General features: G+C 37.0%; 3 protein-coding genes across 3 annotated transcripts in view; 1 reads left to right on the forward strand and 2 right to left on the reverse strand.

The window, feature by feature from the left end:
• The first annotated feature begins 4,260 nt into the window (after positions 1-4,260).
• On the forward strand, positions 4,261-42,540 carry RASGRP1 (RAS guanyl releasing protein 1). Its single transcript, XM_066321433.1, has 17 exons — positions 4,261-4,426; positions 6,620-6,789; positions 20,172-20,277; positions 22,355-22,417; positions 23,569-23,700; positions 24,770-24,923; positions 28,029-28,202; positions 28,914-29,030; positions 30,726-31,001; positions 32,274-32,354; positions 33,002-33,106; positions 34,112-34,221; positions 34,871-35,015; positions 35,721-35,757; positions 36,328-36,474; positions 37,687-38,060; positions 39,461-42,540. The coding sequence occupies exons 1-17, from the start codon at positions 4,395-4,397 to the stop codon at positions 39,593-39,595; spliced, it is 2,358 nt and encodes a 785-aa protein (XP_066177530.1). The 5' UTR covers positions 4,261-4,394; the 3' UTR covers positions 39,596-42,540.
• A 1,791-nt stretch (positions 42,541-44,331) lies between these two features.
• On the reverse strand, positions 44,332-60,645 carry FAM98B (family with sequence similarity 98 member B). Its single transcript, XM_066321435.1, has 8 exons — positions 60,504-60,645; positions 59,621-59,769; positions 58,738-58,872; positions 57,868-58,046; positions 51,144-51,224; positions 50,646-50,762; positions 48,099-48,266; positions 44,332-46,672 (listed from the first exon to the last, which is right to left on the reverse strand). The coding sequence occupies exons 1-8, from the start codon at positions 60,566-60,568 to the stop codon at positions 46,334-46,336; spliced, it is 1,233 nt and encodes a 410-aa protein (XP_066177532.1). The 5' UTR covers positions 60,569-60,645; the 3' UTR covers positions 44,332-46,333.
• A 27,416-nt stretch (positions 60,646-88,061) lies between these two features.
• Positions 88,062-144,179, reverse strand: part of SPRED1 (sprouty related EVH1 domain containing 1) — a 58,464-nt gene continuing 2,346 nt past the window's right edge. The window contains exons 2-6 of the mRNA XM_066321434.1: positions 112,003-112,177; positions 103,993-104,161; positions 102,616-102,665; positions 94,491-94,649; positions 88,062-89,829 (exon numbers count right to left, since the gene is read on the reverse strand). Of these exons, the coding sequence (XP_066177531.1) occupies positions 89,170-89,829; positions 94,491-94,649; positions 102,616-102,665; positions 103,993-104,161; positions 112,003-112,177 (1,213 nt within the window). The 3' untranslated portion in view covers positions 88,062-89,169. The remainder of the gene's footprint in view (positions 89,830-94,490; positions 94,650-102,615; positions 102,666-103,992; positions 104,162-112,002; positions 112,178-144,179) is intronic.

Consider the following 144,179-nt stretch of genomic DNA (forward strand, 5'->3'; position numbering starts at 1 on the left):
ATAAAAGTTATGATAACAATGCTGTTGTACTCAGTTATAGTAAATAAAAACTTTTGTTTTTCTCTGATGCCAGAATTAAATGTGATATTTTTTTTGATACAGAATTCAGATTTCAGTTTGCAATAGCACAGCCCTTCACTGCATATTGCCTCACTATGTGCTGCTTCTGAAATTCATGCAAGGTAGACAGATGACAATGTTTATTGTATTTCAGCATTTTCCTAAATAGCAAAATATCAAAATCTTGAATCAATAGAAAGGCAGGGGAACTGAGCCTAAAAGCCACACAAATCAGTGTGAATCTACTCAGAAGAATGCCACCAGTTAGTAATATTTCCTAACTCACCGGACCTCTTGATGTTTTTATATATTATCAAGATATATGTTGATTGCTTTTCCTAAATTTTACTAAAATAATGAATTTTAGTCCACTTCTGTTTAAAATTTTATTGATTAAAAGTAACAACAAAATCTAAGTTTCAATTATGCATAGCTGATAGTGCAAGACTGTTGCAAATCAGTGGCTTGCAAATTATCTCTACATACACTCATTGATAAACTTAGGCATAGTTCTTAAAGTAAATTTTAGACTCCCTGATGACTATTTTTAAAGTCTGTAAGGGAGTGCAGAGTGCACACAGAAGGAACATTTAAGTTATTAAAAATCAGAAATATCTAAATTTTACTGTGCTGGCTCACTTCATATTGTAAGATTTATCTGAAAAGAAGAAAAAGAGAACAGGAATTCGGCCATTTTGGGGGGGATTTGTCCCAGAATCCCAACGTGCAATTCTTTTCAGTGTGTATTACTAAGCAGTTGGATAAATATTTACCAACACAACTGTATATCATAAAGAATACTTTATTGCTTATTGTTGTGAAGGACACTGATAGTTGTTTTTCCTATTTAAAAAGGGGGAGCAGACACACAAGGGAAAGGCCACAGAAGTCATAGTACTCGAAATGAACCATGAGGACTTTTTTAAACTAAAAACTAATTAGCATTACTTAGTCCTTTGCATGATTGAAGAACATGGGTTTTATTTAATTTTCATTACTGAATGCTCAGACTTCTGCAATTTCTGCAGGTAAAAGAATGACCAGTCAGCACCTGAGGAATTCAGCAAATAGATGTGTAGAAAACTCTTTTTGGCATCATCGCATAAAGGGCAAAAAACTCTCTAGAGCCCATAGAAGATGCACAAATAATTTACAATTATCTGAGTCATCAGACAATAATTTTACTTCTCCAATCCTCATTCCCTAGTGACTACGCGCCATCTAACTTCTGTAACCAAAGCAGTTGAAAATGGCAACTCCCACCAGTATGCCTCTTTATTTGCCCCTACTACATGTCCATACTACGATTTAAATTTAAGCAGAGGTGCCATGAAAGAAATGATACCTTGGTTTACAGTTACAGGCAGTATTGACACCCATATACACATGAGACATGAATTTTGAAGTTCACAAGTCTTCAAGAGGCCTGTCTACATTATTACACTGTCATAACTGCAATGGCTTAAAGACACAGTCAAGACAAGGCTTTTAGGTATAGATAATGCCTTTTATTGGACCAGGTAGCATAATATAGGAAAAAGTACAGAGATTTCCAGATGTTGCTGTTTTTTTGATTCAGTAAATTTTAGCTTTCAACATGATTTCGTGTACTACTATTGCATTCATTTGGGGAAGTCTGAATGGATGGACAACTAGATAGACATCTAGCAAAAAGCATTTTGAAAGGTCAGGCTCAGGGAGTAGGTGTTTTACTGTAACTGGAAACTGGCAGTGAGCAGTCCTGGGGGAGCTGGTGCAGTGCTGTCTCCTCAAGCTGATGCAGGCAACATCAAATTGGGATGACAATTCAGTACACCTGAGGCCAGGGCTGCCATCCAGAGAGATCTAGACAGGCTGGAGGGATGGACTGACCAAGGACAAATGCACAGTTCTGCACCTAGGAGGGAAGAGACACTTGCACCAATATCAGCTGGGTATTGGCAAGCAGGGAAGCAGCCCTGCTGGAAAGGAGGTGAATTTGAGCCAATATGAATGGGTGGTGAAATTAATTAAATAATTAGTACTGCATGGCAGAACATGTATAAATTTTATTTATGTTATCTGAGTTTATTTTTTTGCCTGGATTAGATTTTGCGTTTAATCCACTGTATGGTAGTACATGCTCCACTAGTTGGCCCATTGTAAAGAGCAGTTATGGACCCAGAAAAATAGTAAACAGAACAAGCTTAAAATAGATTTTAAAGCCCAGCTTTAAATACCAGAAAAATACTTTTACTCTGATTCAATGCCAAGCTATGTTTGTGAACTTGCAGTAATTTGGAGGGGAAAAGGTGTGGTTTGAAGAACAACTGAACTCAAAACACCCAGCTTCAGCTGAGGCAGTAAGATGGTTCTTTCACTTGTTTCTGATTTTAAAATCCAATTTATAAGTTACTATTGTTGCAAAATCTTCCAGGAATCTGAGCACATGAGTACAAAAATATCTAGCTGGTCATGTTCCCTTGGGAGCGATATGGTCCATCCTTGGCATTAGAGACTCTGTTAGCGTGTACCTTTGTATTTTAAGTTATACTTTAAAGCAATTAACTACAGATTGGAGCTCTGAGAATAGAAGAAATATCTTGCTTTTCTAAAGGGCGTATATCTGATCCTCTGAGAACACAAACCAAGCATGAATCTCCTTTACATTAGGAGACCATTTCATCTGAAGAATGTCACATTCAAGGATCATTATGTCAAACTGCTGTCTGGGCATATAAATTAAAACTGAATATTTGTATGAGATTGTGTACTGTAAGATTTACTTATGAATTATCTCCAGGCCACAAAGTCAGAAAGCACTCTTTCTGTCAACCCCCCATATATTTGTGTATGTACGCATGCGTGTGAACTTCCCAAGGAAAATGTATTAAAGAAAAAGCAAAGATGGCTGAGATATACTTTTCTGAAGTAGAATTCAGCCAGGAGATTGGCTTAACAACACAGCTACCACAGAGCAACCTTGGATTGCAACCTTGGATATATATTAAAGTATTTGTGTTTCTTAAACCACAGTGACCTTCAAGCTTTATGCTAGGAGTGAGCTTACAACTTACTAAAAAGAATGTCACCTACTGAATGTGATTGCCAGGAATATGTAGGGTTTTTCCTTTTACCTGGAATTTTTCAGCAAAGCAAAAGTCAGGTTGCCCCAGTCCCAGTTGAGATGAGAGTATTTATCACTGCCTCTGAGAAAAGCCAGTGAGCAAAATTCAACGTTTTGGAAACCTGAAGAGGAAGGTACCCTGATTGTTGGCGGAAGATTACTTTGAATATCTGAACCTCTTGTCCATTAGTCTTAAAATGGAAGAATCAGTTTGTGAAATCCGTCTGAATCTTGGTGGGAGGCACACTGGCATTGTGATGACTATGTAATATTTGAAAACATAAGCTGAGCTCTAAAACAAGATCTTGATAATGCAGCATCTCCAGGACCCTGTATTTTGTACTGCTCTATTGAGTGTATTTCTCAAAAAAAGACCATTTGGGCAAATCTCGGTTACAAGATAGGGTAACTTTGCCCTTTCAGATTTCTTGCCTGGCCACTTCTTCTGATGAAATGAAGAAGTGGAAAAGTTGACAACGTTGAGTTGGAAGAGCTTTCAGAAACTCCTAATCGTGATACAAGAACCACGAAAAAAACCCCACTGGGCCCCTTTTCGTTGCTCTGCAGTTAAACTGGAGGGACAGCGTAAGGTGCCGTATAAGCCCGTCAAATGGCAATCATCAGCGTGGGCACCTCAGCACCGCACAGACGCTCCCTGTGAGTGAGCTGGGTGAGCCAGCCCCGTGTCCCACGGCCAGAGCTGCACGGTCCGGTCACCTCCCGGTGAGCCGGGCCCTGGCCAGGCGCCGCCCGCCCCTCGCTCCCCGGGCTCCCAGGGCAGCTCCGCCGGCTCGGAAGCAGCTTGCTCGGGGGAGAGGGGAGGGGAGGAGAGGGGAGGGCCGGTCCTGCCCTGCCCTGCCCTACCGGGCCGGGGTGGTGCCGTGGAAAAAAGTTGTAGCGGCTTCAGAGCCCGGCGGTGAGAGTCGGGAGTGCGTGTGGGTACCTGGTAAAGCCGGCGGCTTCAGAGAAGAGCAGCCCCAGCTCCGTACTTCCTCCCGCCGATAAGATCTTCGCCAGCGCTCGTCACGGGTGGCGGCCGCCGTCGCTGCCCTACTTGACTGTGTTTCAGACTCCTCCCGGGGCGAGACGGGAGCGGGAGAGCGGCGAGGCGGCGGGAGGCGATGCGCGGGGCCGCGCCGCTCCACCCGGCCTCCTCCGCCCCGCGCAGCCCCGCTCCCTGCGCTGCCGGCACCGCCAGCCGGGCGGCGGAGCTGCCCCTGCCGCCGGCATGGGGACCTTAGGCAAGAGGAGAGAAAACCAGTGAGTTTGCCGCGCTGCTTTATGCTTGCCGTCGCGGCGGACGGTACCGGGGTCGGGGTCACGCCTGACAGCGTGCGGTGCCCGCCGCGGCGGGGCTGGCGGGGGTGCCGTGGGGCGCGGGGGTGTGCTGCGGGGGCCGGCCGGGGCCCTCCCGAGCGGGACAGGAAAGAAGCGCGGGAGGGGGTGTGCGGGGGAGGGTTTTGTTTCACGCTTTGGGATGCCGGTGCGCGCCGGGCAGGCGGGTCAGCGCGGGGCGGAGGAGCCGCAGGTTACGGTGTCGGCCGAGCGGGAGAGGCGGCGCGGCGCCCGGGCTCGGTTACCTGCCGGGACCGCCGGGCCAGGGCCCGGGAGCGCGGCTGTCACCGCCCCGCCGGGGGAGCGGCACCTGCTCCGCGGCAGGAGCTTACTTGTGATGTCCTCCCCACCGCCAAGGGAAACGGGGAGCGGGCGTCCCCCGCTGGCCCTCAGTCCTGCTTTCATTTGTTCGTCGAGTCGGGTGCCTGCTGCGGGAGAATCTGTTCTAAGCAATAACCAGAGGTGCCACCGGCTGAGCTTTCCTGTCCAGCGTGGCCAAGTCGGCCACAGTATTACTGTAAACTTTTTTCAGGTGTGGAAACTTCAGGTTTTCCCTCGGGTGTTGGCAAAGCCTGAAATACCTTCTGTCTTAACTCCTACTTTGTTACTATTTGCTGGGATCCTCTGCCCTGTGTTGAAGAGGCACTGGAACAAAGATAGGAGAGGGGCTTAAGCTTGTAAAAAGAGAACACAGAAAGCTGATGAGGCCCTTTTCTTTTTATATGAGAACAGGAAGTCAGATCACAAAGCTAAGAGGGAAATTGAGAAAAAGGGGGAAGGGAAGAGAACATTTGCATGTCAGCCTAACTATGGAGGAGCTCAGTGATGGTTACTGCCTCTAAAGGGTCAGGCATGTATCTTCCTGAATTTGAAACTCTGGGGGCCGGACCAGTGTTGGGTTGTAAATGACACCGGGGTCAGTTTCGTGGCTTTCCCAGCATTCAAGAGAAACGGGAAGGTAAGGATAAGGCTGGACTTCCACGGGAATTAGGTAGGGGCCAGTCTGTCTTCATAAGGCATGCATGTGTTTGACTTCAAGCAGGAGTACCTGTTCGGGGATGTCTGTGAATTTACTCCTGCTATCTGTATGTAATATGCACACTGCGGGTATTTCTGTGCCTTTTCTTCCTGGGACTGTCAGCTGATTGTTAACAGAGTCTTGTATAGTGTTCCGAGAAAAGTTATATGAAAGCTTAGGGTAGCAGCTTAAAGATACTGGAGTCCCTTGTTTAGGAAGGCTGTGGAGTGTCTGAAATAAACCCAAAGAATCCCTGAAATTTCAGGAGTGCCTGAGATCAACCCAAGTTTTATTGAAACAGCAGTGCTTGTTGTTCTTTTGTGAACTGTATGGTTATATTCTTAAGTCAGATTTTGCAGTGGTTCCTGGTATTTGCATTTCATCACTTTTCATCAATACAATATTGTTCAAATTTACTATTTCATACAGAAATGTGAACTTGTATGCAAGCAATGAATAGCCTTTAATATTATCCAAAAACATACTCATTCTTGAAGTAGAAGGTATTATATGGTCAAAACACAAGACTAAAATTGGATATGTGCTTTATTTTGGTCTCATTTACAATTGCTATTAAATACATTTATTTGTTCATGTATACTATTTTAAAGCAGCTTATTAAGAATAAGCTTATAGTATAGAATAGATACAAACTAATATATTTGTTTTGATTGTGAAATACTCCTCTATTTTGCTTATTTAACAGTGACTTTTCAAATTAAATTTATAAAGCTAGTCTAGTGTTTTCTAATGTATGTAATAGTTTTTGGGGTTTTTTTCTCCTTTACTTTTGGTGGGCATACAAACATCTGGTGGTAGGTTACTGCATGCTCTCCAACAAGACTTCTGATAATCCTGACAGATCATTCAGGGACCTCTATAACCATGTGGTCTGCAACTGACATTTAGCAGAAAAAAAAAAAAAAAGTCACTTACTGGGCAGTCCCTTTGGTGTACATATTAACTGGGAGGGTTATGTCTTTCAGCACCCTGACTGGAAGGAGTTAATTGTCCTTTAAATCTCTCCTCCTTTCCCATGCAGTGTAAAATTTGCCCCTCTGTCTTCTTGTATTTAACTTCACTATTGTGCTTTCTTCCAGGCAACCTGCCCAAGCATGCAGCACTGCCCCTGAAGCAGCGCTGGAGCTGCAGCAGACCAGCCACTGTCCCAGCCTCTCAAACCATACCCAGGTCATGATGGTGCCCTTGGGGCACCTAGCCAAAGGAGCCACTTTGGAAGACCTTCTTGAGACCTGCATTCACTCTTTTGGTGAGTGCCTGGAGGTTTTTAGTCATACTAATTTGTTTCTGTCCTGGCTATGTTTGAATCCCTTAGTAGGGAATTATATTGATGTATTGGTTGAGTACAAAGGTGTTAACTGAGAATTGTCTGTGCTGCAGGTGATTGTATTTTTGGTTGATGGATGTGTTTATGCAGAAGTGTTAATGTATGCTGAGAGATTAGAGTAACTACTGCTTCTTCTTAAGGGAACCAGACAAATTCCAGTTATGTACACTTCTAAGAGTAGTTTTGTTCCTTCAAGTACCAGTTTTGTAAACTTTAGCAAGTAATCATTATATTTTTGCATATTGCAATAACATTCTCATAATGCATGTAAGCTTCATGATCATATTAAGCATTTTTAAACAAGGGCAGTTTTTAAGATAGATGAGATTACACTGGATTACTTTTTGTATTATCAGTATAGATTTAAAGTTGTTTCTTTATAAAAGAGAAAGAATCCAACCAGAAATCACTACTGTATTTTTTTAACTGGTTGGTTATCCATTTGTCCTTTTACGATAAGAATTGAAGTATGGATAAGTGTAACCATTGCCTAAGCTGTGTATTTTTTCACTAGCAAATGTGTTTATATTCAGTATTATTAAAATATGCTATTACTGAAGGTACTTAAAGTCATTCTGAATAATTTACTTATAAGTAGCACATCTGTTTGTTAATGCTGAGTCTTTCAGTGCTTTGAGCTACTCTTGAAGTACATGTGGCGAAGTTTCAGAAGTAGTCCTTAGAGGATAAATGTACTTGAACACCCACTCAGCTCTGAAATAATTATCTATATAGTTAAATAGTAACACATCGTGCTGATCTACTGGTACAGAGCATTAATACTGTGTAAACAATGACTAATCTTTCACATTTGTTTAAAACGAGGGTTTTTTTAACTTTAAAGCCTTCTAATCAGCTGTACAGAGAAACACGTCTGAGAAAAGCTGGTGAAACATGTAATTGTCAGTAATGTCTTGTTTCTTTATTGCTTCTTTTCTTTCCCAATTCATTATTATGAGACACTGAACTGCTATAAAGCCCTAATTTCTCAGCAGATGTTGATTGGAATTTTTATAATTTTCAGTTCAGTGGGAGTGGGATATGATATCTAAAACATAAGGCCTTCAGATAGTTGTAATATTGTGACTACTTGACCAATATTAATGTCTCCACATTTTAATGAAAAAGCCAGTAATATAAATGGAACATTATTAAAATCTAGTATAGTTATGAAAGTGATTGATTTAAAGCAGTGCAGGTGAAACCCTGAGTAGAAAATTATTTTTGGCTAGTACTCTGTATAGCAATGCAGACATGCTTAGGTGTTCTCAGATTCCTGAGCATCAGAATATTAAAAGGACTAAGGTAACAAAGAAAAGCAAGTGTACCTGTGCAGTTCAGCTATACGTGCATATTGCTTTCTTGTCTTCTTAAGGGTTTCACGCTTCAGCTAGAAAATTTACTGTAGTCCACTAGATAGGGTTTTCTTAACCCTTGACAAGCTGTACATAAGTAGAGCAAGGTGAATTGTAGTGCATCAGCAAACATCATTATAACTCACTAAGGACTGCTAAAATCGTGTTGTGTGCTGCAGAGGTTTAGACCCTTACTTGGACAATTCTTAGTAGTGTCTGTATTTATGCATCTTCTATGAAATTATGCATGTTCTCAAGCTATGTTGGAACTTCCCATTAAGATATTTGAATAAAAATACAACTGTTACAACACTAGAAAACCTGCATAATGAAGTTCATTTAAAAAAGGCTGTTGTAGCTATCACCAAAACCAGTGCAAAATTCATTCACATTATTGTGCCAATAAAGGAAGAGATGAAAAAAACTTTAATCTGAGATTTTGAAGAGGGTTGGAGGCAGGGAGAAAAATGGTGGGAAAAAAGCATAGCTGCAGAATGATTATAAGAAATCTGAATGACTGAGCAAGTTTCTTCTCATGCATAGTACTGAAATCTTCTAACCTCTATGCTAATAGTTCTGTTTATGCTGAGATTATATCTTCAGCCTTGGATATGCTGACCTATAATATTTTGTATATTATTCTATGAAGTCATTATTGTGATTAGACTTTATTCAAATGTTTTTGAACATTTAAAGCTTTATTCAAATGTTTAAAGTACAGGATCATCCCCCCAAGACATGGTACATTTGAAGTTTACTTTCTGGAAAGAGCCATTGATTCATTTGCTGTCTTTTCTTAAGGAGAACAAGAGGCAGTAGATAGAGACGGCGATGTGTCATGTTTCAGAATATATACTGCATCTTGTTAGCATTATACTGCACTTGCTGATGTTATCTGTACTAATATAATTCCTCTGTAATGGATGCAGCTGAGTTTATATTCATGACTCAATTATACAAGTTTGGAAAAAGCAAACAGTGTGTAAGAGAGGCTGCTGTCAACAATGGTTTGTAAGGAGAAGTTGGCAGCCTTTTACTGTATATCCAGAGAATATCACAAGAAGGTCTAACCATGAAAGTATAAAGAATCAATACACACTTAGAGCTGTGAAGAGCACAAGCATAAATAGTTGATTTTACAAGACGGATTAGGAGAAGAAAGGGGATATGCTAAGTTAAGATTAAGAATGAGACGACTAAACTTTGCTGCACTATTGTAAATGAATTCCAAGATGTTTTGTAGAAAGACTTTGTCCAGAGAGTCAAGTTAATCCAAAATCTTAGTCAGTGCAGTTAACTTAAATTCCTGCTTTGGGGTCATTGGTATGTGTGCTCTTTCACCTCTCAAACTTGGTCTTCTTTAGCTTGGACTGATGAATGACAGGCATGTGCCTTAGCAGCAGAAATAGTGAGGGCCTTACGAGGTAGTTTGAAGCCATGTAGGTGGTCACTAGATCTGAAAGAGTAGCATCATACCAGTGTTTATTCATCAGTGTGATGAGGACATGCTAAAAGTAGAGGTTTCTTCAAGTCCCATGGAAGTTTGAATCAGGATGACAAAGATGAATCATCCTGCAAATGAGTTGCCGCAAGTAAAGGCAACAAAAAAAGCAAGGATGTAAGTGAAGCAAGACTTCAGGGAAAAAATAGCATGATGAGAGATTGAAGGTAGCAAGTGTCCTAGAAAGGAATATTGGTCCTTTCTTAGGAGAAGATCTGTAGAGACTTAAACCACTCTCACTAGTTTTGAGAGAAGAGATTTGGTTATACAGGACAGTGATTTAAAACATGCTCCAAAATATGTCTCAGAAGACCTCCCAACGTTGTAAATAGCTACAGGATGGTGTTACTGCTATGATCTGGATTGAGAAGAACTGTAGACCACAAGCATCCCATGTGATTGCCACAGAGAAGAAGGGGAGGAAAAGAGAAAGAAAGAAGGGCATAGAGAGGAGGGGCAGGAGGTAGGGTAAAATTATTTTAAAAAAATAGAAAAGACAGTAGCTGCAGAAAGGTTCGATTCAGTGCAACCTCTACATCATCTACATTAATCCTGAACAAAAAGCTCATAAAGAGATAATTAAAAGTAGATTTTCCATTGGCAACAAAATGGCTTAAGTTGTAAGTTCAGGGAAGCAGAGAAGTAGTTAATAGATCTTGGCCTGGAATATGACAGCTTCAGGAGGAAGATTTATTCTGGAGGAAGTCTTCATTAGTGACTGTGATTCTAGAGGGGAATAGACCAGTGACTTTATTTCCCTCCCCTTTTTTCTGTTATGTAGTACATAAAATGCCTGGAAAAAATGTACTTTTGACTGGCAGACAGTTCTCTGAAAGTCAATATGGCTCTTGTCTCTTTTGTTGCTAGTTGTAAAGGGTAATCTATCAGCTTGTAAACTTAATCTATCAGCTTTGTTCTTGAAACCAGCACAGTAGTGTCTAGTTTGCTGGCAGGTCAGTAGAACACTGGGAGCATACACTTAGCAGCACAGCCATCCTTTTTTGTCTAGTTCCTGTAGTAATCTTTGTGAGGCTACATAAATGCATGACATATATTTAGTTTAGAAAATGTTACAGATCAGAGAGGAAAAATGTATTAGCAGTGTTCACTTCATTTGGTATCTAATTTGTTAACTTTATATCTGCTAATTGGTCATGGCATTCATCACCCTGGGGTGTCCTCATGCTACTGTGAACTTGAAGTTCTGAATATGTGTTGTGAAGTCAATTTCTAATCTAGAAAATTTTCTTTTTTTTGTAACTTCACAATATGTTAGTGCATGGTAGGAGGTCTCTGTTTCTTTCCTTCCACTGTGTCTATTTTTATTTTATAAATCTACCTTTTTAGATCTAGAGTGCAGTTCAAGGGTGCTTATTTTTTTAAACAAACATACCTTTCAAAGATCCAATGAGCTATTTTAACATGTGTTCAAGCTTATAAACCATGTAGGGTCAGAGGGCCTTTTCTTTGTCCATGCAAAACATTTGTTTAAATTGTTTTTATGAGTGTTTAAAGACTGTTGCAATCAGGACAACGCTTGTCTTCAACATAGTGCCAATTTGATATCTCCTTGTTTTGTCTGTGGTAAAGTCCTGAATTGTTACCTAGAATTACCTAACCAACAATTCCAAGAGTGTGCTTGAAAGCCATCATTTATTCAAACACTTGCATCTTCCTAAAAAGTCTGAGGATTGTTTAAAAGCTGAAAATTTTGTGAGAGTTCAAGATGTTATTGTTATGAAGGCGTTTTTTTTCCTTAACCTCCGAGTACAAGATCTTACTCTTTGCCCCTTATGTTTGAGTGCTGGAAATATGTTTACTGTAGCATATGGCTGGCCTTTACTTATCCTACAATTCAGACACTTGAGTTAAGAAGAAATCAAGAAGTATCGTCTTCAAAGACATGTCACAGTGTAGTGTCCCTGTGTTTGGTTTCCTTAAAGAGATATAAGTAAAGGGCTTTAGGAAAGCAACAAAAGTATTTCGATGACCATGTAGCTTAATTCTGTGTGAAATCTCATCCACGATAAACTGTTTAAGGTGAAGCTACTTTCTTATACATATATGTTAATTTTAACCCATGGAGGACTTAAAGGAAATGGAAAATTACAACTTCAAAGATTACCAATGTTCTTAATAGAATTTATGTGAAACTAATGCAATTTGCAACTTCTAATGGTCGTAATAGTCATAGACAGGTAGATTTATGAGTGGATTGTGATGTAAAGTTGTTCTGCAGTGTTTGAGCCATGCTAAAATGTCTTGTTGCCTCAACGTGTGACAAAGTGACATGTTTGTAAACAAACCTTAGAAACACTGGAAACTACATCGAAACTAATCTGGATGAAAGGTGCCATGGAATTGTTTTGATAGAAATCTCACAAAGGTGCTGGTCTTAGGTCTAAGCTGCTTAAAACAGTACAAGTCAATCACAGTTCACATTTTCCGTAATAAAAATTAACTACGTTATTGAGTTGTGTAGTTATGTGAACTGATAATATTTTTATATTGATCATATCAATATCATGTGAAAACATATTGAGACTTAGGAATTCTTTGAGAGTCAGCTGTGTATTGCATCCAGCTTACAAATAATGAAACAGGAAAGTTAGAGTTCACTCTTTAGAGCTGTAGGTGTTTTCTCCTCTAAAATACAGAAAAGATGAAAACTATCCAGTTTTTCTCATATCAGTTATCTGGAAAAAACCCACTCTACTTTTAACATAAATACATTCTTCCAGTCTCGTTCCAACATACAATTAACTACAAAAACAATCACAGTTCAATTACTGGGTTTATCCTTTTACCAAATTTACTATATAACAAATTCTAGTATAGAATTCTGATTCAAAGGCAATAAATTCTTTCAAGGCATATGCACACCCACAGAATGCAACTATGGCCATTTGGTTTTTTCCTCTCAGGTTTGCCTGAGCAATCATTTGTTTTTGTCTCATGCTGCACAAACTTGCAGGGTTCTATCCCTTGCTCTTGATGCCAGAACTGAATGTTGAGGTCTCTGATCCCCCTCCCCCCCAAAGTAGTTAAATTTTATTCATGATGCTGTTCTGTGTGAAAATGCTGTTGATCACTGTGTGTTAAGTAATCTGAGTGCTATTTGGTCAAATACAGTGCAGAAACCTTAGTATTGCTTGGCAACAGAAACTTTGTTAATGTTCAATTAATGACACTGTGGGAACAGAGGAGTCGTTACTGCTGTGTAGAAAGCATGACATTGTGGGAACAGAAAAGTAGTTAGTGCTCTGGAGAATTCTAAGTGCTGTTTAACTAACTATTAAAGTTAATTGTGGTTGTACCAAAATGAAACTGATTTCTTTTTTAACCTGATGTATGTGAAAAAAAAATCCCAAAGGAAAGGAACTTTAGGTATCTTTGAATATATATTATCAAGTTCTATTTAGCAAATTTGACTTCACTTTTTTCAATAGAATTTTCCAAAGCGAAGAAGTAAGCAATAAAACCAAATGAAGGAAACTTAGACTTTTTTCATTATAAAACAGTCTCTTATTTACTTAAATTTACTACAGGGGTATGACTGCAAATTCTGTCTTCATGTCTCTAAATATAACTTCAGGAAAATCAGTGTAACTTTTATTTAGCAATGCAAAATATTCTAATTGCCCACTGCCAGCCAGCCAGCTGATAGCCAGACAGTTCCCAAGCAGCAGCAGCAGCAGCAGCCCTGACCAACTTGCAGTCTGTTTTTAAATGCTGAGTATTATGTGATATGATGTGAAATATCCCGTTGGTCAGTTGGGCTCAGCTCTTCCGGCTGTGTCCCTCAAGCCTCCTCCCGGTGGGGCACTGTGAGAAGGCATCCCCTGCTGCTGGGTTACAAGTTAGTCTGCAAACACCAGTTCCAGAAGTATACCTAAAGTTAAAGCCAAGACTAGGAAGCTTAGGTATGTAAGTGAAACGATAAGTGATATTAGAGCAGGGTTAGAGCTGGAGCATGCAGCAGTAATGAAAATCGAGGTCAGGAAGTGGGACCTGAGAGATCTGCAGCTTCTTCAAGCCCTTGAGAGGCAAGCAGCTTGGTGTCCGCTAGTCTATTGCGGTTTGCACCTTTGGGTGGGACAGGCTTCACTCTTCCTTGGATGTGATCCCTAACTGCCCCAGGATCAATCATGCGGTTAGAGGGAAGCTTGCTCTAGAACACTGCAGTGTAAGGGTTAAGCACACATGTGGGTTCAGTTGTCAGACAGGGACACTGGCCTCAGAAGTTTCTGGTTCTGTTCTGGGAGTCTGTTTTTTCCTATACATCAGTGCCTATGCTAGCACAGCTGTGTTGCCAAGCATTACACTTGAATTATTCAAGAGTTGCCTGCAGCTCAAAAAATTCTCATGGCTCCAGTATCATGACTTAGAGGTTTCGAAAAGGTCTTGAATGATCGAATTATGTTTTGTATGCTTTGGAGAAAAAGACTATTTGATTAAAAAATTTCCATCTAAATTTGCTAAAATCTATATTTTAAATATGCTGTAGAATGATGTGTGGTGTGCATCCGTGTGTGCAAACTTTTTATCTTCTTCTGTGTACCTCATCTGAATTTCCAAGGCTAATGGAATGCTTTCCACCCACATTGCATTTGGTTTCTCTCAAAGTACATTTTAATTTCTGAAAATCATCCCATTTGCCTTTGACAAGAGCTTTTATCTCCTTGTTTTCGTTTCAAATTACCCACCTAGAGTTCTTTGAGCAAGATGTAGCTTTTCAAAAGCTGTTTCTGAGAGAGGGTAATGATCTTCCCTAGAGATTTTTCTCCCCTCATGTTCCCTACCCTCATACAAAACAGTGTTATTATTCTTTTTGGCTGAATATTATCCTTACTTTTGTCTTGGACATATCTGCATTGTTTATGAGTACTTGGAGGATCAAGAATGGGTTCCCCCCTCTATTTTGGAGATAGTTTAAAGGCAGTAGACTTGAAGAAACACCAAGTTTATGGGGTTTCTTCTAACGTGTGTTTACTTGGCCTATTTAGAGAGCTGTTGGTGCAGGATTGACCACAAAGTAGTGCAGTTCTTTCCTTTCAGGAAAATACTGATTTCTTCTAAGTTTAGTTTTGGATTTTTTGTTCCTCAGACCAATTACTTGTGTAAATAAATTTATGTAAAGCTCAATAGTTGCAAGCATGCATGGACAATAAGCCAATTTAAAAAGATATAAACAAACACAACCAAAACTTTAGTGCAATTATCTGAGTTTTTTGGTTCTGTCTGCTAAACATCATGTCACTCTTGTGGCACGAGGGGGAATACCATCATCATGTACAGAATTAATTGTTAGCTGGAGAGCTCAATATTCCACCTGCTTTCCACTGCAGCTAAAACTGAAAAAAGTGTTCTATTACTTAATTACTGTGTCATCTTTGTAAGGACATTCTATTAAGTTATATTATTTCTGAAAGGCATTAAGCACCTAAGATAAGGATTTGAAATGAGGAAAAATTCACTAAGGATGAGTACAAAGTTCTACTTAGAGTAATCAGTCATAAAAACAGTATGGTGAAGTCCTTCATATACAGCATTTTTGCAGAAAAGAATCTCACTGTGAAGAGGAACTTCAAAACTGAAAATGGTACTAATTACAGCTAGTGATATTGTATCAGTGCAGGAACTCTAAGCGTGTGCATGGAGGGATGTGCATACTTTTGTACTTTCTCTATATACATTATACATGCACATTTACATTAAAATATAGGTGTACATAAAGGTATCATATAAAAGATATTAGAATAATATTCTAACTCTGGTGCTAAGCTCTCCTCTGTAGTTCTGTAATCATGTTTTCTTCATAATGGTGTGAGCTACAAAGGGTTCAGAAAACAACATCAAAGTTGACCAGAGAGCTAGAAAACCTTGCCTCTGAGGAATAAACAAATGACAGATTTGTTGTTTCTTAGCTCAGAAGATAGTTGAGGGATGCAACCCTTAAACAGAGAAAATACATTGATAAGGTAAAGAAATTTTTTTTCTATCTGCTGGAGTCTGGGCTTAAGCAGCCCAAGTTGCCTGAAATACTTCATGAGACAGAAAGGAGAACTCTTAAATGATAGAGAAACTCAAGCACTGGAATAAATCACCTACTAAAGCTGTGAAGTCTTAATCATTGTAGAATTTTAAGAACAAATTAAACTGGTTCTGAAGCATGATTTTGAGAAAGCTGTTTCTATATTGGAGCAGCAGAATAGAATATATTGGCTCCTAGCCCTGATATCTGCCATCAGCTGAGTGCTCAGCTGTCATTAAAAAAATAGTGTAAGATAAATCTGCTTGCTGACCCTCAATAATGGTGTCATAACTGATAAGAAGAATGGTGGCTTCTTATCAATCTGATTCTGACCAAATGTATTCAATTTAATGAAGAGAGTTATATGAGTAGCTCTAGTTACAGGATATCGAATTCCAACACAGAAGTAATGTCTGGAGTAAGATGGCTACTATGGGTTGCATAAATTTTAAGCTGAAGGGAAACAGACTATTTCCTGTTTGTAAAGGGAATTTCCAGGGAGTATCTGTAAAATACTCATGAAATATTTTACTTCACATGCAGAAGGTTGCTTGTAGCCATTTGAAAGTTATCTTTTTAGTACTGTACCTCATATGTGGGGCAAATGCATTGACTTACAGCTGTTTTGTTTCAGTCACTAAACTCTACTGTGTACTCTCACATGTATCTGCATATTTCGTACATGTCTGTGTGTTTCATCAAGGTCTTGAGATTCTAAGTTCCCTCAGTTTTCAGATCACATGTTGATTTAATAATCTTTGCAGACATTTATAGCACCATCCCCACTCCATCTTCTTTAAACTACTAGAAAAAAATCCTGCAGAAGTCTTGAAGAATTCTATGTAGCACATCAGAATAGCAACCCACGACTTTCAGCATTTAACTTGGGCAATTGCTTGATACATTCTTGCACTGTATTGTTTTTGGTGCTACACTTTGATAACCACTGGAAGACTTAAGGGAGTTTACAAGAAGTTATTCGTGTTCTTAGCGGCTTAGTCACTGATCATGTGATGTCAGTGCTCTGTGATTCACTTCTGATTCATTTCAAATTGTACTCTAGCTGATACAGTTGGAACCTGCTTATGAAATAAAGATGGTGCTTATGAAATAAAGGCCTCTTATACCTAGAAAGGCTAACTTTTCTTGCCTGAAAAATTCAGTTTGGTTAAGACATCCTTGGCATTCTTACTACTGCCGTATGCATTCATGCATCGGAGGGAAGGCCTCGGTACAGAGATCTTCTCTACTGAACATATTCTTTCTGTTAAGTTATTTACCACAGACTCATGGCCATCAGAACCTGGAAAAAAGCAGGTAGTTTGCTCTTAAAGCCTTACTTACTGACTTTTGAGTGATTTGTTTCTGTAAATGCTGTAAAGCATTCAAGGAACAAGTGATACTCAAACTATTTCTAAATATTACAAGGAGTCACTCATTGGATCATGCAATAGAATGGCTGATGGGCCTAGATTAGAATGTTCTTATTCTTGTGTGTTCTGAGTCTCACATAAGAAATGGAACTTTTGTAACTGGAGTTTTTAGTGGCTTTGGCTACTACATAGGTGGTAAAATACTTATCATTAACTGTCATTGTGCTGTCACCCATGGAGCTAGAATGCTGGAGAAGTATATTCAACTTCTGCTTTCTTTTCTGTTTCAGAGTATATTTATTAAAAATCTTAGTACAATAAGGGAATTTACAGGAGAAAAACATGCAACCAGTTGGTTATTTGTATTTTGCTGCAGTGAGACAAAGCTAAGGCTTAGACAGTAATTTGCAGCTTTCTTTAATGTAAATTGACTAACTGAAACACACCCATCCCACTTGAGTTAGTACTCACTCAGTGGTTTTGCTCAGTAGGCTGTGTGGTTAGAAGCGGGTGTACAAACGGAAATGAAAAGGAGTTTTAAAACAAACTGCTGGGGGTTCAGGAGAATGCTGCAGAGGCACTCAGAGGCAGCTTGCAGCACAGGCAGGACAGCCCTCTTACTGGCTCCACCATTTGCACAAAGATGCTGTACCATTGTAGATCATTTGCTGGTACACAATCATGTGTAAATCATGTGCTGGTACAAGCCATGCAGGCTTCCTGTTCAGTGCTCAGCTGTACTGGGAGCATTTAGATTTCTTTCTGCACTGTGTTTGTTCTTAAGCCTTTTTTTAAATCCCACACAGTGGTTTTTTTTTTTTTTTTTTTTTTTTTTTTTGTTTTGTTTGTTTTTTTTGTTTTTGTTTTTGTTTTTGTTTTTTTTTTTGTGAAGGTGAGCCTTTTAGTTGGGTGAGAGAACAGATAACCCCAAACCTAGTATTGCTTTAATGTGTGCAAAAGAATTGCATGTTATTGTAATGAAGTGTATCTCTGTTGCAAGATTAGGTCTGCATGTGATGAGGCATAAATACTCTTTTATTATGCAAGAAAACACCGTAAATATGTTGACCTAATTACTAACAGTAGGCAGAACATAAGTGTTTTTCTCTGCACCTTTGTGACATGAAAAACCTAAATGGCAGTGAGACCTAGAAAACAAAAATTCAAATGGGAACCTGCAGCCAAATAATACCTATTATGTCATAGCAGAGGATTTTGGAATGTACACAATGAAAGTGCTAAGGGAGAGAGTGTGTTATTTTTTTGTCTTTGTTGTCTGGAAATGATCTATATTAAGTACTTAGGAGAAGCTGTATATTCTCAATAGTATGTGTGCACATACCCATTTGGCTTTCAAGTTAAGCATATATTGAACATTTTCCTGATTAAACAGGAGGTAGTGGATGGAGCTTCTGGCATAACACCAAGTTTTGTCAAAGAATGAAAATTGATACAGGTCTCTGTGTGCAAGGCCTAAAATAATTTTACTCTTTGTGAAGGCACTCAAAGACTACAAAATGCCAAGTACTAAAGGCCTGAATAAATATTGATTCTTGATGTCTCAGCCTTCCTCTGGAAATTTCCCACCTCTCTAGATGAATAACTTCCTGGTTTGCCCTCAGTGCTCATGCCGTAATACCTAGGCAGTTTGTATCTCAGAAGGATTCTTTCAGTAAGGAATTAAATTATGTGTGCACACGAACAAGGAACATATAAACTTTGGTTCATGCTGTAAAACTGAGAACTCGTGGCAAAGGCAGATCAAGAACTTCCTATTACTTGGAGTCTGTACTGCTCTCATTCATGGGGCTGTGGGACAGGCAGACTTTCCCTTTGCCCATATCACTGAGAGTGGATACATTTGGTGCCTTCCTGAAGAAGGGCATGGAAATTCTCACCCAGTAGCTAGTGTGAACTATCTTGTTTTGCAAATGGGCTAAATTTGATGTTCCATTTTGGTAATGTGCAAGTTAAAATGTCTTCTTCCTGCCTTCCCTAGCAGTAGATGTCATTTCATATGCTGGAAGTCTGTTTCACATCCCTCTTCCATTTTGCCATATTATGCTTTGCTTCTCTATCTCATTCCTGCTACTGCTTTTTAAAGAGATAACTACATTTATTCACATAGAGGTTAATCTATTTAAAATAATTTGAAAAGATAATTTTCTTTTGCATTTGAAAGGGCATAAAATTCCAATTCAAGTTTCTTAGGTACTCTTATGACTGGCTGTGGGAGAACATTGTCAGTTAATATTTACACATACTTTCACTACTGTTTGTTTCAGAAATGGAAACTTTTTGAAGCATTCTGCTACATTTCGTGTCCTTGATCTTTTTGGAATATGCACAAAACCCCCACAGACCCAGAAAACAGATGTAGTCTAAAGCCCTTCTTCTGCTGAAATCCTTATAATGCATAGCTCAAGTTGATGTGCAGTACATTTAGCATTACGTACCACAGGGAATATGCACCTCTGGGTTCCAAGCATATGTTGTATCTCGTTCCATGTGCATTTATGCACAACTGTGATCCTATCCTGTGTGTGCACTTTGCTGTTATGTGTGTCAACTGTATGAAAAGGCTCACAAACCCTTGAGAATAGTGCTATTCTGTTTGGTAAGTGGAGTCATACCAGTGACTGGCTGATATGGGTCATTAACTGAACTATTTTGCTCTGTAGTTCAATGATGTGTTTCCAAGTTTATGTTCATATGCCTAAAGCTAAGCATTTAAGTGCATTGCTGGGCTTAGATATTTTTTATCTTTATCTGGGTATTCTGATTACTTTTGAGACTCAGCTGCTTTTTTGCTTGCCTTTTTTATTTTTCTCTTATTTTTTAACGGGTCTTCCAAACACAGTAGTGAAATATAGTAGTTGTTATATGACTCTCGCCAGAAAAATGATGCATTTGCTAAATTAATTCCTGCCATCTTTGAAATAGCATACCTGAACAGACCTGATTAGAATTAGGATTAAGCCTGTTGCAAATTATGAAGGTATAGCAAGATTTCAATATGAATAATCCTTTTTGTTTTTTAGATTTAGAAGGAAATGCATGTCAAAACAACCAGCTGCTAAAAATAATTCTGGCCATGCATCAGTTTTTCATCTCCTCTGCAGACATGCTTCAGAAACTTGTTGATCTATATCCTTTGTAATCTCCACCTGCTTTTAAGGTAACTTGATAGCCTGACAAGTTTGAAATGGGTAAGTAGAGAACATTTAACCTATGGGTGTATTAGTATTCCACTAATTAAATTGTATACTTGCTCTTTACAGCTTTTAGTTGTATGGTGTGCTTTTGTTTGATTTAGGGTTGGCATTTTTTGGTTGTCAGGTTTAGCTTGTTATACACAGAGGAAAAGATGAAACTCCAAGTCAGATTTTAAGTAGGATAAATCACCCTCTGTTGGCTGTGGAGGGAATATCTATTAGGTCAATGTAGGCACATCAATTAGGTACTGTGAACCTAGGCCTAAGTTTCAGATTTGTTTCTCTCTCTGTCCACTATCAAGTCAAAGAGCAAGGAACAAAATGGTATCATCAGGATATGAAAATTTTCAACAAAAATTCTTCCTCTTACACATGCTCAAAATTGCTGAAATAATCACAAGTTTTTCCTTTCTATTTGTTCCCATTTTGAGTTCAGTGCCTGGATTCATACGTGTGTGTTTGTGGCTCATTAGATTTTTCACAATGTAGATACTAAATCGTATTCACAATACTGGACTTTCTTTGGAATTTTTAATTGTGGAATATGTTACTTGTTTTCTTAGCTTTGCAAAAGGCTTACTCCTAATTAGATGAGCACAGTACAGGATGGAGACCTGTCATGCTAAGGATCTCCATCCAATTTTGGTACAATTCAATTTAATAATCCTTTCTTTTCTCAAACTCTGTATCTTCCAGGCATTTACAAGCAGAATCCTTGACAACAGAGCTTTACTGGAGCATTAACTGTCTATCTGTAGCAGGACTGTGCCGCTTCTTCTCCAATTGCAGGTGTTGGATCAAGTGTGCCAAGCTACAGCTTATGTGTGATGTGGTGCTGCATTTCGCTTAGGCTCGTGGGCTCTTGGAAAATGCAACAAAGTCAGTGCTTGCATCTTCTTTCTGAGATGGAACATTTTCTAGACTTGCATATTTTGCAAGCTTGATTTTTAACTCTGTGACCCTGTAAAGATATTAAAAGTTAAAGACAGATTTAAATGGATCAGGTAGTCTGGGCTCTTCTATTTTGCAAAACCTTGCATGTGTTCCAATTGCACCATTTTTCCATCCCCTAAGTTATGGGAGTGATTTGAGGTGCTTACAAGTTCTTTGTAAGTCGTCTAATTTTAAATATTCAGAGAGGGGCGCTTAAAAATATTTGGGAACTTACTCAGACTTCACTAGTTCTATAGTCAGCCTAATGTAAGCAGGTTTAAAGGGCACATGGCAAGTCCCTTCAGCTGTGGTAGATTTAGGCTGCAGTTAATTGCAGTCAGATTGTGAGTGAATCCACAAGGTATTTTCACTGAATTATGCTTTCCAGGCCTGAAAATATGTGTGTCATCTCCATCAGAAGAATCATGACATGCATAATACATTTTCAAAATGGATTTTCCATGACTTCAACAGACAGTGGCTGCAGTATCAAAACATGTTTTAAAGAGCTAATAGACTGAAAATATGGTTGGTTGTTTTCAGTTGCCAGAGCAAGTCAAATGAAAACTGTTGTGTAGCTAGAAAGGTGAAGATGAGTTACATTTTGCTCCACCATTGTCTACAACTGGTTATGTTTAAAAGAAACTAGCTTTTTTTTCCTTTCTTTTTTTTTAAATCTCCAGTGAATTAGCTGAAAAGGATTGCTTCATAAATGCATTGGTTGATAAATTTGGTATGAATATTTCAAATTTTAGTGACATATCGTGGCACAAGTTTTATGAGAAATTGTGAGGCCTGTTGCAAAGAAAGATGTAGAAAACAGAATCGCTTCACTGGTTAACACTACTCAGTCCTCTGGCAACTGCATCAATATTACTCCTAGTAGTCATAGTTGCAGTAAACTTTGGTAACAACCTTGGGATATACTTTGTATATTTATTTATGTGAAAACCTAATCTGATATAATATTTGCCAACAGCAGGGTGATTCTTACTGCTTACAGGTTGGGAAGTATCAAGCATGTTGTATTTTATATCATATGTGAATGGATGTGGTTTTCCTTAACAGCTTTCTACCTATCTTAATGCTTTAGAAAATAACTCTTCCATGCTGTGTGTAAAGATATGCTATTTTGTGAGGTAAGTATATTTGTATATTTATATATTTATATATTTGTGAGGTCAGTAGCTATTAGTCGTTAGTTTGCAGTCATCCATGTGACAAATATAAATACGTTTTTGCATATCTGAAATTGACATTAAGTGAGAAACAGGTATTCTGCTTTTGCTTTTCAAGGTTCACTTTAGCAGCTTTACACAAAAAGGTCCAACCGACTTTTAGCAGATTTGTTGAAATCAGTGCATGAGTTGCCAGGTCACAGTTTTGAACTGATTTTATATGAATTGCTATCTTAAATGTCTGTGAAAATTGACAATGCCCAGGATATGATAGAAGTGCATCTAATATTACTATATAGGTCTATTAAATTTTAAGTGGGATATTGCAAATATTTTTGTACTAAGCAAAGCTCAATTGCCTTTTGTAGGTAATTATCCTTAGTAATTCTACTTTATCACTTGCATGGTCCTGGAACACTTTTATTTTTATCTATTAAGTATAGTAAAGTTAAATATCTCAGTTTAGAGAAAACAGAAGGCAAGGAATATATTTAGCTCTAGTAGATTGATGGTACCTCTTCTTTACACAAAGAGGGAAATGATTAGTAACAGGAAAGTAGAATTTGTTTTAAATTGTGATGATTTTATTCTCTCAGAGCAGATTATTAGAGGTTCTGTCAGAATGCTTTAGTATTGTGCAAGATCTAGTAACATTTTGGCTTCCAAGCAAATTCATGCATACATGCATCTATAAGAAAGTGCACTTCCATTTTTCCAACAAGCACAGGTTTTTTACATGTATAGTGCTGGGTTCTGTGTCTGTCTGAGATGGAGTTAACGTTCTTCATAGCAGCCTCTATAATGCTGTGCATTGAATCTGTGAGTAAAACTCAGCATTATTGTACCTGTTGCTGAACTGTAAATGCACAGTATCAATTCCTTCTGTTTTCACACTCTGCTCCTGCCAGAGTGTGGGCTGGGGGTGAGCTTAAGGCTGGGGAGGGACACAGCTGGAACAGCTGACCTGAACTGACCACAGGAACAGTCCCAGCCAAACAGGGTCATACTAAATTTCAACCTAACTTGATCAAAACTCTTTTTTTTTTTTTTTTTTTTTTTTTTTTTTTTTTTTTTTTTTTTTTTTTACTTAATATGTGTTTTAATTTTAATAGGTATTGGATTACAGAGTTCTGGATCATGTTCAAAATGGACTCTAAACTATCCACAGCTATGGAGGAATTTCAAGAGGTGGTTCGAGCTAATGGTGAGGAGTTACATTGTCGTCTAATTGACACATCTCAAATGTGAGTGTCAAAGTCTCAATATATTCTGAAAACACACTTTGGCTCTGAATTTCCTTTATTCGAATATCATGTCTCTCATAAGTTATATGTTAGCTATCCTTAGAAGAATTTATACTTCATTACAGATGAAATATACGTTATGTAGAGGAACAGAATGCCTTTCAGGAATGGCTTGAGTTGAATTTAACTGCCTTGCAGACTTTGTGCTGATTCTCTATGACAGCTAGGTTTTACTCTATCCAGGGAACTTGGAAAATTTGTCAGTGCCTAAGGGTTTTGCAAGATCATTTGAAATCAGTGAAAAAGGAGAATACTATTTGATTGGGTAACAGATGAGGTAAAAAAGTGTGTTTATATTTTAGCAACAAAGGTAAGCAAGGATACAGTTTATTGCATTGCAGACTCTTGGTATTGTTGAGATGACTTTGGTTATGAAATACTTGTCATGACAAGAATAAATCCTAGAGCTGTACATCACATAGTTCTTTCTTGTGAAGACCTCTTTCCATCTTTCCCTGTTATGTGAGGGTGAGATAGCTCTGTGGAACAGTGCACTGACAAAACAAGTGTCCATTTGGAAATGCACAGGCTAAAGCAGAGCAGAATTTGGCATACATTTTGTATCTGGTTATGAAAGAAGATATTTAGCTTTTCAAATTGAAATAAATTTGATTACTCTGTGGGTCAGTAAAGGGGGACAGTTCATACTCAGAGGTTGCTCAAGGAAATCTAAGAATTATTAAATGGAGGAGTGCTGGATGTGTTCAATGAAAACAAAGTTACAGACAGCTATTCTGAAAATGTAGAACTGATTGCAGAAATTATATAGACTCTCATGCTGTTTAGTAAGACAGTTGTATTGTACTTAAGATGCTACATCAATACAATAAAGACTAACAATAATATTTTGTCATATAATCTCTAACTCATGAAAGGAGTTTGCTGTTTAGAAATTCAAATAATTCACTTTTTACTGCTGTAAGGCATGAAAACAATATTACCTCTGACTTAGGGAAAGAGGAAAGTTTTGTTCTTCAGAAAATAACTTGGAGTAATTGTATTTTAAAAGAAATTCTAGGGATTGGTCTAGGAAGCTGACACAGCGTGTAAAGGCCAACACCAGTAAGAAACGGAAAGTCTCACTTCTTTTTGATCACCTTGAGCCAGAGGAGCTGTCAGACCACCTTACCTATCTTGAGTTTAAGTCTTTCAGAAGAATATCAGTAAGTTATTTTCATCTATCCATCTATCTATCTATTTATTTATTTATATGAAGCAAATATGGGAAAGACATAGAAAATATGGCAGAGACGTAGCATTACAAGATTAACTGTGCTACACAGGATGTTGGACATGCTGAATCTGATTCCAGACTCTTTAATTTTACTAGTGTTGAAAGTGGCCAGTGGAACTTGGAGTCTTACATAACTTAGATATCCTGCTGCTACAACCATATGGGAGTGAGAGAATGAACCTCAACTGTGGAAAAGTTGAGGCAAGATGAGCTGGAATGAAGAGGAGTAAACCTTTTTCCAAATCCAAGATCTTCTTCCAAAGAAGCTTGTTTTGTTAGAACAAGGGATGTCATCATCCTTTGACTCAAATCAGTAATCAGGCTGAAATGGGATGAAGGAAACTTGGAGTATTCTCTTAGAATGCTAACCCTCTGTGGTTGTAGTGAACAGTCCAGCAATCCTGTGCAGTGAATAATGGACTGCATTGAAGATGGCCATTGGACTCTGCTTGCTTTTTTTTTATTCTGCATGCAAAATAAAGACTAGAGATAAGAAAGCACTTTAGAAAATACCATTTTAATGTAAGGGGAGATAAACATATTTTTATACAAGCTTTGAATGTGCAAACAATTCTTAAGGATTTATCTAATTTATCTTTTCTATAATTTGATTTGTTTTCTCAGTAATATTTGTAGCTGAGAAGATGCAAACTTCCCTATGCATCTTGGCTTAACTTGCATCACTGTATGCTACAACATTGCCTCTTTTCAAACCTGATAGAGTTTCACACAGAAAAGTGAATGTTTGAGACCAAATCTAGGAGGGTTGCAAAGTCTCTGTCATAAGACTGAAAGCAAAGTGGTTTTTTTGGGTTTGTGTTTTTTTTTTTTTTTTTTTTTTTTGCCGTTCCTGTTATTTAGTTGTTTTTGGTGGGGTTTTTTCATAGCACTACAATGTGAAGCTGTGCAAGACTACCTATGCAAGAAAAAGGGCTCTCACTAGATGGTGGAAGATCTCACAGTCGTGTTTTAATGTGCTTTATTTTGAGCTGACAGTACGTGACTCTGTGTTTTGTGTTAAACTCAAAAAGCTGTAGAACTGAAGTCATGCACTGATTGCTGCATGTAGGCAGTAATAATATGCAAAGCTTATATAACTTACCATTTTGAAAACCTCTGTGCAGACGTAAGGTAATTAATGAGTATAACAAGTGTGGTTTTAGTCAGAGTGTCAGATGTGCCATGGAGTTCCAACAATTACATACATGTATGCATTTTATATGCAGGGTACCTGCGTATGTCCTTGTATAAATTGAGCTTACCAAGACTTCGGTCAGAAAATAATATGTAATTAATAATTAGCTATATTAACTAAATCTTTGCAGAATATGTTTATGGTGCCCTAAGCTACAGAATCTTTTCATTATTTTAATATGGCCTCATAGACTGAAAATGACCAGCTGTAACTATTTATAGGTTTGGGCATTTGAAAGTCAGAAGGGAAGATATTTGGTCACATACACAGCATACAGAAAAATCTTCCATGAGATACCATCCATCTTGCAGCAAATTAGGATGCAAGGAGTAATGTTAACAGAGCAGTGACTTGAGGCATGCTGGTGCTTGGAAAGTATTCTAATCTATAGTCATAAATTACAGGAAGGCCACAGTCTTTTGTAAGAATCTGGATTCCTGTTGAGGCTCTTAAGTTAGCCATCACAATAAGAGACTCTTGCAATATTTAAGTACCTAAACTTCTGTACTGTATCTGCCACTAACAAGCTTGTTATAGCTGACCTTATTAATAAATTTGTGCACCACAATTATTTCAAAATTTTCACATAGCATTTTAGAGATTAGTTTCTTCAGCATTTTAAAAAAATCTTTTCCAAAGGAGATGACTGCTGAGAGGAAAATATAAACTGATTCATAGTTGTACTGAAACTACTATGAAGTCCATAATTATGTAGTTAGATATTGAAAAATTACCTATCTGTATAAAGTAGTTGCTTAAATTTCAAGATCCAGCCAAACCTGGCTGGGGTTTAAAATTCAAAGAGTAATTGCAATGTAAGTACTATGTATCTCAGAGGCAGCTCTACTAATTACTTATATTCCATTTCTGATCTGACAAAGACAAATCTAGAGGTGTCTGCTGTCATATCTGCTTTTAAAGTGCTAATAATTCTTATTAAACAGGTGGAAAAATTTGTAAAGCTGTGAGAAGGTGAGAGAGGGATAGTAAAAACCAAACAACAGCATGACAATTTATGACCTTTGCTTGAAGATCAGTGCTATTCCACGTATTCCTGTGGAAAGGAATGTATAGCTCTTACAGCTATGAGTGGTTTTGGTAATATTTTAGTATTAGTGGTCATAGTAATTAGTAATTTAGTATTAGTGGTCATGATTCAAATTCTTGTGCAGTTTTGTTAATGAATAAATCAACAGAATGGATAAAAATTGCATCAACGAAAGCAAATGATTTCTTTATCTTAATGTAAGAATGGCTTTAAAAAAAAGTGTGTCAGAGATATCTACAGAATAATTTTAGATTGCCTTGATTAAATAAGAGAATCTCACAAGTTAAAAGTATTAAGGAATCTGTAGCTCACATTCTGAATGGTTTTACCTCAGTTTTGTACTAATCTGATTGAACTTGCTTTTTCTGTTAGTGTAGCTTAATTCAGAAGTGTGCCTCAGCTACAGAATACATAAACTGAACACTGAACTCCCTTAAACTATTGCTAAGTTATTAGATTACAATTTAAATTCAATTTAAGCTTCCTTATAGAAGTCTATACTCAATGAACCTAGGAAGCCACTGAGGCTGGGAGGAAATCCCAAATTCTACTCATCCTGGAGTTTATAAGAGCCAAGGCAAAAAGATGCTTTCAGTTAATTCAATTAGTCAAAACCCCTGCTTTGATTTTAACAAAGCTTTCACAAAAGAAAGATATCAGTTTCATGGATATTTATGGTGTAAAATACATATTTTATATTTCATTTGAGTAACAGAACTCTGTCCACACACAGGTCATGAGGCATATGAAACTAAATGAATTTTCATTTACGTTTCTTTTGTTTGTTTAAGTTCTCAGATTATCAGAACTACATTGTGAATAGTAGTGTGAAAGAGAATCCAACAATGGAAAGATCAATTTCTCTTTGCAATGGTATCTCTCAGTGGGTGCAGCTAATGGTTCTCAGCAGACCAACACCACAGCTTCGGGCTGAAGTGTTCATCAAGTTTATTCATGTTGCACAGGTCAGTTAAAATCTGGCACGTTTGGTGTTTATTTTGTCTTTCTCTGATACAGCCCTTTTGTCTGCTCTTCCCATGCTCTTACTGTAGGGTGAGCTGGGAGTATTTGCCCTGGTCTCCTGGTTCATACCCACCATGTGTATTCATGTATGTGTGCTGTCTTACCAAGTGTTCAGATATTACAGTGGCATGGCACCAGGACTTCCTCATCTTCATTCTGAAGATTTTCACGGTTAAACTAGACTTGCTTTTGAATCAGCATTTGAGATTCCTAGCTGTGTCTGTGAAGCTTTCCAAAGCATGAGTGACTCTCATGGCTTTGGCTATAATTAGAAGCATTCCACCAGAAACACCTTCCTGGATAAAAGGAGAACTATGGCCCTATCCATATTCTTTGCATACTAATTCAACTTCAGTCATAACCAAGATAATAGGCCATATTTCCTAGCTGTGGTAGACTGTGGGAAGAAGGGGAAGTGCTGAGGAGGTACTTTGAAACTTACTGTATCTGAAAATTTAATATTTGATTTAATAACAGTAGAATAAGTTCATGTTACACTCCTTAAAATCGCAACTCATTACTAAAATACATGAAGTCGAATGGCACAAACTTGTAAGACTTCAGAGCAAGACAGTAGAGGAAATTAAAATTTGGGAGTGCACATTGAACAACATGAACCTTTAAATTATACTGATTTTTTTGTGTCAACACAGAAGCTCCACCAGCTGCAGAATTTCAACACATTAATGGCTGTGATAGGAGGTCTCTGTCACAGTTCCATTTCCAGGCTCAAGGAAACAAGCTCCTGTGTTCCTCATGATGTAATTAAGGTAAGTATTGCTTCTCTAAGTTTTACAAATAAGAGAACCTTTAATTTTTTGTCACTGCACACACTAAAAGCAACCTTAGTTTGTTGGATAAGATGGAAAGACAGAACAAAAATTTCTTTGGTTTTGAAGAGTTTTTATTTGGTATTTCATCTCTGCATCACCAGTTACTCCTACACTTCTTGCAACCCCACCTTTCTTCAAGATCTTGTACAGATTCTCTAAGGTTTCTCCTTTAATCTCAGATGTGATGAGTTGCATTTGCATTTATGTGCAGTAGTACAGAATAATATTCAAACATGAAAACAGAGAATTGTATCTTAGAACATTTGAAAACAAAACTATTGTCTTTGTAGTAACACTCACGATCCTTAGTATGTAAAAGCTAGCACAGAGCTCTGCGCTTTGAGTGAAAGATCTGGTTTTATTCATCTACCTGATCTTTCCATTTGACAGGCTTTATTTAATTTAGACCTGAACAAGTTTAGCCCTAATGCACGCATAGTGTGGTGGAATGTTAAGAATCTATTTTAATTTCCAGATAAATTCTTGTGAAATACCGAAGAAAGCTGTTTGAAAAAAGGGAAGGAAGGCATACTTTTTAGCAATGCTTCTTAAGAAGCCTTGGTGTGGCTTCTTAAGAGAATAAGATACTTTGTCCTTTTTGGAGCCTGAAAGAGTCTGTAAAGGTATCTGAAAGGCCTGTTTTGATCACAGTATGGTGAACTTAAATGAACAGTAACCTGGAGTAAAGACCTGAAGTGTGACCTCCCACTGAAAATGGTTACAGCTCTCAGAATCTAAAAAATCAGTTAGAAAGCTTATTTTAGAAGCAATCAAAATTTGTTGAATGTTGTCATTTTAAGGGCTGCATGAGTGCACATTATTTGAATAACTTTTTGTATCAAGAAACTTTAGGCAGGTGTTAATAGAAAGCAGATTAAAAGTCTGGTAATTAGTGACTTGAAAATACACTTCAAGGTTTAACAATGTCAAACAGTTTGTAAAAGTTACAGATCAGGAACTTCCCAGAGAAAACATTGGTCCATTGAATTTATTATGTTAATTAGTCAACTTTGTACCTGAATAATTTTAAACAAGGGAAATATTTATACTGCTAGACTGAAGATTAATTTGGCCTTTATAAAAAACCTAAGATACTGTTTCTAGTTCATTTACATGGAAAAAGTTTTGTTAAAAAGATAGGTGTGCCACCTTGAACATATGACTTCTGATCACACCATGATGGGATCATGGCACAGCATAGGGTTTCTCTGCCAGGACCTCTCCAGCAATTCCAGCTGGTGATCTGGAAGTCAGAGAATGAATTCCACATTTTAATATGAAGATGGCTGCTTTTATGAATGTTGGAGTGCTTGTGCTGTGCTTACACATTAACTGTATACAGATTCCCCTGATCGAAAGAACCATATTTCTTTTCATTTGACTAAATGGGGAGTTTAAGGAGACCAGCATTATAGATTAGGCTATATATAAATGTCTGTAATTACATATTAGTATCTAATTTATGGGTATAGGAAAGGTAGAATACATAGATTTCATTTGAAGTCTTAAAATTTTTTTCAAGAGTCATTGTGAGTAAATTCCTTAACAATAACATGGGAAGCTCTTGTGCTGTATGACAAAAAGAGAAACAGTAACCAGCACTGATTTTTTTGGTTTTCTTTTTATTTTTAGGTGTTTAATGAAATGACAGAATTGCTTTCATCTTACAGAAATTATGATAGTTACCGACGTGCCTATAACGAGTGCAGTAACTTTAAGATCCCAATCCTTGGGGTCCATCTGAAGGACTTAATATCCCTTTATGAGGGTATGCCAGACTACTTGGAGGACAAAAAAATTAATGTATATAAACTGTATTCTCTGTATAACCACATAGATGAGCTGATTCAACTCCAGGAAATGCCACTTCCCCTGGAGGCTAATATGGACCTTGTTCACTTGCTCACAGTAAGTGTGTTAGATAAGATAAATACATCCGATTAAAAATCTCATATGTCTATCAAACAACTAAATAGAGAATGCAATTAATTAATTAAGCAATTATGAATATGATTGTAAGATCATATAATAAGATTATAAGAATTGTTTTCTCTTCAGAAATTTTTTTTCTCCTTCCAGAATCGTACAGGAATTGAAAAGAAAAAATTGGTGCTACTTGTTTATCTGGCAGCAAGGGTAGAGGTGTCAGTTCAGCAGTATGCTTCCAATTATTTCTATAAGGGAAGGAAATGTTTATTTCTGCTTCACTATAGTAGTATGCACTCTCTGTACTTTCAGTAAGGAAGATTCCTTGTGTTGAAAACAAAACCACCTGAAAGTTCAGTCCCTCAAGATACTGCATTTCTAGTCAAGTTTCTTCTAGTGCTTAAGAAACTGTCTGACATAAATATTAGTCAAATATAGTGGATATATTTCACTCCCAGTCATACCTAGTCAGTGCCATGCTACTAAAAAATTAATGCTACCTAGGACATTGTTAAAACAACAGTTTTGGCTTCTCTAGTGAGTTAAAATACTACCTTCTATTAAAATAGTAAATCTTCCTGTCTTATTTCTCAGCTTTGTTTGGCCGTAACAAGTATCTCATCCTGGAAATACCAGATGGTCCTCTTCCACTTTCTGGTTACAAGCCTTGTTTCAGGAAAAAGCTAATAGATAAAAATGCTTATGTGCCTGAGGTTATTTGTTCTCTCTGGGAGCTCTCTTGTGTGAAATTAAGGACACATGCCCAGGGCCTGAAATACAGCTGTGTGAAGTGGTGAACTTCTTACTTCTTCCTGATATTTTTAAATAGTTTGCTTAAAACTTTAAAAAAAGTTCTAAATGTTTGTTTGAAATTATTCTAAGTATTTTTTTTTCTTCTAAATAATGTTTTATAAAAATGGCTATTACAGATATGTGGAACTTTGGTCATAATTTCATGCAGCCATATATGATGGGACATAAATGAGAAGGAATACTTCATTTCAGTGCAGGAATTTCTGAACTCCCAATAGTCCATGTTACAGATTTCCAGATAATGGCAATAACAGTCTGGAATGTAGAACTGGACACATTTCAAATCAATGTGAACACCTGTGCATGCAGCTCAAGTTAATTTATTTCTAGGTGTAATCTAAATTAAAAAATAATGCACCAAAAAATATGAATGTACTCTAGTAACAGGTTTGTAAAGTACTAGTGACTGTTCTGGGATTAAACTAATGTGTTTGTTTTCAGCTGTCCCTTGATCTTTACTACACAGAAGATGAAATTTATGAACTTTCATATGCACGAGAGCCACGAAGTCACCGAGCTGCTGTAAGGGCTTTTACAAATTCTTAACAAAAGGAGGGCTTTTTTGAGTGATTTTAATTGAAAACCAGGATTTTTTAAAAAGAAAATTTTATCTCTTAAATTGACTTTATTAGTTTATTTTATTATATGCTAAATTGAAAGGATTTTAGCTTTGTAGACTGAGTGAAATCCATTAAAGAGAAAATTGTTTGGTCAATGATGAAGCCAAAGATAAAATATATGGCAGATTTGGCACCATATCAGGTTTTATAATATAAACACAAAGACAAATGAAGTTGCTATGTAGAGACATCACATCAGTCTTAATCTTGGCAGTTGATACTATTTTTTTCAAATTGAGAATTCTTATATGATTCAAATGATGAAACCCATGAGTGTTACGTGGTAATTTTGTTCCTGTTTTATAAATATGGAAAAGATGGTGCTTTTACAGGGCTGTCAGTGAAATGCGACAACTTAAGGAATGACTGCCCTTTGGAACAGTTTGAGGAAGCGCTTAAGCACCGTGTAATTACCAAAAGAACGATGTCGGGTCCAGCAGGTCATTTCTGCAGTCCTGCGTCACATAGTCCACTGCCACAAATGGAAGAAGCATAATATTGAAAATCTTTCCATGTGGTACTAATGAATTTCCTTTCAAATTTTTTCAGCCTATGACACCTTCCAAACCACCAGTAGTTGCAGACTGGGCCTCAGGAGTGGCCCCAAAACCTGATCCAAAAACCGTCAGCAAACATGTTCAGAGGATGGTAGATGTAAGTAAGGTTGGCCAATGTACTTCATGTTACTGTAAATCTTTGTAGTCTTAATCTCAAATTATGAGACAATATGGGGATGGGACTTCTGTCCTCACAGATACCTTTGCCTAGCTGTAAACAGCAGCAACGACCATGAGGCAGGGATGGAGATCCTTCAGTGGGTAAAGAGCCAGCAGGAGGTGTGAATGCTGGCTTGTTTACTGCCAGAGGCACTCTTTCAGGAGCCAGAGAGTCCGTTTCTACCAGGGCATCCAACATCGTGTTACTGATGCAGTGTGACAGGAGGCCTCTCAGTGGCTTTGTTACAAGCAGCAATTACTTTTTCTCTTTCATTTGGGTCCCCTGCTTTATGGGGAACTACTAAGTAAGGTGATTGATTCCAAAACTGGTGGAGGTAGAAATGTAACGAGTTCATCTTTGCTTGCCTGCTTCTTCTGTTTTCTTTATAAGCACTTCTGATACTGTAAGGCATCCTTTGATACACACTGTTTTGGAATATATTTCTAAATTTGTTTGTTCTAGGTGTGCTCCTTGCCTTGCAGCCAGTGACAAATAGTAATACATTCCACAACTGGAAGTAGGTGTCTGCCTGACAATTCTGTCATGTAACTGATTTTTTCATAACACTGACCTGATAAAGTGAGCTAGACAGCTACACTGATTTGGCCACAGAAACCACCACTGAGAGCACTAATTGAGAGCATTAGTACAAATTGTGTATGTAGGCCTGGACAGAATAGTCTTAAAGCAGAAGTAAAAAACAGCTGTCATTGTGTTGTGAAGTTTTTAGTCCAGCCTGTGTTGACTTAACTACGTTTTGCTGCAAATCAAGAAATCATAATGCTTTTCTAGTCTCAAGCGACAAAAGCAATTAGACTGTTGCACTGTTTAATAGACACTGTGAGAAAAGAGGAGAGGAAATCCATAAAAAATGTGGAGGCTTTCAAAAGTGATAATTCAGACCATCCTCATTATAAACTATTACACTATTACCTTGCACAGTCTGTCTTCAAAAATTATGACCATGATCAGGATGGATACATTTCCCAGGAAGAATTTGAAAAGATTGCTGCCAGTTTCCCATTCTCATTTTGTGTAATGGCTAAGGACTGGTGAGTATCTGCTAATCAACTTCATAGCATCTGTTTTGGAGAGATTTTGGGGGGGTTGTGTTTAAATAGTATTTTGTCATTAGGGTATTAAAGGCATCCTCTTCAGGCACAAACAGAAGTGAAAACATAACTGATAAAAACATCTTCTAAATGTCTTGTAAATGACATCTTTATTGGGTTTAAAGCAGTGGGATCCAAGCTGATTTAGAAGGAAAAACAGACAATAGAAAAATAAACATTTGTCAATTTATATTCAGTATATACTACTAAAGAATTTTCCTATGATAAAGCTGTTCCTTAAAAATAAAGAATTGGCAAATGTATATTTTGGTAAAATCAGGAATATTTTTCTTAACATACTAGAGCATAGAAAAATACAGTAGTGATTATTCAGAGGTTTACTATGAAGTAGTTTTGAGGTTGCATCACACATGCAGATATTCGATTTATCCTGTCAGTCTGAAGTTTAAATGTGTAGATAAGCTTCTGTATATTTTGGAAGCAATTGGCAAGATTACTGAGATCACTTCAGTTTTTTGCGTATTAACCTGTTGCTATTATAAAATGTGAAGAAAAAGACGTTTAATTCTCCTTATGCGTTTAACAATATAGATATGTCTCACAAACAACTTTTCTTGTTTATTTCCAGGGAAGGTCTGATTAGCAGGGATGAAATAACAGCTTACTTTATGAGGGCTAGCTCAATCTATTCCAAATTAGGACTTGGCTTTGCTCACAACTTCCAAGAGACCACTTATTTAAGGCCCACTTTCTGCGACAACTGTGCTGGATTTGTAAGCTTACTTTTTAGTAAACTATGTTAATGTTCTTTGGAATTATCCCTTTTTTATGTCATAATTGCCTTGTGTCATATACAGAAATGGATCTATATAAAACATCAGTGAAGTTATATAGAACACCAGACTTCTGCCTCTGTAAATGTTTAAGGTACCCTTTACTCTCCGCTTGGCAGTGCTAATACGTTTAAAAATGGTTCATACTTCATGGGGTTTGGTTGTGTCACCAAAAACAGTCTCAGGCAAGACTTCCAAATGCAGAGCCTTCCACTCCATGGGGCCGCTAGAACTCATGTCCTGGTGCAGACATGACATACCTCAGCCTGTGGCATGGAAGGTTTAATAAAAACTGACTGTCCTACCAATCTTGTGTTCAGCTGAGATCAGACGGGGGTGCTGAGACAGAAGAATTCTCCATCTACTCCAGCTCCACAGCCTCTTGAGGAACTGCCAGATCTGCTGAGTAGTCAGTAGAGTAGCTCAAGACATTTTGTTTGTCATTGACACACATAATATATTTTATTTACCTTATGCCAAAGGAGTAAATAGTTCTATTTTGATCTTACGACTAGAAGTCAAGATACTCTGCACTTGCTTAGATCTTATAAAAGAGTGGAGCTTTTAGTTTACTTTTTATCTGGAGGTATCAAACATGCAGAGAAATATATTAATATGTAGGCTTTCTGTTTGTTTGAATTTCAGCTATGGGGAGTCATTAAACAAGGATACAGATGCAAAGGTAAAGTACTTAAAATACTTTGTTAATTTTAATCCGTACTTGATAGTGAATGACAAAAACCTGTGATCATCCCAAGATCCATGGCTGTATCTACAGACCCATTTAATCTGACCTCCCAGGGAGGACAATACCAATTCAAGAATCTATGACACAAGAAATGTAGAGAGGAAGGAGCTTGTAACTGACAGCTCTAGTACTTTGCAAGACAACAGTGAATTCAGAGGGTTTGGGACAGACCCTTGGACACAAACACCACCACTCTGTGAATACTGTGCAGCACATTGGCCAACATCTGTTTTGCGGTTTTCTTCCTCATACAGGTATCAGTTTTCTTTGCAGCTCCTACAGTCAGAGCACTTTTGTGACTGACTGGTGCCATTTTGTACTTTGTATTTAATGTACAGAACTTTCAGATATATATGACAAAGAGATGTATGTTGTTACAGGTAATGCACATAGAGAACACCAAAGAAGGCTCCTTTCTTCCCAGGAAGGCAGTAGTGTGAGAGCTACCCTAGCTTAGATGCTACACCAGAGCACTGAATCACGCAAACATTGTTTTGTTTACAGACTGTGGAATGAACTGTCACAAGCAATGCAAAGACCTGGTTGTGATAGAGTGCAAGAGAAGACCCAAAACTTCAGTTGCAGACAGCAGCCCAACATCTGCTCTTGCTTCAAGCCTCTGCCCAGTAGGAGTCAAAGAACAATTCCATGGTGAGAAAATATCAAAATATGTAGATAATCTTTCCTTTGCTCCTTTTCATTTAAATCTGATTTATACAGCATCCTTTCAGGCTTTGTTAGTTAACTGCAGTGTTCTTTCAACGTAAAAACTAGAACCAGGTGTATATTAGCTTGTATGAAGTAACGCTATTCCTGCTCTAGGCTGAGTAAGGATGGACTCCCTTTCTGATAGATCTCTCATCACACTACACAATGTGTGGTGCAAAAATGCCACCAAAAATGAGTATATCTTCTGCCAGACTCTCATGAGAATTAGATGCTATGACATCAAGACCTGACAGGCTTCCTTAACTCTCTCATCTTGTGACAAGCAAGCCTTGCTTTTTAGCAAGTTGTAACATTGATTACTGCACTGTTACAATGCTGACTCAAATTTTAATGTGGACTTTATAAAGTCAGTTTTCCTGCATACCTCTGTGTTAGGAAAACTAACAACCCGTTGTCTTTTTTTTCCCACCTCAGTAGCTGAATCTATAAGAATGCAGATTTGTCTTTCACAGAATCAGAAATGAAAAATCTACACACCTCTGTTCATTTCTCTTCTATCAAACAAGCTGTATAAAATTTTCTTACTGTGTATTACTATATGGGCTTCCAAAAAAGGAACGTTATCCTTGGAAAACACCAGGATATTTCTGGTTTTTTTTTCTTTGATTTTGATGTTCCAACTCTCAGCATATTCTTTTTCTTTTAATTTCTTTTCTGCTCTTTGCCTGTAAAGTTCTTCAAATCTGCTTCCTGCCACTTTGATTATCAATCTTTTGTGTTGTATTTAAGATTCATACTGCTGGATTCCACCTTAGGCTTCCTATTAGCACATATGTAGATCTCAATGCCCCCCTATTCTCTTGATATTATGTGCATCTTTGTGTCTGAAATGGCTGCAACACTATATAATAACCATCTCTTACCCATGTCAAAGTTTTTCTCAAGCTGACCTTGAGGCTACACCTCTTTTCTTCTTACTGATCCGTATTTATGTTACTGAGACAGGGCAAAGTGTTGTTTCAAGAGACACAACATTGAGAAACTTCTAATAACACCTGTTTTGGAGAGCAATGAATGTAAAAGTTAGTAAGGAATAAATGTTTTATTTATTAATAACATGTCTAATTACCATGCCTCCTGTTTCTCCTTTACTGGGAGAAGATCTTGCCTCAATATACCATATATATTTTAAAGGACAAGAAGAAGGATCATTCACCTTTCCTAATGGAGAAGTAGTGGAGCACAGTGAAGACAGCAAGGATCGAACCATTATGCTCATGGGTTCCTCAGCTCAGAAAATCTCAGTGAGACTGAAACCAGCTGTGATTCATAAAAGTACACAGACTGATCCTGTACTGCTGGCTGGTGATGTATCTCGTAAGCGGAGAGAGAAGAAGGAACACAGGATGCCAGAAAATCCTTATCTCCAGGCAGCTCCAGCATCCACATTTCCAAGCCCACTTCTAGGCCGCAGAAAGGGATTTGTTAAATGGGAAAACAAGGACTCCAGCCAGAAAACTAAGGAGGAGCATCACAGCTATAAACCCTCCTACCAGGAACTGGAGCAGGTATTTCCATGATGGAACAAATTCTGTTTTACACAGCAGTACGGTCAAGTGGTTGAAGTGTGGGGGAGCAGCTGGGCAAGAAAGTGTCACTTTACTCCAGTGTAATTAATTGCCAGTTTAATTGCAATGAAAAATCCATGAATGGCATCATAAAGTCTTAGCCATTTTAACTTTCAGCAATGCTTCATTTAAATGATAAATTTTAGTGCTAGTATAGGGTTTTGAAGCTGTTGTTATGATCACAGTGATCCCTGTCAGCTCTAGAATGTGAACATAATCCAATCACTCAGGACAGAATGTTACCCCATAAAATGAGGAACCTAGTTCTGAATTTCCTCCTGATTTTAGTAGCCTCTGCTCCCCTAAGTGACAGAATATGTGGGCAGGGAGGGTAGGGAGCTCTGCTTTTGTTCAACTGACAAATGTAAGTACCACCAAGAAATTTTGCTGTGAGGAGACATGATGCTTCTTGCTAGATTTCACCTGCATCAGCCCAGTTGTGTCTCAGCTTACTCTAAAGTGTTCTGACAAAATAGCTATTCCTGTGTCACCTCAAACATGGCCCAAATTCAGGTTTGTAGAAACACCTTTCCAGACAGATTAAAGAGACTATTACAATCCCAACAGTGCAACTAATGGGTGGATCCAGCTATAATTATGAGGAACAACGACTTATTTTCATACTTTTTACTCAATATTTATCACTATTCTGTGATGAAGCAACATGGAAACAGTCTAACAACAGGGTCACAGTCTAATCTTTGAATTATGACATTAACTTTCAAAATACCCCTTGTTGCTGATAAAGCAAACTGATAAAGTCTTATGAAAAATGAATGGTTTATTAAGACAAATATTAAGACAGTCTTCCAGTACAAACCACTTCCCTTTCAATCTGCAGTATATTCAACACAACAAGGATGTGAAGCATGGGTGTAACTTGTAAAAATGCATTCTTTAAAATGTCCCATTCTTGTGAGTCCTGTAATTTACACTCGCCCTTGTTCCCTCATCAGATTCTGACCTCAGTTATTAAACAGCATATGACATTATAAATTAATGGCTTCACTTCTGGTACATCAGTTTCTGCAGCAGTAGAGTGGTAAAGTGTGACCTGTGTTGTTTTCCCAGACTACTGTTGTTATGAGAGGTGCAGTGAAGGGTGGATAAGTGCAGGTTGTGGACATGACTCAGACACCAGCTGCTGGAAAGTTGTGAGAGTATACACAAAGGATAGAGCAGGGACTGTGGAAATATTCAGATAAGTTACTTACTGGTTCTGATGAGAGCCAGACCAATTTATGTTTATGGCAGTCAGCCTAAATATACAACCAGACAGTCCTCAAACAATTGCACTATAAAATACAATTTTCTGTTTATTTTTTTGTTTGTTTGTTTAGGAAAGGAATATTCTAAAGGCAGACAATGAAGGTTTAAAGATCCAACTGGAACAGGCACATAAAACCATCGAATCTCTCACAATCCAGAAAAGAAACCATGTAGCTGACAGTCTACAAGACAGAGACTGCTCCTAGCAGATGAGAGGAAAGTCTTCTATGGAATGGAAGAATGTAAGACTGAAGAATGAAAGAGGGGCTGTGATAAAGCTGCTTACCAAGTGAAATGGAGGGAGAATCTGAAGGATGTTAAGCAAAGATGTTCTCTTTACTCAATGCATTTCTCTTTTAAATATGCACTCCCAAATGTATAAAATCATTCCTTTGACCTTGTAAGGTAATTTAGCATTATCTGTGCAATGAAAATAGTAACTTCTGGGTTTGCTTTTAAAAGGAGTGAGAGTGCTGCTGAGGTCTCTGTTCGTGTTGAAGACCATATTGATTTCCCAGTGACTTGCCTGGCTGCCAGCAGCACACCTTACTCTACAAATGTTCTGACAAAGTAGTTATTCATAAGGCTGTGTCACCTCAAATTTGGCCCACGCTCAGTTTTATAGAAACAGAGGTTTGATAAAGCTGAGTAAGTAAAACTACATTAAGGAAAACAATTCCTTCTTGGAGCTGAAACCAATTAAAAACATGAAGTGAACAGTCACATTTAATTCCAGAAATTAACAAGAACATTAAAATAAGTAGCTGAGCTAATGATATGTGATTGATCCTTACACTTTAAGATAAACTGACAATTTTTTTAAACATCTTTCAGAGCTTTAGAAGGTCTTCTGTTCAAACACTTTACCTTTATTAAGGTAACAGAGGTGAGACTGTGGAGATTTGATACTGAATACTGCTTCCATTTTTGTGTCCCATGCCATGACTTGGAACATTGAATTCCATTTATTTGGCTTAAGAGGTAACTTTGTGTCCCCATACAGTAGATGTGGGACAAGCTTGATTATATTTCTCTCATGACAAAGTAGATGCCAATGTTGAGCAGAACCTTTAGAGCCATATTGTGAGGGAAACTGTACAGCAATCCCTGTGCAATAGCTACTATATTTCAGAGCTCTTAACAAGATTTCTCCATTTTCTTTCTCCTAGATTTCACATGCACTTTACATAAAGAGTCAAGATGACTGTGCTCCTATGTCTGTAAATTATGTATAGTAAAAGGTGTGAGGGAGGTAACTTAAAGACACAAAGTGTACATATTATCAAGAGAAAATAAGAGTCTTTCATGTTACTGATAAATCTACTTGTCAAAATAGCCAGTTTGAAATTTGCATTTGCATTCCAAGGGAATCTGTACACTTAAGGGTTGTATAAAACTTTCTTGTATTTATCAGATATTTGTCATCACACAAATCAAAAACAAAGTTCACTTAATGCTCATCACTTCTAGGTTACCAAGTCCATTATAGATTGAAATTTAGTCAATGAAAATAGCACCTTGTGCTTTGTGTTCAAAGTGGCATAAATGTACATTCTATCCGCAATTTATAGTCATTATCAAGTACATGGATTTATTTATAAAGTTAATTTGAAACTACTTGCCAGTTCAGTGATTCAAAATTCTTGTTTTGAAATTGGATTGTGCTTGCAACTCCACGTACAAGTAAAAATAAATGGAGGGAAAGAGTAGTAGTAGTAGGTTTTCTGTAACATTAATGTAAATAACTGAAATGCATAGGAAAAAACCAGCTCTGAAGACTGCAGCTTTTTTAACTCATACACTAAACCTGAATAATTAACAAGTAATATGGAATTGCACTTTGATCAGTGAAGCAATCAGAGTGGCTGTCAGGTCATGTCTGCAATCTTCGTTTGCTCATTTTCTGTGAGCTTCTTGATTTTGTCCTCTATTCAGGGAACTACAGCAAGGTGCATCTCTAACAGGCAAATAAAAGTCTGTTTCTACAACTATTAAACAAGATAAAAGTTGAATATATTTTCAGTTATTTAAAAAATACCCCAGAGGAGCAGCTAAGACTTATCTTGTTGTACAGCCAAGATAACTGCTCACTGGTTGTCTAAATTCTGGATTTGAATAGAATTTGTGTGTGTGTACATATACTTTGTCTATGATGGAGTGTGGAAACCATGAACAAAACCTCGTAGTTAAAAAGGAAAATTCCTAAACATCAGCAGCTGGCCCAAAGGCTACTATGTAACTAGGTACTTAATACTCCAAAGGGAGCAGTGACCACAGATTTTTACAGCCCTAAGTGCTATTAATTACTGTTTCTCTGTGAAGTTCGCTTGTTCAATCTGAAAGATTTAAAAGGGATCTGTTTGCAGGAATGTCTTACGGAACAAGTGTGCAGTGCTTCATGTGTGCTGAAAACTTTCTGCTTCAAAGAAGTCAGTTGATACCTGGATAACTTCAGCTTCAGATTCTGTTTGCCCAAAGCCCCTAACAGTTATTTCCCCCTTCCCCCTTTTTTAAAAATCCCTAAAGTGCTGTTATTCCCTTCTTTTGGGACCTTCTTTTTCCTGCATGAAAGACTTAACAGCAGAACCTGACTACAGGGAAACTGCTAAAACTGACAAAGAAAGAATCATTTGCCTATGTTAATCTTCAAGCTGCTTTATGTTAGGAAAAAAAGACAATTAAGAGTGCTGTTTAAAAGTCATCTTACCAAACAGTGATACTGAAATTCATCTTGTCATGGGTTAGTGAAATAGAAACACTCACCTCTTCCTTCTCTAGGCCCAGCTGTAGTTACATGAAGGCAGAAAGAATAAGCATCATTCGCCATTTATTTTTAAGCCTGAATTCTGATTGTTTAAAGATAAGAGTAAATAGATTGGGAAATATCATAATTCACAAGGCAGGCCTACTGTTCATATTCAGGTTAAATACAATTGCTTTTAGATTAGCTTAAATATGTGTTGAAAATATGTTTTTGTTCTAGCAGTATCTATTATTTGTTGTAACTGATCTCTATGGCAACTTGAAAAAGTTTAATGCTATCTGAGAAGATTGAAAAAGTGTACAGATTGTAAAGACTTTATATAAATTGTAAGATTTTGGTCTAATATTTATAATAGAAAAAAATTAAAATTGCATTTCATGCCTCTGATTTTGTATCACAGAGAAATCTATACAGCCTATATTGATCTTCCTTGACTGCCATCTGAGCCCCTTCTGCAGCATTAACCTAGTACCAGTCTCTAGACCAGCTTCACCTTCTCTGAGCCTTGGTGTGGTGCCTGGGAAAACTTAGGCAGCTAGGTATTTGCAGAGTATTTGTTTGGTATTTTAGTGGTTGACACAGTACAAACACTGTATTGCTACTCACTATTCCAATTATTACAAAGCACCAGTCTTTCTTATCATAGTTTATCACTTTTGCTAAGAGTGCTAATTTTGAAAAGATTTCACAGCACAGCAGCCGAGATTAAGCAAGGCTTCTGCTGCATCTGCTAATGCTGCCTATTGCACAGGCAGAGCTGTAGCACCCTAAAGAGTTACTTTTTACCTTCTAGTAAACCTCAAAATACCATATCCTAAATTGGGGTTTATATGGGGAAATGAGCATCCATTCAGTGATCTTCAATCATGTGAGGGAAGATAGCAAGAGGTGAAACTCCTATTTGTATGGCAAAGCTACTCTACAGTCTTACACAAAACAAGTTGTGGTTTTTTCATACTTACAGAAAGTAATAAAATAAAACTTGAGAAGTAATTGGAGGATATTTCCTTAGTTTATATAAGGACAAAAGCAGTGATCATATAGATCAATATTAGGTTTTTTTTTTTTTCAGTAAAATAAAATGTAATTAAGATTCCTTAGTAATCCCAAACAAAATCCCAGATTTGTGACATATCTTGCCTGTTAAAATTTTTCTATAAAGTTATCCATTGCCTTCTCCATTTTGGTCAAAATATATGTTATTTTCATTACCATAAAAAGTAAGTTTCATCACTACTGTAAATCACCAGGAGGAATTCTTTCTTACAAACAAAGGAGGAACCTATGATAGTGGATCCAAATCACAATAGAGACAGATCATTCAAATAATTTCAAATAGAGTACTTTATTCCTCAGTGTTTACAGCTGTTGACAGAAATGTCTTTCTCAATTCCTGAAAAAAATCCCCAACCTTTTTTTTTCAGTTCTTCAACAAACAAAGCAATATTAATTTAGGTATTCATTAAGTGAGAATAAACACAAAAATGTTCACAAACATATATATATGAAAATCTTTTACTTACAACAGAATTTTTGAAAATACTTTTTTTTTCAAGACAAAGCTTGGGGTTTAAATCAATTACTTTCATGGTATTATTGCATTGTTTGAGAAATTAAAAAGCATACATTCTGACAAGAGGACAGCAAAGGATACCTCCATGAAATATGGTGGTGCTTACTTTAGTTTTCAACTACTGGCTTCACATTTTGAAGTTATTTAAGAAAAACTGAAATGGCCAGATTAAAAAAGAAAATCTCCAGCCTATTTTTGTTTCCATATTTTACATAGTCTACATACATATAACTGAAATACGATACTGAAATAATTTCACTGTTAGAATTGAAGTGAGCATGTACCTGCTTTACTTGATGATTTACTTCATTCAGAACTGTCCTCCCTACTACAAACAGGATGGACTGATGAGTGTAAAAACACCAAGGCACATCCACATCTGCAGTTACAACAATCCAACTAAACTGCTGCAACCTTGCATCCTAAGACTAATGAAACCTTAAAGCACAGGTAAGTTGTTTGCTTTTCCGTGTATTTCCTTGATGAAGCCACATGCTTGACTGCTGATTACTTGTAGCAAAAAGCAACATTGGGATGAGCAAACAGAATTTAATCTTAAGGCTTCAGTTGTTAAAAAACTGCTTTGCATTCCTTTGCAGACCTCCCTCCAAGGCGGGCAGTCTCATTTGCTATGTCATCAGCTAGGGAGCTATTCCAGAGCATTAGGCAAAAACCAAGCTCAGAATCAAGAACCAGTACTGTGCTCCTACTTGACCCAGGGTCTCCCTGTGAAGAGTGCAGAGGCTGCCAAGGGCTTAGGCCAGTAAGAAGCATTGAAAAAAACTGGTAAAGGAACTACAGTGCTAGCAGTTGGGTGACATTAAGCCATTAGTGCAAAAGGTCACATCCCAGCTAATACATTCTAGCAAGCAAAACTTCTGCTTCATTTTGTCAAGCACTTGCTGCAACCCTAAAGCCTGGGTAAAGCTGTATCTATCACATTAGAAGCAGTATTCTCAAGCAAACTGATCACAGAGGAAATAACAGGAGAAAAACTTTTGAAAGATAATAACTGGATTTGGAACAGAACTTTACATTCATGCATGAAATTGACAATGAAACAAGACATGATACATATGTTTATGAAGGCTAAAAAAACATCTTTAAAGCATACAAATGGACACCAATAGGAAATTTGTGCAGAAAGAACTTGAAACTGAGGAACATAAATCCAAAATCAAATCCTAAAGTTCAACCTGCAGTTACACCTACAATTACAAGTGCTTCAAGTCTGCTGTACTCTTTAATCATCAGACACATCAGGTTAATCAGATGCCTTCTTGAATCTCTCTTGTCGTGACCTGACCCTGAGAAATGCTGTCATGACAACATACTCGGGCATGAATCATCCCCCTTCCACCTCTGTTCTCAGAAGCAGCCTCACAACATGGGAGATCTAAAAGATACTGGGCAGCAGAAACTGACTTCTTGAAGTGACAGCTCTAAATTTAACTCCTGTCTACATATATTTACAGCCGTGATGGTATGACAGCCAGCTCCTTCTAGACTAACAGTGTATGTGATGGAGAAGGCACCCATACCATGTCAAGACAGGGCTTTTTTTTAGGTTGGCAGAGAGAGAAATCACTGGGAAAGGCAACTGCTGCACGAGATACCTTGTTAACTTATTGACCAGGCAGCTGGAATACTGCTCCCAAACACAGAGCAGAGGAGAAGAGCATTATTCAAAAAAACAAGGGGAAAGAAAAAATGGCAAGAAATGTCACGTTCTTTCTTATGAAGCTCAGCTTACTCAACTTTGTGTCTAAAAGCTGATACACAAGGATATATACAGGAATTAATACAAGACATGATGGCTGAAGGTTTTCTGCCCAATCTGATTTTAATATTTTTTATGAAACACCAACAATGGAAAACAGGTAAAATGAAAATAAGACACTATCAAAACTCACTATGATGAGTTTACAGTACATGCTCTGACCATTATGGAGTGTCTGATACATTATGAACACAAAAAACCAACCTGATTTGATTAATTTGTGTAGAGTATTAATTCAAGTGTTACTATAATGTGAAGTTCTGCAAGAATAAACGGATCTAATTGAATAATTTTGACCAAAGCCTTAAGGATTTTAACATTTGAAATTAAAATTCATTTACATGTCCCACATGAAAACTATGAATGAAGAACAATGAGATGAAGAGAACAAGCCTGAAAGCAGCATTCTTGAGTCTTTAAAAGTGGTTTCATCAGTTCTTAGGCCTACTTTTTTTTTCTACACATTTTGGAGCAGGAGAATAGACATGCAACATGCAATAATTAGAGAGGTTTGACCATTAATATATTTTTGTTTGTTTAAAAAGGGTTTTATTCAGTTTTCTGAGACTTATTTTAAATAAAATGACATAATAAAAAACACCATATAAGCAGTATGAAAAACAAAGACTTTAGTCATTGGATTTAAGTATAAAACTTCTGTTCAGTTAACTAAAAGAACTCAGTGAGAACATCAGTTGGTCTAATGAAATTACTCATATGGTCATACTTAATTCTAACCTAAACCCAAGTCAACATATCTAAATTCCTAGTACCAGTAAACACCATCACCATATTCTGCCAGTTACTCTGTTAAGATTTATGGTACTTCAGTATCTTCGGTATCCTCCCCCTCCTCTTCCACCATAGGGATCACCATAGCCCCCCCGGCCACCATAACCTCCCCTGCCACCTTGGAAGCCACCTCCACCTTGGAAGCCACCCCCACCCTGGAAGCCACCCCCACCTCTTCCACCACCTCTGAAGCCTCCACCTCCTCCTCCCCTACCCCCTCCACCCCCCCAGTTACCCCTTCCTCCACCACCACCACCCCCCCAGCCTCCTCTTCCACCACCTTCTTGTCTTTTTTGCCATGGAGGCATTTCGGGAGGAGGTGGTTCAATCTCTGTTGGTCTGCCTCCACGGTCAGGGACTCTCCCCATCAGAACCTGTATGGAAAAATAGGTAATTTTCAGAGCTAAAAAATAGTAGTAATAACTTGAAGAGACATAGGATTGTCTCCTGTGGACAGAGAAATGCTGCCTGCTGTTTTCAGGAAATTTGGCCTCTAAGTGATTCTGCTGTCAAGGACTGCACTATCTCCTGTCCTTGTAACACCACAATAGAACACTGAAAGTGTTCTCATTATTCACCTCTAAAACAGAAATAACTGTAGCTAACTGGCTCATATTATTTTTGTGATTTTTTTTATGAAGAACACTTCACACCTGAAGTATTAGTATTGCAATAAGCAATATACATATTTCATATATAAGATATACAAATACATATATATATTCATATAGAAAAGACTCCTTATGATGTGGCTCTTCAAGTTCAAACCTAATCAGCCAGCAAAAAACAAACTGGCAAATTGATGTGCAGTTCTCAAAGGAACACCAATTTGCCGAATATTAGAAACTGCTGACACCCAGTAAAGAGCCAGAACGACCAAAGTAAGCAATTAGGCTGCAGTGATGCTTCCGAGAAAAGGAAAAAAAAAGGCATTTTGACTATGGCAGGTATTACTCAACATATGGAAAGAGAACCTGCACTGGACAAAGTTAAACAAAACAAACATATTTGAAGAATAAAGTAGGTCTTTTTGTTGCCGCTTTCCTGTTTCTTAAACTCTGTGTGATTAATGTAAACGTTCCCTGATCAGTCCCAGGCACTCCAACTCAACTCCTCTCAAGAAAAAAGCCCCACTTTTCTCTGAGTTCCTACAATAATTAAGAAATTTCAGAATGTTAAGGATCAAAACATATTAAAGGGTATCTAAATGAGGCAAAAAACATTAGAAAAATCTGTAAAGACAGGATCAATAAAAGCAGTTTAGTCACCATTTGAATAGTGAAACTCATGCCACTACTTGCAAGCTTCAGCTTTTATCACATAAGAAAGCAGCACAGTGTTGACTTATTACTGCAGCCAAACTAGATAATTTTACTTTGCAGCAAAATGACATTTCTACAGAAACTTTCATGATTTACAGTACAGAACAAGAGATGTGGGTTTACAAACCAAACAATAATATCCTGGCAAGGTAGCCCAGGAACTGATACCGCAAATACCTACATGTATCCTTGAGATGTGCAGTTCCACTGACCTCAACAGGTCCTTTACACACGCATCTACGCCCCCCACATTGTTACCCCTCATCTACACTACTCTCTTTCATCCTGTAGCATGACTGACTACCTAGGAAGATGAAAAAAGGACTTTCTGCAATGTTTACTGGAATACTGCAAACCTTCTTTTCTTAAATGGAAAAAATGGAATTAAAGTACCAAGCAAAACCAGCGTAATTCCAGAATTCCTTTCAATGGGTCTGTAAATCCCCATGTCCATTTACCACATGCCAGAAGAGCATACCTTGTTGATAGCACAGGCAGTCTTCTCCCGTGTTGATCCACTACTTGTTCTCATGATCTTGGATAGATCCTCACGAGCAGCAAGAAGGTGAGCTAATGTAATGGTTGACTTTGGAGACAAGGCATAGCGCTTGGGCTGATAGATCCGTGCAATTTCATCTGTTTTTACCTACAGGAAAACAGCAAACACAACTTACTTGCCAGGTATCAAACACACCAAAAGACTTACTATCAACCATGTGCTGGTCTCAGTAAGTTTCACTTTGAACACAAGGTGTAGCTTTTGAAAATACAAATTATATTGCAAAACACAGTGTCAGTTACCACCAGTTCTCCTGTTGGTGGAGCCATTACACAGAAAGCACTGCTGATTATGTTTCATTAATGCTGAAACTTAGCGCCAGTACAAAAGAAACTCCTCCACCCGCTGGCATCATCAGCTCCCTTAATGTCTTTCAACATGTCTACAGACTAAAACTTAAGGAGTCTACACTGCTCACTCAAGAGCTTTACATAACCATATTCAACAGATAGCTTCTAAACATGATGAAAACAGAGCAGCTTTCAAATAAGGTAAATTTGTGGAAAAAACCTGAAAATGTATCAATGCAGCAAAACACACACGCCATGAAAAAGTGAGGCTGAGCAAGGGACAACATTAGATTTTTTCCAAGAATGCTTTGATGTTCCATTTATTTAGCAGAAAAGAAAAATAAATATACTTCTGGGAAAATCTAGAATGACCTTCAGAGTGAAATAAAACATTTGATATTGGCTAGATCAAACAATATGTGCTGAACCTTTATAAGACTGTTTTGCTAGGTAATTACTCCATCATTTGTGAACCCATTTTAGTCTGCAAACTTAGCCCTCTTGGAGACTGAAAAAGTTAGAAAAAAAATGAAAAAAAAACCCACCAAAACATCCCATCATCAAAAGCAGAGAAACGTTATCAATACCTACTTAATGGCAGGGGAAAAAAGGCAAACTAACAAATTTTTAAAAGACAACAATTTGTCTCTTGGCATTAAAAAAACCCAAAAAAAGTCTAAATTATATCAATGCCAGAACACCTTCAATCCCCAAAAACTCCGCAAAGAAGTTATGAACGTTCCTCAAGAGAAACAGGGGAAAAAAAAAAAAAGATTGAAAACAGTATGTAATTTTGAATTAGTATGTAACCTGGTTATTTCTGTCACTGCATATATTTCACATCAACAGCCTTTATATGACAGGAAAATGAATCATCTGACTACTTTATCACCAAAAATCTTTTTAAACTATTGTTCTATTTCAAAAGGGCATTCATTGTTTTTCACATTGCTTGAATGGAACAATAACAAGTGACAAAGTTTTAGTCTGCTTAAGTTAGTCATCAGTCACATCAACTGCATTTTAGAAGCAAACTTTAAATTTGAAGATACATAATTGTATTGCTACAGCTGTTAAGGAAGTTGTACAAGTAGCAACATCTCCTGGCTTCTCTGAGCTAAATGCCCCCCTCTTCCTTTCTTGCAGCATAAAAGCTTTCACAGCCCCTTCAGAAATTAAACAGGTGAGCTATTCCAATGCAGCACAGCAGCATCTAGACTCATGTGATACTCAGTGATACTTTGTGAACTTCATTAAGTTGATTCTGCATGTGTCAATGACAAATTGTGACATCATCAAGAGTTGTAACAATCCACACTTCCAGTAAGCTTTCCAAGTTTTAAGATTTATCCATCTTAAGCTTTCCAAAGAAACCTTTGGAAGGAACTCTGATCTTGCCAGCTCAGGAACAAAAACATCTGCCTCCAGCCTCTTACATGTGTCTTAATCAAATGACAAACTTTGTGTATGTTACCTTCCTATTCTTTTGGATACAAGCAAGATATATTTCCAGCTTGGAAATATCATGACTACTTTTTAATACACAGAGTTCTAGGAGATAGTACAAATGAAATTATCACAATTAAAGCAATACCAGCAGAACAAATACAGATGAGTACTTTGGAATCTTTAGTGACTTGAAGAATTACAAGCAGTTGTGTGATTTTCTCACAGACGCTACTATTCACATGACCTGTTCAACTGAACAGCTGTTAATCTAAGTAGCACTGAATCCAAGATAGAGGGGGCAGGCACTGTAACCTCACAGACTTTAAGAACAATCATTTTTTACACCAAATCTATATTAAGGCCCACTGTTTGTATTACTTTTGCATCTGCATGAAAAATACTGAGGTTCCTTCTTAGTTTACTTCATTGGATGGTGTTAGATACAGAAAACAGGGAGATGGGAACTTTAATTAAAGTGAGAAACCCCAACGAAGGATGCTAGAAGTTCTAATTGTGAAAGGATGGACTGTGCCACCTGGTTAAATCCATCCCCTTCCTCAATACCTAAGATTTAGATATTACTACTTAAACTGAGAAACAGGCTGGAAAAAAGGTAACAGTGATGGAAGTGTATTTATATATTTACATGATGTACATACTCCGTAGGAAGCTTTGTGGAACAGTAGCAGACTCCCACCTACAGGAAGCAAAAATACATCAAGTTTACCTTTGCTCTATCAGACCAACCAAAAGACTGCACAGTCACATCAAGCCTCTTCATCAACATCCGCCGTCGACACTCGTACTCACTGCAAAGAGCATCATTGATTTTTTCCAATCTTTCCTGCAGTGTTACAATAAGAAATTCAAACAGTCAAATATATAAAGTTATGGAAGTCAATTCAAAGTTAACCCCATCCACCAACTAAGATGTCTATCCTGAGGTGACCACTATAAACTATATAGCATTTATGTAATGTTACAGCAGTATGTATATACAAAATTATTTGAAAGTGAACACTGGATCAATCAACACAAGGTCTGTTTTATAATGTCAATTCTGGAAGTATCTGATTATCTTTGTTAGTATTTAGCAATTGAATTTTAATATTAATATTCAGCAACAGAGCAGTGACTGTAAAAATGCAAAGCTAAATGAAGCCATATGCATTTATTTTGACCATCCTGTTAATTACTGGAAAGAAATGGAGAAACTTTTCTTTACCACTTGGTCAGAGTTCAGAGGTTTTGTTAACAGCGATTTCCCCACATGGTTATTTTTAACTTTCGAGAGAATGTCCTTTATCTGAAAAAAACACATATATCTGAGAACACAAATGATATTTAGATTTATTTCACCAAAATTCATCACAATCTCATTTTGCTACTCGGAAGATCAAACACAGCACGTTTGTTTTAGCAGACTCATGAAAATAGATACACATCTTCTGGCTTATGATCCACTATAAAAAGATTTCCTGAATACTTTTATAAGATGACCAGCCTCTATACAAAAATATTTTATGGCAAATCACTTCTCCTCCCACTAAGAGAACAATAGCTACATAGCAAATTTATCAAGTGCATACAGAAAGTAGGACTAGCTAAATTACTCATTTTAGATACTACTAAGTGTTGTACCTACAACACCTGGAAGTTTGGAGTTTTGTTGCCAAATGTTGCCACAAAAAATCTGGTGATGGGTGCTATTAAGAAAGGCAGGGTGATAGGTGTGCAGCCATTCTTGACCTTTTATTTTAATCCTATAATTGGTTCCAGCTAACATTATGTTTAAGACTTTTGCATTCACTCCAAATCAAATTTGCTTATACTTCTACTAGTTCTTGCCCACAATAATCAGAGATGAAATATACTCTCTCGACCCTCCAAACACCACTGCATTCTCTTCTCTCATTACAAGAAACCTCTACCCCTCTTCTTGAGTAAAATTCCTTTGGCAAAGCTCTTCTAAAATCATTACTATGAATGCCCACAACACTTGTACATAACTTGAACATAATCCAACTGATTTTTCAGCTGGAGTTGACTGTATGAACATTATTGTTCCTCCAAGTTTTGTAAAGTCTGATGTAGACAACTGCATCTTCATCTGCTTTAGTAAATAACCGTGGGGAACCAAGAAAATTGAGTAAAACTAGAGTTATTTTTTATATGTCAAAAGAAGGATTAATTTATTACATAATCTACAGTAAAACCTGTAACTGGGGACAGCAATTAGATACATCTGTAAGGATTATAAGACTTCATGTGGGAACACAGGCATTTACATTACATTTGTCATAAAGGCATTGTTCAAAGCTCAGTTTTGAGCTTTATGTGTTACAAAAATATCATCTCTACTGATTGCTACAAAAAAAAATTCCAGAAGTCAAAAATCAAATTCTAGAGCACCTAGTTAATTGTTAAAAGAAATATTTAGAAAATCAACTCTTATATGTCAGGATTTTTGTAATTATCTGATTTTTTTTTGCATATATGAAGAAAAAATCAGATCCCAAATTTTGTGTGAAAACCGAGATATATGTATTTTGTTCTTTCTTTTTACATCATCACTAGGCAGCACTCTGGCAGGCTAAAAACACAATATCCCAGAAAAAGTCTGAGGTAAATATATTGTGCAGTGACCAAATTAAGGGAAAACACTGTTTTGACTCTATTAGAAAAAACAGCCTAGTAATAACTGAAAAGTGGCCATCTAATTATTACGATACTTCCTATTATTATTTTCCATTCATATTAAAAGAGGTTACACTAAGGGGTGAAGTTTGGTTCCATGTACCATACTAATCCAAACACTCCTCTTTCCCTGATAATTCTTGCTTCTCTATAAGCTTTTTCTTTATAAAAAACAGTCCAAGACCATCTTGTCTTCTAAAAGTTTTTAGAAGGTGTTTTGCCTTTTTTTACTGAAGTACATACACGGTGCCATATTCCACTGCAAAATGCAAATGTACCTAAGCACTATGTGCCTAAGACTATGTTTGAATTTAAATAAATGTAGGAAGAATCAAAGCTGAGGTTAATAACCAGCAATAGAATAAGATCAGCATGACAGCAAGAGATGAACAGATCAGTAATTAGTATAGAAGACGGAATGAACAGCAGACAAATTAAAAATTCTATTGGGCAATAGGTGTCTATTCATATACCATTGAGGTCGGGAATATTACCTCAAAGGTTGAAAGGAAGAGAGTCTATCAAAATGAGACCAGCTGCTGAAACAAAAACCAATACAACAAAATGAAAAATCCTCAATGTAATTTACAGTTAGTGTCAAAGAAGATCTGAAAAACAGTGAATTATTTTAAGTTTGCAGCTGCAAGGACAACTAAGAGGTAAACACACACTGGGCTCCATATACAAAAGCCACACATTCTGCCATCACAAGTCCATCACTGCTGCATACTCCTGATTTCCATGAACTGAAAAGTGAAAGGAAGTTTAGAGAGAATAATTAAGGAAGATAATCAATGAAAATCAGAACTAAAAGAAACAAGAGCAGCTAAATGAAACAATCCTTTATTGACTGAGAAACTGTCCCCAAATTTCTGCAACTTTTTTTTTCCAAAGAGAATACCTATGTATTTTTTTTCCAGCCCAGCTTTACTAATCAGTAACAGTTAAGGAAGAACCTCTTTACTGACGAACTGGTCTATGCTCCTGGTCTATGTTTTTGACACACTGTAAAGTCATATTCAGACTAGTGAATCTCCACTTACTCCTCACTCCCATCAGCAGAGCTGGTGGGAAAATCCTACAGCTATAATGCAGAAATAAGCTGAGCTGCCTTACAGCTGCAGAATACATTGTCCAGCCATGACTGATGACAGAGGAATGAGCACAGGAACCCTGACACACAACAGTCTGCCAGAGGACAAGAATACAATGGATGTGAGAATCTATGCTATAACCCATATTCCCACACATGACAGCTGCCCTGGATTGAGAAGGATATGCAGGAGTGTAAAAAACCCACCACAACCCAGAAAGAAGTCTGCACATGTAAATGGGAACAAAACCAAATGCAGTGCCCAGAAAAAAAGAGCAGTGAAAACATACTCAAAGAAACATAAAAGAAATTGTAATAGCCAAATCATCCTAACGTTTTTACACAATCAGGTGTAAAAAGCAAACCAAATAATTAAAAACTAGATGTAGACAAGTATATTTGACTATTTGACATACTGTGTAATCAATGATCTTGGTAACACTAAGAATTTATGCGCTTGCTTTGGGAGTTCACACACTTTCTAAATATAAAATGAAAACAAATAAGCTGTTGGATCTGCTTGAGACAAAAATATCAAATTCAAATCTGCTGCATAAAAATAAACAGTTATTCTACTGTTACCAAATAAAGAATATCTTTATTGAACGTGACATTTCTCATTTGTTATGTAATTTTGTACTACTGAAAAAAAATTAGCTTACATTTCATTACCATATTAATGTATTTATTAAATATCCTCATCTTCCATCAAAACAGAGCTGTATTTTTATATTTAACAACTTTTGCACAGAAAAACATCAGATATGCATACAACTCCAGGGTTTTTCGGGATTTTGGAAAATCCTGACCTGCAAAAAGGTGTCATGTCCTTAATTTAAAATAGCAACATTGTGAAGAAAGAATGTTGCCTTAATTAGTCATAAGGTGTATGTAAGTTGCAGAGAGATCACCTAAAATCTGAAGCGCAAAATATTTTTAAGCCTCTCTTTCATATACCTGAAGATAAATTCAGTATTTATCTAACTTCAAACACATTTTTGTTTGACCCTGATGTCTGGTGAACAGGACAACTCCAAGGCACCATTACATCTGTAAAATTACTACAGATATCAACAGTTAAATGAAACACATTAATTTAAATATTCATAAATTCTAGGATGTATATCCAAATATTTTAAAACATATTCTTCTCACATTTCACCTAAGTTTAGGTGTTATGTTAACTTAATGTTAGCTTAATTTTTACTTAGTTTGTTCAGTAGCCCTTTGTAGTTTCTTTTCATTCTACTGATATGTGAAAAGTAGTGGAGTACTTTAAATAATATGGGCAAAAAAAAATTGAGAAGTCTTCTGAATAATATCACATCAAAAGTTTTTTCAAATAAACAGTATTAGAATGCCACTTAGTGTGAATTTCATGCCTAATTACAATCTTGACTGGAGAACAGCCAGATGTAAGCACTAATTACAAAGCACAAAACTGCCATGAACTTTTCTGAATCTTTCATCATTGTTCATTTAGAATTTATGGAGGTTTTGGCACTAAATTTCAGATTGCCTCCTAGATTCCCCCTTTGTAAATATACTTTACAAGGGAATAGCATCTTAAACAACTGAAAAAATATTATTAGATTTCCAGTACTATATAATAAAATAAGATATACTTAGTGGTAGAAGGCTGTAATAATTTTGGGGTATATTGATAACCACTACCCTAGGTAATTACAGGAGATGCAAAAGATACTTGCTATGATTGTATATCCAAAGTTTGAGCTACTATAAAACTCATTTTGACTGAAGACAGCAATCCTGATTTTATACTAGTCTCTTAAATAAACTGGAAAATCACTTAAAACAATAAATGTTCTAATATTCCATACCAAAATACAGTGTGTGATCTGGCCTTTGGTAGGTTGCTGCTGCACAGCCAAACTATTCTCAGAACTACTCCCACAGCTACTGACAATGCTGAAGATGCTAGACAGAGACAAAGAGTAGACATGTTGAAATGCTGCAGATACATTTGCAGATACACTAAATAAAAATACTAGATCAGTATGTAAGTCTGTATCATGAATGCTACAATGCTAAACATCAACAGTGCAATATCATGCAGGATCTAATTAAATCAAAAACCAAAAATATTTGGAAAAATACATGGATCACTTCAAGTGAATTTCTGTGAACATATAAACAAAAAGTAACAAAAAAATGGTGCTCTTAAAAAATGTTTACAAAGCCAATGGACTTTAATTGGTGGCACCACCTTTCTAAAGCAGCTATAGCTATGAACTGTAGGCCTCCAACTCTGTCATCTATCAAAATAACTCCAAACTTGTCCTATAATAAAGTAATGGATGACAGATAAGAAAACATATAGTAGAAATTCTACAAAATCTCCTGCAAAGTAAGAAAAAAATTCCTTTTCTAAAAGGGATGAAACACACAGAGAACAAATTACACTATTAATTTGGAGTCACAGAAGACAAATAAACTTTTTTGCCACCTTTCTACACTCTGTAGTAAGTACAAGTGGTATAACCACCATGGAACCAACAGATTTGAAAACTATTGGAAAATAGTCCAGTTTGTTTTATTTAAAAAACAAACAACCAAAACCAAAGATAAAATGCTCTTAAGATTCTGCTCATTTTAGTACTCCTGAAAGTGTAACAGTTTATACAAACTGGGATGGCAACATTATGCACAATTCAAGCCTGTGATGCCGTCTGATAGGAAATGCTGATAGGAAAGGCAGCAGACATCAGGTGTCTTAATAACTCAAAGCAAATATTCCAGTATCACTATGTGTGTATGAAGCAAGTGGTGCTCCAGGTCTGGTCTTGCTGTCCCACAACTGAGGAACCGGAGTCCTCTCCCTAATAATGGGATGAAACTAAATCTGCACCTGAGAAGTGAAGAAGCAAAGAATTGAGCAAGGAAGGCCCTTGGTGATGGCTGCAGCCTATAAACACACATGGGTGTAAACACAGCTAACACACAGGGAGATCAGCAATATCAAGCCATTAGTTACCAGCTGGAACTCTGACATCTTAATTCCCAGAACAGTTCTAGAATTGTCTTTCACCCCTTCCAAAGTATTTACTGAATTTAAAGATTTCCTTAGAACTAAATAGATCAAGCACAGCTGTAGTGCAGGAATAGGCAGCTCCATTTGCACCTGGGTGATGCCTTTTATAAATTAACTTATTATTAAAGGTTTTGTCTCATCACACAGAGGACAGATGTAAGAAAATAATGCAAATAACAGGCCTTCTCCCCAAAATCTCTGAATGTTTAACTGCCCACTGGTTGATGAGGAAGAAGGAAAAAACCCAAGCACAATAATGTAAAATTATTAAATTAATAATATAATTAATAACAATATAATCATACAGTATAATATTATATATTATATAATTATATAATATATTATAATATTATATAATTAATAATTAAATTCAAATACTCAGAAGCAGAGGGGGTTTTTATTCTCCCCTTAGGGGGTTATCAGTTACTCTCTTCCCAAACACTAGAGAGGTAAAGAGCAAAACTTTTAGCTGACAAAGACAAATTCCACCTCAAGAGCCTATTTACCTTCTGCAGTAAGGAAATCAGATTAAGGATCACATCAGTGAAATGAGCTAGAACCTGGAGGGTCACAACAAAATGAACTATCTTGCTGACTAAGGTTTAAGTTGGCCTTTAGTATTCCCTAAGTACTGGCAATTCAGGCATCTTCATTCTCTTCTGCAACTAAGGCAATACCACCAACAAATTCATACCTAAAATTAAGAAATAAACTAAAAGGAACTATTTTAAGTTTTGGATATTAAATTTAAAGACATCCCAGAAATTACTACAGGTACGTAAATGCACAAGCAGTTACTACCCCAAGTTTTCTGCTTGCCACAGCACATTTGAATGGGTAGGGGAAAACTTATACCTTGAATTTGCACAGAAAAGTATGTCTGATCAGGTACACTGCGAGCTCAGGGAAATGCTGAAATACTTCACCTCATAGCTAAAACGAGTTTAACTTAAAACAGTTTAACTTAAAACACTTTCAGAATTAAAATTCTTTTGCACTTGTCAGATAGGGCTTTTATGGGTGAGGCTGCTGGGCCCTTAACTCTGAGATGAATGATTACAGAGACAGCGCTTACAGTCAGCAATAGAGAGATGTAAAAGCCCATACCTTTTGTTCCACACTGGTTAACAAGGGAGGAATACCATTAGATGTGGAGTTTGGCAGACCCAGTGCATCACAAATAGCTTGCACTTCCTGAATAATTTCACTGTGCTTTTCCAAACGACAGCCTTTAATTTTCTTGCTCTGCTGTATCTTTAAAGCCTGAAGTTCTGTACTTAGAAATACTAGAGAGAAAAGCATCATAACAGCAGATTTAGAGACACTTAAGTATTTCTCCATTGACATTCTCAGTACAGCTACAATATATACACTTGTAAGATAACTATGATAAAAGGGAGACTTTCTCAGTTCTCTCCTGAACAGGTCAGTATATTTCCTATTCTTTACCTCAGTTTCCTCTCACCTGACTTCTATCTTCAGTCTACACATTGCATTTAACTGTTCAACTCCATTCTGCTGCCAGACCCCAAGCTCCTTGGCTAATGTCATATTTTCACACTGGTTCCCGCTGCGACTCCTTTGTCCAAGTCCAACCTAAACTCAGACGTTGTTTCTCTCAATTCTGCTTTCAGCACATTCAAATTGTGCAGCATTTCTGTTCAAGCTGCCCTGAAACCTCTCACAAACACAGGAAGCAAGGTCTCAGTTTAGGTGAGCTGGAACAACTGGATCAAGGGACCTCAGTAGGCTGCACCATGCTTTCAAAAGAAATTTTAGTTTCTGCTAAACAGATTTCTAATGCCACTCTATTTTTGACTTTGCACAAGTGAGTTGATGCATGCTAAGCTGGTATATAATGACTGTACACATCAACTTAAAAACACATAGAGAACTCTTCAGTGTAAATTGTACAGTTACGATAAAGCAAGCACATAAAATACTGTGTTATAAACAGGAAAAATTATTATTGCTTACACAGGAGTTTAAGACAATCTTCTTTCTCTCTTAATCTGTCTTTGATGTCTCCAGATACCAGTGATGAATATGGACAAGCCATTTCTCTCAGAAAGCCACTAATTTCAAGCTGGAAGCTCTCTACATCTTTGACACCTATGGAAATAAAAGCACAATTAATGGCTTTTTACAGAAACATCAAACTGCAATCTAATTTTTTTAACATACACTTATATTGCAGATTTAAACAGCCCAAAGATTAACTACCTACCACCCCAATAACATTTTTCTTGTATGTCCCACATATCTTGTACTCATACTTTGAATGAGGTAATGCTACAGCAGTCTTTGAAGACATGAACACAAATGAACATCAGTAGGAAGTAAACAGTTTATGTGACTAAATAGCTTGTCAGTGTAACTAATTTCCTTATGAAGAAGTGACAGGAGTCATGAACCCATTATTTTCAGTGATTGGTTTTAGTTCCACTACTTTTTTGGTGAAAACATAAGTAACATAAAACCCCATCCAATCCAAGCTCCAGCACTTGAGAGAAATAATCAGGCAGCGCTACAGAGCCCCTCATGTACCCACACATGGTGCTGACCAGAACACCCAACACTGCAAGTTATGCCACCCAAACATGATTACAGGCATGAATGTACTTCTTACGCTTATGTATATCTAAAACCATCCCAAATCACCTTCTTTTTCCCTTCTGAACAGTCTTCACAACACAAGACTTTTAATTGATCTTAATCTAAGAGCCACATATACACAAATATCAGCCTGAGTTTGGCTATCTTTCAGGTTTCTTGTAAACGTCAACACTGTAATTTTGCTATTAGCTGAACAATATGGGTCTAAATCCACTGAGCAAATACTAAATTAACATTCATATACCATCTGCTGCAGTGATGCTCTCTTCCATATTAGAAAGTGACTTTATCTGGGAACCTAACCAAATGCAAAGCTCAAAAAATTCTGGTGAAGACAATCCATTTTCTGCTGCTTTTTTCAGGGCCTCCTCCTCCAACAGGGCACCTGTGTACCTGCACAGGCAGATAAACATTAGTAATAAGAAGTAAGCGTAACATAAAATACACATATTTTCAAATTATTTTACTCTAAGCTGGATAGTAACTACACTTAAAGGAATCAATCCTTCTACATTACTTTTGTGAAGGAATAATTCAGACTTTTTTTTTACCACATCAAAAACTATTGGTCATTTATAAACAAAACAGTTTGTCAGAAATGTATGAGACAGGCATTTTCACGTGTGTACGTGAAAACAGACTTTGATCTCTCAGAACACGCCCGACAGAGAAGAACTCAAGTATTAACTTAAGTGTTTAGTCAAGTTTCCTCTAACAGTAATAAGTGACTGCCCTGGAGTACTGTGAATAACATGACTGAAAATTTAATTTCGCACAGCTTTTTGTCCCGCACCATCCGCAGCACATCGCGGGAGGCGGGCAGGCACCAAAAGCGAGCCGCTGCCCCGCCAGCCTCCAGCGGCCGCCCCAGCGCCGGCCACTGCTGCTGCACCCCACGGGGCGCCCGGGCTCCCCCGCCCTCCCGCACCGCGGCCGGGGCGAGCCCACCGCCCACGCCGTGACCCCGCTCCCGGCCGAGGCCCGGCTCCCCCGGCACCCGCCGCAACGCGGGGCCCGCTCCTCCGCTGGTCCCGCGCTCCCCTTCGCTCCCGCCTCCGGCCTCTCGCCCGCGGCGGCCCGCGGCCCCTCGCCGCTCGCGGGGGGAGCCGCCGCTGCTCCCCGGTTACCCCAAGGCCTCCAGCGCGTCCAAGATGTCGCTCTCCATCCCCGGGCCCGGCGGCAGCTCCCTCATGCCGGCGCCGCGCCGAGCGGTGCCCGCCTCAAAGCGGCCCGCCGCAACCCGCGCCCGCCGCCGCCGCGTTCCGCTGCCGCCGCAGCGCAGCGCCGGCCGGGGGGAGGCCGCGGGCTGCTCCCGCCCCTCTCTCGGCGGCCGCCCCTGATCCGGGGAGCCGCGGAGCGCCTCGGGGCCAGCGCCCGCCCGTGCCTGGGGATGACCCTTCCATAGGGCCCGGCCCCGCCTTTCCGCCCATGCTGGGGAGCGCCCGGGCTCCTCCACCCTTCCCCGGCGGGGCTCGTCTCCTGGCCCTGCGGCCGCGCTCCGGGTTTGGCCCCAAACCCTGCCCGCTGCAGTCGGCTACCTCGCTCCACCGCGTACCAGCCGCCTGCAGAAATACAGCCTCAGGAGCGGCCACAGCCACCCTTTTGGGCTCCGGACATGGCTCATGCCAGGGCTGCCAGCTCTGCTGCCCTTACCCCAAGCCGCTTCTGGGACGTGATTCAAAAAGCAGGTTTTGAGGCCTGTATTTGTGCGTTATATCTGGGACTTCTCAAACTAAGAAATTCTGCCTGTGCTGCAGGTGCACCTGATTTTCCACTGTGGGGTGGAAAGACTAAGCCCTTCTGTGCTGATTTTGGCTGAGGAGGAGCGAATTCCACTGTGATTAGTATGGGACTGTGTTTTGGGGTAGTGCTGAAGGCAGTGTTGATGATACAGAGGTGTTTTTTGTATTGCTGTGCAGAGCTTGGAGAGACCCAAGGCGGCTTCTGCTTCTCGTACTCTGGTACCTCACCTGTGAAGGGACTGGTGGTGCAGAGGGGGCACAGGGCAGCTGACTGCAACTACCAAAGGGATGTTCCAGGCCATGTGGCATCATGATCAGGATATAAAACTGGGGGGGAAAGGAGTAAGGGGGAGTATTTGGAGTGATGGCATTTGTCTGCCCAAGTAACTCTTGACCTGGGGATAGCTGAACACTCCCAACTGGCTTATGGGAAGCAGTGAATTAATTTACTGTTTTGCTTTGCTTGCATGCAGGATTTCAGCATTATGTATTAAGCTATCTTTTACCTCAACCCACAAGTTTTCTAGCCTTTGCTCTTTACTTCTTAACCTACGTGTGGGGAGAGAACCCACTTTTTGGATTTTCTCCCCAGCCCCAGTGGTGGGGAAGTGAATGAATGCTGCTTAGTTGCCCAGTGGTGTAAAACCACAAGAGCCTTTTGACCTTTTTTAACCAGTGTTTTCTTATATCGACCTCCAGAAAATTCAGTGGCTGAATCTGTGATGAAAACCAGAAAGGCATACAATTGGATGAAAGCAATTACAACATAGATGTTCTTAACGTGTGAAATCAATTTTTGAAACAACTATTCTGAATTATTTCTATTTAACAGAAGACGTGGCTATATTTAAGCTTTAAAAAGCGGGAATCAGGACAGCTATGACATCCTCCCACACCCACAGGAATCTAGAAATTAGAAACATTGTTTATGGCAGTCAGGGGAAGGAAGAACATCCTGAAGGCTGACACACTTGTGTTGACCATATGTGTATATCAGTGCCAGTACCTCAGTGATCTCTTTCACAGCTCTCAACTGTCTTGTACCATGTGACTGAACTTTCACTAGACTTTTGTTTCAAATAGGTTAACATAATTTCTCTAAATGAAAGAGCACATATCTGAGAGCAGAGATTCAGAACATAAACTCTTGCTCTTTTTTAAGCATTAACATCCACTTAGTAGAATGAGAAAACAAGATATGCAGAACTGGACAGAAATAACCAATTCTCTTTTCCTTTCTTTTTAAAAGCTGTATCTCAATGCCACTCAGAGTGATTCATCATTGTGCAGTTGTTCTCCAAAACTGGGAAGTTCTCCTATCAATCAATAATGCGGGCTAAGACAAAGAACTGGGAACAACTAGAAGTGAAACTAGAATAACATAACCAAAACTAAAAAGAAACCTGGTAATTTAAGAGATACTGTGTGGTACAAGTAGGTGGCAGCAGTGGGTCTCTCCATAAATATTCCTTTAAAAAGTATTTTGCTAATTTATGTTACAGGAAAATACCGGAATTAGTAATTTCTCCCACTATCTTTTGATAGTATTGCTTATATATATATATACACGCACACACACACATATATATATACAAATATACAGGATAGCCAAGCGTGTGTATCAGTCACTGTTTTAATTCCACAGGGTGTTCTTGAAAAATTGTAACTTTTCTGTATACTAGAGATATTCTGTGTATGAGGGAGAACAAGTTTGAATTTCCCAAACTGTCTCTTGACACCCAGAATTGAAAGATGATTTTGGTTGTGATGATATACTTATGCTCCACTCATAGTGTTACCATTCATGCGGTTCACAGCTTTCTCTGTGTCCATTGCTGAGTTTCCCATCTCTGGGGAAGGGAAAAAGAATCATGAGAATGCTAGCTAAAACATGTTTTGTAACCATCTATGCCCATAGGTGTGGACTTTGCTTTTGCCCCATGCCCTTAGCAATATACAAACACAAACACAAAACCACAAGCACACAAGTGAGAACACCAAAAGAAGAGGTCATGGCACTCCACAGCCACTACTTTCCAATAGAAGTCCTGTGTGACTTCAGCTAGGTCACCAGTGCCCTGCGGCTTTTCAGGTTTTGTCAGAATTTCTTTTTCACTGGACTGCCAGTTAGCAATATCCCTCAGCAGTCAGGTAACTCTTGCTGCTAGCACAAGGAAGAAATAGAGGTGCACAGCTAAGATTAGAAAATGAAGATAGCACTGGATCAGCATGGATTTGGATCAGCTTGAACTGATACAAAATGGTGGCTGTGTCTGCACAGCAAGGTGAAGATGGGAATTTTGGGAAAAGGTCTTCTGCCAACTCGTATGAAATGTCTGCCATTACAAGTTGCCTGTAATCTTGCTAAAAACTAAAATCCATGACTCAGTTTTCTATTGAGGTAAGTAAACCTCAAGTATTTCCTGGAATGAATATGACAAGTCACAAATTGTTACGCTGTGCTTGAGAAGAATTCCTACTGCCAGACTTGCAGTGAGCATTCTCAGACAGCCTAATGGGAAGAATGCCGGAGGGCCATCACCTCTTGGTCTGCACTGCCAACACAGTGGCAGTAGGTTCTGTGGGGTGAGTACAATCCGTCTGTTCCTAGAAGGAAAAATAAAGCTGCCCACAGATGCAGCAGCTGCACATTTCAAAAGATTCATTGCTTTGTCCTTCTCGTATGCAACACAGGAATAAAAAATGAGGTCTCTTGAATTCAAACAGAATGGAGCCAGACCCCGTTTTAATGCAGAAGAGATACAAGTGATTTGTAGTACTAAGAAACATTTAGCAGACAATTAATTGACCACTAGAGGGGATCATAGGAGTGGAGAAGGAGTTGAATGTACTACATGATAAATGTTTTCCTCTAATCCAAGCTCGCCTACGTGCATGTTGTACTGTATGTGCACAGTTAAAAAATGATTGAGAAAAGACAGCACTCTGTGCATACTTAGGTTGATATAAGAAGCTTATATTAAGTTTAAAATACATCAATAACAGGTTTACTTGTTTCAATGAAATAGTTTCTTTACACAGATATTTTTTCATCAGTTTAACTTAGTCCAGAATAAGTTTGTTCAGCTCCCATCTGTAAAAAGGTACTAATCATTCTTTTAACCTATTTAAAAAAAACAGGTTCTGTTCTTCTGACTTGCTGTCATTTAAACAAGCGTAGCTTGCTTGTTTAAAAGCTAATTTTCAATTGCTTTTAATCCTTCCATAAGCTTGTTCTTATCTTTAAGGATGATTTAGAAGCAGCCACCTCAGGGAGTATGAACCTCATGATATCATCGTGGAATCAGACTGCAAGTTGACATCCATCTATATATTTTAATTACGTCAGTCTTGCAAATGAAGTATTTGCTATGTGAATGATGTGGTATCAACATCACCGAAGCTGAACAAATTTCCACTAGGTATAAGGATTCTGCCCATCCATTTACTGGCTATCTTGCTGAAATTGAACTTGACATCCCATCATAAATATTTGATTTAGAAATCACCCTTCTAACATCTTCCAGACCAAATCAGGCCACCTGAAGCAGTGACATCAGAGTTTTCAGTCCAGGATGAATTCTTTCAAGAAACTATGCACAGTAATAAATTCTGTAGAATACGAAGTTCAGTTCTTTGAAAATGGACTGCTCTCAAATTACTTTCTTGTGACACATCTCTCTGCACAGTGGCAGAGCCACTGACACCATGCACAATGACTGTAACATACCCTCTAATACCCTTTTTCCAGTACTTGTCTAAGAAGGTGGCAGCTTTTCACTGTCCTTGAGTTGGAAAAAAATTAATAAGGCAGCCCAGCCTTGTAAGGTTATAGACAATTTCACATAGTTAAGTTACTGAGTTTTGTCATTTACCTTTGAGGTAGTAGGTGTGAGGCGTAAATATTTCAGTGAGATGTGCTCTCACCTTTCAGCAACACTAAATAAATATGAATAATTTGCTTCTCTCTTTTTCCTAGTGGTGCATTACAAAAGAAGCATGATGACTATTAAAGAACTTCGATTTCTTTTTGCTGGAGTCTCACACAGAATATATTAATACACAGCAATACAGAAAGAAAAGCATTGAACATAAGCAGCTTTACAAAAGGGAAAGCTGAGTGACACGTGGTATTGCCAGCACTTTTCACCTCTGTCAGGGGACTCAGTTTAATTGTCTTCTTGCTACCAAAATAGTAATTATACTGTGAGGAGTAATTACATCTAAAATTTCTGTTGTTGGTTTTTTGGGTTTTTCTAAAGGGAAAGTGAGAAGATGATTTCACCCTTAGGTGAACGTTTGTTTGCAAAAGAGGCTGCAGAGTGCTGGTCGTAATTTTGTAGACATTATTCTGTTATGAATGAGATTGAAGCCACAAACTAGTACAACATATTAAGTGAGCAAAAAAAGACAGACCTGCAGTAAGTCTGGCCCCTGCTACAGCAAATGTTCAGCCTGGCAGGACAAAGCAATGAATATTCCAAGTTCATATTTCTTATTCTTTGAAAAATAAACTGTGCCCATTTAGCTCTTCAGACCATATGGCATGAATCATTTCAATGAAGCATTCATCGCATCATGATTTACACTGACATTATTTCTTAGAAGTTAAGTGGTGAGGCTTCACTGGGAGCAGCTTCATGTATTACAGCCATTCTCATCTCTTTCACTTGTTTCACTGAAAGGTAACTTCATTAATCTCAGCTCAAAACTGGAGTTACAGGAGTGAAGCCCAAGCATGAGGTGTCCCTGCTTTTAGGTTTTCTGGCTGAAAGTTAATTTACTCATAAATGTATACAAGCTTTTTTTTCTAAGCTTTTATACTCAGGTATCATACAGTCATAGGTGCCTGATTGCTACTGACATTTTAACAAAATACACCAGAGAAAAGTCTTATGATAGTTATAGCAAATACAAATTTAATTAAAAAATGCGGAATATTTAAATGGCATAGAAGGTATGTGATCAGGAGTGTGAGTTACCTGAGAGGGATTCCCTGAGGTCAGAAACCTGCTACTTGAGTCCTGGCAGCCTGTGTCAGTAACACCATTAGGCTGCAGGGTTGTCCAGCAAAGCCTGTGAACAGGGGCACCACAGACACTGTTCTGCATCCTGAGGGAAACTGAGTATGTAGATTTGCAGCAGCTTCCTCTTTCAGTTCTTTACTCTCTTTTATCACTACCCTTTTCTTTTTTTTTTTTTTTTTTTTTCCATGGATTTCCCAAAATTAAGTGGATTTTCTGTGGGTTTTTCCCCTATTAAACCACTGCTGAGAGACCAGAGAAAGGAAGAACTGCATATAGTAAGACAAAATTATTTCTCTGCTAGTAATGTACACAGTGTGACCTTGGGAAATCATGTAAAACTCTGTATGTCAGGTGTAAAAAAAAAAGTGTTATCTGAGTAGTAAAGATGGTAGACCAGAATTTAATAAAAAGAAGAAATAATAAAAATCATCATATTCACCTTGACTGGTAAAATGTAAAGTATTGGACTATTTATCCTAGTTAAAATAAAAGACAGGAAACATGGAATATTATTAAATGATGGGAATAGTTTACTTCTAAAAAAATTTCCTGAATGAAAACATAAAGTGGCAAATGTTGGGTCTTAAATGTAAAGCTGAGACTTTCAGAGTATGAGGCATCCATTCCACTGGGGCTTGACTCACAAGTCATACTTCACAATTTATAGCGAAACTGGATTCTTAACATATTGGAATAAAGACTTTTAACAAGCTTCCATCTGTTAAACTAGTGAATTGGCTTGGTCTGATCATGCTTGCTGTTTTAATAAATAGCCAGCATCATTTTTCAAACCACAGCTTTCAAATTAGTTTGGAGCATTTCAGCTCACACTAGTTGTGGCCAGTCCTGAAAGATTGACATTGCTTGTACATTTGGAGGAGCCTACACCACACAGAGGGCCCAGCCTCCCATCCTGGTGGCTTGGAAGAAAGGCATACCAGTGCCATTTAGGAAGGGTGGGCTGAGAAGTGACCTCAGGATAGCCACTTCCTTGACTAATGGTATTGCAAATGAGACATAATTGGTCTCAAACAGGAAGGGAGTGAACCACTAAAGTCCGAAAGCAACTCCCTGTCTGGAAGGTGTGTTTGCCACAGCAAAAAAAAGCTACTCTGTTAGCATGGGAAAATGAACTGAGGGCATATTTTTCTTTTTGCTGGGTTTTTCTTTTTCAACAGCACAAATGAAAATGTCGACAAAGAAGTGTGCATGGAATTAAATTCATGCTGTTTCCTCTCTACAACAGGACATTTATGGTGTATGTATATTTTTCACTCGTTTTATATATCAGTATCAAAGGTTAAAGCAAAGCATCAGTAAAGTTAAAAGGAATGTTTATGGTCCAGAGTAAAGCAGTCAAAAAGCCATCAAAAAGAAGTCAATGGGAGAGGTGATTAAAAAAAAGGGGGGATTAAAACTATTACTATGAACAGCTAAAATGGTACACTAGCATGAAAGGCTGAACATGCTTGTGTTATGCAACATGCTTCTCAAGTCCTGAGTGATAGGAGTATCCAAAACAGGAAGTCATGAGGGTTTGGATGCTGACCACTGATCTGTACCTTCAGAATTTTTCTTACGAGGCAACAGAAATAAATGAATTGTGCAGTCTGTTGTTTCTTCCCTGTCTTCTCTATTCCTACATCCATGCTTGTCAGTTTCTCACCCATGCTTTTGTGGGCCGTTTGATCTAAACATTTTTCTCCTCTCTATCTCAGTCTTGTCCTTCTCTCAGTTTCCCTCATAAACTTCAAGAGACTGCAAAGCACAGGAAGTGACAAAGGTTCAGAGAAATGGTTGCTTAAATAATCTAATCTATGGGAAAGAGTTGAAGTGACATAGCTGAAATAAATAAAAAAAAATTATTAAATTAAAGGAGTGTGAAGCATTTCAGCCCAAAATATTGAAATCTGACAGCATTAGACGAAAATAAAAGAAATATGATGTGGCCTTTAATGAATGCAGTCTTCCTCTAATGGAAAATTCAATTCAAACTCACACATGTACATGCATCTGTACATAAATGTATGTATAGATAAAAGCAGGTCCTTAGCTTATATTTCAGGTTGGGGGAGATTTTGGTTCTTAGTCTTTTTCAAATGATTCACCTAGATACTGCTTTTGTGAAAAGTTCTTAGCATAATTCTATTGCATTCTTCTAGGAAAAGAAATAAGGTATTTCTGGAAAGTTTATTTTCCTTTCCCTTGAACTGTAGGCCTTTTTTTTTTTTTTTTTAGTAGTAACTTAGCCTTTCGGTTTTCTTTCACCCCTTTCACCCCCTCTGTTGCTATTCCTTGAGAACTGTGGGTGGCCGATGAAGTGGTGAACATCACATGATGTCACTTAGCAACCTGATCTTCATAAATAGCAACAATCATTTTTCTAATGGCTATTTTTATCCATCAGACAAAATGTTTAGACCCATTCCATTCTGAGAGTGCTGAATTCTTCATCTGACTTCCAGTACATTTATTGCTTATGCTTTCCTTTCTGGGGGTCCAATTTCACATGATTATATCATGGCTGATACTATTAGGATGCTTCTAACTTTTTTCTGAGCTTACTAGTAACATGTAATGACAGTAATTGTTAGCACCATTAAAGCTGTTTAAGAATAGTCTCCTCTCCCTTTTTCCAAATGCCTGCATTGCATAAGTCTCAGATGCTCTTAACATACTGTTGGTGAGATGAAACCAGAAGGGTCATCCATAAATGATTTTTTAAAATTTATTTTTAAGTGCCTTTGGGGAATGCTCAGGAAGCTCAGAGATTTATCAGTTCGTTCAGAAAGAATCTGGTAGGATTTGTGTGTATCCTCTTAATATTAGTATAATAATTTGAAATATTGGCTTTGCTGTGAAGGACTATCTCTGCTAAATGACAGATTTTTGCGAACAGCTTACCTTCATATGAGTATTAAGGAGGAAACCAGAATATAAGATTATAAACTATGGAAAGCAGAATTGTGCAAGCCTTTGAAAAGGACCTTGCAAAAAATTGCTTAGGAAATACAGTGAAAATATGCAACCACCTAAGCCTAGCTTGTCCTCAAGGAGTTCTCTGTCTGAGAGCACAGAAGAAAAACCAGCCCCAAATCCTGTCTGAGCAGCACCAGTTCCCCTCTCCCTAACCATATGGCTGCTCTTTAGAAAGCTGGGGGCTCTGTAACTGAGAAGAGGGAGTGATGTGGGTGAAACCAAGACACTGTCATCATGTGTGCATGACCACTTCCACAAATCCTCCAGCTACTCCGTAAATACTCCTCTCCCTCTCACTATCCACATTGGTAATTCATACACCAAGGAATGGCTGAATTACACAGATAGAGAAAAATATCTGGTTTTCTTGCTCCCTTTATTGTTTTTTTTTTTTTTTTTTTTTTTTTTTTTTAATTTGATATAAAAAAATATATTACAGAACAGAGAAATAAGGAAGACTGTACTTCCTTTCTATTTCCAAGACATCTTTGTCATTCATACCTTATTTCTGTGGATCTGCATTTCAGTTCTATAAAACTCGGGGGTGGCGGGGGGAAGCCCTCTGATAGAAACACTTAGGATGCCCCAGAGCTCTCTGCTGCTCTGTTCTCACATAGCTGCAGTATCTTCATCAACAAACTTGCTATCTAAGCCACTTTAGGCACAGCAGCTCATGTCAGGAGGGTGACAGCAATGAAATCCCTACAAGCAGTCTTGAAATTTCAACTTCACTGTGTCTGGTGGAAGTCAGAAGAATAAAAACTGCAATATAAACTGTTTCCTCTTGTTGAGGGAAGTGAGGACAGAGATACTTAATCAACAGCTCTCAGTCTACTAAAACCTTTAAACTCCATTTAACAGGAGAGGCAGATAAGGTGATACATGTAATATATTACTTTCTACATCTTCTTCCTGCAAGCAAGTGGAATTAAGACTACTCTAATGAAAGAGAAATTAATCCAGGGTTGGATTTGATGTAAATTATGCAGACTGAGAAAGTGAATCCAAGATTAGGGCCCCTGCAAATTCATTTTTTATTCTCTGCCAATACAAGGTTTGTGGTTTTTTAATTTCATATTTTTATTACACTATACATGGTGGGATTATTCACTGAAATCATCACATTCAGGATGTGCTGTCTGGAGACATCAGAAGAGAAAGTCCTTAGCTGATTTCTTCCCAACATATTTTTATTTGTCTCATAATCCTTTTGCATCTTATACTGTGAATTACAGTTGGAAGACATACCTAAATCAAAGACAGATTATGGGGTGTAGCAAAACTAAAATCTCAAAACAGTTATGAGCTGCAATGAAGATAATTTAGGAAGGAAGAGTATTTAATGCTCTTTGTATGTCAGTAGATGGTGCTCTGTATACTATCTACACACACAATGTATATGCATAGAATGGTTTTATAGATGGTGATTGTTATGTAGCCTTCCCTTGGTGCAATGGAAAGAACTTCTGGGGAAAAACCCCTATATACTAAATTCAAGCTATTGACAGTTCTAGTTACATTTACTTAAAAATATACATTTTGCCTCTTATTTTCAAACTCATCTCTGAGTTTGGGTGTGTTCATAGAGGGGTTTTTCTTCAGTAGATCTGGCTTCTGCAGCTAAGTATCATGTAGCAAGTAAAAACAAACTAATAAATAAGTTTGCTTTACAGCTTAACTGAATTTCATTGTAAGCCCCATAGACAGATCTACATGGTAGCATTTAGATGCATTTACAGATCTGATATCTGAGAATGCTGTTCCTTAATAGTCTTTTAAACCCCTCATTTTAACAATAAACTTACTTTTAAAACATTTTTTATTAGCTGTTCATGCTGACCTTCCAAAATTATAATTCCCCTTACTTGTTTTGGGGACATTAGGGGACACCTCTAACACATTGGTATTATTTAGGACTTCCTTTGTAGGAGCTTTTGCTCATCCTTATTTTACTTTTTTTACAATATCGGCACCCATTCAAACACCAACCTATCTAGAAGATTTCTGGTCATAAATAGGAATAAAAAGTAAGTATAGCTGAGACCTGGCCGAACTTTGAGTTAGTCTGTTTCCTATTTCTTACAAAATGAATAGTTCAGCATCTTGGAGGACAGGAAGCTCTCCGTTGCAAATCACAGTACATAAAAGGCATGTAAGTTGTCAGTGGCCCTGTTGTGGCAATGGAAAAGCTCCTTTAAGACAATTTGAGTACACCTTGTAGGTATCCAGGGATGTTTTCACCACTCCTTTCTAACACAGGGCTGGTGCTCCTTGCTCTCTATTAAAACATAAAGACAGTGAAAAAGTATTTTTAGATAGGAGAAGTTGGTTTAGTTGGTGATTCCAGTGAGACACTGCTGTGTTTCAAGAAGAAAACAGAGGGTGGACAGAATGGAGGAATCAGGATAACATGCTGGAGCAGTTTCTAGGGCAGTTTTGAGCTCCATCAGTTTTCTTGAAGACAAGTTGATGGAGGGGCCCAAAGTCTTCCCCCAGGTTTTGCATGCTACTAGCTGCAATGCTGTGATGTGAAAGCCCAGCTATCTTTCATAAAACATGAAAATTCTTAGATGTGGAAGGGTAAAGCTTATAAAACTGGTCAATCTGAGCAAGACAACTTAATTATCCACTGAGAAATACCAAGGGACAGGCAAGGGCCCAAAGTTTGCCATTGTTCTAAGTAACAGTCAAATTGTGTTTCTTAGTCACTAAGAAAAGAGTGATGGAGGTTGTATATTTTAACCCACTATTTCTGCATTTTCTATATTGTGGGAGATCCAAATTTGAACCTCTACTGTGCAGCTTTTGGTCACACCCCTGAGGTCACACCCCTCCAACAGCCCCAGATCCATCTGCCAACCCCCACTGCCCATCATGTGTGACCCTTCCCCGCCCGGTCTCCCCACTTCATGTCCCCAGCCATGGGCCCCATCACGTCCCTGTCCCCATCCCACCAGGCTGCAGGCTGAGGCTTTCTCAGGCAAGCCTTCCTCTTGAAGATTGTCACTTATGAATAAATCGGCTTCACTGAGAAATTTCTAGAATTAAGTCTGCCCCTACCTAGCTGCATGCCTTGGAAATGTGCCTTTTTGACACAGCAAATATGTGTCCTATAAGAAAGCACACTGCACTAAAGAAATTTTTCAGAGAGCCCAAAGATAGATGGACCAATCATCATCACCTAGGAGCACTGACTCCAGCACTGACGGGGTCCAGGCCTCTTAGCCCAAGGGGTTACTCAGACAGACTGAACTATTGGGACTAATTCACACAGCCTCCTTACTGGAGAATTTTAGTTTGTAAATCAAGGATGAGAGATAAACTATGAGGAACCTCTGTTTTGTGAATCCTGGCAGATCCCTGAAGCTGCCCAGAAACTTGCTGTTTGACATGATTGCAACCTGATGCACCTGTATGTGCAGCCAATATATAATATAAATTCACCTGTGAAATATTAGGCACTGAGTGATTTCAGGTGCTTTATGGTGTGGAGTAGATAAGGTAACTGAGTGTGTCTGTAAGTGCCTACAGAAACACCTGAGGAAAAAAAACCTTGCTCTGAATTTAGCTTGCAATCCCTATGAGATGCAGTTGGCTGTCCATGAAAAGGGGACACCTCCTGGCAGAATTGTAAAGGAAACTACTTGGTAACAGCGAGAAGTGTAGAGGCAGTACAGCTGTACAGAAAGAGGGGCAGGTTAATGTACTTAATTAATGTACTCTCTTGAAATACCAATTTCAGCTGGAGAAAATACATTTTCAAACCAAAATGTTTTGTAATTTTGTTCCTAGATTCTACAACTGTGGTAAACATTTATGAAGAAATGACCAATTTGAGAATGAAGAGTAGCAGCTTTAGTTTTATATGCTAGGAGCCAAATTAATTTCTCACTTTGTGGAATTTATCCAGGCTTCTCCTCTCTAACTTTAGTGAGTTATTCCAGATTTAAACCAGTGTAAGCAAGGGCAAGTTAAAAATACTTGTGCCACAATTGGCCTTGAAAATACATTTCTCCATGATAGACATTAAACTGACTGCTGAGGCAGACAGCATGTCTTGCCCATAATAATTTTGTATTTGCTTCTTTTCCTCAGCCCTTAAAATGAGTTCATGACTTCATGACTCTAAGAGTAAATGCATTATATAATGAATACACTTTTTATTCAGTATTTTGGGGAAATTAAAGTAAATGTTGTATGTAATAATACTGCATGGAAAAAGCAGTGATAATAATCCAATGAGGGAATCAATAGGAAGACATTTAGTTAATCCTGTGGTTTGAGGTAAATGGCAGACAATCATGTAAACCTAATTAACATCATAAAACAAATACAAACAGCAGTAGCCCTGCAGTTCTTGGCTAATCTCTTATTTTCTTCAGAATATCATTGCATGAAAAGGTTAAGGTTTATATACTCAATTAAATCTAATTCCATAAATAATTTGTCATGCTTTAGCCAAAATTGACCCAATCTACACTCCTGCAAGCAGATATTACACAGATGGACCTTTGGAAACAAGCTTTGCCTAATGGCATTTCCTCCCTATTATTCTGGTACCTGAGCACTGCACAGAGAGAGGGGGATTAGTGAGAAAAGAGAAAAAACCCCACACAACTGCTGCAGTAATTATGATGTCAAATTTCAGTGCAGACAGTTAAGTGAAAGGAACCTTCCTGAGACATCAGCACCTGGGAAAAGCTCCTGGGAATGAGTACATTTTCTTTGGATTGTATTTTTGGTTTGGGAGAAGAATTTGTGATATTTTCTTTGGGGTTTTACAAAGCAAATATCCATAATGTATCAGCAGATTTAATTTCTGGTCATTCTGGTTTTTTCCTTCTGCTCTTCATTAATCTTGGAGAGTTCTCTGTCATTTTTAGGTAGTCTTCCCATGAATATGGCACTGCGGCTAAATATTGTAAGATGCACTTTGGATGTCTCAAAGGCCATTTCTTCATACCTTTATACACAGACCTGAAGAGAATATCAGATATGGACAATGTGAGACTTTTAAAAAAACTACTTATTTTTCAGAAATTAACTTAGAATTAAGTAAAGGGGAACCTCAGAAGGATTTTTGAAAACTCAGTATTTCCTTATCTACCTGAGCTGAGATAAACTAAATTTCAGCTCTCAGATGAGGAGAGTTACCAGATGAAAACATTTACCTGTATGATAAACTAGCATGTTTCACCTCGGGAAAAGGGTAATACAGTTGGGGTTTTTTGTGTATGTTTTTGTTTTGTTTTCTGTTTATGTAGTACATATATGTTGCTTAAGAATAAACAGTTCAGTTATTTCATTATGTAAACTGTTAAAGAGCAAAATGCTAGAATCAGGTGCCAGCCCTGAATCTTTGTCCCTGTTCAGTCCTGACCTGGCAGTTTGCCATCCCTGGCAAGAGTCAGTGGGGATTTTCCCATGTGTCTTAGGAGTGACAAGGAAGACACATAGAAGAGCAGTTGTCCATCTGCTTGCAAATCTCTTTTATGTTGTTCTGCTCAACTTTACCTATGTATTTTCATCTCCAAAAGGAAGAGGAGAAAAAAGAGACTGGAATAGAGAACAGCTTTTCTACTTTAAACTCAGAATTTGTGCAAAATATTGGGTGCTTTGTCCATGATTCATGAAATTTGATGAGCTTTAGCTATAAACATTAGAATGTTTTGTTTTGCACAGATGTCACTATGATAGACTTTGAAGATCATTTCTATGCATTTTGTACTGCCATACTTTGTTAACTGTATTGCTCTTTCCTGTTGCCCTTCTTGCTGTATTTTTCTCCTAATGACAAAGCAGAGTCTAATTAGATTTGTGAGAAAATTTACCCAACTATTAGTTCTCAATAAAGACTAATAGTTGGGTAAAGAACTCACTGTTAAGAAATAAAACAAATTAAGAGGGATACGTGCCTGTAGTAAAGAGGTGTCATGGAATGACAGGAAAAGGGCAGCACCTTTAAATTAAGAAAGGAAAATGATGTAATAGTGATTAAACCACAAAACAGAACTCCAACACAGGGAATGAGCAATGAAAATAAGGTAATAAAAAGGAGTACTGAACTAGCTCATGAGACATGTTATTACAGTGAACATTATGCTAGGACTGTTTATTTTGCTTAGCATTATGGCCACCTTCAAGGTTGCTATGACAAATGTGTGAGCGTTTAACGGAAAATGAACTTTTTTTTAAACTAAAAAGGCATCCACCAGCTCTCTGCCTACTCAATTTCCTAAATTACGTGCCACATAAATTTAACTTCATTGGCACTAAACAAATGTTAATGTTAACCACTTATGGGTTAAAGCAGGTTTTGAAGTATTCAATGTGTTTCTCTGTTGACATTCCTCATTCCATAAATTTTAATCCATGCAGTTTTGCTTTACCCGAAATCTAAGGCACAATAACAGCACCTAAATAAGAAGTTCTACTAGCTAAAGGGCTGATCTAGTTTAAAAATGAATGTGTACAGCTTCTCCTAGATTTAAGGGATATTAAAGTTTTTTTCATAACTGGCCTTTCAATGACTTTTTTCCATGGCACTGAAAGAGTCTTATTCATGTGTGACTAAGTGACACTAAAATTTATGCAAGGTCCTTACAGCAGAGGGAGTAAGGGAGGAAAAGCACAACAGGGTTTCTCCATGCAACTTAGAAAAACATTATCACTGTAGTTCATTCACTGAGCAGTGACAAACTCAGAGGCCTGTTACCAGCTGGAATAGAGGTACTGAACCAAACAAAGAAGGAAAGTGGAATTGGGACAACCACGGTCGGAAAGTGAGCTGAAAACAGAGCACAACAAGGTCATTGGAACCCAATGTGCAACAGAGGAGAGTCACACATTTACAAGGCTCTTCTCCAGGTTGTAATCCATCTTCTAAAGATTAGGTGTTTGGGGTGTTTGGTGACATAGGAAGCAGGTAAGGGGTTCCCACCTGGCCTGTCAGGATGTGTAAAGGGAGTGGTGGAAAGCTAGATTAGCCTTGCAGCATTTGAAGCTGTGCAGGGAGTGCTTATTGATGTAATTAAATAGTGAAAATACTAAATGGTGAGTGGGGTCCCAATGGAAACTCTGAGGTAAGAAGAAAAGGTGGTGTAAAAAGAATATAACATCAGGAAGCCCAATTAACCACATTTCAGCATTTCAAAAGGAATAGATCAATTTCCTCTGCTGGGACCTCAAGCTGAAGGGTACATTGCCCTCTCACCTGACAACTAAAGATATTATATGTGATATTATTGATGGAAACTTGGTTATATGCTTTTTTTTTTTTTTTTTTTCCACAAAACATTGTTTAGGTGTAGCTATTTTTGGTAAGGTGTTTTTTTTTGGGGTTTTTTTTTTTTTTCTTGTTCCTAGGGGATGACTGGAGAAAAACTGTCATGGTTTGTACATCCTAGCACAAGATCTGCATTTTCATCATTGAGGTGAAGAGTGATGAGATAAGGTGTAACTCCATCACTGCCAGATAAACAAAAAGCATCAGGAGGCTTCAAGTCACAGCACAGGAACCTGTAAGACAACAAGTGATACCAGTCATGTTCTTGCCTGATGTTTGCTGTTGAAGATTCAGGCTTATAACAGATCTCCTAAAAGAGCTATCCATGACACTGTCAAAAGAACTCTAGAGCAGTGTGCATATAGATGAGGCACTTCTACAAATGTTCCCAAAGCTGATGATCTTCTCAAGCTACAGGTGGCAAGTAGCATAAAAGCCTAAACTTGCTGCTCAGGGAACAACATACGTAAGCAAAGAAATGACTGAGAACAAGAGAGAAAAAAACACAAAACAACCCAAAACACTTTTCTAGGATGTACTTGCTAGTGGGAGAGAAGCAGAATCTCCTGGCTGTGGAAATTTTTCTTGAGACACCACAATTTGTTTACCTGGCTATGGAGATTTTGCTTAAGAAACCACAACTTGCTTCAATATTGGTCGGAGTATATTTGCCGTTCCTCAGGACATACTGTGGTTCACTAAGCTCTGCTCAGCTGAAAAGAAACGTTTCATGCCATGCCTCTGCAGAGTGCTGCATGCAATATTTATGTTGGTAGAAGAGCTTAAATGAACTGTGTTTGAGTTAAACAGATGAGCAGAACTAATGCAGGGGTTGAGCAAGGCTGAATACCAAGCTGCTAAGGCAAACCCCCGCTCAGCTTTCTCGTTCTGGTCAGTTAATGGCTTGAAAACATTGAAATGAATTTACACAGATTATGTGTATCATCCACCCTCAATAACTCATCTGGAGCTATTTCATCTGAAGAAGACTGTCAATAAACCACTGTTTGTTTACGTGTTATCTAGCTGACTGGTTAACTTCTGCTTGCTCACTGACATACAAACTGGATGGACATAAAAGACTTCAGCAAGCATAAGTTTTTGGATGAAACTAAGACTGTGCACTCAGCAGTCCTTGGCATTCACTACATGGGATATGAGCCCAGTTAAGATTTTAAGAAATTTTACATTCTGAATGCCTAAGATCCATGATCACTTTTAACTTCCTATATTCAAACATATAATTGACTTGGAGGATACTACGAAAAAAACCCCATTTGGGAAATATCTTTGCTTCAGTCCTGATTTGACATCACAAATTACTGTCAGCTGTGATTTAACAGTCAGTAGCAAAAGAAGACAAAGGTAAGTTTTCAGGTATTGTGCTGATCTACATGATGAAATGGCAGGCTTTGGAATAACTCTGCATAACATAGCTATATCTATCTATAGCTCTATATATACATTACATAGCTAGACTATGCCTACTGACACTAAGCAGCACCTGTTGATACCTCTTTACTATATTTCTCCACTTTTGTAAGAAATCAAGGTAAGAATGAACTGACAATCCTTTGAGATCTTTAAAACTCTTGCTGTAGATGTATTGTTGGCAAGTAACTTACTGTCCAAAACAGGAAGAGTTTACTGAAAATTCTATTAGTGTGTTACTACCAGCCACATTTCAGAAGTTGTTTAAATTCTAATAAGTGACTATCCAAGTATGTCAGCAGTTGGTAAGATTACTGCAAGCAGAGCTGATCTTTGAAGTCAGAGATACTGTTAAGCATTTACTGCGCCATGTAGTGGAAATAGGGAAGAAAATACCATTGTGAGGCAACTGCAGCTGATGAGGTGCCATCCAATCATCCATGTAAATATGCAATCTGAAATTCCTCTTGGGCTGCATCACAGATGTCAAAGTTCCACCAACTCCCGGCAGTGTGTTCACCAAATGCTCTGACAGCCAAGACTTTCATCTCGAGTGATGTTGTGATAGTATGTCAGTTGCTGTGTTTGTGCAGACATGAATCATTAATGATGTCAGCCTTTCCTAAATGACCTTTGCAACACGTGGGAGCAGTTCCATTTAAATGTTCTTACATCCAGTTGCCACACACAATGCTTTAAACTGGGTATGCTTGAAGGTCTTTTCTACAGTACAATCATTGATTACACAAGGTGAGATTTTTCACACACGCAAAACTTTTGGAATCCCAGAAGAGGTCCACACACATAGCAGGACCTAGTTTGTCCATTTACAAATCTGTATCATTTTGATGTCTTGCAAAGGACAGTTCTTTAGCCAACAACTTGATAAGGAAGCCTACATTTTTTAAAGGTCATTTGTGGATAAATGATAGTAACACAACCCATCACTGATTTAGTACATGCTACCTATGAATCAAAGAGCAAGCCCAGATGGTGTTCTGTCCAGGCCTCTACAAAAATACTGCAGTGCATTACTTTCTGATTAATGCTTTGTGAATGGGAAGGCTTCTATATCTTCCTCAGAAGATTGGAAGTAGCTTCTCAAGTGCCAGCACTTAGGAAAAGAGTGAAAAACTATACAAATTAAGGGAGCAAGGACTTGCAATAAGCTGTTGCGCAGTGCAGGAAGCTTTGCATGCAGGATGTCACTGAAGCCTGTCCCCAGTGGTATGGTTAAAGGTAACCGTACCACTCTTCTGTCTCATTCTTTGGCAGATATGAAGCCAATTGGGAATACTTGCACTGGGCAAAGCACATTGTAAAGGTTAGTTTGGAAGAAACGATTCTATATCATCTAGAAAAATAAGAGTCAACCGTTTGAACATTATCTAAATGATTCCAAGCAATAGCAATGTCCTGACAAACTGTTACAATGTAGATCTGCTCATGTTGTCACCCTACTTTTCCCTCTAAATGTAAATGTTTATTTTAAAGAAATTCAGAGGGAATGGAGATAACTGCTGCAGTGAAGGAGTTTCAGCAGATACATCTGGGCTACACATTGAGGGTGTGAAGTCAAAGTGAGTCTTTCATCTCCAGTGCCTTATAATCCTAACTCTGGTGCCAAAGGTATATTACTGCAAGATTGAGGAGTGATAGCATGGAAAAGTACAACCAACATAACCACTCCCACCCTCCCTTAGCTTACTTCCCACCTTATGGGAGGAGTAGGGGATTTTTTGGTTGATCATGAGGCAAAATCCTTCTACTTTCTTGACACTATTATAAAGCCTCACAGCAGCACTTACCAAGAACTTATATTTATGATTAATAAAGATTAGGGGAAAATATTATCAGTATTGAGAACTGCCACCACACTCATGAATGTGAGCCAGTTCAGAAGTATCAGGCTGAACAAATGAGGACTGAAGGGAAAACAAAATGTGACTGGTCTAAAGGGAAGAGAACCTTTAGGCAATAATTGAGCATTTTTGGAGACACTGGTGGATTAATGGAGAGAAAAGCTACAGAGAGCATGAAGTCATCAAGGATAGTGCAGGAAGGACTTGAGTCACGATCAGCATGTTATTGAGTAAGCTGATGAGCCAGACTTACCACCTCATTGCTGGCTGGAGGTGAAATAGCAGGAATCCGTTGGCAGCTGGACATCCAACAAGCAGATGATGCAGTTCAGGTACTTTTGAATTTTCCAGAAACACAAAAAGGGCCAAAGTTTTTAGAATATTTCATTTTTCCAAACTTCATAAGAGAGAAACAGGACTAAGAAATGTGAACTGGCAATTATGTAGTTAAAATCTATTTTAGTAACCACTTCAGAAACATGTCTGTCTAAAAACGGGATGAATATTTGTGTGCAGTAACATTACTTTGATTTTTTAGTAGCGGCATGAAGGGGAATGACTCAGTCTTCTCAAGTCCCCACCCATCCTCTGGCTCTGGCTACTAAGAACAGTTTAAATTTTGTAGTAGGTGCAGGGTCCCAGATTCACTGATTAGCTGTCAGCTCTGCCTGTACTCACCCACGTCCAGTCTCACCCTGCTGCCGATGCATCAGCCTGTGCAGATGTGTGTGCCTTCAAAATATACTGTGCACAGGCATTTTTACCTAGCTTGGCTCAGGCCCCAGATTCCAGCCAGGTTTTAGAGGGGCTTTTAAGATGGGTTGGTAACCTGGAAGAGGTCTGGAGGTCCTGAATTTTTTTTTAAACTAAACTACCTTGAAGTTAGGAATTCTGTGAAAGCATTTTTCTGCCAAAAGAGCATGTGAAGCAGCAGTTCAGTACTTATGCAAACACCTGTGAATATTTTTAAGCTTACTAACACCTAGCTTTCCCCCTCACCTCAATACCATGTTCATAACTATTACTTATATTGAAAAGCCTTTGTTCATGAAATATATTCATATTTTAATGACAGTGAAAAACATTGACTTATAATGATGACATGACTAAAATGACAATCCTTTGATCGTAACTTGAAATATTCAAGCATTAACAGTAAGATTTGCCTCAAAATTAGAGATCAGATTTAGCAGGCACAAAATCACATTGCTTATTCTGAAACCATCTTTCTTCTTCAAAATTCATAATTTTCTTGAAAAACCACAGAATTGCTGATGTAAGTAAGTGAATTCTGGAGATCACCTAGTCCAACCTCAAACACCCAAAGCAGGATCAGCTTGAGCAGATTACTCAGGGACCTACCTAGGTGAGTTCTGAATGTCTGCAAGGATGGAGACTCTAAAAATATAAGTTTAGTAATGCTGCTAACACAGAGAAATTTCCGCAAGTCTGCCACAAACTAGAATTAATCAGAAGTCTGGATAGCACCACTATTTTAGAACAGCGTTGTTAATTGAAATGTCTGGACAGCAGTCAGCCTTCAATATCAATCAATTAGCTATTCATCTGCACAAATCCCAGACATGCACCATGTACAAAGAGGAGTGCTCTGTACTATGACTTGGCAGATTTCTGAGACACACTGCCTATTATGGAAGAGCCAGGATCTTGAGTGTATCAGACTTGACTTAATAATTCAGGTACACAAAAGGGCTCAAAGGCACTGGGGAAGTCAGAAACTGCTTAGCTGTAAATCAGAATGCTTGAAATTTCTTGTGAATGCTTCATCACTTGTCAACACATCCTGAAGAAATTATTTTTGTGAGCAGGACCCGGATGATGCTCCTCTTCCTCTTCTCCCCCTCTCTATTCCCATGATTCCACAGAGATAATTTAACCTCTGTCCCACAGTGTACCTCTTCACCTTGCAGGGATCACCATTCTCACTTCTCACATCTCCAGGCTTCCAAGAACTCACCAATTTCCAGGCTTCCAAAAACTAGCAGAAGACCACTAAGCCCAAGGAAGCAGAAAGAGTTATTTAGCATTTTCATGACAGAAGTAGCACTCAAAGAAAAAGAGTTCTCTCCTTCCTAAGCAGCATTTTTAAATTTTCTACTTAGCTGTAGAGTCATGGAAAACAAGAACAGTGGATCCTGCACAGCTGTTGACTCAAGTGTCTCTAGTACTGTTGAAGGCCAAAATTTGACAGCCTTCCCAAACTAATTTGTTCCACCTTGTTGGTTTCAACATAGTTCCAACAACAGTTAAAATTATTTAACTCTATGACCAATGTGATTGCCAGGGAAGACAGCAAACCAAGGGTTGTTTAGATTTCAGTGTTTTAGTTTTCCTGCTCCCCTTGGAAAGAGCTGCCCAATGCTTTGCAGAATTCAGTCCATTACCCATCTCATAAACAGTTAAATGCAAGTAGGCAAGAGACAAAAGAAAGCTTAGATAAAACCATATCAGTCTTGGAAAACAGTTCTTTGGATTGATCAGTCTGTGGCTGAATGCCCTCCTAATGGAGACACCTTCTCAGCATTACCATATTCAAGAGTGATGCAGTATTTCAAACTCTTTTGAGGTTTGCAATACAAACTTTTAAATACTATTTATAATGGGCATTTGGTAATCAGCAGCTATCATCATCAGATGCATACACACACAGGCTGTAAAAATTACATGCTGGCAGAGAAAGTTGAAGAGGATTTCAGAACACACAAAGAAAAAGGGAACAAGTTATGGAGAAAAGACAGGAAAGATCAAGTCACTGTAACACTTCCCTCGCTGGCAATATAGGCAACATAAAAGCACCCAGGCACATTGTCAAGTACAGAGACAGCCAGCTTCAGCAAAGGGCAGTGGCAGCAGCAATATATTTGCACAACCCCTTTCCACTTCAGAAACAATACCCTCATATTTTCAGTTTGAAAGAAGTAGTTCACTACACCACTTGCTGTTTACATGGGATGGCAAAATGGCAAGTTATGAACACAGAGGCAAGTTACTCACACTAGGAGGTGTCAGGTGTAAATTTGTGTTCTACAAATGTAGTACTGGAAGGAGAGAGCTCATACAGGAATGGTTTGGCAGGTTGCAATATTGGAGTAAGGAAGATTAGCCCATAACTCAAAGTCAGTTTTACATGCAACAGTAAGTTTAATCATCTTAACAGGCTTTTTCATAGCTACTTTTAGCACTGACCACAGAAACAGATTTGATTGATCAGTACTGGGTCTACATTTAGAAAGGTGTCTCCTCTTCTTTCAAACAGTTATCATTTGGTCAGCTTACTTACCCTGATTCATATTACACATAATCAGAATGCAGAAGAGGTTTTTGTTGGTGGTTTAAAAAAAAAAAAAAAAAAAAAAAAAAAAAAAAAAAAAAAAGCAAATACCAAACATGAAATAATTGTTCCTGTGCATTACCTTGAACTAACATAGATAATTGCGTATTGCTAAAAAGATTGGATATAAAGGATATAATTTGGTGGGTACTGAGATGTGCTTGGAGTCTGCCAAACCACCACTTAGCTAAAATCACAAATCACAATTAATCTGAGAATCTTATTCTGTCAAAGACCTTATTTTCTCAAATATTCCCAAACCCCTCAAGTCAGGGTATGGACATCTAGAGATACAAGTTTCGTGAAGAACTGGCCTACCCCTTTTTTTTAATTTCATTTTTTTCATTCATACACACACTGTCTGATCTCAAATTCATGGTATAAAATGTGGATTCTTTTTTATTGCCATTCATTTACTTGTTATGTCTGTTTCCAAACTGTTAAATTACAGCTCAGTGTTCTCAAATTATGGAAGTGATGATACAATCCTACAGATTGAAGACTTTCTGTTCTGGCACAGGATCCCATAGTGATCCATGACAATAAGCCAAAAGGTTCAGGAAACAGTGATACAAAAGGATGAGTATTAATTGCAAAATGACTTATATATTTTTGTGAATTCTCTTTAGAAACTGACCACCAGCTCTGTGAACTCCAGCAACCCAGTTTTACTCAGCTGTAAAGAAAAAAAGAACAAGAAAAAAAAAAGAAAGAATAAGAAACATCCTCCCCACAAATCGCCCCTAGAAAAAAAAAAAAAAAAGAAAAAGAAAAAAATGAGAAAAAAATAACAAGGAAAAGAAATCATCAAGGAAAAGAAAAGAACAATAATCCCTTAACTATCTTTTTTTCTTGTTCAAACCCAGAAGATTGTGCATTAACCATGACAGTAAGATTGATTTGTCCAGGATGTAACACTAGGTTCCTAAACTGTATGAAACCATGTTTAACGCTGAACTACTTTCTCATATGTGTTTTTTGCATAGTTTTATAGTTTTTACTAACTCCTCACCTTATTTGTCATTCAATTGATTTGTCTGTTTCATTTTTCTGGTAGAGGTGAATTTTCACATCATCAATTAAAAGCTCAAGTATCTATACTTAATAGTCCATGTAACATTTGCACCTGGCCATAAAAATTCTTCAAGTTAGCAACTGATCAAATGAACAGGGAGAATTACTTTATTGCCTGTAACCAATAAGAAAGCATTTATAAAACCTAGAGGCAAATACAATTCAATTTAAAATAATCTATCCTAAACCCTGACCACTGAACTTTCAAATTACAGTCTCACAGATTCCTACTTGTTCATTTTTCTTCATGGACTGATTTGCTTTCCTTCCTTTTCTGGTGTATATCTTATTCTGTAACTTACACAAAGTTAAGAATTATATTCAGAGACATGCATTTTTGTGGTGGGGTCAAGCAGGAACACAGATATATACGTTTTATGTAAAGCAATAGTAACTCTTAAAAATGATTTCTACAATAAAAGATGCTGGAATTTGAAGGTAACACCTGTATTTACTTTACTTTTTTTTTTTTATTCTGTTCTTGAACCACAACACTTCATTCCATGTGCACTGTTCTGAGCAAACCCAACACAGAATGGAAAAACGTGTTATTTTTTCATTTCAAGATATTTTTAATCAGGTAATTACAGGAAAAACATTGAAATAGTTTTTATGGTGTTACCTACTATGTCAATGTACAAGGATATGATGTATCCTTACAAGGATATTGATAACAAACCAGTTACAAACTTTAAGACATATTTACATTATATACTCAAAGTAACAAGCTATATTCATATTCTTTAAGCAAACCCATATGGGATGAGTTAATTAAATTATACATCATTTAGTAGACACAAATAGCAGTCGAGGTTTAATGGAAACAATATACACATGAGGCACTTTGAGGTCATTAGGGAGAAAAGCAAATGGCACCAAGCAAAAGAAGGAAAACCATGTACAGCTCATACAGCAGCTTTAAACATGAAGGCTGCTTTTTCACCAAATGCTTTGATTTCTTTAACAAACCACGACTTCTGCAATGAAGGGAAACTTTCGGAGAAAAACAGAAAACAGAATGAAAAAACCCAACAGCCCCCTCAACCCCTCTTTGTACTTGTAAATGCACCGAAGTAAATAAGTTTTATACACCCAGCTGCTGGACTAATAGTACCATAAGGCATATTTTTTAAGTTCTTGTTTTTGTTGCCAGTCAGCAATCCTGATCTTCATTTTACTAATATGAATATATAGCTGTACTGGCTGCACATTTTGCCGTAAGCTTGGAAAAGATTTAAAGTGTAATTTACACCTGGGCATTATTTACACAAGTGTTCAACATTATCCTCCAGGTATACACGAACGGATCATTCTGAAGAGAACTCATCTAAAATGGGAATGTTATATTCCAACATGCACAATTAAGGCATTCTTCAAAATACCTTTACTTCTCTAGAAGAAACTGTATTGGTTAAGACTGTTTGAAACATCTCTTCTATAACCTATTGAAGAGTTTTATGAGATCATGCTCTTTACTAAACAGCTACCACAATAATTGTAGATTATTATTAGATATTGCTTTAACCATGCACACAGCTATAGGTATATCCTTCACAGCTACTGAATTTCATGTGAGAGCACACTGCCTCCCACCTGTGCATACTCGCAACTTGATTTTTATCACAAACCAAAAGGCCAAATTCCCTCTGCATGACCATCAAAATTCCATCACTGTGCTGTGGGAAGAACCTCCAGAGGGGAAATAAATAAAATAATCATCATCATAATAAAAAAAAAAACAAAAAAACCAAAACAACACAACCCTTTCTTATAAGCCCAGTGACACAATCAAAAGAATTTTCATGTCATTCTTGGTTCTTATACTCCTGCAACTGGCCATCACAACAATTTTAAGCCTAACAAAATACATGGTTAAAGGATTTTTACTCTGGTATTAATAATGAGACTTTAGAGGCATGATGAGCTAAAGCATCCCGGTCAGATTGCAAATGGCTATTCTGCAGATTCATGCTACAGCATAACCTAATGGTGTACCTTAAGCCGTGCACAGATAGCCCGGCGACTGCGATGTCATAGAGCTGTGCCTGAAGGCTGGCGAGCTTCCCCCGGCAGATGGCGCCCGAGCGCTGCCCTCCCTTAACTTCCTCCACTTTCAAGGGAAACGATTTTCACGGTAACGAGGCTTCCATCGAGTGAGGGACTTAATATTCAGTGACGGTTTCCAAAGGCTCGGGTCCTCTCCGAGCAACACAAAGCTCTGCTACTGCATGCCTGACAAACTACAGCTCCAATGGTAAGGGCAAGGATTACGGACCGGGGAAGAGATTTCTCTTATTTCAAATGCTCAAGAAAGTATTTCAGAAGAGATAGAATCAATGTCACGTGCTGCCAAAACCAGATGTATGGATGCAACAAGCTGTTCTGGAACGGGTTTGCTGTATGTCTACCTTCCACTGCTCATATCCTAAATGTACCAGTGGGTAAGATCCCTAGCACCAGAGAAGTACACCTGCATGCCACTAAAACCAATCCTTATGCAACCTCGAATCTTTGCATTCGGTCTCTCAAACCAGGCAAGCTGGCTGACACTTGCAGCACAACAGGAACAAGCAAGCATGGGTCCATTTAGTAACCATTTTTTAGATGATACAGGTCTTCAAAGAGTAAAGCAAAAGATGAAAATATTTTAGCAGCAAAGTGGTTAAATGCAAGGTGAAAATATTAATGCACACATTTAATAAAAATGTTAAAGTATATGTGTCATATAAAATACAGTACAGGACCAGGAGTTTCACTATGTTGTATAGTGCTCAGAGGAAATTGCTAAAACTAATTTCTTTCTGAAGTGTATATATACAGTATGATTATACAGCATTTTCTTATACAGCCAGCAAGTTCTTTTCTTAGGTTGTTTACACCTCTCCACCTTGAGCTACGAACCTAGCACTTACAAATATTAAACTCCTCTCATTCACTAGAAAAACATCACCATTTTTTAATGAAAGTTGTTTTAAAAGTTAACAGTCTATTCCAGGCAACCAAGTTTAGCTGAAAATGTGTGAAGCATGAAAACCAACCAGAGTAGCAGCTTTCAAATACATGAACAGTAAAACCCAAGACTGCTGCTCCCACGTCATATTCTTGGACTTCAGCCATCCAATCAACTCTTAATACAAAACTAGAAGGTCTTCCATAACTTCTGTAGTTATCAAGATATTTGTCGTCTTTTTCAATGTGAAATAATACTTTGAGATGATCTATGTACACAAGGTGGTCAATTCAAGCTGTAATATAAATATAAATGTTTTCTTTTAAAAAAGTATTTTACAGACAGATAATTATGTACATTTGCTCATTTTACTTCTGGGCTACAAAGGAAAATTAAGGGGTCTGATACATGCAGAAAAAGAATTACACAAAATATATTGAAGAAAATGTGTATGTAAGTGACAAAAGTAAGTAATGCATTTTTTAAATTAAAATTATTTGGTTATGTTTAATAACAAGAGTATACTAAAGACAATCTGTCCCACTCCAGTCAAGATGTCAAACAGGCACCTATGCTATCAATTATGACTGTTTTTAGTGTTTTACAGGTTTTTAACAAGAAGTAAATTATTCTTATTTCATAACATAGCACAACATGTAACGCTTTTAAAAACTCTCTGTGGATTAATTGATTAATTCTTACCTGAAAGTTAAACTTACTAAGTACAAAACCATAAGAAATACCATACACAATATACCAGCACTCATACACATACATACACACACACTCACTCTCCAGCCTCCCTCCCCAGCCCCGCCTTCAAATTTCCCCAATTAAGAAGTTCACTCAGTTTTGCCTGGGCTGGAATTTATTTCTCAAGCTAAGTCTTTTGTTGTTCTTTTTGAACGAAGCACACAGTACTTTTGTTCTTGCCCATTCAAATTAGAAAAAGTTGTGGTTCAAAATAATGAAAACAATTTCACTTTTGTTATTAATCTTTTGTTTTAATCATAGTACTTGATAAACAGCTGAACAAGATCCTAGTTTAACAGAAGGATAAACAAGAACACTGATGACAAGTTGTTACAACTGCCTTAATGTACCTTTTGCTTAATGAACATTTGAATATGCAAGAAAGTATTTTTGGAGGACACCCCAAAAGAAAACAACTTGCTGGTTGAACAACAGAAACAATGCCATTTTTGCTATTATGTTGAAATCAAAGTAATTTATATATAAAAATAAATGTTATGTTCTAACAAGAACATTTTAGACAATTACATCTGTGCTTAACAAAAAAATATTGGTCACTCAAGACTAGAATAATTAATATTTTAAAGGTTTTTAGATTATCAGAATGCATGGATACTACTCAACACAAACTGTAGCTGAAGGGAACCAGGACTGAAAATACCAATTTGTCCATCTGGAATAAAAATGCAACTAAATTAACTATTTAAAATACTACCATGGAATGTGACAGTAGATATGGTCCATACCTACTATATTGGAGGGAAAGAAAGTTTAACATGTAATAATTCGTACCTTACACATTTAGTTAAATATAAACATTTGTTATTTATACATAAAGTTGCTTCCAAAAAACTATTAATAAGTGATTTAGTTGCACTTAAAATCAGTTTCATTTCTCATTTGCTGAGTATTAACTTTTCTTAATCTTAAATCAACTGTCACTAGTGCACTTTAGTTAAAATTTCCCCTCAGATAAGTTTTAATCCTTTTAAAAGAGCCCCCTCACCTAAACCATGAATGTACAAAGTGGCAAAAGTTAATCCCTTTTAGTATAATCATAGTTTATATACTCATTTTATAGCCAATAATAAGAACAGGCTTTCCTTTGCAAAATCTCCTTCACAACTCGCAACAAATGCCACGCACTCAAAGGAAATAGTTAGGCGTGGCTAGCACTTGTAAAATGCCAAGGTCTGACAAGTCTTGCTGCTTCCTCCACATCAAGCATCTCTTATGTGAAAGAAGATTCCCTTCAGCTTGCCAAAAAGCTTCCACAAATCCAAGTTAGATGCTTCCTGGAAACAAAGATTTTTCAGCTCTGTTTGGCACAAGACTGATTCATCCCGCAGCTTTATGCTTTCCTCCACAGCACCCACACACCTCACCACAGTGATGGCATGCTCTCAAGGGGAGGTAGCAGCACATACATGGAGCAATGAAAGAGAGTGCCACCAGTGCTAACCAGCGTAAGCAGAACTTGTCATCACTAGTGTCACACGAGCAAGGATCAGAGAAATCTCCTTCAGAGTCTGACATGCAGTGATACAGCATGCTCTCTGCGCAAAGCATGCAACTAACTTGGTAGATACATCTTTTAATAGGATCTGGCGCATCTTGACATTTTCCTCTGCCATTATCTTCATGATTAAACCTTTCCTGGCAGTATATACAGCGGGAACGCTCACCATCCTCTTTTCTTCTTTTTGAGTTTTTAAATTTTGATGAGGAAGGCTGAGTTTTAAATACCACAGAACTCTTTGAGTCTTTTAGGGAATTCAACTTAGTTCCATCTCCACATGGGTATAAATAGTCAGATTTTTTACTGTCTGATTTAGAAAATGGTATATTTGAGTCTGCGTCATCCCTCTCCAGGTCATTCTTCCACATGTCAGGATGCCTGTAGTCTGCATAACGACGTATCAAAATATCACGAGGGTTTATTCTGACAATTTCATCTTCGTCCTGAAAACTAACGTGTCTGATTGACTTCAATGGGACCTGAAATGGCAAAGTAAGAGAAGTTTACTTTGGTGGAGTCTCTTAATTTATGTCCACCAACAATGCAAAACACAGATTAGAAAACTAAAAAACCAAGACTTTTTTCTTGCTGCCTGAGGACAAAAAATTCAGATTATTTTCTCACTGCTACAATTTACAAACATCCCCATCATAATGAGTCTTCTGCAGGGTATTACTAGGTCTGTGAGCTTTAGTATTCTTTCTGAATTTTTAGTGTCTCATAAGAGCTTTTGGGTATTTTGGTTTCTGCATAAAACTTGATAGTTCTCTGTGAGTTACGCTTGAAAATAGAGTGTTAACATCTTAGAGCAAAAAATAAACCCAGAGATTAATTTTGCCTTATGTGCTGATTTCATGTGATGATCTGTTGCTTTAGGACTAACTGCCCAATACATTCACTACGGTGTTATCCAAGAGAAGCTTTCCATAATTCCTGCTCTAAGTTTTCCTGCTCTCTCCAATTCATAACAAGAGTATTGAACACTGGTATCAAAGCTGTGTTCTAGATAAGGATTTTGCAGTATTAAGAATAACATTCAGTGTGACGATCAATCATTAGCCACATCTTCTGAATGCGTCTCTCCTTAGCTCATCTACAGCACTTAAATTGATTAGTTTAGGACACCAGCAGGCAAAGGACCCAAGTACTTCTTAAATTCTCAGTTTGTAAGGAACTGACCATAATTTAAGACCTTTTACTTCGAAAGGCAAGTAATAAGGAATGTGCTAAACACATACAAAACCAGCAGATAAATAATAGAGTTCTTGTTTATTCCACCTAACAATGAAAGGGCATGTTGTCAAAGATGACAAAATTCAGAGAATTATCCAAACCAAAATACTGCAACCTTTAGATATCTAGGTGTAAGACACTGGATTGCCACTAAATGTTACTGAAATCACATTACACTTGCAAGAAAACATGCAAATAATGTCAGAGTAAAACTTCAGCATGTGTATAAAAAGCAACTCCAGAAAACAGCACACAGTGCAGCAAAAAAGCAAGGATATCAGTAGGCCCCCAGTATTTCTACCTTTACAGGCAGGCAATTATTTTCCTACACTATAGGGCTATTATAATCAGAGCCAGATTATTAGTGGGCTTCAAGTCAAATTCTGCCTTTTTCTCTGTCAAGTGCACAGCCTGTAAACCATCTCTTAGAAAAGACAAAAAACCCCCTCCTCTCCCTAATCTATTAGTCTTACAAATTCTTCCAGAATCAAGAATCACTTGGGAATAATCTTTGGCATCAGTATTGTTGGTTTGAGATGGTTTACCTTATTAGTACTCAAATTAATGAGAATCAATATGTCAGCATTCCATAGTCAAGTTCAACAATTGAACTGCATGTTTCTAATCGGTTGCAGTGTGTGAAAATGAAGATGATGTTTCAGGTTAAAACATTTCTATGTCACTTTGCATTTGTCTATGCTCCTACTCCGCTAAAGTCTGCATGTCCTGGTTCTGGGGTAGGAGACAGAGAAGGGAAAAGGGAAGGCAGCTGGAAAAGAGGAAGGAAGAGCTTCTTAAAATATGCTATCTTCTGGTTATGTAAGAATATCTGTAGCCTGCTCTAACCACCACTTCCCTGCTCAACAATCCTTGTGTGATGAGTACAGAACTGTAATTAGAGATGCTTTGCCCTGGGACTTTCAACTGGAGTACTCTAACAAGAACAACTTTTTTTTTTTTCCTTGGCTCCAAGCCACATAGTTGAACTTCCAAAAGGCTTCAAGGATACAGGGAGAAGAAAGGTTATACCATTCAGCTAACGTTGTTTCTCTTCCATATGTAACTGGGTTTCTATGTGAGCAGTTAGGCTTCCACTTTGCTTATAAAAGTAGACTGCTTCTCAGCCCTATTCTGTTCTCAAGAGGAAGAATCTATTGCTCAGCAAAAATAATTAACTGCAGCTAATTGCCTTATTGCAACATTTTACAGCATAAATTTATTTAAGGAAAAAAGGCACAAAAGTAATTAGAATTCCGTATGTTAGAGGCATAAAGGATCCCTACCCCACTGTCCATATAGAATATTATGCCTGCACTTAAGACAGTAAATAAAACCCATTGTTTAAAAGAAAAAAAAACCCCGAAAACCTCTACACAAGAAACCATCCTCAACTTCCCATTGCCCAGACAGCTAATAGCCATTAAAGATCACTACAAATACTAACAACTGTAGAATCTGATCTCTCCTTAGCCTTTGAAGGTTCTTTTAATAGTTTGAGCAGAACACACCACATATGTAGAACTCTTATTTTTTCAAGTCTTGAGCCCAACACTTAAAAATGCTTAACTGGCATGTTACAAATAAGGCATTCTTTATTGCACTGACATTATGAATTTTTTTTAAGCAGAAAATGCTGAAAAAAATGGGCAAACTGGAGAAATGCTGGAAAGAGCTTACTCATTGGGTATTAAATGGGACCTCTGTGAATGCATGAAGTACGTGAAAACTCATGAACAATTCACAACCCAAATTCAGACAGACAGAAATAGCAGCAAAATTTCATGAGAATAATGCACTCAGTCCTCTAAATAGTCAAAATTAAAACTCAGTACAAGTGTCATCTATGTGAAACTGAAGCAGGAAGGGAGGAAGAATGTTCAGCAATCTGAAATTCCACAGAGAATCTGATTCTGAACATGATTAGCCAAATGGAAATCAGGCAGAAAATTTTTGTTGATGCAACTGTACCCACAACTATCACACCTTACTTGAAGGGGTGCACTTTTAAACAAGGCACAGCCACTTCCTTGGTACTGTAGCCTTTGCAGCTTGTCTTCAAAGACATACACTTGACTTTGGTCACTTTGCAACCTTTCAATATGAAGACACCAGCAGCTGCCTACATCATCGCAAAGCACTCAGTTTATCTCACTTCTTATCCATGTATCAGAAGCTGGAAAGCTGAAGGACTTGAGTCTTTTTTTTACTAACCATCAAAATGTCACAGGTAAAATCTGAATTGTCATTAATCACTTCTTTAGTTGGAGCATGCACTTAGTGAGCTACTCAACTTACGAGCACACTCTTAAGTAAGAGTGTTCAAACTTATCTACACAAAATTGAAACAAACCCAGTAATTAGCTCAAGGTCTGCTGTGCCACCTGGTCACACGCATGGAGTTTAGCAGAGCCAGTGCAGTGTGTGCCCATACAGAATGTGAGGTTTTGGTGACCTGCCTATGTTCTAAATGTGTGTCTCACAAGACCATGCAAAAAGTAGAGTATCTGTTGCTTGCAGGTGGTGCTACAATATGAGAAGAATATTTTAAAGAATATCTACTTAAATTGTCATGGAATCGCCCATAACTTCCCTTTTCAAGAACTGAATTCTAACATTGTCACTTGAAATAAATTTCTATTTAATTTCTATCAGACAGACACAGACTAATCAGCTGAACCTAAATTATCACTTTCTCAGTAGTTGGTTTTACACATGCTTTTAAAACATACAGGTATTTTAAGCTACTGCACTTTTCTTTACAATGCTGGGAAGACTATCAGGACATACATCACTTGTTACTGTAGCCATTAAATATTAGCTGCAATAACCTAATCACCCATCTGGTTTATTCTAAAAAATTATTCACAATTCTCTTTTCAAGCAAATGGAAAGAAGGAAAAATATGTATCTTAACAGAAACAAAAATATCATGTGACTTATACAAAGAGATAATTGGAGTAGATCAATGATTAAAAATCAAAAAATAATAATTTTAAGCTTCTTAGTTCTCCAGATAACACTGCTTGCTTCTTTTGCCAAACAAAGCAGTGTAAGAGTAGCTGATATAAGACTTAAGTACAATCGTATTTTTCTCTGCAAAAATAACGGAGGGCACTAAAAAGCTTTATTTCAAGCAGCAGAAATATTTTTAAGTCTTCAGAACCACTTGAACTTGCATTCTGCTTTGACTTCTGTTATTCAGTGTATTCTACAAGTCTCCCGTGTCTTTGGTTCTAGACATAAGACCATCAAATTAATTATAATCCAATTTACTAAGAGTACTTCTACAAACCAGAAAAACTGTCAATTCTTTCTGCTTTAGAAAAAAAGAAAAAATGTATAGTGCTAAAGGAAAAGCTGTACAAATGGCTGAATCCTTTTCATACATAACTGATATATATATTCCTTTCTGCACCAAAACAGAGTACTTTAGTTTGAATAGGCATTTAGAAAGCATAAACAATGTTTGAAAATATTTAGAAGTGCCCTAATGTGCAATGCATCCAAGACATCAATTTTAAAGATACTTATAATATTTCTAACCAAAACAGAATTAGTATAACATGTAACCAAGACTGAGCTACTGCCCAACTAACATTTTCTGAAAAAATTTAAACAGCTTTTTAAGGCTGCAGATACTGAAATCTACAATACAAAAACAAACTTCAAAGAAATTAGAGATTTATTCATGTAGTCTGGTGCACTACAAAAATAGGTAAGAACCTTCACAAAGCTTTACCTCTGCCATAATAATGCTACAATATTTCAACTGCAAAGTTTATATTGAACATTTCAAGAAGTCGAGAGTACATGGACTTGGAATACTGTTATTTCTTGCAGAAACTACACACTGTGCCATTAATACAGCAAGCAAAGTAAGGACTGCTTCTTTTATGGGTATTCTTACCTGGTTAGGTTGGCTAGGAAAACAGGCTCTCCTGGTGTTGAAATCCTCAAATGTTGAAGGCCTTAAATTTGCACTGTTGTAAGTTTCACTGGTTACTACAGTTTCATGTTGAAAAAGGTGGTCTTTCATTAGTGAACCTGATGTATTTTCTTGAGCGGTCTAGAACACAGAAGAACTCCCTTGAAATGATTTTTGCATTTATATAAAAACAATGCCACACCTAACAAGTTCATACATAAATGTGCTAATATTCTATATAATGTGTTAGAGGTATCTATAAATACAAGTAGTATTAAATGCACATTTTTTAAAGCATTTCAAAGTAGGCAGGTATTTTCTTTACTTTGAGTCAGCCTTGGTAAATAAAGAATTTTCCCTGCAGACAGTACACAACTTAGGCACTAGAGATACATGCCTTTGAAATACAGTTGCCAAATCAGACTTCTTTAAGGAAGTAAGAGATTAACCTGTCTCTGAGATTATGTTTTCTCTAACTACCCATGAGGCTGCCAGTATTTACAAGAACACAACTGAAAAAAAAAATTCTGAGACTAACAAGGCAAAAGCTAGTCAGATCACTTAATAAATTCAATGCAGAATCAGCTGGAAAGGAAGAGAAAGTAATTTTTAACCTATACTGGCTCAATTAAAATATCTAATTGCAGCAAGTGTGCATTAAACACATAATGACTGTCTTTTTGCAATTTAAGTAGTATCAGGCAATTTGATACAAAAGTGAGACCATGAAGCAATATATGATGAGCTGCAGGACCTATGCCATTCAGAAGAAGGAAGAGGAAGTATGTTTGGGTGGGATACCAGCTTGTAAGATGATCCAATTTCTGACATATATTGAGAAAAAACCAGTACTCATTCTTTAAGCTTGACTTACTGAGACATACTTAGGATACAGCAGAGTGTTTTGACACAAATTCCATTGGGCAGCCAAAAATGTACTGTATGTTTTGTTTGCATTGAGGTAAGCTGAAAAGTTAACTGGCTGTCATCATGGATAGCACTGATAAAATTCTGGCATCATCAAGCTTCCAGCAATGAAAACGTTTCAGCTTTATTATAAGGATTTGTATGTATCAAGGAAACATTTAGAGGAAAAGAATAAAAATACTACAGAAAAACACTGAAGCAGAAGCAACCTAAAGTTTTGGCAACTTAAGTAGTATCTCAGAATCATTAGTTTTCACTCATCAAAATACATACAGAACTTATTCCAGGATTACATTAGCACCTCACATAAATAAAGGCCTAATGTATCAAGTTCTAAGACATCTAGATAATATGAAGCAGTTGGTCTGCAGCTGATTTTGTAGGAGAAAGAAAATCATCGCCTCACTAAGAATTCATATATTGTTTCAGAAGCACCATGTAGGATAACATTAAATTTAGTAATTAATTCATGACCAGTGTAATTCATGACCAGCGTAATTAATACTAGAGACCGCACACCCCAAGAAAGACAAAAGCTCACCCAGTCCAGGTTAAAGTTCCCCTGAAAAATTCTGAAGACAAGCAAAATGCCAAGCAGTAATATGTGCAGATCCTTGAGCATGACACTACAACAAAGTAACTGACCCTGTTGTTGTCAAAACTAAATTTTCTGGTCAAACACAGGGAAAAGAGTCTAAAAGAAATATTGGAATGACTGACAACAATTAGACTTCATATATGTATACTTATTTTAAGAGCGAAAAGCAACAAATATTAGTTCAATAGCAAACATCTTCATAGCAGGAGGTACTCTTGCAGATACATTGCCCAATGATATAAGAAGCTTCCAAAACAGTGGCTCAAACCACAGAAGAGCTGTATTCAATATGAGGAAGAAATGTCTACAACCACTTTTGGTCTGAGCAATGTTTAAAATGACTACAAGCATTTAAACTAACAGCTAGAAGCCATTTTACAGAAACCACAGTGATAAGCATCCCCTTTCCCCTTCCCCTGGTTATTATAAATGTGAGTAGCCTAGGGAGAAGGGAGCAAGCTGCAAAACCTTCTACTCAATCCTTGCCAGGGAAAAAAAAAACACATACTACCCACCAGGCAGTGGGTCTTACATCTGAAAGAACAAGCCAGTCTCACCCTCCTTTATCCCTGGGTGAGATTTGCAGCAACCTGCATTATTCCCTGTCTCTGCAGGTGATTCACACTTTTCTTCTTTAAAAATAAACTATCTACACCACAGAGCAAAAAGGACACATGCATATGCTCACACAGGGAGACACAAGTACTCCCCTTGGCAGTCAAAGAGGGCTTCATCTAATGAAGGACACAGGCACAGATCATCTCTTAGTGGGCTAACTAGCAGTGCCAGATGATGTACAAAATCCAAACCTTAATCTTAAAGCAAACCTTTGTGCACTATACACAGCAATTATCAAAGAATGCTTTTAGAAAATTCCAACACAGATACCACAATTAAAACTAATTGACTTTAAGGACAAATTTTGGGGTGGCAGCACAGAAAAACCTTTTGTAAGGCAAGACTCTCCAGACAGCACTTCTGAAAGCATAATGCTCAGCTTACCAACCTATACACTACAGCTAAGTGGACAAAAACTAACTTCTGGTATTAAAATAAAAAGCGATCATGTCAGTTCTTTAGCCAATATTCACTATGCCAAATTACAGAAATGCCAGATGAACATGCTGAACTCTCTGCTTTTATTTAAACTGTAGTTTAGATAGAGTCAAACCACATTTATTAGTATCCAAAAAACCTTTTCCTTGGACAACACTTCCTGCTCCAAAGTGATATTTTATTACAGCACCTGAAAATCCACATTTATAATGGAAACACTGACAATCTGAAGTAGAAAGCCCTAGAAACAAAAATGGTATTGTGTTGAAAATGCATATAAGTAAGAAGCAAACATATAAAGTTTTCCAAAAGAACATATACAGAACAAATATACGGAGTATCACACACTAACACAGATGCACACATTCTCCTTTTCTACTGTCCAAAGCAATTACACCGCCCACATTCAATATTCTTTAACCACAGCCTGCAAAGTACAGTACTGGCATAGGTTATTCAGTATCATCTGTAAAGTAACCTACGCCAGTTTTTAATGCACAACGGAAATCTGGTTTGCTCCCAGCTGCTGGTATAATAATTACTGTCCTATGGTTGCTAAGAGATACTCTGAATTTTTTTCCAAGACTACTAAAACATTTCTGTGCGCACAAGCAAAAGGATGCTGGGTAAAGCAATAAAATGACTCCAGCTGTAGCTCTCCAGCAGAATTCAAAGCCAGATGACAGCTGTAGAGAAAATGAAAACCAGACTGAGCTTCTCTTGTTCTTCAAATTTTCTCTCCTTACTTCTCCCAGTTTGTCCAAGTTAAGTCTGGGAGAGAATTCAACATTGTTCTGCAAACATTGTTAAAAATGTTCTCCTCTAAGTAAGTTTAATGATTACACAGAAGGATGGATGAGAGACCACATTTCCGCTGCATCCCAGTTCTTGCATTTACTTCCCATGAGGCCTGAAAATCTGCTGTTTGATGCTAACAACATAAAAAATGTTTTAATGCTTTTTCCTTAATTTTTCAATTCTGAATAAATGATACAGGTTTCAAAAACATCTGAATGACTTCCTTGTGCTTTGGCTGTTTCTGAAACTGATTGAGCAATATATTTGGCAAAGAAACTCTATTATTTTCAGGTATGTGTTTCTGACATAGGCTGAAATATTACCTAGATTACTCTGAATATTTCATACAGTTTAAACTAAAAAATAAGACATCTGACATGTCCCTTTCTTCAAAGGCTTTTCCACCTGAATATATAGAGAACACTTCATGTAAAGAGGCTGCTAGGAACACCAGTGAGGAAAAAAAAAAGAATCATTCCTCCTGTTCTTTATATACAACTTTAAAAAAAAAAAAAAAAAAAGCTTAATAAATCAAAATTATTTAGCGCAATATATGAATAAATTTAATTGAAATTGATAATATGAACTAATATTACTTTTAGTTTAAATAACTGGACCTAAGCAATTTATTAACTGCACCAAATATTTCTAATCTTTATTGTTTTACCATGTAGTATTGTCTTATCCATAAAACAATAGAGAGTGTCAAGGGTAAATTACTTCACATTTCCTTACAAGTCATAATGTTATTTTTGTAAAATGAAACTTCTGCAAACATATTGTTAGAGCCAAATAAACTGAGTGGTCATTAAAGGCCCTTATGAAGAGGTCACTAAACAGTGCATTTACAGAACGGCACATGAACAATTAATGTCTTCCCTGCCTGCACCAAGACCACTTAAGATGCATGTAAGCTGCAGGCCTTTCCCCCTTCCCATTACTAAAAGTCCAATGTACTTACTTCTGAAAGAACAAGCCAAACTTTTTATTTTTTGCTTAGAATTTATCAGTCTACAGTTTTCTTCTGCCAGTAGTAAGAAACTTAAAAGCATAAATGATACAACTCCTATTACTTCAAAACTGTTAAAATGTGTTGGTAGCCTATAACATCAATACGGCTGAATCAACAAAAACTGAAAGAAATTAAAGCTCAAGTACTCTATTTTTCAGCTCACAAAAGCAAGACCTCACAAAAATAATTTTAAATGTATAAGCTGTAGATTTCATTTAGATTTACTTCTAAGGATTTTTTTTTTCAGTTAAGCTAGGTGAGTTTTAGACCATGAAGTTTATATTTGACAGAGGAAAAGAACCTGAGCCAATCTTTTAACAAACAAGCAAACTGACTTACACAAGCTGCTCATTTACTACATTCAAAATGCAAGGATTTATACCAGAAACATCTAAACTTCCTAACAAAACAAACTCGCAGTGTATATTTCCATGTGAGTACATACTCTTTTCCAGGTTCCATTTACCAACATTATAGAAAGTCAGATAGCTCTGCGTTAACTCATTTGTGTATCTCTGTTTGAAATGAATCCGGTAAGACCGGGGCTTATTTGATGATATGAACAACTTGCATCTAATAAGTTATTTAAAAAACTAAAAATAATTGCAATAATTTAAGCAACCATGAAAACCCTTAAGTGATCATATTTTTTTAATACTGGGATTTTAACATTATTTTTAAACAGAGAGGCCAAAGAAACTATAATGAAGCTATGTCTTCTTAAAATAATAAATTTTATCTTCACAAAAAGACTGCTTTCTCTGGGAGATTTTTTTCTACAAAACGTAAATTAAAAAATAAAAATTTAGTGAACCAAAGCATAACATAGCAAGCCAATTGCTAGCCTAGAAGGCACAAGACAAGAGTTCAGCTTTTGGGTTTATATTTAAGATATGCACATACAGCTTTTCGACAGTCACTATTTCTGCCAACTACTTCTATAAAACATAGTAATACTTATAACAAGGAAGCACTGAGATTCCACATTGAGATGATAATTTTTGATCTTTGGATCATTTTATTTGCTCTCTTTAGCACCAGCTATAACTACCTGGTAAAGTAACTTATGAAGCATGTTTAGCTTTCTTTATCAAGTAATCTTCATTTAAAAAAAAAATAACAAAAACAAGCCACTGTTAATGAAATTTCTGTACAAACTAAATACTGTATTTATACTTTAAAGGTACACTAAATATAGGATTCCTGCTGTGTAAGGTGACTAGAACAGTATAGGGAAAACTACTCTTTAATATTCTATCCACACTCCAAAATGCCCTTGCATATACTCCAAAATACACTCAAAAATACTGATAGAGACTTTGGAAAACAGCCTATAAAATGAACAGGGAAACAAAAAAATCATTAAGCATTTTAAACTATGTAGAGGTGGCAAGAATTAGGGGACAAGTCAGCATGACTCTTCAAATACACAATACATTATTTTCAAAGAAATATGGTCCTACACATCAAGTTTAAAAGACCCTGAGGTATTCAGTTTCACTTATCATAGTATCACTCTTGGAAGGGGAAGAAATTAGTAATTTGACAGAGAATGTGGACTATTTGCCATTTCAAAGGTATTCTTGGAGACTAGACCTGTTGCCTATAACTAAAATGGTGTAGCTTCTTTACACTCATGTTCATAACTCTGAAATTGTATCTTCATAATTAATTAAATACACTAAACCTGGTTTAGATGAAGCATTTCTAAACCAGGGTAGATTCAGTTTTCTCTGCATTTCTGGGTTTTTTTTTCTCCCTTCTGTTATTTCTATTGATAGGCAATGCTAATATCACTTATTTTACTCTGGTGTGCAGAGATACAGTAAAGAGATATTGGCTAGCTTTTTTGTTTCTAGAAAACAGGACATCTATTCACAGCACAAATCCACAGTTAAGCAAAGTCTGTTGTGATGAAGTCATTAAATATGTTTTCCTGTCTAGAATGTAAAAGGTAGTTTTGCCAGCAATTTGTACTACACAAGATTGTTTGTACCTGTGATATATATATACAGTATGTGAATATTTATATAAAATCTGGTTTGTAGACCAGATTTAAAAAACAAATGTATGTATTAAAAGAAATACATACATTTGGTTTTTAAAATGGAATATAAAGTAAACCTGTATTTACATATGAAAATAGGTAATGTATTGATATTCACATATATAGAATAGATGTTGTATATACACTTTTCTTCACTTTCCCAATAACAAATTTGTAACTATAATGAATCTCAGGTATTTTCCTCAATTTTGGCAGCCTTATATAGAAACGTAATAAGTAGGCAGCAAAATCAAGAGGTAATTGGTTTGTTCTAATCCCATTAGGCCTGTAGAAACTGTTCAATTATTTATCCTTGCAACAAAGCATGTTTAAGCAAGTCCTTTAAGAGATGATTAAGGACAGTATTAACTTTGGCACACTTTTCCTCATTCTGTCAAGATCTCTTTTTTTTTTTTAAATCTGAAATATCTAATACTTATAGCAATTTTACTTTCAAGCACCTTAAAAAAAAAGTACTGCAAACAAAGAAGAACAGGTTTTTACACAGGCAATAATTACACGAAGAAATACATTTCTTCTAGCATAAAATGAAAAGATATCAGGGGAGTTCTGTATTGCCACTGCATTGCAGTATCCTGTCTAAATACTTGACTCTCAGCCTCCTATCATAATATCTTCAAAGTCAGCTGCTAATTTTCTTGATTTTGTGTTCTAATTACACTGAGAGAGGATTTATTATTGCATAAGTGACAAGACTCTTTCCCTCAAGAAATCACTTAGCAACACTATCAGTTTTCTGAATAGTCACTAAGACCCCTGAGTCAACTTGTTTCTTTACCATCTTCATATTAATTTAAATTTCTACACTCTGAAAACTGAATATATGTGTGAATAAAGACACAGCTTTCCCTAAAACCATAAATAAGAAAAAAATGACAACCATACATAGACACAAGTAGGATTTATTCAGTTATATTATAGTTATTTAGTCTGTGTGTGTGTGTATATATATCTCCATAGTACTTTTTTATACTGGCTTTTTAATTACACAGAAACTTGGATATTACCAGGAAGTGCTAGGCATCAGTGTTACAGTATTTATGGTATATGATATGGTGTACGTGTAAAGCACTGTAACTGTGACGCATGATTGGACATACATTTTTATCTCTTAAGCCACTATGACCTACAGAAATTGAATAGTGCAAAAAAGGATCAATAAAAACTTGAATCTCAGCAGGTAACTACTTTATCTTCACTGTGTTTTTAAAAATTGTCTCAATTTCTGTCTTTGTTAGGACTAGATTCTCTTAAGCATTGTCTCATCATCTTCTCAACTCTAACCATTTATGTTGGAAGTGTTTTATCACTGCAAAGTTAAATCTAAGAAAGCAAACAGAATGTACAGGTAAAAAGCTTCTTCATCCCTCTATTTTCTGTTTCCAGAAGAATAGTTCGTATTTTGCTAAGATCAAAGAGGACATATACCTTGAACAGGCATTTTGAACTAAAAAATTAAACCCAGATACTTAATGATCCTATGAAATAATAACTACTTCATTTAGGACAGACAATATTACAAGTCTTCTAGATAATTCTTCTGGAACTTATTTCATTAAACTGAATTTTGCTATTGCTCTTATTTTGTTTATTCTCACTAATAAGCAAAATCTGTTCGGTGCATTTGTAAAAGAAACAAACTACTCACTTGAAAGCAGTCTTCTGCCACTTCAACATCATTTTGGGAGGGTGGATAACCTTCACATAAAGGAAAAAATGTAGACAAAGTTATTTTCTTTGTATTTACTGCTTACTGCTTCCAGTAATTCACATTATCTCCCAATGTCCAGTGATGATGATAGAAACATTCTTGTTTACTTTTTTAACCTGTAGAGCACTGCATTTCAAGTTGATTTAGTAAGCATAATTTATTTCAACACTCTGAATTTTCTATATTAAATACTCCTAGCCAAACTCTTCTCTCTTGTTCCCACCTCCCTTATAAAAAACATTTTCAAAGTGTCAGCAGCAGTCAGAAGCAAATGAGTACAGTCCTTTTAATGCAGCACTTTGAAAAGGCAGACACATTTGGTTAGCATGAATGCATACTGTGTTGTATTTTGCTAGAAATTGGCAGAAATTGAAACTGTGAGACCCTAAGAGAAAAAAATGACTCTCATGTTCCCTAATTACTTGTCTTGAAGGGATATGGATCATACCAACACAATTCCAAAGCAGTCATTAAAGTATGTCAAAAGCATTTCCCTTCAGAAACATGCTCTCTTCGTTAGTAGGGTAACACACACAAAATCCCTAATGTTACTTTTTACAAGCCTGAAAGAGATGTTCTTTCAATTCAATAGACACCTGTTCTCTTCCCTCCCTGTCTCAATCCAGCAATACATATATCATATTCCAAGCTCAGAATCTAGGCTTGATTATATCCTTCAGTTTGCTCACTGGTTTCCATTAATTCAGTGAAGCTCTGGAACCAGTTGGCCATATTGCCATCTGAGTAAATTCTTCTTCTGTTCCTAAAAAGACCTGTCCTCAGAACTACGCTGTCAGCTGTCACTAAAAAATAGAACTATTAACTGAAAGGATGTGCAGATAAAGAGAGAACTCAGCAGGTCCCAAATCATTCAACTTCCCAGCTTATCCTACAAGAACACAGGAGTTGCAAAAAGCTTCTAAGATCCAAGTGAGAGAATATAACATGCCAGCTTCCTCCATTTCTTCATGTCTAAAAGAAAGAGGCAATGCTTTATTATGTAGGGATGTTTCAGGAAATTATCTTATTAGTGTTTGTGAAACCATTTAAGACACTTGGATAAATGGCACTTTAGAAATGCCATTTCTACTTGGCATTTCTACTTCTTCTAATGGCACTTTAGAAGTGCCACTTCTTACTATTTCTATAGTAAGAAGTACTAGTTCTAAGAACTATTAAAATCCCAATATACTATAATTTAATCCACATCCTTAAATACTGTCAATGTAATGTTACACGAAGTGCTTTGACATCTTTTTTAGTAAACACTCAGTATTCCCCCACCCTACCAAGTCTTTCACCTGAAATATGTACCTTGAGAAATATCCTCTACTGCTCTCCGAATACCTCTATCAAATGCTCTTGCATCAGCAGGACTCTGAAATGTGAGGCCAAACTTTTTGTCATCAATCTTCCAGTGGTAAAAAGTAGGAGTAACTTTGTTGTAAACGAGGTCTTTCTTTAATGTGCATTCCAAGACCACCTTTCAGAAAGAAAACAGAAGGAAAAGGTATCAATGATCAATACATCAAATTTGAGAAGAAAAGGGTGTTTTTGTGAACTACCTCAAAAGCTACACTTCTTTTCAAATGTCTTCCTGCTACAAGGATGTAATTTTAGCTTCGTTTCCATTATGGCCAAATTGTTCACTCTTGGTTGCTGATAAGTGGTATGGGTTTGAAGACATTATTTGTTTACTGAGTCAACCTTCCTATTCAAAAATCTCATACCCACAAAAATATCTTATACCTGCAACAACCAGTACAGACTTGGTAGATGTTCAGTAAATGAAGTAGGCCATATCCCCCAAAAAAGCATTATGTGCGCTGATAGCAAATTTTACTGTATCACTGGTATCTACAAAATCTTTTAGCACTAGACTAAGTTCATGCTGGTCTCAGATTTCTCCCAGAAAGGCTACTAGACAAGTGAAAGTAATATAAGAGAATTGTTTAAAGAAATGGAATTAATAAAACCTAAAATCTTTATGAATGCACTACTGCCTGCAGCTAGACAAAAATAAATTTGTGCTTCATGTTCAAGTATTAAAAAACCCTGTAACTGTGAATAATTAACAGAATTATTTGGCTACAAAATCATTACAGGTACACATGCCCATTCAGTTATAAAGCAAAATCAGTCTTCACATAGAATCATAAAATGGTTTGTGTTGAATGAAACCTCAAAGGCTATCCAGTTCCAACCCCCGTACCATGGGCAGAGACACCTTCCACTATACTAGGCTGCTATACTCACAACTCCATCAAAAATGGCCTTGAACACTTCCAGGAATGGAGCATTCACCACTTTTCTGGGCCACTTGTTCCAGTGCCTTACCACCCACACAATAAAGGATTTTTTCCTAGTATCTAATCTAAATCCACCTTGAAAAAATTGAAGCCATTCCGCTTTGTCCCATGACTACATGCTCTGTTAATCCCCCTCCAGCTAATTTTGCAGGCTCTCTTCAGGTGTTGGAAAGCCTTATCAGTTCCCCTTTAAACAGTCTGGTTTTAAAAATATATTTGCATACTTACTTTACTGGCAAAAAAATATTTTAAGCAACATTGTTACACTGAGTGTTTATTGATTTAAAAAAATCCAATGTGAACAAGAAAGTATGGAAGAAGATGCATTGATCTGCTCCCATAGCAGTATAATAAAGCTTCCGGCAAGACAACATGTCTCTCTGTATTGGTATTTGATGATGAAGGCCTACACTGACCAGGAGATAAATGAGGAATTTCAGTATTCTATCATTTCAATAATATTCTGATATTCAATAATATAATTTGATGCATTTTTAGAATTTTAGGTTTTTTGTTTTGTTACATATGTGGTTTTTTTAAAGAAAAAAATACAAAATTTCTCACAGGATATGGTAAAATTAAGTATAAATAATGAAGAAAACCCCTCAAATGTATCTATCTCTGGATCTATATATCTGTACTTGGGTTATTCTTACATATTCTTTGTGTTCCTCTTCTCCTTTCATTGTCTAATTATTACATGGGCAAATAGTTTTTTTCTCTTGTTCTTCATTATTTGTTCCCCCTACAATCCACCAGTAATCATCTCCTCCCAACTTTTACTACCTTTTACCTCTGCCTCTAGAAGGATAATATTCTTTCTGTGCATATAAACTCCTTCAGCACTGAAATAATTTTTTGTTTCTCCACTCAGATCTCCCTAAATGGTCAAAAATATGTAGGTAAAACTGGCTACAAGATAACATAAAAAGGAATCTGTTTGCTGTAGGACTGCAGGAAAAGTTATTGCAGGAAGAAAAAAAGGATTATTCTGCAGTTCTAAGGTGTATAAAATAATTGTTCTTTGCTCCTCTGGATGATTTTAAACTTGCTTCCTGTTTCAAAGAGCAGTCAAAAATTAAGGCTTCTCTCACCACTGCCTTTTCTAGGTCTGAGAGCTCTTTAGGGGGATCGCTAACACATTAACACCAACTATTTTCATAACCTACTTTGTGTGCAGTGTCATCCAAAACACCAGCAAAAAGTAATGCAAGCCTGATTTTATAGCATCACAATGAATTTCTGGTCCCGAAGGGATTAATCCAGATCACTCCATGCTGAAAATTCATACCCAGTAAAATTTGATCAGTAGAGATGAAAACTGGACTAAAACTTCACTGAGTAGAAGCTATGCTTTTCAAAGACACACAAACCAAACTAGAAAATCCCCAAACCAACTCCCTCCAGCCTAAAAAGCAACACTCACCCCCCACTTCCAACCCTCACATTTTATATAACAAGCTATGATTAAAAAAACAAGTAAACATCCCATCCAACACTGTAATTGTTTTCAACTTGATTCAAGGAAACAATGCATTTGAGGGGGTGAGGCTGATTTTTCTCCCTCTAAACCTGTATGAAAACAGACCACTTAGCACAGAAGATGTAAGTAAAAGTGCATTGAAAAAGGTAAAATATTTTGTTGCATCAAAATTGAACTTGTATAGATATAAGAATCTATACAAGCAAGACTTAATGCCTGCACTACCTGAGAGAAAATTTAAAAGCTATAGGCCTCAGTTAGTAGTGAGACACAAATTTATAAAATTCCAGCCCTTCAATAGTATTAGTTACATCCAGAAATACAAAAAATCCAAATCAAATTAAAAAAAAACATACCAACCATCCCTGGAAGCATTTTTCTCTCCCTGAAACACTTCTATGCTTTGCAACAATAGTGAATTTTTAAATTGTAAAACTTGATTTTGCCAAAGGCTTCCTGATGCTCAAGCATGCGAACTATCATGGGGGCTGGGGAGGAAGTATCCTCATACACATTCTCCAAGGCCTGGAAATGGAAACCAAGCTTTTTCAATGCAGATGTATTTTAAAACTATTGATTCAGAACTCTTCACATCATAGGTGAAGACCATGTACTCTCCCACATGGTTACCCAAAATACCCACTCCCAAACCATTTTAGGTAGACTTTCCACAAGATCTCCAGAAATAAGCAGAGCAAAGACCTGAAAAATTGTAAATAAAGTGCCTACAGCTTTACTAAGTTTCATTTCAAAAAACACCTCATGGGTTACTGTTCTGAAGGTTTTCTTATTTGGAGACTTAAAATCAGACTTCCATGCCGATATGAAACATCTACCTTGGCACATAATGGAAAATGTTGCAGAATCATCAGACTCAAGACAGAAGAAAACCAGATCCACATGGCCAAAACTTAAATTCTCAGAGCATAAATACAGCTGTATTTCTACTTTAATATAATGAAAAAATCCTCTTAATATCTAGATGCCATTATGTGTAACACTTATTCACTGCTATGCAGAAGTACCTGTTTGCTTAACGTTTCTTTTCTCATCTCTAAAAATGAAATTCATTAAAGACAAAAAAGTCTGTTTAGCTTATATAGACAAGATCAAACTCCAGAGTCAGAAATTTTCTATTTCAGCACTTAAAACCCAAATATTTTTAAACAGAAATAAATGAGTATTTAAGATATAAAATCATTATCTGGAGCCTATTTCAGGAAAAACAAACAAACAAACAAACCCCCTGCATTTCATGTAAATGTCTGTCTTGGTAACAGACCCAACAACTGAACAGTTTGAGATACTGGAACTTTTCCATTGGTTCCTAGCTGTACTTTCAAAGCTAACAAGAGCACATACAAGACAGACAGCTTCACTGTTTCTCATTCCCAATCCAAATCCACAAACATATAAGCACAGTTTTTAAATGCCTTTTCTGCTTTACCCTTGGGTAGCACGACCCGAGTATACTCATGCTAGAGAGTATGTGAACCCAGTGCCACAGTAACCATATGACATAATTATTCTATGCATACTTCTTTTCATTCAGTTCAAGAAGATGATGTAAGGGTTGTACTACAGCCCATCAGAATCAACCTTCCCTCAGACTTTAAAGATAATTTAAAAAGTAAATATTTAAGTTCGCAAACAGTAGATTTTTAGAAGAGAATGGTATTTATATTCAGTTTTAGATTTGGTTGTCTCTCCCTTTACACAGTCAGTTTTTATTCAAAGGAAAGATTTTAAATTTCATCACTCCTGATTCATGATCTAAAAGATACTAGTAATATTTTTTTTCCTTCTTTGATGAAAACTTGCATGGCAAATGGTCTGGATAAGAAAATAAACCTAACAAATACAGAAATCTATTAGACCTTTCATTCAAGAAGGCAAAATTCACCAAAGCCTAAACACCAGTAAGTTTGAGCCTAATATGTGTTTAGCACTCTTTAGTTGTTAAGACAGAAGAGAGCTACTGTAAACACAGAAAGAGAGAACAGCAGACCTGACCAGGTTACAAGTGAATGCAATTGTTCCAAGCAGACTGGCTGGAGCCTGACCTAGGAAGGTGATTATAATAAAGGGGGAAATGTGTAATTACGTGAAAAGTTTTCATTAAATTCCCTTACATTCAAACACAAACCTAAACAATCTGAGCAAACTAGCAGGGATCATTCTCTCTCAAATTAATTCAATGGTGCCACCACTTTGATTTTCTTCTCAGATAACTAGGATGCTTTTCGTGAACACCATGAGATGTTTTGAACAGCTCAGTACTGCACAGAAATTTTGGAAGTTCTACATGCAGTCTGAAGCTGGTTCACAGAAGGGCTGACAGCAACCTGCCTCTTAGGTCTAAAAAGAAACAACACAAGCCCTCCCCAACAAGGATCCTCAATATTGTGATGTTCATTTAGGAATATTTAATTAATACAGCACTTGCAGACTGAGATCTATAGTTGTAATTAAATGCCTGCATAGCCTATAAAATACATGGAAAGATCTGGCACATTCAAATGGAACTGCAATGTAGTGTCAGAAGCAGCAACTAAAGCTAATTAATTCCTCTTCAGCATAACAATTTAAGAGGCATCTGGAAGATACCTCCATCAAATATCTCATCTGTAGATTTCAAGCTGCTTTGGAGAATTCACCTTTTCTACTGACACATCAGTTAAACAGTTATACTGGCATTACGATTCCCATTTATCTTAGGTAAAAGCCATAGATCTGAACTCTATTTACTTTCTAACCTAAGATATTTCAAAACCTATTCTTCCTCACGTCACAGAAAATTGTTCTAAGTTCCACACTCTAGGTTTCCAAGGTAAGGGAATTTCTGTACATTTTCTGGAAGCTAAGCCAATTCACAAAAAAAGACACTTATTGGCCAGAAAAAATCAAGATATAATCTTGATTAGAAAGGTATTCTAGCAATGTGTAATGTGACTTTAGAGAATGTAGGGAAGTTCATTTGTAAAGATGACTTTCTCTTTTAATCCATAGAAGCTGTGTGTACCTTGCAAAAAAGTTAGTGAACTGCAAACTATGGTCCAAGTGACTTGTAGATATTACAGCAGATTATTATTTAAACATCCTGAAGACACATGTACGCAAAGTCTGAAAAACTGAAATGTTAAAAACTGTTTAGGAAGTTTTTTAAAAAAATATTCTTACACTTTCTTTTCAAATACACTGGCAGAGCAACCAACTAAACAGCATACTACTAACTTCAAAGATTATTCAGGCATTGAGATTTACCAAGGGCAGTCTAAAACGAGACTAGAGGGAAACTGGTGCACAGAAACAGTGGATTCAGCATAACACTTCCGCAAAATCTGAAGATGATCAAAATATTTCGTATCTGCTCAACAGCAAATACAGTGGCTTCTACTTCGCTTTTAAATAAGAAATAAAATACATAATTATTATGTAATAAAAAAGTCACCTGTCACTTCTATTTGGGAAAAAAAAAAACCCAAATGTTCGGCTTTATTAAAGAAAAGGTTAAAATTTGTGCTTGAACAGTGAATCCACAAGAATATCCTAAGAATGAATGTAAAACCATTAACCATATTGAAACTATAATGATCAGAACACTTTTAGAATCAGTGACGTGTCCAACCAAATTTCTCTTTCAGTGCCTGCTATCTTCTGTCATTCTAAATAAGTGTCATGACCTAATTTTGTCATCCCATGTCCTGGTGTAGGATCTTGTTTCTTCTGTGCCAAGTGGGGTCTTGTTGCATACCATATAACTTGGTCGCTAACTCATTACACATTAGCTGTTGCTTATAATTGCATTATCAGAAGTCTGTAGAAATACATGAATACACAGTGACCTTTCACTCAGTTATCAAAGAATTACTGGTTCTCCAGTGTTCTTCTCCACACCCTAAATGTATATTTGTTAGTTCCCTGAACTTTATTCAAAATACACAGGACAGATGTTCGTCCTAGCTGCACTTCTTCAACCTTTTATCCTGTGTTTTTGAGGGGCTGACTTCCAACAGAAACTTCCCATAACTACAGCAAGATTACAATCTGCCCTGACAGACTAGTTAGGTCACATTTGGGGGGCAAGTACAAGAAGACAGATGGACACATGATGGGGCACATACAAAAAATAAAAACCAAAACAAACTGTCCAAGACAATAAAGGTTTGGAAAACACATTCATGCTAATTCATGAGCTTGATTTTAGGCAGGAAGAGGAGGAGAAACATTTAAAGCCTTCTACCAGAAGTGGAAACAGAACAAGCCTTGCCTAGGGGAAATGGGAGAGAGGACATTGCAAACAGATCAGGACACTGATGGCCGGACATTTTTATATGCATGCAGGCAAAACATTAAACCAGTCTCTAGTTTGGAGCATTTTATTATTCTTAAGGCAGGCTGTGAATATTCCGAGTACTAAGAATTAAAAAAAAAATATCAAATATCTCTAAATGCAATTAAGCGTCTCAAAAAGAGCCTCAACAAGGCTAAAAAGGGTTCTAAAGGGAACTACTGCAAAGTGGGGAAGGAACTGCAGGTGCACGTAGCTGTGAGGGAACACAGGGTACTCTGCTAATAGTGCTACGCCCCACTGAAACAACTGAGTCAGCAGAATTTCTATTTATATGCTCTCTTCCTGCAACAGTCACAGTCAAGGCAGAAAACTCAGCAGTCCTGCCTCAAGGGAGAAACTGGTTGTCTTGAGGAAGGGTCAGCAGTACAGTATAAGAAGTAATTCTATCTTTTAAGCTTACAGAGGAATCAAAGTTCATTTGCAGAAAAGAGTAAATTCTTGAAAAAAGTCATTAATACGGAGCTTTTGTGCCTTCTCCACTTCTCTTTGTTTCCACAGTAAGACACAGCCCCATTCAGATATCTGTTTGCCACACAAGCAATCCTTAGTAAGCCCATTTTGTCTTCCTTAGGTCTGCAAGTAGAAATGGTTGAGAACATGCACCAGTTTTCCTATTTGAGGTTTATTTTCATGATGCTTCTTAAGTGATGTTTATTGTAAGAGATGTATTTTATGTAAGGTAGATGATGAATGAATATTGTCCATGTGTTCAGCAAATCAGGTCAATTCTTGGACCTGTCAGCTTCATGCTGTCTTTCAATATGAAGTTGATCTTGTGTAAAATCGCTTCTTTTTATCATAGCCATATTCCACAGCAAACCAATTCACTACTGGGGAATTCCACCTGATTGCATGTTCTTAATAAAATTCTCCTTTCCAACACTCCTCCTAAATGCAGTATCACTGCTTAGAAACAAGATTTAACTCTAATCTTTCGCTGGAAGAAAAATTAACAGCAAAAATTTTCCCAGATGGAAACATTCCTAAAAAATGAATGCGCTTGATTCTAAAAAAGCAGGATATTACAATTAAAACAAATAATTGGCTCGTTTGGTACACAATCATTGATATAGCATTAGACTGAGACTGTAAATTTACTTTGCAGTCTACAGCCTACAAGCAAGCATCTATACTTATGTCCCACACAGTTTTATGATTAAATAGATGCAAATTGTTACCGTTTTATCCCTGAGTCGTTCTCCATGGATAAGAAAATCAGCACAGCTATTCTCTTCCTGGGGAATGACTTTGAAGACTGTGACACAGCTTAGTCCACCCCCTCCAAGTGGTAACCATCCACCACTTGAGTCATCCCGGGTCATCACCACAGCTCGCACTCGTGCATAACTATTACTGAAAGAGAAGCAAAAGAAGAAATTAGTTTTCCATAACAACCTAAGTCTAGTAAAAAACAAAACCAAACCAACAAACCCACAACCAAGATCACAATAATTAGCACTGTCTTTGCACAAACATCGTCTAGAAGAAAACAATTTCAGACCACCCTCAAAAAATGTTCCTCTGTATTTTCATGCCTTCATTTGGACTTCTCAGAGCTCGTGGTTTTTTGTAAAGACGCTTAACCAGAGAATATAGTTGCCAAATCAAAACTCATATTCTTCTAAAAACTTTACACTCAGTGATCTAGCTAGAGGGCTGGAAAGAGAATAAGAATCAACTCCTGATTTATTTTAGCCTAATCATGAAGCCAGTCAGCCACCATGAAATTGCACAGAAAAGAGAACAAAAACACAGAAAGAGGTCAAGCCTTCTGTCACTAAAATCTAAACAAGAACAGGCTTCTAGCCAGAAACCCTACTTCCCTTCATCCATCCCTCCTCCCCATGCATATAACGCGTCCTTTGCAAGGGTAGGTCAGAACACACACTGTGGGGTTTGAAAACAGAACCAGTTACAACTACTTAAAATCCATATATGCAGTGTCTACTTGCTGCTTCTCTCCTGTATCTGCATCGTGTATAAAACTACTTGCATTTTACAATCTAACAGCTTTTCCCATAGTTAAGTATTTTAATAAAATAAACTAATTATTATCATGTCATTACTTAAAAACCAAGTTCCAGAGTACTGTAAAAGAAGTAATTTCCCTCTCTCTCTGCTCTTAAGTTTTTTTTTCTTTTAAATTACATGAAAACTTTTAGTTTTGGTTACGAATTTGCCACTACATCACTTAGAAAACCCCACAGTTTGTCAGGGATAAGATGCTACATTTGAAGTACAGTCTACTGGATGAGTGTAGCAGTTGATGATTGAACATTTCAACACCTTAAAATAAGGTGTTACCTTTTTGCAACATATTCCTGACTGAGGTTTTAAGTACTTATGCCACTTAGTACCAGTGGTGTCAAATATAAGGGCTGAAAAGGAAATATTAGAAGACATCAAACTTGTTCCTTCTGTATCTGAGAAAACTATTCACCAAGCTGTTGCACTTCTAAAAGATCACTGCTTTATTTCTAACATCCCCCCAAATTCCAAAAAATAAAAAGGTAGGCTTCTATGTGTAATTAATATATTACATTTGCATACACATGTATGATTCACAAATATGATTCACTTGTGTGTGTATGTATAGATATATACGCATATATACATACATAATACACATACATATATATATGAGATTTTGCAGCAGCATCTAAAGCTTAAATACATAATGGTTTGTAAAATGGAAAATTATACAAGACTATAAATTTTTTGTTTATAAGCTGAATTTTTTTGCAGCCTCTGGGCAAAGCCCCCTCCTCTCTCTAAATCTCATAGTTAAAATGATGGTTCAGTCAATGTTGCTTACCATTTCTTTACCAACATCTTTTACTTAAGTACTCAAACACAGCAGACAAATACATTAAAAAAATCCAATCCTTCACTGTATGTACCTATCACAATTTTAAAATCTGGAAATAAAACTGGTTACATCTTGATGCTTAATAATATTACTGGAAATTGAATCATTTCATTCACTGGTCTCTATCACTGTGTTTCACTCAGAGCTAAGATCAGACTGTAGCTGTACACTTCATACACAGGTAGTCTTTCATCTCATTTCTGTCAGAAGAGCCTCTTCTGACAGAAACTGAGGACACCAGGACTCTCCTCTAAATCAATAAGAAATAGGATCAAATGATTGGTTAAGCCTCAAAACTGTCTTTGCTTTTCTCAATTTAAGTGAACCACAAATTTAGCTTTTAAGTTATTCACTCTATAAATTTGTACATAAATCTGAATATTAGAGTCTTTATTTGTATATCAATCGACTGCAGCAGGAGTTCAGTTAAAGAGAACTTCCCTTAGGCTACTTGAGAAAACCTACTACAACATTATTTTTTTCTTAAAATGAAAGTTCACACTCCACATCCATTTTCTTTCCAAGAGCTGCTAAGGATAAGCAAAGACAGAGGCTTAAGCTACTTCCATTCAATAGAGTTCTCTGTCAAGTGTTGGGGTTTTCCCCCTATCCCATACTGAGATGCTCTAGTCTGGTCTAGTTGACAATCTTGTGATTTGCCTTCTATATATTCCAAACAAACATTTTAAATATTTATCCTTTCAAGTATTTTAGAAACTACTGTCAAATCCACTGCATTAGTGCAAAATCAAATTCGCCAAAAGGTAATGTTTAATGAATAATCTCTTAAATTGAAACAAGCCCATTTTTCCATATAATCACCCTGTAGATTAACTAGACAAATTCTGTTCTTGTAACAACATGTAAGTCTATGAAGAGATTTTTAGTTTTATGTTTCTGTTGGTGGCTGGTTTTTAATATTATTTTTAATATTTGAATGGAACTCACAATTCATAACAATAGCTATTTTTAGCAACAACACAAGCTGGTTTCCAATTAACCAGAATGTAGTGGCAGGAACTATGAATGACTCCCACTTCCAGAATCCCCTGCAAACAAAACAGGATCTGCTTGTCACACTACTAGCACTACAAAAGCACTTGCAAGCCTTCTATCTGTAAGCACTATAGCCCCATCTACTCTTGGGAACTTTAGAACAAATCGTTAAACTGCTGGTGGTACCTTAGCAGTGGGGAAAAGGGCAGACAAGGCCCTAGTGTTTTTCTAACACAGCCTAAGGCTTTTACCTGCTTTTGTATGTTTAGCAGTTCTATCAGGAATATCTGAACAAAAGAAAAACCAAACAAACAGGGCAATCGGTTGAGCATTGCCCTTACAAAGCCTTTTACCAGAGCTACCCACAAGCATGTGAAATGGAGCATGAAGAGCAGCATTGCAACAGCAGTACTTCCAAAGTACTTCCAAAGCTACTGTACTAAAGCCAACTCTTCCTGAGACTCCCTGGTTTTAGTTCTGGCTACCGGAAATTCTTGAGGCAGAGCAAGGTTTAAAGGAAATGGTACTCTGGCCAAAAGAGCACGCTGCTTTCTTAAAGTCAGTACTGAGGATCAGTAAAACTGAGGACAATGACATCGGAATCCAAGATCAGTTTTTAACGACTAAGGAAACAGATCTCTCTAACATCTGAGTGCCTCAGGTAGGCGATAAGAGTACGGTATTATGTGATTAAAGGGAATTATAAATTGGAATAAAGGAGAAAGAGAAAAAAAAACCCAGACAGTTATTTACACTGTGTTTTACCTCTAGCAATGAAGACTTACTGAGGAGTACAGCATGTGTCCGAGTGCTATACCTAGTTTACCTGAAACAAAGCTATTTGAAGATAGCATAATAAATATGTTGTGTGAAGTTTCATTCTAAGAATATAATCAAATGAAGATCATTCTTATACCAGAATCAAAATCGGAAGTGGGGTGAATTAAGCAGCCTAAGAAAGTATTAGGGGCAAAATCAAAGGGTTATAAACCGTAAGCGGACAGCAAGAGATGATCTACAGTCCTGCCTGCCAGCAGCAGACATTTTAAGAGCACCTCTGACAAGAGGTTTTAAAGGCTCTCTCCTCCCTCCAAAAGCTGTGTGTTTATATCACTGTAATGCTCTTGGGCCCAAACTGACTTATGAGGTGGATGACCAAACTGTCCTACAAGCTCAGGAAGAATGTCACTGGCCAAGACAGGCTGGGACCTTCAGCTCAGCAACTAATGAATAAGCCTGCTTTTGGTGGCTGGGGAAGGAACACAATTGTAATTTCATCATCATTATTATTTTCTTCCTTTTTGTGGAAAAATAAATTACTTTGATAACTGGGGGTATTTCTTACATTTAATATCAAGATAATAAAGATAACAAATGTTGTTACATTTGTCCTTTATTCCATTAGCCAAGCAAAAGAAAATTAATATTTAGAATTTTTTGCCAAAATACTTTTCACAGAGAAAAAGGGGAAGAGATGTTAGTGATAGTGAGGAAGCAGCCATCTTGTTGCTTTACATATACTTTAACCTAGTTTCAACAGTATGCAAATCTTCCCTCTCCTAGTTCATATTAAACATTGTCATTCTTTTACTTGTACTGCTTTTTGCACATTTCTATTTTAATATAGGGCTGAAAAACAAAAGTGATTTCAGAAATGCTGCTTAAAGCAATTGCACTGTAATTGGTTGTTTTTAGTACTATACTGCTACTACCATTACCATCAAGAAATCTGAACCTGCAAGTGGAATTATAAACTGAACCATAAGAGAAACTGACTCTTTCAGTTTTGGTAAAAAAATTTAGAACTATGATTTCTTTCAAAGCTGGAAAACAGATTTGAAGAAAAGGACTTTGAGTTTCATACAGACACCCAAGCTGAACACAAGCGAAAAACAGGCCCTTGAGACAAAGGAGGCCAACAATGTTGCCAGCAGGTCACAGAAGCTGATCCTGTCTCTACTCAGCCCTACTGAAGCAATATCTGGAAAGCTCTGCCCAGCGTTGGGCTTTCCAGTACACAAGAGACATGAAGCTCCTGGAGTGGGTCCAGCAGAGTGTAACAAAAATGGTTAAGAGACTGAAGCATCCATCATATGAAGGAAGGCTGGAAGCTGGCACTGCTTAGGTGGAAGAAGAAAAGACTTGTGGTTATTTCCTTAGTGCATAGAAATAGCTCAAAGGAGGGTATGAAGAAGATAGGCAGAGGCTCTTTTCAGTCATGCCCAGTGAGAGCACCAGACACAAGGGACACAAACTGAAACACAGGAAGTTCCATTTGAACATCAGCAACCACTTTTTCATCCAGAGATGCCTTCCAATCTCAAATATTCTTTTTTTCTTTAATATTGTATTTCAAAGCACAGCAATTTCAATAAAATACAACTTCATAAATATAACCCATAAATACATGGGTTAATTTATAAAAATTCATGATACTTTGAAGGAAGAGCTGTCACTGTGCAAACTGCTACTTAAACACTTCTGATGAGGCTAAGGGAAAAAAAAAGGCATTCTGAAAAATCGTGACACACTCTGCTATGAAATTACACTATCTTTGCTGGCACCCAAGTAGTAGCTTCAGGCTGGTCTTCAAATGTGAAATGGTCATGGATCAAGGCTCTTTACCCCTGACTGACACTCTACACAGGTATTTTAGTCCCTCCAACTTCTGGTGCAATATACTTTTCTATTTGTAGTCTTACCAAAAGAGCATATATGATCACTTTTGGCTTTTTATGGTTATTATCCAAACAGCTTAGTGGAAGACTTTATGATTCTCAGCTAGAGAAGTGCTCATGAGTACATAACACGTCCACATACCAAAAGGTACTGTCAGACCACTAAGCTAAAGTCTGTTTTACTTGCAAATAGCATTTTCTGAGTACTGACTCGATATAGAAAGAAAAATAACGTCACCAATAACACATGACCTTACTGGTACACCGCTGATGTTATAAACCCTTTGTTACTAAAGGTTTAGAGAACGAGTGCCACTGGCACAAAATATTAACGACTTACCTAAAACAGGAGGGGATGAAAATGTAGCGCAAGTGCTAAAGAAGACATAATTTACATCAAGAAAATGTTTGACAGCATATTTTATTATTTTTTAATAAAGAGGATATTGCCATAATAACAGCTACTAAACAAGGCTGGCTCTGCTTAACACGACTGTAACTTTTCTCCTCTCAAAATTGTATCAACAGATCAGAATATACACCAAACTCCTATGCTGCTAGAATGCAAGACTTGTCGGATTTTCTCCTTTAAAAAGAGGCAAGAGGTATTCTTCACAATAAACAGAAAATGTGCATGGCTACTATGCCTAGATAGTTTATTTCTGTGAGTAGTTCAGCAAGAAAAGACATGGAAAGTTCCAGGAGGAACTACAGACAAATGCTGTTACATTTAGGATATAACTAACCACACTGATTTACTGAAGAGCTTTGGATTTTGTCAAAAAACCTGAATGGAACATTTCTGCTCAAATAATAAACCCCAAAAAACCAACAAAACAAATCAACAAGGAAAAAAATCTACAGAATTTACAGAAACCTGAGCCACCAAGCAAAATGGCTTGAACTCAAAATGACAAAAGGAAAAAGCTACATGGGAAATAGTATTATGTAAGGAAGAGATAAGTGGTATTCTCAAAGAGCCAAAAATACGTGATTACAATTATTACTTAGTAGAAGAGGTTCATAAAACAAGTTTAACAGTGTACCTACAATTCTTATCGGAAAATGAGACACAAATGAACAAGTGTCAAAATACTATGTTGCTCTCATGAACTGTTCTCCTGGACACAACATAAGAATAATTAAAAGAAAATCAAAAAGTATAAATGGAGTCTTAGTGTTCCTGTTTGAATACAGATATTTTATGTCCATATAAAGTAATCAATACTAGATGGAAGAATGGCTGCTGCTGTAAGCTCTTTTGCAAAGCACAAGGGCATATGAAGAACAGAGAAGCTGTTAAGATTTGAAACCCATTGAAATTACATATAAAATACGTATATGACATTTGTATGGAAAACATTTTAGCCCTGTTCCCCAGCAGCTTCTCGTTTCATAACTGTAGTTGGTTTCTATTACTTCTGTATGTCATCCATGAGGGCTGGTTAAATGAAGTAATATTTTATCACACTAAAGGAGACGACAACACATACTTGGATTCTACTCGTTTTAAAGAAACTGCCTTCTGAAGGCCTAAGTTTTCATGATAGAAAGTGTTCTGTAACACCATCTGGTTAAGGCATATTACTTAGAAAATGGTATCTAATATAAAATACACATTAAAATAAAAAACCCAAATAAACTTATTTTTCTTTCTACCCTTCCCCACAAAAATTAAAAAGAATCAAAGTAAAGTTTGAAGATGGCTCCACAGGTTTTGGACACATGTAGCAGAACTAAATATATAGCATACAGTATGTAATTCCCCTTTGTAGTAGTGTATGAGATAAGCTTGACACGGAAGATAGTTTTTGACCACTTCCACAGCTGCCGGTTCACAACAGAGGACTGCTGGTACCAAGGACTACTGGATTAAAGTCCATACAGTTTTAGGTAGATGGGTAACATAATTTGAGCAGTCAGATCCTGGTCCTCATATACCCTCCAAGTTTAATGGGGTTCTTCCAGAAAACCCTAAATTTGCCTCATTTTAAAAAGCAGACAGCATTCTGGAGTAGACTCCAGAAATATCCACTCTCTATTCTAGCCTGTCTCCCCTTCTCTGCATATATTCTCAAAGTTACTACTTCTTCCTTACCTCAATTTCTGAAAGATCCACAGGAATCTCTTAACTCCATTTATAGTACAGAACTGTCTGTACCTTCTTTTAATTCTGTTAAATCATTACTTTTTTCTTACCAAGCTATTGGGTACTGATGCCATGTATTTGATTTGCTTACCATGGAAATGTGTAGAGAAAGATGGACGAGTCCATAAATGAAACAGGAGAAAAAGGTTTAGTTTGGGATTTTTTTAGTGAGAAAAGTTACCATTTCTTTCCAACCTTGCAAAAACAAACATCTATAGAAATGATGGAACAGAAGCTTTTCATTTTCTTGAGCTCTTCAGTAAACTCAGGACAAGCACAAGTCTGCTGCCTAAGGCAGGTTCCACTGAAACTAAGACAACTTGACACTTCCAGTAAATTTTGTCAGACAGCACCAACCAGTCTAGTTTTTTTGGTTTTTTTTTTAATGAAGCTTACAGATTCAGCTGCACTTTTCATTTTCCTGGGAATAGCAATGATGACTACAGTTTAGGACAACAATTTATGGAAAGATTTTAAGTAATATTTCTATCTGAACAGGTCAGAATACTGTCTTCTCTCATAGCCATTTTTCTCTAGTCTTATATGCTCATGAAGTTCAAGTATGAAGCATGCAAGTGCAATTAGATCAGTTTCATTGTCAAAGCTGGTCATTTAGCCACGGAGGTTATATATGAGTGGCAGGACTGGAAACGCTGTTAAGAGATGTGAATACATTAGTCAACATGCCATTTTGTAATAAAGGTCTTGACCACTAAAATAAGATGAAAGTAACTAACACATTCCGTATAAACAATTTTAGCTACCCTAAGGTACAACAGACTGTACTAAATATGTTACTTTCAAACAAGCACTTGTGAACTTTTTATTCCTTTGCTTGTGGTATTTAGGAATAGTACTCCACACATGCTCAGATAGCTATCATTTTCCTCCACCTAAGAACTTACATAGCAAAAATAAAGGACAAAGCTGTTATACTTTCCCAAATACGTTAGAAAACATCACGGTTTTTTTGTGTTTACTCTGCCTGAATTTCTGTCAGGTTGTCCTGGACTACAGACCATTTGGGCCACAGGAGCATCTGTAATGAGCGCAATCCAATGAAGCTCAGAGTTGCCAGCTGGTGTACAGAGCTTAGAGGGTGAGCTGCTACATACCCTTGAACTTCTGGCAATGCATTATGGAAGAAAAAAGCAGCAGATCCACTGAGCTTACTCACCTAAAATAACACTTGATATTAGGTAGACAAGCGCAAAATCTAAATTTTATTCTTATCACATTAAAAGAAATTGCTAAAAGGTACAGGTCATTTCTGGCATGCATTTCCCACTCAGCTTGCACAGAAAAGGAACAGAACCTGGCACCAAATAAAGCATATCCACACTTATAAAAATATTCTAACAGCCTTGCTGTGACATTGCTAATGAATGTTGTATACAAATAACATTCAAGTGTTTAAACCCATATAAACTGAAATTGTAGCATCACTCATTGATACTGTTAAATCTAAAGCTTGTCTCAACATTTACAATGATGTGGCATTTCAAGGACTTCAGCCACACAATATGAAAGTGATTTTGCAAAGTAGATTATATTCTAAGAAAATCCCTAATGCTAAATTTCTCCTTTTAACATAGTAAGAAAACAGTAAACATTCCAAAGAATGTTTCTAACACAAATGGACAAATCATGAATGTCTGCACTAACAAAACAGAAAGACTACAAAGCAAACTGCAAAATGCTTAACACTGAAGTCAGAGCAAAAAATAAAGTCTGAATGAGCCTTAAGAAAGAAGCTTGTGAACTTACAGGAATTTTTGAAGGTGTATGTTCCTTGACCAAAAAAAGAAGTTACTATTCCCTTGCTAGACAGTACATTTCATGGCTTGAACCAGTCTCTTCTGCAGTTTTAACAAAACATGAATTTCAGAGAGAGAAAGTAAACAGAAATAAACAAATGAAAGACAAATGCAAATACTTCTATTACAATTATAAACCAGAAAAAACCCAAAATATTAATAAGATTATACAAAATGTTTCAATTGTATGCCCTTTATATACATCAGCATGAATAATGTAACTTGCATAGCCACTATGTAATTCTATGATTATGTTTGATAATCTCTGTACTAATAAGCATCTAACCAGCAGTCTAAGCATAGAAATTGATGATACACAAGCCTTAAGGTGAGAACATAGGAATTCTAACAGCATATCCCAAAAAAAGTGTAACTAAGCCTTGGTTTACTACATTCCCCATTCCAACTACTGCTAAAGTATTATTCTTCATGAGTTTCTACAAAAAGCTGCATGTAACAAATATATGGGTTATGTATGAACATAACAAAAAGCCAAGCAACAATAAGGCACTGCAATGCTTCTGAGTTCAAAATGAAGGTTATTTAAGTTCCATTATTCGCTGCTTTTCCAGAAGAAAAGTTTAAAAACTTGTAAGCAATTGCACAGAAAAAGGAGTACATATGCATTCTCCCTTCTCACCAAACATGTAATAAACCAAAATAAGAACAAATTTAGACTTTATAAATGATAGCCAAGAGAACTACTACAATAATCAGGGAATCTCTGTCTATTCGGCACCTTAAAAAGTATCCATTAGATACATTTTCCTTGTTTTGTCAACACAATCCCAAACAAAGGGTTACAACAGAGATGATGAGATAATGAGATAATTTAGTGTTATAATCACATCTCCTTATTTCCTCTTTGGATTTTTAAAACCATTAACACCATTAAAAGGGTAACTGCCTTAAACTGATGAAGGATAGGTTTAGGTATTAGAGAGAAGTTCCTTACTGTGAGTGGAGTGAGGCACTGAACGGGTCTCCCACAAAAGTGGTGAATGCTCCATTTCTAGAAGTGTTCAAGGGTGTCCTGGATGGGGCTTTGAGCAACCTGATCTAGTGGAAGATGCCCCCTGCCCATGGCAAGGGGGTGGAACTGGATGACCTCTGGGGTCCCTTCAAATGCAAATCATTCTATGATAAATTATGGCTTAGGGTAGAACTTCACTTGAAGGAAGAAATTCTGAAAAGGGTGATGGAGACAGCCAAGTCAAACTGCACAAAATATATGATTAGAGCACCAAGAAAGCAACATTGCACAATGCAAGCTCCAAACTGTTTTTAAACACTAGAATCCAAGCAAGGAGTGAAACAACAGCCTTTCAGCTGCAGTCAATCTATGAGACAAAAATGTTATGTAGGAACAACTAAGCAGATTTTTTTTTTTTTTGGTGCAGCTCTAACATCAATGTTGCACAGCTTTACTAGACAAAGCTGATTGTTATCCACTATAAAAGTGGCTATTTGCCCCTTTTATTATACCAAAAAGAAAAGTGTAATAGCTTAAAAAATATAGGCTAAAGTACAAAACTAAAAAATCTTACTAAATTAATGAGACATACATTAAGCCATTCCAAAAATATTTGTGTCTTTGCATTTAACTGCACTGGAAATGAGTAATGACTGCATAATTGAAGAAATACAACCAGAAAATTAAATATCTGTGCTTAGAGAGACAGAAGACATCATATATTCTATCAACATAAGAAGAAATTAAATTAGTAGAACGGACAGGTGTAGATGCAGAAGATCAAACTTAAAAGATTTCAATTTGGCTCCTCTGTTAGTACCCACATGTTTTGTTACAGACCTTTGCTCTTACTGCAGCAACAGAAGGACCTTCTATGTTTATACTCCAAGGACAGGGTCTATTATCACAACAGTGAGGATTACAAATAATTTTCCCTTATTATAAATAACAATGAATTTTGAGTACTTTTAACTGCAAGGATACTGTCCAAGTAATTCAAGTAAGCCAGGAGAAATCATTAACTTTTATTAGCTGGAGTAAAGCAATCAGCATTTTACTATGCATGCTGAAAAGCAAAGTCAAAAGACCAGCAGCATGTTAAAAGTAATTGCTTTAGTGGTGCTAATAATCCCTAAATTTTGAGCTAAAATGCTCACTATTTAGGAATTTAGGCCTCAAGTATCAGCTGCATCACACAGGTTCATCTGACAGACTTCTGTACATTTTGCTCAAAACCCAACATTGGGAAAGCATTTATCAAGCTTTATATACAGGATGTAAAATAGTGGTTTTGAGGGCTCTGCTTCTTAAATTTGGTTGCTCAAATATCAAGAAATTAAAATCAGTTGGAAGAAAGAATCTTCTCTAGTCATGCAGCAATTCCTAGACAGATTAATTTGCCTGTAAATTCAATAATACTGGGAGGAATGGATAAAAGACTTTTTTAGTCAGTAAGTTATTAAAAATAATAATACTGATAGAACTGATTATTTGAACTGTCACCGCAATTTTAGATACCATTAAGTAGCTAAATCCTTGTAGCTCAGCCTTGTTCTCTTCACCCTTGTGTTGACTGGGAAGTGTTGTGTGCCTAATACTCAATCCAACCATCTGTAAGAGGCACTTTATTCAGAAGATTGAATAAAAACCTAATATTGCCTATTCTACATAAAAAGATGATAAAAAAAATACCAAACAAAAACCCAGCTGTTTCTTTAGAAAGCACCAAAAAGAAATATGCCAGAACTCAAGTAACCAAAGTCAAGTAATAGATGCTTCAAAAGTCAGTGACATTAAAAGAATGGGGGGGGGGAGATAAAAGGTTTTATAAATTGTCTGCTGCCAAGTAAGTTAAAGTAGGGTGAAAAAGAAAGGAGGACCAAAGAGAAAGAAGGGATGCAGGAAAAGTAGGAAAGAGAAAGGAAATGGTATCTCCTTTTCCCAAACAAGAAGCAGATACATAAGGAAAAGCTAGGTGCCCTTCATCAACGACAAGCATAATCACAGTGCACATCACTGTTCAACACGCAATTGTTATGCTGTGGCTTTCTATAATACACTGGATTAAAACGGCAGTATAAAATCTTGTAGCCAAATTTAAATTAGGAAAAAAATGGTTAGATTGGTTTCAATTTAAAAAGCACAGAGTAGGACAGAATTTATTAATTTATAATTGTATATTGATTAAGTAATTTCCAGCAAATACAAGTTATTGTATCAAAATCTATACCATAGTAACAGTTTTAACAGATGGAAAACTGGTAAGCGTCATGAAGAAGTGGAAAGAATGGTTTTAAGAAGCATTTCCAAAGAGTAAGCAGAGACAGCTGGAAATGCAGAGCAATCACATTTCTTTTAATCTTTCCTGAAACTACTCTCTGCAGCATGATCTCAGGAGGTCCTTTAACAGAGAGTTGTGAGAGAACACAAAAAACCTGACAGTTCTACACAATCTCCTGCTAATAAAACCAAGGCAACTTGCATACCTATACTCCAATTGTTGTTATAAGCACTTTAAGGTAATATGATCTGGCACTATTGTCAGAAGCACTCTCCCATCCTTCTCTTGCCCATATTATTTATCTCTACCCTGCACTTTCTCCACTGCTTCTACAGCTTTGCAGTGACCAACACTGGGAAAGCTGATGCGAATCAAGAATAATGCAGAAAAGAAAGAGCAACTTCAATCCAGAACAATCATCCACCCTTGATCAGTAAATTAAACCCAGTTGGAGTTTGCTTGCTTATCTACATTACCTATGTATTGAGATTAAAACATAACTAACAATATCAACACCCAGGATTTAAGTCACAAAGTTTGGCATATTTGACCCTTTACTGCAGTATAAACCTAAAGACAAAATCTAATGATCATGCTTTTTGGCTTCATATGGGAGGAATTATGAGGACCAAACATGCAAAAAAGTAATGGAAAAAAATGTTCTTCCTCCCAAGAAACATATACTTTCTTTGAATTCTTACTCTGAGAGGTTTTGGCCTTCCTCGTATTAGTAAAGTCCAGTTTACATGCTGACAAAACAATTTCCTTTATGTAATGACAGAATACACAAAAGGAAAGCACTCTTGATTCCAGACAGTGCAAAGGGATTAACTCCAGTACACAAAAAACAGGTAATCTGAACACTAAAAAGGTCACCCCTTAATGTAGTGAGAGCAACCACAATTTTCAAGAAATACAATTGAAAATACATCACAAGAAGAGAATCAATTATAAGCACATATAACCTGCATGTAGCGTTAAATCTGTGTATCATTAATCCATGCAAAACCAAATGTTTTCACTGCAAATATAAAAGAAACAAGTATTACTGTTCTGCACATTAAAACATTGATACAGCCTATATAACCAAGCTTTTACACTAATAAACCAATAATTTCCCAAAAAATTAGCACTAAAGATAGTAGTCCTACTGTATGAATTTAGAAGTCTGAACACAAACTACCGTAAGTCTCAGGAAGGGTTAGGAGTATTCAGTCTGGATCTTTTCACTGGAAAGGAATTATAGCAGCCTCTGTTTGGAAGAAGTTTAATATATACCAAACAAATGTGATTTGCCTGAAGTGATTCATCACCTCATCTTCATTGATGCACAGTCACCAATACTCAAGGAAATATCACCCAAAAAAGGTTTTAAAATAGAAAAGTAGCCTTTAAAAACAACCAAGAAAAAAAACCACTTGGCAACTGAACCTTTTCTGCTCCAAAACATTTGTTCACAATAAAGAAAAACAAAAACTGATAAAGTGACCATAGCATTAAGTAACTACTTGTAAAGCAGATGCTTTAAATTGCGATTAGTCAGTTTATTGGTAGAACATGTTTTCCAAACTACAGTACTACTGGCATCATGAACCACTTTTGCTTGTAACCACTTTCCCCACCCCCACCCTCAGCTCCTGCATTATTTTTATGCCAAGCACATAAGGGAGAGGAAATACAAATCTCCTCTCTACAAAAGAGGAAGAAGGAAAAAAAAAAGCCCCAAGTATGAAAACCCAACAAGTTTTGCAGCTATTCATCGTTTAATAAGGATCATTATTTACAAGAAGTTATTCAGCATTTGTTGAGAATGCAAGGAAATAACACAAAATCCATGGATTCCAAACTTTAAACATTGGGTTTCAGTAAACTGCCACGCAAAAGAAAACAGATTGCACTCATGTAAGCATTTTGACACAGACAGACAATCCATCTCCAGGAGACAAATTAAAGGGTGATGCTCCATTGAAGAGTTATGTGATAGGAGTACACTGTACAATGCATAGCACATAAATGCTATGTAGATCTCTCATTTTTTGAATTCCTTATTAATTACAAGATTATTCATAGGAGATGTCTGAGCAGCCATAAATGTAGAGCTCTATCAGTGATTCAGCATCTGCAGGTCTGCAGCAAAAATTATGTGCTTTTATGGGATAATGGAAAAGCAGCTAAACCTTTCCACCTAAATCCAGCCTGAATGCCTACCCCTTTCTTCACCAGTGTTGGGGTCAGTTCTCCTACCTCCTTTGTGATAACTTAAATCAGCATACAGCTGTAAAGAGAACAGGTTGTGCAGAAAACCCATCCTCCCAAAAAGATTGTTCTGATAGGTCAGTGCCCCAACTTACCTTCAGTCACGTGCCTCATTCGTCTAGGGCCAAGGCTGTGTAGTTGAATGAAAACTATGCCCTTCATTGGCAGCTCAAAACTACTTCATAATTAGAAATGCAGTTTATATAGGTTTTTAAAGACTTATCCAAAATATTCATTTTAGGAGACGCACGTATGAATAAATTTCTTTTTTATCCACAGGAAAGCCACAGAAGTTGCTCTATAGTCTACACAAATTTTTAAATTCTAAATAGACTGCCCTCTCATTGTTTACTACTTTAACTCAGTAAAGCAGTAAAGATTTCAATCAAACTGAAACTGATGACCAACATCCTAGCCATTTGTTTAACAGAAAAATCTATTTGTTCCTCCGGTACACTCTGGGGAAAAAAAGCATTACCTCTTTGCTTTGAGGGACCCAGAAAGCAAGAAAAAAATTTCTGTTGCATTTGGCATATTTCAATCACTGTAGATCTATTTATACACATACTTGCTAGGTGTGAACCCTAGGAAAGTCTCATTCAGTCAGAATACTGCTACAGCAGTATTTTCCAGATAAAGTCAGTAGTACATACATTCAGTTGAATGTAGAATTTGAAAAAGACGGAAATTAAAAACAAAAAAAAAATCAAGCCCTTATTAACTTCACACAGCTAGAGGCTGAGAGCACCACAGCCTTGTTTCAGACATGAAATAAACACTTTTATAATTTTAAACTGAAATGATTATTTTAAGTCTATTATGCATTTACTTTTCATACTCATATTCCAGCTTCCTCAGCAGCACACACACAGTTAAAACCTGACACTTATTAGAATAGACTTCTGGTGGGAAGTGCTAAGAATTCACCCCACTGCCTACCAATCTATCCAGAAATCTGTTCTCACTCCTACTTCCTCCTGTCTGTTCCCTTCTGAAACAGCAGTAGGGGGGGTTGGGAGTTTGCCTTTCCTCTACTGGATCACAGTTGTGTACATGAACTATACCAGACCATATGACAATCTCTCTCAATTCCTAAGAGGCAAAACAAGCTTCCTACCAAGGCAATCTGAAGAGAAGCAGGTAAGAGCGAGAGCCTACAGATACCAGTGTCCACACGCCTGTGTTCACAGAGACCGGTTACTACGTCTATGTCTGATGTAACAAGGCGGAAGTACAGAAAACGTTACTTCAAGAGCAAGAGCAGCCCTGTCCATACTCACAGAAGCACGCTCCAGCTTCTATCTAGCTGCCTACATGCAACTTCAAGTGGTCCGGAGAAAAAACAGATGCAGGTGTATTGTTTAGCATGCAGAAAGGCTTTGACATAAAGAAAACTACTGTACTGAAGTAGAAACAGTGCCTGTTTGACAAGCAATGCATGCAGAGGATAACCCCACTGCTGGAAAGTGAGACTAAAGAGAAAGGTTAGAATCTGAAAAGAAACTTCCATGGCTGCCTGGAATCTTCCAGAAAAAAACAGGCTGATCAGAAGCATAGTGAAGATGGATTCTCCTTTCATGAAGGGAAAGCATTAAAGTTTTACTGAACACCAAATTGCAAAAATCCAGTAGGAAAACCACTCCAAGACACAGCACCTGAGGAGATACTCCACTATTCACTGTCAGTGAAGAGCTGGTAAGATACCCAAAAGGGCCCAGCCTTTAGATCCATGAAACCTGTGTTTAACTCTGGTAAAACCAGAATTGTCTGATCAAACACACTGAAATACGATCTTGCTCATGTTCTTTTCTGGAAAGCTAAAAATTATTTTTACAGAGATATTATTTTCAATCTAATAAATGAATAATTTTACAACATTTTACAACAGCTTTTAGCCCAGCAACCAAGTTCTTGTGTAAAATAGTACAAAATTTTGTAAACAGTTTTATACTAGGTTTTAGGGTATACAATATACATGAGCGTGCAAGAAGTGACTTGACAGAAAATAGTTCCCTCAGGTGGACCTGTGTAATTTTTACGTTTTAGTTTAATTCAACTAGAATTTGAACTAAAATTTAGTTTAATTCAATGTAGAGTCATTGTATCTATATAATAACACAGTTATCTAATTTTCCTATTTAACTTTTTTTGCTCACTGTTATGTTCTTAAATTCTTTACTGCCACATAGACAGTTACTGAGAAAACAAAAAGTAGCTTTACTAGAGGGAACAGGGACCAAAACTGAAGTGGCAGAAGGCACTGCCTATAACTTGCCCTGAAGAAAATGAAAGCCACTAGAGGCAAAGGACTGCCAAGTAGCTGGAGATACATCCAGGATCTACCTATATTGAAACACTACTGCAATAAAGACCAATAAAACTAAACCAGATTTCCATTGCATCATTTCTTCATCAATATCTACACAATGTGGAAACAGACATGGGTCACTCAGCGTAAGAACTGCATAATCGTCTGCCTTTAATTTATAAGTGTTAACGCACCTGTAACATGCAACCAATGACCAGTGACATTTGATACACTAATACCAGAAGTGTTATTGTAAAGAACCATTAAATCCTCGTGTTAAGGTTAAATATTCATCCCTCTCAATTCAAGAGATTGTACATTTCACTCTGTCCACATTACAGTAAAAAAAGTACACAAACAATAAAGAAATAAGACATTTTAACAAAACCCCAAAGCACTAAACTAAGAAGAAGCCTGACCACATAAGTATTTCCCTTAGAGAGAAAAAGTCATCTTCTACTGAAACAATGCTCTAGATATGATGGAGGAGTCATATCCCAGTCACATTCCCAGAATACCAAACGAAAGTAATTTTCTTTTCATTGCTAAGCAGCTAGGAAAAGATGACACCTTTTTATTTTCTTGGTTCTGCTTTAGGTCATAACTTCATGTTATGAAGATTAAGCATCCAAAAACCTCAAGGATTCAAATGTTAGTGGGAAGAAGTTGAAGAGTTATAACTTCCCCTCACTTAAACTTTATAATGTATACTGACTGGCAAGAGAATGTCAAAGATGCCACTAGCCTATCACATTTTCAACCTTCAGAAGACAGCTGTAAAAAATAAAAACCCGAACAACCCCAACAAAAAAAATTCACAACCCCCTTCTCCAGTCAATACCACCTTTAGTTTAAATACTAAATCTTAGAAGTCCTATAGGCAATACAGATCTGAGAAATCTCATGGAACCTCTTTAGGAATGAGGTTCTCTAATTCACACAACAATAATTTGAGAAATCTGAGGTTCAGTTAGCATCAAAAATCATTATTTCATAAGGGTTTTTCCCAGACATTATATGTCAAATAAAATTAACCCCAGAGATGTAACATGATCTTATAATAGTTTGACTAAATTACAAGTTTTAAAGTACAAAGTAAGGAGAACAGGCAATCATGAACTCAGGAAATGTACATTGCCCCATAGTCAGCTAATGGCAACTTTAATAGGATGTGATGGATTTTTCTCCACCAGGAGAAAATACTGCCTGCATTTTTGCTTCAACAACCCACGCCAGCTGACTAATGGAGTTATATTCTTGTCTCATATGAGGATGGTTACTTGCCCATCCTCTAGCAGTAGCAGAATGAAACATTAACAACAGCTGTGGGATGAACAGAAAAGCTGCTGTACTTGGTAGCCAAGACTCAAAGCACAGGCCTTTCCTCTCAAACAGTGGAGCTCATTTTCTGTCACAGGGTGATGAAAAGACACAGCATAGAATAAAGCCACTTTTAGGGTCTGAAGTAGCTAACTGAAGGTACTTTTAAGGAGTAATATATCTTCATGAGAAAAAAAGGTAAAGGATTCACAGAAATTAAAAATAGAGTATTTGGATAGGTAAGAGCCCTTGGGAGCTTAGAAGTTGTTGCTGAAGAGGAATACCAGTGGATCCAGACAGGTTTCTTTAAACAACACTTATCAAATACTATTAAACATCAAACTCTTTAGCTCGGCATTCTAACAATCCTAATCGTAGCAGACCAATCCCAAAGAAACATTCCTGCCATGCTACTGAATAATCAGCATATGCCTGCAACTAGAAACATCTTTTTATGCAAACACTTGGGCTTCAGTCCTGCAAAAATTTAAATATATCACTCTGAGTAGACCTACAGATCTCTGTGGAAGTCTGTAGAGTTTATCACACACATAAAATCTAACACATATTTATAAGTCTTGCAGGATAATTGCTTTTGGCAGAATATAAATAACATTGCTCTAATGTGTTTCAGCATCATGGTCTCCTGCTTTAAGAGCCAGACATTCTGCTGAAGCCTGTCATTCTTCATACAAAGAGTGGCAGCTGTATAGCCCACAGAGACATTTAAACTTCTCTTTGCATTTTCTTTAAAGTTTCAGAATAGTGTTTGGGCATTCTTTTAAAGTAGCAAGAAAGCTAACAAGTGAAGCCGATAAAAATTGCCTAAAAATGTTTTCTTACTAGTGCCATGGATACCACTGGTAGGGCTGGAAGCACTTCTTAGACAAACTACCTATAGCTTCCAACAGTGCCAAACAGAACATCAGTTAGGCTGAGGAGTTTACTAGGTATTTTTTCCAGAACTTGCACTAGCCAACAAGGGAATAATTCAATATAGGAAGCAGTCTTAATAAAGGATTCTAATGTTTACTGTACTATATACTTCAATGAAACACCTTAAAAATCTGCTACAAGAAGAGCTTTCAAATGGCAAGACAGGCATCTGAAATAATTTTAGAAATTTAATGCCAGCAGTTTGCCTAATTGATTTTTAAATGCATACCTAAAACTAGGATTTCTCTCCTTGTCAGTCTCTCTTTTTCTTCCAGTATTGTCTTACTGTCTCTATTGCCTTTCATTTCAACTTCTAACAAGGACAGACAGGAGCAAACAAAAGTAGCTTCAGGTTCCACCAATGCAATTGAGAATTAAAAGAATGATACACATCACCTAATGCAAGCCCCAGCTGGAACAGCAGACCTGTCTTGGCAGAAGGTCCCGCTCTAATTAGGGGAAAGGAATAACTATATTTTGTAGACATAGGTAGCCCTTAGAGCAGCTTTACTTTTGCCCTTTCATGCTCCTGCCCTTATTTTCATTCGATACCTTCTTCTCTCTAATACCACCTTGAATGAGGATTTTACAGCTGAGGAAATTAACAAAACCAGCCCTGGTATAATTTAACTGTAGTCCAACAACAAAAAAATGTAATTTAAAACAGCAGCTCTCTCAAACCCATATGAATTCACATTTGTAGTCAGTATCGCCTTTGCCCAAATAATCAGTTAGAATTTCCTTGAATTCAACTGATTTCCATTAAGCATTTTTTTTGTGTGTACAAAAATGACAGATCTACAGTTAAGTGGAACACAGAAGTAAATTTTGAAGTACCTAACTTTCAACCAGTAAATCCTTTGTGCCTCAATCGTATCTAGTGTAAAGCAGCATCTATAAATACTCCAAAAAACAAACTACACAAAAAAGCCCAACAACAAAAACCCAACCAACCAACCAAACAAACAAGAAACCCACCCAGTTTCCAAGTTATTAATGAATAAGTCTTGGCTGAATGGATACTGGAGGAAAGCAACACAGGCAATCTCCCCCTTACTTCATGAGGTCCTCGTTCAAGGCCAAAACCCAAGAGCACCAGCACCTCCCAATCCCTTTCTCTATCTGCTAAAACATCACCTTAACATCAGAAAGCAAGCAGCTGACACTGACATGACCATAACTTCAATGCATTTCCTAATGAAACTGAATTGCTAAGTTCTTCTCTAGAACATTATGCTTACCATTTTCCCTTGTTCACATGGTTCTTGCAAGTCAAATGGTTTCAAAAAAAGAAATACCAATGCAGTACACAGACACTGAAATACCTTCATTTAGATAAGACTAATTTCAAGTTCTACCATCAAGCATGAACAGCCAGTTACATCAAAAGATTAAAACTGCATAAACTGGCATAGCAATTTCAGTTCACTTGAACTTACATATGCCTGAAAACAGACTTCAATTACAAACAGATAAATGCCCCAAAACTAACTTTCTGCTAAGGTCAAATGAAGCCCTACCAAACAACCATGTGGTAAATTTCCCCACCAAAGAATCCAGAAAGAAACAACATATTTCAGCTCAAACCTCCTGATGAGGAAACAGATGCATATGGAATTCAACCAAGTTCCATAGCAAATGGAAAAGTCAGAGAAAGGATGTCAATAAAATTTTTTGCAACTCTTCTGTTTTTACATAAAGCAGATAATTTTCAGGTAACAGAAACATTAGGAAGTTAAAATAATAAAATATAGTACTAAATCATTATTCATTTGTGATGCTCTTGGAACACTGTCCAGATATTAATGGCATCTCTGAACATCTTCAATGTCTATTGAGTTTCTCAGACATTTTCGAAGGGACAGTTCCAATCTCCCAGAAATGAGAAACCATAGCTAACCCCTCTGTAGTCCTTCAACAGTTCTAAATCATCATCTGCCTTGTCACAACTTCCCCAAACCATTTCAAACCACAGATCTGTTTTACCATTAAAAAGCAAACAAGTGAGCATTTAAGTTCAGTAGATTTAAAATAAATCTACTCCCACTCTCTCTCATTAACTGATTTCAACTGTAAATTTGCTCTAGTTACTTGAAGAAGGGACTATTAACTACATAGAGACAAAGTTATTTTGTGTGTCAAAATGACAGCACCAGTACTCTTACATTTAGTGAAACTGGATTTGTCAGTGTTGATTAAACACAGTGTATTAATGGAATTCTCTTTTATTTCTGTTTTAAATGGCTAGTGTACTTATACAACTGTAGTTTATTCTGAAATACCCAAACCAAACCCTCAAACCTACCCTGAAGAGTTAAGTATTTCAAATTATGTAGGCTATTCAGAAACCTTTATAACAGACCCACCAATAGCACACATCAGGTACATCATTACAAATCTTCATACTGTTTGGGGGAGGGGGCACCTACTTACATCTCTTTTAAAAAACCCATAGAATTATGAAGACCTGCTTGCGAGTACCCTTTTCTGTGTACTTTTACAAAGGAGCAACAATTTCAGGACCCTTCAGAGCCACAGATAAATAACTTTGTGTAATCTCAAGGAGTATGATTAATACTGAATTCAACTTCTGCGGATCTTGGAACCTCACTTTGTAGCAGTCAAGAGTGAGCAACTGCAGTGCAAGGCTAGTACTGGAAGGAATAAAGCACACACACACACACACCATTTTCCTTTGTGAAGAAAGAAAATGGTACATAATGGAGCTTGAGAGACTGAAGATTAATGAACCTAAGTTTATCATTAGGAAAAATCAAACCTTAAAACAGAGATAGACAGATGGAATACATAAACCTCCCTACCTGCACTGCCAGACGCTAGAGCAATTTCTGATCATACTGTCATGGAAGTTAAAGGCATACAAACAGTAGCTGGTTATTTAAACTGTGAGGACTATTGATCTGAGCTTCTTGTGATCTACTGGAATATTGCGTGAAGAAAGGGTTAGACCAAAAGATTTTCCTATTTTTTGTCCAGCATTGTTATTGACAAAGGACAAATCCCAAAGACAAACAAGAATACATCCTGACAAAATTATTTGCTGAGTTATAGTAAGACCTCATTGCAGAGGAAAACAAAATCACTCCTTTGGAGAACACCATTTCCCAGCGTAAATAAAGCTAACAGAAGTTATATCCTACTGAAAACATGACACAACCAAAATTTTTTATGGTTAATGATAAAAGATTCAACAGCATCTTTCATTTCAACTGTTAAGACTGAATTCCACAGGAATCAAATACACTGTTTTATTCTTCAGACAAAATAAGGGAAGCCAAATAGTAACAACACCAAAAAAAAACCACCTCTCACCAAATACACATCATGGACATTAATGCTGTAACTGGAAAATGAGTTATGTTTTCTCCACTGTAAAATACATAGATATAAGTGAAGAAACAAAAAATACAGAAAGCAAATTATTTCTACTGTAGGATACTACAATTTCTGCACTACAGATTGTAACTGCCTTTAAAACAAACTGTGAAGCAATCTCAGAAAAGCTGACCAAAATCACACTCGCCCTTGAGAAGCATCACTTGATCCTTCCTCCTTTGCCATGTGAAACACAATTAAGATCTCTACTGAAACAATCTTTTACTGAAGTACATGGCAGAGATTTGGATCATCATGCCTTATTTGGGATGCTAAGTTGATCCAAGCTCATACTGAAAGGAGCATGAGGATCTTAAAACTAACTAAAAAGCTCTTACTTCATCCATTGAGCTTCAGTTGTGGGGCTCAAGCTCAAGCAGCATAGATTTGCCAAACGGTACAAAAGCCAATTCTGTATCTGCCAAGAGCCACTCAGGCCTAAAAAACCAGCTGAAATAACAGACTTGCTAAACTTATTTCTAGTTATTCCTCAAGTCTAATCCATACATTTTGGTTTAGTTCCAAGAAGGAGCTATACATGTAACTGTAGTTCTACTTCAGAAAAATTTGTTTGCAAATATCAAAAAAGTTGAATTTTCTGTCTAAGCAGAGAAATGACTCAACATTGACTATCAACATTTCTGTAATGTCTTCTTTCAGTGATGAAAAGAGGATGAACTTGTAGCCTGTGGGAAGCATTCTCTCCTTCTACAGCAAAGGAAACACATGTTTTTATTCAGGTTATGTTTTTATTGTTCCAGAGTGGTAAAAGAGAAGCTTCTTGCTAGCACTGCTCAAGGGTAAAACCCTGGTACTAAGACCTGTAAAGATGCTCAGTGGGCCAGTGAAATATCTCCAAGAGACACTAACCAGTGGCTTACTTTCCAAAGAAGCTTTTCATGATAATCTGTATGAGACCACTAATAAGAAAATACTCAGAAAAAATGCTTCCTAAAAACAAAGCAAAATCTATGAGGATGGCTAGAAACCCACACACTTCAAAACATGGAAAAGATACATCACTTTCAGCAGTTAGAAAACAATCAAATGAAAAACAAAAACCCACAAAGAATCAAAATAAAATAATTAATGCAAAAAACTAGTTTTTAAAATGTACAGTAAAGAAGGAAAGAAGGGAGAACCTGAAAAAGCTCTAATTAGCCAACTAAGCTTATCAGTTTTCCCCTAGTTAACCACAGCTTACTCCAGAACAAGGAAAATAAAAGGCCTCCACAGGAAATTACACTATACTAAAGTACAGCACTCTAAATTCATGTGTTGTTCTGGAATAGCTTCCTTGAATAGATCTGTTCTTCATCCACAATTCAACTAAGAGATGAAGAAGAGCTCATGTTTTCTACCTTGCTTCAGGGGAATGAATGTGGACATGTTCTCCTTGTGCAGGATTTGCAGGTAGGATTAACAGAGAAATGAAAGCTTGTGAATTCATGCACCGTCAGCCCAGGTAGCTCGAAGAAAACCAAAATGAGGTTTGTGTCAGTGACAAACACACATTTGCTCAAGCATCTCCTTTACACTATGCAGAGCATCCCAAATATATGATGGAATATACTTAAAAGTATATGGTAAGGCAAGACTGCTTCACCTTCTGAAACCATTAACACAAAGTCATCTTCAGCCCTCAAGACAACCTGAAAACAGGGAAGCACGAAATGCCATAACAAGACTCCCTCGGCCTGCCCACAGCCAAGAGGCTGGGGTGCAGGTATGGTCACAGACTCAGTTTTCCATGCCCGAGGCAGATGCTTAACTGATTTCTGCAAATCCTCCATTACCTAACATGGGTTGTTAACATGCACAATTCTTCTGCATCACCATAGTAACAAAGCATGTACATTTTAAGGTGCATATGGGGGCTCTTCTAGAGGATGTGTCAAGTTGAATACACCTAAGACAATATAAGATATTTTAAGCTAGCCCCGTTCTGTACAGATACAGAAAGCATGAAAGTACTTTGCTAGAGATCATCACAAGACTGCTCAAGCAGTGGTTACACATCCATTAAAAAGTTTTCTGGAGGCTGAAAGAAGTAGCAGGTGAAGCAAGATTCTGTCCAGACACTTAACGGTCTTAATGCATTAAAACAACTGTATAATTAATAATGGCCTGATTTACACACACTAACTTCTTTTCGAACCACAGAGCACAACACAGTAAAAGATTTTATCAACACAGTTTACCCACAAGTTTCCCCCCCTTCCCCGAAAAAGGAAAAAAAAGATCCAAATAGAAAGCATAATTACTCATCAAAAATCTTGAGCAACTGGCATTTCCATATCAATGACAGAGGCAAGTACCTTTCACTTACAGGCCTGAACTATGACACCATTCCTATAGGATACACACCACAGAAAACCCAGGGTTAATGGCAACCCTTACATTAGGTGTCTCCACAGAAAATAAGTCCATGCATTGTTAACAGTCTCACTGGCACTCTGTGATTTGCCACATTGTGATCCATGTGTCTAGCGGGCATGACTTCTCATAACAGATGCCACTACCGCCTTAAAAGAACCAAACCAAAATAAAGTTCAACACAGCAAATGTATTATTCCCTCAAATAAACTTCTCAAAAAACTAGAGACAGGTTACAAACGGGTGGGGGAAAAAAAAGCCCAACACCAAAACTCTAACTTTCAGATAACAATTAAGAAAATCACGTTAGCAGAAAGAAGATAAGAAACAGCATGCTACAAGTCTGGATGCAATTACACCAATATTACCAACATTTGAAATACTCCCATAGTTGAAATCTGAAGAATAAAGACTAAAATCAGACTAAACTCAAGAAACAAATCAAAACAGAAAAACCCCTAACAAATCTTCCAGAATACTGCTTTGCTTTTCAGTATTAGCATTTATAGAATTTTAATGCTTATTAAGATGCAGAACCACCTGTGCATGACCAGAAGACACCATCCTCCTCTCTTGCACAGGAGGAGAAGTAAATGAGGCAAGGGGTCGAAAAAAAGAAGGTTTGAGAGCAGAACTGAGGCAATCTGATTATAACCCTGTATCTGTCTTATTACCAAGATCATCAAAATTCATACAACCTGGTCACATGGATTGTATTTGCAAAAAAAAAAAAAAGTCTCAATTCTCAAACTCAAAAATTGTCAAGTATTTTATTTTACAACTTTGTATCCCCTTAGCATACTCATTATGTACAACTGGTACCAGCAATCAATTTCTTCTTAAAAATCTTCCAAAATTAGAAACAGCAATGCCAAGATTTTTTTGCATCATCAGTAGCACAGTCATACATCAGTAGCACAGATCAGGATTATTTGAATCACAAGTGGAACTTGTAATGAGATAGTTAACTACTCCCTGAAGAGGGCACAAACATACCTATCCCAAAGTCTATCCTACTATGAAACTTCCAAATTATTGTTGGTCCTAAAGCGAGCAAAGCCCAGTGATTATCAACACTAACTAATGCTTACAAACGTATACCTTTGTTACATAAGGTCAGCTCCATACACAGATTAAGAAAAGCCTCAAAAATTCCCATTTTAAATGTACAAATCTCATCTCTAAATCCTGAATTAGCTTCTTTACACCTTTTAAAAATGCATTCCTGTTCAAGGTTCAACATATACCAGCCTCAGTCACAGGCCTCATATTAAGACATGCTGTTCTGGGATCCAGAAAAAGCACACCACACACAGAAAGGAATACCCAGGGCTCAGAATACTTTATCACATCTGAGAGGCTAAAAAGTTTCTAAGAAGCTACATAAAAATTCCTAAATCGGAGGAGGCACTATACTCCACCTTTCACTACCCTCACTTAATCCCTTCAAAAGGCTAAGGAGAGAGAAATCACTTCTGCCCTCAAGGTTTATACCACTTCACCAAAAAAGTTCTGCACAATTTAAGGAATAAAAATGCCTGGCAGGAATCTTCACTGACAGCTACATCTTGCCAGTTCTGGGGTTATTTAGGGAACACAGTCAATCTCAGTAACAATTTTTAATAAACTTGCCATTAGATTTCAGTAATTACTTGTTTTATTAAGGAAATTCTCGATGCTTCTTGTTGGTATGCTTGTTTGATGACAGCATTTGACTTTACTTAAAACTGAAATAAATCAGTTTCATTTTTGCTTGGACAGACTTCAGTTTAGTATCTCAACTAACCAGCAGGAAAAGGGTGATTGTCAACAGCTGTCAGATCATCTTGGGAAAGGTCTATTCATTTATTACTGTTTTTCTGGAGTTAAAAAAAGAAAAAACCCAACTCTTCCACAGGCTTTAATGACACCTGCTCTTGCAAACCATTCCAGTCAAAAACTGACTTACAAAACCACGCAAGCCAAGCATTTGGGCCACAGAATTCCTTCTGGTGTTCTGAATAGGTGAGTGTTAAACTTGCTATAACAGAATTAGACTTCCTTACCTAATTAAAACATCATGAACAGCAGCAGTCAAGATACAGGAATGAATACATCTGGAGGGGGGGAGTCAGAGAGAAGGAACACATGCTATACCACCTAATTTTTAAGATAGATGTTTCAATGATACATATTTGGTGAATTCTTGCATAGTGTACAAATGAAAGATATTTCCTTCTGAACAGAAGTTTGGTATCAGACAGCAGTGCAGAATGGAACACAGCAACTGATGAAGTTTCCATGCCCTGTTTTCCCTGTTTGAATTATTTACTGTCATATGACAGTGAGTTCTTACAGAGAAAAATGCTTCTGAGTGATTTCCTTGCACAGACAGATTAATTTACTCTCATTACATTGGGACAAAATTAATAATAGTAATAACAATAGTATCATCATCATCATCATCATCTGTTTCCTCCACCTTAATTGGAGCATTGGGAGTTAAGGCCTGTGTGTAGCAAGTGAATTGTTATTTAATCAGAACCACACTTATAAACAAATTCTAGCACTCAGCGCATTTAAATGCAATTTTTTTATCCCCTAGCATCTCTAAAGACTTGCAGGTTGCTTTGGGTTTTCTTCATTTTCTTGTTCATATGTAGGAGAAAATTAAAATAATGCACTGAATATAGACAAATTAGTATCTATTTTTAAGCAAATTGATATCACTTGATATATAGCATGAACATTACTGTAAATATAAGCTTGAAAAGATCAGAAAACTCATACACTTAAAATGTCTGCTCACTTTTTACAAGTGCCAAGTGCTGTTCAATACCATCACAGTCCTATAGATTGATTCTTATTACAACTTTCAGGTAGGAGACGTACTGTGCTTATGCCAGTATGACATACCATAAAATATTTTACCATATACAAAATGTTATCACTTTATGAATGAGAAAAACCACAGGGAATAGTGACAGCCAACTGATTTTACTAGAGTACTAGAGTACAGTCTAAGCATTAACAAAAAAAACCCCCAAAACCCCCCAAAGAAAAAACAAAAAAAAACACCTTCTCTTACAGAGTACCAAAAAAAAAAAAAAAAAAAAAAAAAAAAAAAAAAAAAAAAAAGGGGCACAACAGAAGTATGTACTGCTATTGTATTAAGCCTAGAAATAGACAGCAATGCACAAAAGCATTCAGTCCTCTTCTTTCCACCAAAAAATAGGCATTGCTGAAGATAGGAGACACACCTAACAAAGTATTAGAAAACATTAAAAAATGTTGCAAATGTGTTTACATCTTACTGAATTTTAATTTGGAAACTTTGTGGCACAGTAGTTGCCCATAATTAAACAGATACCTAACAACAGAAAGTGGTTTCAGAAAGAGGCATGAAAATTTTCAAGGGAGAAGGGAGGAGCAAATTTTATATTTTTAGGGAACATTAAATTTTTGTTTGCAATCAATTCCGGCTATTCAATAACTGTGCAAATTCTGCTAGCTAAAATTTACTTGCTGAAGTGTTGTTGCACACCAGAACAAAAAGGAAAAAGAGAGAGAAATTTACTTCTTAAAGCAGCCATAAAGAAACTGAGATCCTGAACAACATGGCAACTTCCAAACATCTTTCAAATTCCTTTAAGTAACCTGTGACATGTTCTAACTGAGGAGGAAGAGTAGAAGGGAAGAAGTAAACATTTAAACATTTGAACAACAGCATTTAAGACAACAGAGACTCTATGTCCTATCATAGTCACTCTTTTTGAATCAGTAGAGTAAAAACCAAAAAAGACAAAATTATTTCCTTTGTCTCCTTTTTAAACTTGTGTTAATACTCTGAAGAGTATTTTTTATTTCTGGTGTTTGTCATAATCCCATTAAGTCATCACCTATACACACAATTTCTCCCCATATACACAAGAATGGGTAAATAACAAACAAAACTGTCAGAGTTTACCCCCTAGATGCCCTCAGCTTTAATCCTGTGACTTCTGATCCTGTCAGGATATAATCTTTTCAAGAAACATCTTTACTTTTAAAAATCACGCTGATGTCCTCACAGTCACTTTAACACATCAAGAGCGTTACATTTTAAATGAACAAACAAGGGAAACACTCAGCATTCTTGAATTCAAATATTATTGCTGGTTCCAGTTATGCTGAAATATCCAAAAGCATTTTTCTGCAATATCACAGTAATCAAGGACTGTTGCTAGGGTGAACCTTTTTTAAAAGAAAAAAGTAAAAATAACCACCCCCCCCAACTGACTCTCAGATTATGTAACATGCAAATTCAGTTTCACCTTCAAAATAGTGTCATACAACATAAAGCCAAACAGACAGCAAGAATCAGTTCATAAGGAAGAGCCTCCCAAGGACTCTACAAGCATCGTTCCCACAACTGAAAATATATCAGAATTGCAATGATTTAATATAATCAACTGGGTTAGAAGATCCTTAAAAAAAAAAAAAAAAAAAGTCTATTTACAAAGTCCTTTCATTAAGGGATGAAGAATTTCAGAGTCCATACATGCCCTGAACAGCAGAAAGAAAATTAGCCTGCTGAAAAATGTTAAAATCCTCCCAGAACTAATAAGCCCAAAGTAACAGGCATTACTTTCTGTGACACAATTTCACATTCATCTTACAGTATCTGGGCTTGTAAGACAAATTCAATACAATTCTGAAGCACAAATGAAATACAAACAGTCTTTTCCTATATATTGAAGGAAGACATGAATAAATACCTTATTTAAAAATTTAGTTCACCTTTACTTTTCCAAATCAACACTTGAGGATGTTTATAGCATCATAACCTGAGGCTGTTAAACACACAGCATTAGAATATACTGTGTTTAATTTACAATCTCTTTAATTAAATTATCTAGGAAAATTAGTATATTTATGTGGTAAAACAATCAGCATGTAACAGTCTGAATCTGTAAAAATACAGTATGTAAAAGCAACTCTGAATATGATTCAAGAGCAGTAGCATTCCCTGAAATAAAAAGCGGCCACCTGCAATACAGAGGAAAGTAAACAAGCCAGTAAAGCACTGCTCCTACTTTTCAACAGCAGCAACTACGACTCCATCTTAAGCCTGTCATCATTCATCCCTACTGAATGAGGACTACGCAGCACAACAACTATTCTGTTTTCCCTAACACTGAAATTCAGTCACATTTTGACACAGCAATTAAAACCTGCCACCAAAACAGGAATTTGGTACTCACTGATGTGCCTCCTTTAACATTATTATGTTAGGTTGCATTAGTAGTGAATTGACCAAGGAGTCCAAAAATTCTACTAATTCCTTCATTTAAAAACTGATTTGTTTTGGGAATATATTGTGTTGATGTGACCATTGTGACTGCAAAACATCACTAAGAAAAAGAATTAAAACACCTGGGGGTATAGAAGTACTTTAACTAAAACCTAACTGACAAATATAATAACATCATTACAAGAGCAAAGTAAAAATTACCAACGAAGACTCGTCAGTAGTGATTAGAATTTTATAAGGCCGCCTTCCATATGCTCATGATCAAGAAGAAACCTAGTAGTCCCTAATGCAGACTCTTAATTAATCTTTCCCATCACCAATGAGAATTTTTTTATTAACCGAGGTCAAACTCTAGACACCACAAATATTTCTATCTGACTCTGTAAAATCAAGTTTTATAAGCAAAGAATAATGCTCAATCACCAGAATATTCCTGGTAGCTACAATGACACAAAATGCATTGCAAAGTACCCGTATTCACTCTTATGTGCCGAAAGGACTGTTAATGAACTCAAGGCCATCGATGTCATCGATTCTACTGATAAAATTCAACACCGTGAACTTTTAATATACGATGAATTGCAATTTGCAAATCTGTCCTATTTTCACAAATGGTTTATCTGGCATTTCAATCATATTTCCCAGCCATTTAAAGTGACACGCTTGTTCTATGTGCGAAAGCAACCAGAGAGAAATGACGACTGGCCACGCCAAAGATGCTGTCAAAAAAAAAGCAACCAAGAAACATTTTTCTTATTTTTCTTCTGACATTTTAATAAGTGAAGTAAAAAACCCCCAAAAAACAACAACCCCCCCAATCTATTCTTTAAGAAAATGCATCTTTAATAGTGCTTTGTAAGGGTATTTATATAAGAACACATTTAGTTCTCTAGCACCACTGAATAAACTCAAAGCAAATACTGTATATGATCTTTCCTTTCTCGTATTAAGTAAAGATTAGTAATATTTCAGGTATTCTCTTAAGCTGTACTAACAACAAGCCTCCTCCACTCCATGAATGTATGATTAAGGATCACCTCAGTGTAATTGGTTAAGATAATGAAAAAGAGTACTCATGAGCAATGAACATCACCATTTTAACATTGGCAACCACAAAACAGTTACATCAAATACATTGTCTGCTCTGGGCATCCTTCATCAGTAAATTTCACTATGTTTTTTTAAATTTTCAATAAATTTAAAATCAAAGATAATGCATTGCCCTCTGAACAACTTATGCCATATTAAAAACATTTCTGGTGTTCTGATATTTCAGAGGTCTCTTAAGCCACGGCATAGGTTAAAGAGAAACTACGATTGCTAATCTGCTGTAAAAATCTCAAAGTGAACAAGCAAAAAAAAAAAAAAAAAAAAAAGAATCGCAATGTCGGTTTCTACCAATTTAGCTGTCTTCACTGTCACCTGTATTTTACAATAGGCAACATCTTCAGATGCCTCATTAGGTATGACTGACTTCCTTCTGCACCATGTTGATCTCCTGCATATGTAAGACTTTATTGCTCAATACAACGCAAATTAATCCAAATGGATTAATACACTGTCTTGAAAATATGTTCATAATAATGATTTTGATTTTCAGTATTCTATTTTGGACTCAGTATTCCCGAAGGGGAAAATATTTCAACGTTTTCTAAATAAAACTCTTCCTAGTTTATATGTAAGATGGTATAGCGAGAAGGTACTTCTGAATTAATGCTCCTTCATAGG

This window comes from Sylvia atricapilla, chromosome 6, assembly GCF_009819655.1.
Source record: "Sylvia atricapilla isolate bSylAtr1 chromosome 6, bSylAtr1.pri, whole genome shotgun sequence".
NCBI lineage: Eukaryota > Metazoa > Chordata > Aves > Passeriformes > Sylviidae > Sylvia > Sylvia atricapilla.

Excerpts from the sequence above, each read along its gene's own strand:
- RASGRP1 (XM_066321433.1), top strand. The coding sequence starts at position 4,395 with ATGGGGACCTTAGGCAAGAGGAGAGAAAACCA. Across the intron at positions 29,031-30,725 it reads TTCCTCATGATGTAATTAAG|GTGTTTAATGAAATGACAGA; the intron begins GTAAGTATTGCT and ends TTTTATTTTTAG. Across the intron at positions 38,061-39,460 it reads CCTACCAGGAACTGGAGCAG|GAAAGGAATATTCTAAAGGC; the intron begins GTATTTCCATGA and ends TTGTTTGTTTAG.
- FAM98B (XM_066321435.1), bottom strand. The coding sequence starts at position 60,568 with ATGAGGGAGCTGCCGCCGGGCCCGGGGATGGAGAGCGACATCTTGGAC. Across the intron at positions 59,770-60,503 it reads GACGCGCTGGAGGCCTTGGG|GTACACAGGTGCCCTGTTGG; the intron begins GTAACCGGGGAG and ends CTGCCTGTGCAG. Across the intron at positions 51,225-57,867 it reads TAACCAGTGTGGAACAAAAG|ATAAAGGACATTCTCTCGAA; the intron begins GTATGGGCTTTT and ends TGTTTTTTTCAG.